The sequence below is a fragment of the Oncorhynchus masou genome, chromosome 31 (genome assembly GCF_036934945.1).
Source record: "Oncorhynchus masou masou isolate Uvic2021 chromosome 31, UVic_Omas_1.1, whole genome shotgun sequence".
Classification (NCBI taxonomy): Eukaryota; Metazoa; Chordata; class Actinopteri; order Salmoniformes; family Salmonidae; genus Oncorhynchus; species Oncorhynchus masou.
Genome location: NC_088242.1, coordinates 31,829,132 through 31,971,850, shown reverse-complemented (window position 1 = coordinate 31,971,850; position 142,719 = coordinate 31,829,132). Strand labels below are relative to the sequence as shown.

The 142,719-nt window shown below is 43.3% G+C and overlaps 8 protein-coding genes across 14 annotated transcripts; 3 read left to right on the top strand and 5 right to left on the bottom strand.

Moving 5' to 3' along the window:
* The first annotated feature begins 22,140 nt into the window (after positions 1-22,140).
* Positions 22,141-27,502, top strand: LOC135523802 (uncharacterized). Of its 2 annotated transcripts, none has more exons than XM_064950719.1 (5): positions 22,141-22,246; positions 25,105-25,625; positions 25,881-26,081; positions 26,153-26,282; positions 26,422-27,502. In XM_064950719.1, the coding sequence occupies exons 2-5, from the start codon at positions 25,235-25,237 to the stop codon at positions 26,912-26,914; spliced, it is 1,215 nt and encodes a 404-aa protein (XP_064806791.1). In that variant the 5' UTR covers positions 22,141-22,246; positions 25,105-25,234; the 3' UTR covers positions 26,915-27,502. The 2 variants fall into 2 exon arrangements, with proteins under 2 accessions (XP_064806791.1, XP_064806792.1); XM_064950720.1 differs by having other exon boundaries at positions 22,141-22,285.
* An 8,621-nt stretch (positions 27,503-36,123) lies between these two features.
* Positions 36,124-38,110, bottom strand: syt15 (synaptotagmin XV). Its single transcript, XM_064952772.1, has 6 exons — positions 38,046-38,110; positions 37,446-37,567; positions 37,051-37,340; positions 36,798-36,965; positions 36,603-36,711; positions 36,124-36,512 (listed from the first exon to the last, which is right to left on the bottom strand). Exons 1-6 carry the CDS (start codon positions 38,108-38,110, stop codon positions 36,208-36,210), a joined length of 1,059 nt encoding a protein of 352 aa, XP_064808844.1. The 3' UTR covers positions 36,124-36,207.
* A 10,992-nt stretch (positions 38,111-49,102) lies between these two features.
* On the top strand, positions 49,103-55,423 carry LOC135523800 (chymotrypsin-like elastase family member 2A). Its single transcript, XM_064950717.1, has 6 exons — positions 49,103-49,381; positions 49,970-50,079; positions 52,915-53,009; positions 53,253-53,533; positions 53,996-54,159; positions 54,661-55,423. The coding sequence occupies exons 2-6, from the start codon at positions 50,011-50,013 to the stop codon at positions 54,838-54,840; spliced, it is 789 nt and encodes a 262-aa protein (XP_064806789.1). The 5' UTR covers positions 49,103-49,381; positions 49,970-50,010; the 3' UTR covers positions 54,841-55,423.
* A 208-nt stretch (positions 55,424-55,631) lies between these two features.
* Positions 55,632-58,616, bottom strand: LOC135523801 (mitochondrial import inner membrane translocase subunit Tim23-like). The gene is made up of 7 exons (XM_064950718.1): positions 58,206-58,616; positions 58,022-58,080; positions 57,797-57,890; positions 57,573-57,657; positions 57,205-57,263; positions 56,981-57,091; positions 55,632-56,869 (listed from the first exon to the last, which is right to left on the bottom strand). The coding sequence occupies exons 1-7, from the start codon at positions 58,300-58,302 to the stop codon at positions 56,751-56,753; spliced, it is 624 nt and encodes a 207-aa protein (XP_064806790.1). The 5' UTR covers positions 58,303-58,616; the 3' UTR covers positions 55,632-56,750.
* A 7,372-nt stretch (positions 58,617-65,988) lies between these two features.
* LOC135523799 (protein quaking-B-like) lies at positions 65,989-80,321 on the bottom strand. 3 transcript variants are annotated; one of them, XM_064950715.1, is made up of 9 exons: positions 79,759-80,321; positions 79,494-79,662; positions 76,456-76,607; positions 74,207-74,323; positions 72,173-72,316; positions 69,359-69,446; positions 68,593-68,889; positions 68,192-68,266; positions 65,989-66,291 (listed from the first exon to the last, which is right to left on the bottom strand). In XM_064950715.1, exons 2-9 carry the CDS (start codon positions 79,639-79,641, stop codon positions 66,269-66,271), a joined length of 1,044 nt encoding a protein of 347 aa, XP_064806787.1. In that variant the 5' UTR covers positions 79,642-79,662; positions 79,759-80,321; the 3' UTR covers positions 65,989-66,268. The 3 variants fall into 3 exon arrangements, with proteins under 3 accessions (XP_064806787.1, XP_064806786.1, XP_064806788.1); XM_064950714.1 differs by having other exon boundaries at positions 79,494-80,321; XM_064950716.1 differs by lacking the exons at positions 65,989-66,291; positions 68,192-68,266 and adding an exon at positions 68,269-68,484 and having other exon boundaries at positions 79,494-80,319.
* Positions 80,322-97,955: 17,634 nt separating this feature from the next.
* Positions 97,956-103,052, bottom strand: LOC135525159 (peripherin-2-like). The gene is made up of 3 exons (XM_064952902.1): positions 102,472-103,052; positions 99,582-99,828; positions 97,956-98,162 (listed from the first exon to the last, which is right to left on the bottom strand). Exons 1-3 carry the CDS (start codon positions 103,050-103,052, stop codon positions 97,956-97,958), a joined length of 1,035 nt encoding a protein of 344 aa, XP_064808974.1.
* A 2,431-nt stretch (positions 103,053-105,483) lies between these two features.
* tbcc (tubulin folding cofactor C) lies at positions 105,484-106,939 on the bottom strand. Its single transcript, XM_064950712.1, has 2 exons — positions 106,350-106,939; positions 105,484-106,223 (listed from the first exon to the last, which is right to left on the bottom strand). Exons 1-2 carry the CDS (start codon positions 106,914-106,916, stop codon positions 105,756-105,758), a joined length of 1,035 nt encoding a protein of 344 aa, XP_064806784.1. The 5' UTR covers positions 106,917-106,939; the 3' UTR covers positions 105,484-105,755.
* A 231-nt stretch (positions 106,940-107,170) lies between these two features.
* bicral (BICRA like chromatin remodeling complex associated protein) lies at positions 107,171-128,501 on the top strand. 4 transcript variants are annotated; one of them, XM_064950709.1, is made up of 14 exons: positions 107,171-107,238; positions 108,509-108,602; positions 110,898-110,949; positions 111,472-111,517; positions 111,725-111,773; positions 111,884-111,949; positions 112,041-113,228; positions 113,324-113,369; positions 113,453-113,502; positions 115,669-115,718; positions 116,446-116,591; positions 124,654-124,748; positions 124,827-124,929; positions 125,020-128,501. In XM_064950709.1, exons 3-14 carry the CDS (start codon positions 110,922-110,924, stop codon positions 125,481-125,483), a joined length of 2,331 nt encoding a protein of 776 aa, XP_064806781.1. In that variant the 5' UTR covers positions 107,171-107,238; positions 108,509-108,602; positions 110,898-110,921; the 3' UTR covers positions 125,484-128,501. The 4 variants fall into 4 exon arrangements, with proteins under 4 accessions (XP_064806781.1, XP_064806783.1, XP_064806782.1 ...); XM_064950708.1 differs by lacking the exons at positions 107,171-107,238; positions 108,509-108,602 and adding an exon at positions 108,633-108,859; XM_064950711.1 differs by lacking the exons at positions 107,171-107,238; positions 110,898-110,949 and having other exon boundaries at positions 108,342-108,602.
* The last annotated feature ends 14,218 nt before the right edge of the window (positions 128,502-142,719 follow it).

Genomic DNA, 142,719 nt, shown 5'->3' with positions numbered 1-142,719 from the left:
GAAAACAACTGCTTCCTGGAGCAGCTCGAAGGCTGTGGCCATAAGGGGTAGCGGGTAACGGTTACGGACGGTTATGTCATTGAGTCCCCGGTAGTCGATGCAAGGACGTAACCCACCGTCTTTCTTGGCCACAAAGAAAAACCCTGCTCCCGCCGGGGAGGTGGATGGACGCATGAGGCCTGCTTCCAGAGAATCCTTGATGTAGGTATCCATAGCAGCTCGTTCGGGTGGAGATAGGAAAAAGATCCGACCCCTGGGGGGACAAGTGCCCGGAAACAGGTCGATGGGGCAATCGTAAGATCTATGGGGTGGTAGCATGGTGGCCCTCTGTTTGCTAAACACCAGTTTGAGGTCATGGTAACACTCGGGAACTCGGGTCAGGTCGATGGATTCTAAAGACTCGGGAGTAGAACTCGGGGAATTCTGGAAAATACAAGTAGCTTGGCACGTAGGACCCCACTGCTTGATAGTGCCCACAGACCAGTCGATGTGAGGGTTATGGCTGTGAAGCCAGGGGTATCCAAGGACGAGAGGGAACTCGGAACAGGAGATCAAATGAAAGTTCATCAATTCCTGGTGTTGTGAAACTGAAAGTCTCAAGGAGGTAGTGACATGAGTGACAAGTCCAGATCCCAAAGGGCTTCCATCCAATGTAGTAACCCTCATGGGGTCACTTAGAGGTTCAGAGGGAACGCCATTCTCCTTCGCCCAGACACCATCCATGAAGTTACCTGCGGCTCCAGAGTCTACCAAGGCTTGAAGGTGAAGCTTGTGGTTGTCCCAGGAAAGGGTGACTGGAATGAGCAGACGGGAGTTGGACGGATGGGAGGAGGTTATGTTTCCCGTTACAGTTCCCCCGGTCTGTACGGGACAGAGCGTTTCCCTGGAGCCCGGGACACGTGGAACGGAAATGGCCCGGTTTGCCGCAATATAGACAGCGTCGCTCCCTCATCCGGCGGTCTCTCTCAGCCTGGGAGATGCGTCCAATCTGCATGGGTTCCGGTGGAGCCAGTGATGATAAAGGTGGGGACTCGGAGCTGGGACTGATAGGGGCTAGAGGTCTACGGTTGAGTTCTCTCTCTCTCAGACGCTGGTCAATGCGTGAGGCCAACTTGATCAGGGACTCGAGATTGTCCGGTGGTTCCCGAGTGGCCAGTTCATCTTGGATAGTGTCGGAAAGGCCTTTCAGAAAGCACACCGTGAGCGCCTCGTTGTTCCAGCCACTCGCTGCTGCCACCGTGCGGAACTGGATGGCATAGTCCGTCACGCTGCGCCAACCTTGATGGAGAGTCAGGAGCTGTTTGGCTGAGTCAGAACCACTGCTTGGGCCTTGAAACACTCGTTTGAATTCCTCAGCAAAGGCAGAGTAGCTGGCACAGCAGGAACTATGGGCATCCCACACAGCAGTAGCCCAGGCCAGGGCTTTTTCCGACAGCAGGGTGATGATATATGCGATCTTAGACCGGTCGGTGGGAAACGACGAGGGTTGCAGCTCAAAGGAGAGAGAACATTGAGTGAGAAACCCTTTACAAGCACTTGGATCACCTGAGAACCGTTGGGGAGGTGGAAGACGAGGTTCAGCCAGGGGGTTAACTGCCATGGGTACGTGAACTTGAGGTACTGGGACGGGAACTGTTGCCGGGGTAAGTCGATCAGATATTTGCTTAATGGAAGTCAGCATCTCCGACAGAAGATGAGAATGTCTAGCCATTAAGGCCTCTTGCTGAACCAGGGCGGCTTCGTGGCGTTGGACAGTCTCCTGGTGGTGGGACAGCGTGGCAAAAAGGTCCTGGGAACTGGCTGCCTTTGGGTTCATTTTTGGCTCTGTGTTTCTGTCAGGACCCGGTTTCGAACCTGGGTCTCCGGAGTGAGAAACAGTCACTTAACCAACTGAGCCACGAATAGACAGCAGAACCCAGAAAATGAGGCAGACACAGCAGTACTTAAGACGGTGTATTTAATAAAGAAAAAATCCTAAAATAAAAAATGGCAAATCCAAAAGGTGGAAGGTAAAACACAAAAAGACCTAAAAAGAAACTCACCAAAACTAAACAAAAACAAAAAACAGAATACCACAAGAACGTTACCCGGAATCGACAAGAGCACACAGAACACTAGGGCAGGGTGCTAACATACAAACACAGAGCACAGAACTGAGGGAAACAAAGGGTTTAAATACAATCAGGGGAAAACGAGACACAGGTGCAAACAATAATGGGGATCAAGGGAAAAACACAGGGACAAAAAGCACAATGGGGACATCTACTGACAAACAACTGGAACAACCCTGGCCAAATCCTGACATCTTAAAAGTAGATAAGAAACTTGACAGGAAATTGGTACAGCATTGACAGGAATGGACGCCCAAGGGAGAATTGGACATGTGGAAAATTAAAAGGGCTCCTACATGATGATGTCAGACATAAGGATAATTTACTAATCTTACCTAAGTCATTGTTTAAGAGTATGCAGGGGGGATGGGTAAATTGTGTTCTAGGATAGGATGTGACCTACGGGATAATTAACTGATAAAAACATTTTTTATTAGCTAACAAGTGGGAAAAATATGGGAAAGATATAATCAGATAGAACAAATGAGAAACTGTTTGTTAATCAAACCTGTATGTCCAAGATTATATGCACTACAGGTGAATTACAGGTGAAGTCACTCAATCCAGTCCTGTTGGGGGGACCATACCAAGGACTTCTGGTGACAGCTAGCAGAAAGAACTACCCGGATTCATATCACACTGCGGGAGGGTAAGACACAATGACACTGTCGAACAATAACAGAGTTGGAGAGGAGAACTGGAATTAACAGAATTCTGGGGGCCATCTCTCGAATGAAAAATACCTTACCTGTCCTTTCCTCACTGTTCTTGTTCATAGAAGTGAAAATGTGTCTGACTCTTGCTAATGATGTGTTTTCTGGAAGAGGGTGGGGCTTTATAGGTGAGCTGTCCATCCTGTGCTGTATGGTTGGAGATCTTATTACTGCACCATGAACCCGAGAACGCCAGAGGGTAATATTGACATAGTTAAACAAGGAGAAATTAGTATTAACCAAGCATAAGAGATCACTTAATCTGGATAAACAGGAAGTGTGAGTAGGATAGGGAGGGATGTCTCAGTGGAGTTCTATGTAGACCAAGTGGTGTCTATGACTCCTTGGCAGTTCAGGACTAAGAGTAGCCATTATGGAAGGCATCTATGCAAGTCTCTGTGTACTTCATGGAAACATGTTATAGCTCACATCATGTGAGAAGGCTACATAACCAGCATGGAAGGAGATGGAGTGTAGTGAAAATAAGGGTTTCAGTTGATAAACTAGTGCATTCCAGGTAGAAAAAGTTAGAGCAGCTGATTGCTCTATAGTCAGCAGAATACAAGCAGAGTCCCTGACAATGCAGATACTGACTGTGGAGTTGTCCAGAGCCAAGAGCCGGTGTGGATAGTTCAGAAATGGAATTATTCACCTAAGGGGAACAGCCTGTATGATAAAGCTATTCATGGAAGCAGGAAAGCCAGATAATAAGTTGTATGGATTTGCACTATTTATATCCACATGTTCCTCTGAAATCTGAGCTTCCTCCTTTCACAGAGGCAACGGGAGACTGTTTATTATTTGATTCAGTATAGTACTCCTGAGAAATATGTGGGGCAAAATCAGTACTGCAATAGGACAGATAATGTTACTTCTGATGTGACCAATGAGTGATTTGGCAGGCTGGTTGAGATCTGGGGATTTCAGTAAGATAAGGAGGCCCAGGGCTCACATCTGTTGATTGTGTGGGAGAATGACATGATGGCCGAGTATTACTGGCTAATTGAACAGAGGTATGTGTACTGGTACATTTGAGAATGTCTTTTACACTCATTCAACACCATGACATGGTGTTGACTAAACGGGAGAAAAGAAGTACTCCGACTGGGTCTTTTGATGATAGGGTTTGTATTAATAACATTGTGGTTCCAAGGGTGGCAGATGAGATAAAAGCTATAAATTAGATCCTGGTAGGATTAGAGTCCAAGTATTTTTTGGTGGTCCACTCTCAATGAGAATGTGGATTGGATCAATTATATCTATTGAAAATCCACAGCGCTTCACCAATTATATTAGAGATGTAATGAATGACTTGACAGAATAGAATAGTCTTGGATGTTTGCTGGCTGAAGAGGGTGGGAGTGAAGGTAATTTGACCCCGGGATATACAGTTGGGATGGATCAGTGACCAAGGCCTTGTATGGTTTACACACCCTAGTTCACGAGTTGGAAATTAACTCAGGGGTGGATACTTCTCTGAATAATTGGGTTGACAGTGTGTTTGGAAGATGGAAAAATTATGATTACTGTGGTATAGGCTACTTTCACCTGTGTGACTGTGTTAGTTTTGTACGGACGTGGTTGATTGCGTGTATGAAAGTTATCATTTCCAGGACTCTGGAGAAATCGATGACACTTCAGATGGAGATATATGGACCAATCCTAAGCTCTGACCAGTGGAATACAAAATACATGGCTTGGACGTAATAGAAGAATCCGGATCCTTTCACTCGCGAGGAGACCATATGTCACGTTCTTTCAAAATCGAACCCAGAAGCAGACCAGGACAAGGAGAGTAGGAAGAAGGTGAGTATTTATTTACAAGTGAATGTGAATGGGTAGATATATCCAGGTGGCGTAGCGGGCAGCGGTGGTGAGTTGATGGGAGTAAATATGTGGATCCAATGGGGTAGCGGAATTCTCCGACGACCAGGCGGGAATGGGGTAAATGATCCGGGTGAGTAACTGAAGACAGAACAAACAGAGGTAAGTTTAAGGCAAGCAATACGTAAAAAACAACAAAACAAATTCTATCCAACTTGAGGCTGATACTATGGCACGACATACTGTTCATGGCTAACGATCCAGCAGGGAATGGATGAGGAGAGATGATGATCAGGACCAGGTGTGCAGATAGCTGATGGGATACAGGTACGGGTAATCAGAACTCCCAACTGGCTACATTGCCCGGCAACCAGACAGGGTGCGTTCAAGGACGCCGGAAAAAACACTCCAGAACAGAACACAGGCAAAAAAACAGACTCAGGAAACGGGATTCGTGACACCATATTTGATGTTTAGGAAATTTAGATGTTTTCTTGTTTCAATGTATAGACTGTTTTTTCATGAAGATTAACGGAAAATCCTGATAAGTAGATTTAAGATTCTGATTCTGATGTAGGGTTAAAAACAGTTGGTATTAAGGTTAGATTTGATTAATGGTGGATGAAGAGTCTGATAAACATTTATAATAATGTTGGTTATAAGTCTATTCGTATGATAAATCTGATAAACCTTTTTAATAAGGTTAGTTAGAAGTTTATTCATATTTTTTTATGTTTGATAAAACTAGATGTAGATTTGAATGTATAATATTTAAATCAAAGGAATTTAGAATTCCTCTAACACAAATTAGTGATGGTAAATGCCCATTGAAACATATTGCAAATGCACGTGCACTTGCAATATGATTCTATAGTGAAAAAACATCACCAAATGGACATGATGAAATCAACACGAGTGATGGAAAGGAACAACTATCACTGCCCGGCCATCCCGAGTTCATCAGGCCAGTCAATTTTGGATTTCTGCAGGATTTTTGAGCATGTCAAATTTCTTATGGCATTTGGCCCCTCAAAAAAGTTACTTTTGACTTCCTATGAAATCATATTGCAAATGGCAAAAACATATGCCTTATGCACAAGTTAAAATAAATAAATAAATAATGATAATAAAATATGACTAAAGTATGTTCATACAGTTCTTATACATGTGTAATTGACAAAAAAAATCTAAAGAATTTTGAAAAACAGTCCAGAAAGCACTTTTTTAAGGGGTTGCTAGGTTTTTGATTTTTTTTTCTCACTTTTTCAAAATTTTGCTTTTGGATGTTGACTTGTGTTGCATTTGCAATATGAAAAACCACGGTGGAGCGCACTCGCCACCTGTTGGATTTTCAAAGTGTTACACCTGGCATTTGCCATATGGCATTTGCAATCATCTTTGAACGAAACAACGCCGAATTGAGTGGTATTGGACACCGTGTATATGGTTTGTCCAGTGCCAATGACTTCCCATTCATTTTTGTCCATTTCAGGGGGGTATTCCCTTACAGAGGGATAGGGTAATGAGTGAGTTATGCTACAGTAAGGATGGCTTATTAGTGTTCAGAACAATGGTTATCAACTGAACCGCAGAAATGGAAAGTAAATCACAGAAAATAGATGTTGTGGTGGCAACTGCAGAGAAGTATTTGGGTATACTAGATTTGACTTAAGAAGAGTTACAGGGTGTGTTAAGGGGTGGTGTCCCGTCCTCCCAGGCTGGTGGCATGGGCAGGAGCAGATTGGGTCAAAGTGGTAGAATGGGGTAGTGGGTTTTTATTGATTGTAGGTGGCAAATGCAGAGAAGTACCTGTGTGTATGAGATTTTACTACAGAAGAGTTTTCCCCGGTGGTGATTTATATTATCATGAAATAGTGGTATATAGGCGTAGGGTTAGGTGGTGGTGCACATGTTTTCTTCTTTTAGGAACATGAAAAATGAAGACAATATTGTGTAGGTAGGCTGTGACTGGCCTCACACTTTAGTGCAGTAGGTGACAGTGTATGCACCTTTAAGTTGGATGGGGTCCACCAACCCAATCAAGAAAAAGAAGAAGAAGAACAACAACAACAACACAAAGCATATTTGTAACATTTTTGCCAGCTAGCTAATGTACTTTCTGTCTCTCATTCAAGAATTGGTTCAGGTAAACCCACTGCGCAGGCAAAACGAATGAGAGTAATCATGCACAAGGCTGTCTGGTTTTTGTTTTGGAGCGTGAAATCCAGTGGAGGTGGTTGAGCAACACTGGGCTGTGACTGGAGCAGAGATGGATGAAAAGGTAGGGGGGTTAGGAGTTGAGGAGGACGGCATGGAGTGTAGTGGTGGAGTGGAAAAAGGTGGAGGTAGAGTAGAAGTTAAGAAGTGGAGGAAGCCTGAGGAGCCTTTGAGGTCTTGTCGGAGGAGAGGAGTGATGAGGGAGGTTCGGATTCGCAGTGTTGTACTGAGAGAAGTGGAGTATAAGGTGTTGGTGAAATTTAAGGACAAGGGTGGAGGCATGGCTGTGAGTATGATCGCATTGACTAGGGTTTTGGTGGGTAAAGTAGGAGTGGTCGTGTCTGCTAAAGGTGCTCAAACTCAAGCAGGTATGTAAACGTGTGGTGGATAGTAGCATGCCGGATCAAGCTGGACGGCAATGGGTGAAGGGAGTTATTACAGGAGAAATTGTTAACATAAAAGAAATAAAGAACCACCTGAAAGGAGGCTCTCTTATTGAGGCAAAGCGCCTCCAGATAGCCTGACAGTGCTACTAAACATTGAGGATCTGGTAGTGCCAGAAAAAATGTTAGGCTTGAGTATATGAGTTACTGTGTGCGAGTTTATGTTCCCGAAACCATTATGTTGCTATAACTCTCAAAGGTTTGGGTGTGTGGTGGCACTGTGTAAAGGCAAAAGGAGATGTGTGAACTAGGGGGGGGAAACATGCACATGGGGAATGTGGAGACGATATAAGGTTCAAGTGCTGTAACTGTGGGGGCGCCCATAGTGTGGCATATGGGTGTTGTGCCGTGACAAAAAGACAGGTGGAAGTGCAGCAGGTGAGGGAGTGTAAAATATTGTATGCAGAAGCAGTGAAGGTAGTTCAAGCAGAAACAAGCAGGGCACCTAGAAGAGCAGGTATTCCAGGGCAGGTCGGGATGCAGGTTTGGCGTAATGTAGGTGATGGGGGGGGTCACCTTGGGGTCATGATAGGGGCTGCACGAAATGTTTGATGTATTATAATAATTGATTATGTTTATGTTGAAAGCGCCTCAAGGCTAAAAGAGATTAGACACAGAACCCTGCAGGGGAGTGAAAGAGATATTAGACAAGTCAGACATACCACTATAAAGCAACTTGGGGAGTGGAAAATTACTGCTGAGCCCTTGGTCTCATGAGTAGAAGGTGTTGACGTAGGCAGTTGCATCACTCGGGGTTGACTGCAAGCATATTAAAGCAACTTGGACCCTTTCCTATTTCGCTGAACTTACTTGGAAACATGTGTACTATGTTCCCGTTGTCAACTTCGGTCTGCAATTGCATTAATAAAGGTTTCTGATTGATTTACTTAAAGATATTGTCTGATTGCTGATTTCACCAATAAGCAAATGATTGACAAGGAACAAGGAACCTACCCCAACATGGGGAGCAGAATGGGGGAGAACACAAGACTGGTAGTAGACATGAGGAAGGTTGTTGCATTTGTGACAGCAGCAATCAATTACACCGAATTTCTTTTTACAATCTAAGACTAAAAAGATACAGATCATAGTGGAGCAGGTAGCGAAGTATCTTGGGATCACATGACTTACTGTCACGCCCTAACCTTAAAGCTTTTTATGTCTCTATTTTGGTTTGACCAGGGTGTGATTTGGGTGGGCATTCTATGTTCCTTTTTCTATGTTTTTGTATTTCTTTGTTTTGGCCCAGGTATGGTTCTCAATCAGGGACAGCTGTCTATTGTTGTCTCTGATTGGGAACCATACTTAGGTAGCTTTTTTCCTTATAGGGTTTTTGTGGGTAGTTATTTTCTGTTTTGTGTTTCTGCACCTGAGAGGACTGTTTCGGTTTTCGTTCAGTCTCTGTGTCATTTAGTGGTCAGCTGTAATAAAAGTATGAACACTTCCCGCTCTGCCCTTTGGTCCACACCTTCTTCAACAGACGATCGTTACACTTACAGGGGAAAATGTACAGGATGACCTCAATAGGATTGGGAATCAGTTCAGCCGGGAATCAGGTATTGGTTCATTTTCATCGTGGTGTTAATCCTTCAATGGAATGCCAGAAGTCTGACGGCTAATGGGCAAGAGTTCAAGCAGTTTATTGAAAAGTTACCAGCCAAACCTGATGTGATATGTCTCCAGGAGACATGGTTTAAACCTACTCTAGATTTTTTAATACAAGGTTATGTTTCAGTCCTTAGAGATGGGGAGGGTGTGTTACCTTTTTATAGAGGGAGTTGAACTAGAGTACATAGTGATAGAGGTGTGGCTGGTTGGGGGGGGGGGGATCTGGTAATAGTGAACTTTTAAGAGACTAGAGTTGATGACCCTTGGGAGTGTGAAAGGTGACAATAGGAGACGGGTAATGGTGTTGGGAATTTAATACTCATAGTATGCTCTAGGGAGGGTTACGGGCTGATGTAAATGGACAAGTGTTGGAGGAACTACTTGATCTGCTCTGGATCTTTCTATGATCTCAAGTTCAACGGCAGAAAGATGTAGTTGGGAGGTTTTGGAGGAATCTAGAGGGGGGTAGTGATCACTATCATGTGTACTGTAGGATTGAGGGTGGAAGATTCAGTCGGCGATTGATATTTGGGAAAGCAGAGTGGGGTCAGTTTCAAAAGTTGAGTGAACAAGAGCCGTCTCAGGTTGATCTCAATTCAGATATAGAAACAGTGAATGATGGAGTAAGAGGAGCAATAGTAGGGGTCGCAAAGCAGGTGATTCCTATGGGTACGGGGGGGCGAAAGAGTAAAGCAGTTCCCTGGTGGACTGAAGAGTGTAGCGAAGCTATGAAGAGTAGGAACAGGGCTTTCAGAATGTTTAAAAAGTCCCATAATTACCAGCGACAGTTTAAAAAAGCACAAGCTGTAGTAAGAAGGTTCATTAGGACAACTAAGCGGGAGTGTTGGTACCTGTTCTGTGGAAACATACGCAGGACCACTCCTGTGGGAGAGGTATGGGGGAGGAGTGGGGTCAGATTAGATTGGGCTATACCTGTGTTGAAAAGTGGTGAGATATGGAGAAGGCAAAGATGTTAGCCCAGTCATTTGTGAAGGTGCACAGCTCAAATAATCTGGCAGAATAAGAGAGAGGGTCAGAGGAGAACATATGGGGGTCCTAGGTCAGAGAGGAATGGTGGAGGATGCATTGAATGCACCTTTTACGTTGGCTGAGATGAAGCGAGCATTAGCTAAAGCTGGGGTAACGCCTCCTGGGAAGGATGAGATGTGTTATATCATGATGGCTCATCTCAGTGACACTGCAATGGGGAAAGCAATTGGGCCTTTATCATAAGACGTGGCAGGAAGGGAAACCGCCTGGGAGTTGGAAGCAGGCTGTAGTGGTGCCGCTACGGAAACCTGGGAAAGTCCCTGCTAGTCCGTCAAGCTATAGGCCGATAGCGTTGACATCTCGCGTATGGAAAGGACGATAACGGAATGACTGACTTACTTTCTGTCGCGTAGAGGACTAATGTCACCAAATCAAAGTGGGTTCAGGAAAGCCAGGGGAACAATGGATCCTGTACTGTGCCTTGAGTCAGTCATATGGAAGGCACAGGCAAATAAGGAGGTGGGGGTAGCCGTCTTTGATGTATAGGAGGCCTATGATGTGGAAGGAAGGCTAGCTTATCAAGCTGGATATCATTGGGGTTGGAGGAAGGGTTTTTAACTGGATAAAGGTTTTTCTTTTTGGGTGATCAATACAAGTGAGGGTGTGGAGTGCTATGTCTGAAAGCTATGAGGTAGATAATGGTACCCCACAGGAAAGTGTCATTAGTCCTTTGTTGTTCTCCATTATGATTGACAGTGTATTCTCCCAGGTGATCACCTGATATTGGGAGGTCATTGTTTGCAGATGACGAGGCACTGTGAAAGAGAGGGAAAAATATTACCCGTACAGTCAGGAGAGTTCAAGAAGCGATCAGTAAAGTCGAGCAGTGGTCCCTCAAGTGGGGCTTTAAGTTTTCAGTTGAGAATTTTTTTTTTCTAGAAGGAAGGTTGGGGAGTAAATATACTGTACGGAAGGAATCTGCAGAGGGTGGGAGGGGTTTAGGTTACTGGAGTTTTTGTTTTGACACTCGAATGACATGGGTGGAGAATATTAACAGAGTAGTTTTGGGTGGATAGGCAATGGCATGGTGAGAGAGATGGGGTTGTTTTGGAGGGAGTTTAGCCCCTCTATGGTTCTTCCTGCTATTGAAAGGGGTTCACCTAGGGGTCATGATAGGGGCTGTCTGGTATGTTTGATGTATTATAATAATTGATTATGTTTATGTTGTATTAATAGAAGGGGAGGGTTTATAAGACCCCGCCCTCCTTACATTTATAGGGTCCTATACTACAGATTAACAATATATATTAATTATAGAGATTTAGTTTTGTTCCACAGTTGTTTTCTAGTCTCTTTGCTCTTATAAAGAGACCCCTCTGAGAAATGTGATTGTGAAGACCTCTGCAGGGGAGTGTAAGAGATAAGAGATTAGTCAGAAATTCCACTATAAATCAACTTGGATTTACTGCTAAGCTTTTTGATAGCTATATAAATGAGCTTTAGTGTTGAGTAGACATGGTTTTGGTCTCATGAGTAAAAGATAATGACGTAGGCAGTGACATTACTAGGGCTGGATTTGGGGTTTAATAAAAAACACTTGGGACCTTTTCTTTGATGCAGAACTTACTCGGAAACATGCATTATATTTCTGTTGTCAACTTCTGTCTGCAATTACATTAATAAAGGTTTTGAATGATTTCATTAAAGATCTTGTCATACTGCTAATTTCATCAATGAGCCAATGATTGACAAAGAACAAGGAAACAAAACCCAACACTATTCCACCTTGGTTGCTCCCTCAGCCAGTGATATATCTGGAGTTGCTTGAGAGGATCAGAGCTGTTGAGGAAGGAGTAGGTTCAGTTTTAAGTGACCATTTAAGAACACAATACTAAGATTTCTGGAATATATTCACAGATGGATCTAAGGACTGTAAAACTGGGAGGACAGGTGCAGCTTTTAGTGTTCCTGAGTCAAAGGTGGCAGTGACAAAAAGAGCAACTGATAATTTATGTTTGCACAATGGAGTTGATGGCCATACTCTGGGCTGCAGAGTGGGTGGAGGAGGTGTGGCTAGACAGGTTAGTCATCTGCTCTGACTCCTGTGCAGCACTGATGAGCTTAAATTAATTTGTGTCTCGGAGCAGACAGGGTGTATTGTATGCGGTTTTGCAGTGCTTGTGTAGGATGAGACAGATGGGGGGGTATTTGTGATGTTCCTCTGCGTACCAGCTCATGTGGGAGTAGAGGGGAATGAGGAAGTGGATGTTAACACCAAGCAGGCTCTTAAGTATATTTAAAACCAAATACTTTTAGGCTTATAGTCAAGTAGTATTTTACTGGTGTCATGACTGGCCTGTTCGGGTCAGGTTACAGTGGACCACATTCCTACAAGAGACATCTCTCATACCTGCCAGAGGGGGAGAGATCCAGAGGTATGGAGGTGTTTTTTTTTCTGACACCTCACACCCATTGTAAATCTTAAGGCAGCAGACCAAATCCCTTTGTCCTCTCAATGTGGATGAAGGGAATGTATGATGGGCCTATGGAGAACCTACCTCAGAACAGTAACATGCAATAAATGGACTGTGGGACAATATGTTTCATCAGCCAAAATGGTAGTAATGACAATTAATGAAATAAGAAAATGAATGCAGTTTTTGTTATGTTATTAAAAGTTAAATGATGACGTTTTAACGAAAACATTGTACCAATATGTACCTGATGTTTGCATACTGTACGTTGTGTGGAAAATGTACTGATCAAAGTGAATGTTTTTAGTCGTCTAAGTTGGATCTGAGTAAAATCCAGACCTTTCCTCGTAACTAGTTACGCCCAGAGAACTTGCCCTAAAGGCGGAAATGCCCATTTCTGACCCGAGGGGTATAAGAATTAACATATCAGACTTGGTGGCCACCAGCTGCAGTCAACGTCCGATTAGTTGTAAACCCCAAAATGCAACACGAGGTTGAAGAAGACAAAGGAATGTCTTAATCTATGCTACAAATGAGTAGCTGTGTCTAAGAGGGTGAATTGAAGCAGGACCACCCGGTTACCACTCTCCAAGGAATCGTGTGTCTCCACTGCTTTCATTCCTACACTGGAGCCCTGAGCTACACGGCTGACCGTACTCAGAAGACCCCCTTTCAGAACAAGGGCAAGGAAACAGACCGCTAACAGAAAGGACGCCGACATTGTGTGGACTATCAGAGAGTTACACCCGGTAACAACAGAAGTATTGCCATCGGAGGAGAAGTCGGAACTTGGTCCACAAGGAGATACCCCATCGGAGACCTTCGACACGTAATTACATCATTATATTCTGACCCATAAGAGTGGCAGTTCGGGGCAAGGTTAGGGTTAAACTTAGCATAGTTTACAAATGTGCCCAAGTGTGCTATTCTCTTGTGCACTCTCTCTCTCTCTCGCTCTCTTTTTAAATCCCCATTTTGTGTACACGTGTCATATTGTGTTGGCCCACTAGGGACCTGTTTCATTGTACTAAGTTCTAATCAATAGCCTAGAATGTGTGCTTGTGTATGTGTATCTTTTATATGAGCATTTTAGCTTGTTAGTAAATAAATAATCAACTCAATTGGTGTGGTACGGACTTATTTAGTGGGACAGATTGTGCAGATTCCCGGATTATGCGATGTCCAGGATGAGACTGTAGAGGAAATTAATGAATTAGCGGCGGTTGTAAAATCGATATTCTGATATTCTTTGAGTTAATTTGGGAAATAGAAACTCAATAAAACCAAACTTTCCCATGGTGCCCCAGGTTACTGAGTTAATAATTGCCTAATTATTTGAATCACGTAATTATAAACAGTTAATCATTCGATGAACGGCAGTCCTCACATGGATCAAATCAAATCAAATCAAATTTTATTTGTCACATACACATGGTTAGCAGATGTTAATGCGAGTGTAGCGAAATGCTTGTGCTTCTAGTTCCGACAATGCAGTAATAACCAACAAGTAATCTAACTAACAATTCCTAAACTACTGTCTTATACACAGTGTAAGGGGATAAAGAATATGTACATAAGGATATATGAATGAGTGATGGTACAGAGCAGCATAGGCAAGATACAGTAGATGGTATCGAGTACAGTATATATATATGAGATGAGTATGTAAACAAAGTGGCATAGTTAAAGTGGCTAGTGATACATGTATTACATAAGGATGCAGTCAATGATATAGAGTACAGTATATACGTATGCATATGAGATGAATAATGTAGGGTAAGTAACATTATATAAGGTAGCATTGTTTAAAGTGGATAGTGATATATTTACATCATTTCCCATCAATTCCCATTATTAAAGTGGCTGGAGTTGTGTCAGTGTGTTGGCAGCAGCCACTCAATGTTAGTGGTGGCTGTTTAACAGTCTGATGGCCTTGAGATAGAAGCTGTTTTTCAGTCTCTCGGTCCCAGCTTTGATGCACCTGTACTGACCTCGCCTTCTGGATGATAGCGGGGTGAACAGGCAGTGGCTCGGGTGGTTGATGTCCTTGATGATCTTTATGGCCTTCCTGTAACATCGGGTGGTGTAGGTGTCCTGGAGGGCAGGTAGTTTGCCCCCGGTGATGCGTTGTGCAGACCTCACTACCCTCTGGAGAGCCTTACGGTTGAGGGCGGAGCAGTTGCCGTACCAGGCGGTGATACAGCCCGCCAGGATGCTCTCGATTGTGCATCTGTAGAAGTTTGTGAGTGCTTTTGGTGACAAGCCGAATTTCTTCAGCCTCCTGAGGTTGAAGAGGCGCTGCTGCGCCTTCATCACGATGCTGTCTGTGTGAGTGGACCAATTCAGTTTGTCTGTGATGTGTATGCCGAGGAACTTAAAACTTGCTACTCTCTCCACTACTGTTCCATCGATGTGGATAGGGGGGTGTTCCCTCTGCTGTTTCCTGAAGTCTACAATCATCTCCTTAGTTTTGTTGACGTTGAGTGTGAGGTTATTTTCCTGACACCACACTCCGAGGGCCCTCACCTTCTCCCTGTAGGCCGTCTCGTCGTTGTTGGTAATCAAGCCTACCACTGTTGTGTCGTCCGCAAACTTGATGATTGAGTTGGAGGCGTGCGTGGCCACGCAGTCGTGGTTGAACAGGGAGTACAGGAGAGGGCTCAGAACACACCCTTGTGGGGCCCCAGTGTTGAGGATCAGCGGGGAGGAGATGTTGTTACCTACCCTCACCACCTGGGGGCGGCCCGTCAGGAAGTCCAGTACCCAGTTGCACAAGGCGGGGTCGAGACCCAGGGTCTCGAGCTTGATGACGAGCTTGGAGGGTACTATGGTGTTGAATGCCGAGCTGTAGTCGATGAACAGCATTCTCACATAGGTATTCCTCTTGTCCAGATGGGTTAGGGCAGTGTGCAGTGTGGTTGAGATTGCATCGTCTGTGGACCCATTTGAGCGGTAAGCAAATTGGAGTGGGTCTAGGGTATCAGGTAGGGTGGAGGTGATATGGTCCTTGACTAGTCTCTCAAAGCACTTCATGATGACGGAAGTGAGTGCTACGGGGCGGTAGTCGTTTAGTTCAGTTACCTTAGCTTTCTTGGGAACAGGAACAATGGTGGCCCTCTTGAAGCATGTGGGAACAGCAGACTGGTATAGGGATTGATTGAATATGTCCGTAAACACACCAGCCAGCTGGTCTGCGCATGCTCTGAGGGCGCGGCTGGGGATGCCGTCTGGGCCTGCAGCCTTGCGAGGGTTAACACGTTTAAATGTTTTACTCACCTCGGCTGCAGTGAAGGAGAGACCGCATTTTTCCGTTGCAGGCAGTGTCAGTGGCACTGTATTGTCCTCAAAGCGGGCAAAAAAGTTATTTAGTCTGCCTGGGAGCAAGACATCCTGGTCCGTGACAGCAAAATGGAGTCGTGGTCAGCTTTTCCGAAAGGGGGGCGGGGCAGGGCCTTATATGCGTCGCGGAAGTTAGAGTAACAGTGATCCAAGGTTTTTCCGCCCCTGGTTGCGCACTCGATATGCTGATAAAATTTAGGGAGTCTTGTTTTCAGATTAGCCTCGTTAAAATCCCCAACAACAATGAGTGCAATCCAACGTCACGACACTGGGTGACTTTTACTTGAGTCATTTTCTATTAAGGTATCTTTACTTTTGTACAACAATTTGGTACATTTTCCACCTCTGAGAGAGTGGTAGAGGAAGATGGGTACAGGGTGAGGGATCCTGAGATGATTCCTGTGGGTAGGCAGAGACTAATCAAGTGTGTTGGGAAGAATATGTACTTTCAGAAAGGTGGGTTTCTAGGCATTCATAGCTATGGTTGTCAATTGTACTGCAGAAATGGATGGAAAGTCCCAGAAAACAGAGGATGTGGTGGCAGCGGCAGAGAAACACTTGAGATAGCGAGGTTTTATGACAGAGCAGTTGCAGGGGGTGTTGAGTGGTGGTGTTACGTTCGTCTGGAGTAGGATTAGATTGGGTAAATAGTGGAATGGGGTTGTGTGAGTGTTGTGTGCCTGCACGTTGTGACTACTTTTTACCAGTAGGCTATTTAGATTATGGAAACCCCTACAAAAGTAAGTGGACACCCTTACAAATTAGTAGATTCGGCTATTTCAGCCACACCCTTTGCTGACAGGTGTACAAAATCGGGCATACAGCCGTGCAATCTCCATAGACAAACATTGACCATAGAATGGCGTTACTGAAGAGCTCACTGACTTTCAATGTGGCACCGTCATAGGATGCCACCATACCAACAAGTCAGTTCATAAAATGTCAGCCCAGATAGAGCTGCCCCAGTCAACTGAAGTGCTGTTATTGTGGAGTGGAAATGTCTAGGAGCAACAACGGCTCAGCCGTGGAGTGGTAGGCCACACAAGCTCACAGAACGAGACCGCTGAAGTGCAAAGTGTGTAAAAATGATCTGTCCTCGGTTGCAACAGTCACAACAAAGTTCCAAACTGCCGCTGGAAGCAACGTCAGCACAATAACTGTTTGTCTGGAGCTTCATGAAATGTGTTTCCATGGTCGAGCAGCCGCACACAAGCCTAAGCTCACCATGTGCAAAGCCAAGCGTGAGTGGTGTAAAGCTCGCTGCCATTGGACTCTGGAGATGGAAATGCATTATCTGAAATGATGAATCAAGCTTCACCATCTGGCAGTCCCACGATTGAATCTGGGTTTGGCGGATGCCAGGAGAACGCTACCTGCCCGAATGCATTGTGCCAACTGTAAAGTTTGGTGGAGGAGGAATAATGGTCTGGGGCTGTTTTTCCTGGTTCGGGCTTGGTCACTTAGTTCCAGTGAAGGGAAATCTTAACGCTACAGCATACAATGGCATTCTAGATGATTCTGTGCTTCCAATTTTCTGGCAACAGTTTGGGAAAGGCCCTTTCCTGTGTCAGCATGACAATGCAGCATCTAGTGTAAAGCCTTCCCAGAAGAGTGGAGGCAGTTATAGCAGCAAAGGGGGGACCAACTCCATATTAATGCCCATGATTTTGGAATGAGATGTTTGACGAGCAGGTGTTCACATACTTTTGGTCATGTAGTGTATCTCCAACCCTTTTCTCATAAAACATACTAACTCACTAGAACTAACATAAAGGCTACAAAGCACTGGAAAACGACTTTAGGCGCACTAGAGCCTTTAGATAAATTCTCTCAGTGATGGTTTAAAGTAATCTCCCTCACATGCTTGCATCTGTTCTGGAAAAACTCCACAATGAAACTGACATTAAAAGCAGAGAATGATACATTTGCATCTGTTGGCCAGTCAAGTAGACTTAATTTCTATGCCATTGTAGGCTACTGTAGCCTACCATTTGATACAATAAACATGTTGAAATGACGATATCACTGGAGTTATTGCGAATCAATTTGTGCCACTTTTGTAGCCTACCAGGAGCTGGCAAATGGATTTAATAAATAGCCTATAGCTTCAGTTTGTTGTGGCCTTATGTTGTTATGCAATGGCCATGTTTAGTTAATTAAATTGTAATTTATCAATCGTGATCATGGTCACAACTCTATTGCAAATGTATCAATCTCCATATTTAATGTCAGTTTCATTGTGGATTTTTCTATGAAATTAGATGTTGGCCAATCAGGGGCTATAGGCTACCTGCAGCTACCTGTTGAATTGCAATTATAAACTCTGATTTAGATTAGAATAGACCATCTATAACGTTTTTTAGTCTTAACATCTGGCACATATTGGGCTCCCGAGTGGCGCAGTGGTCTAAGGCACTGCATCTCAGTGCTAGAGGCATCACTACAGACCTTGGTTCTATTTCAGGCTGTATCACAGCCAGCTGTGATTGGGAGTCCCATCGGGCGGCGTACAATTGGCCCAGCTTAGTCTGGGTTAGGGTTTGGCCGGGGTAGGTTGTCATTGTAAATAAGAATTTGTTCTTAACTGACTTGCCTAGTTAAATAAACATAACAAAGGCATAATTTCTTGGAAATAGCCAAACTTCATGCAAGTGTTTCTTACACAGAGATTGAGATCCTCTATCCAATTTTCATCACTCAAACTCTCCCCTAGGATTGTTCTATAGTCATGCACATGCGCAAATGGGATTTATTTTCAATTATAAACTGGGTCATTCAATCCCTGAATGCTGATTGGCTGAATGCAGTGTACCAGGGGTATGACAAAATATTTAGTTTTACTGTTGTAATTACTTTGGTAACCAGTTTATGTTTGCTGCAATAAGATACCTTTGGTGGTGGTATAGAGCAAATAGCGTATACCACGGTTACGGGTTGTGTCCTAAGAACAGCCCTTAGCCGTGGTATAATGGCCATATAGCACACCTCCTTGGGTCTTATTGCTTAATCATAGCAGTCAAAACAAGTTAAATCGACATCCATTGATGGAAAATGATCTGTCGAGTTTAATAAGGGCAAATGATCTTTTCTCTTGGGACATATTCTTAAACTCGCAAGAATTATTATTTTGATGGATGTTTGTTTGTCAGGCCTTCATTTTAGGACAACCTGAGGCTCTCCTCAACTCCGGGGCCTGTTTAGGTGTAAGTCACTGATGTCCAGGTTGTACTGCAGTATCCATGGGACCATGATGGTTCGTGGTAGGAGCAAGTCTTATGTCAGGCCCTGGGGTGTATCTGAAGTTTTTCCAAAGGCCCAAATCTAATCCTCCTCATTTTAGATCGGTATGTAGAAGTTTCCATGCAAATCTTACAATGACATCAATGGATGAGTTTGGGGAAAAGGTCTGTGGGTGAGGCAATCTTATATTAGGATCCCTACAAATGGTAGGCCTACAATAGGTGTTTATAACTCCATGTTTCCTGGTAATTTCTGTTCCTTTTCCCTATTTGGAAACGTCTGATCAGGACAGGATGCGTTATGGAGGCAGACAGTGTTCCTCTTCAATATGGCGTGTCTCACATTGTACAGATAATCCTCTCTCAAAACAACGTGAGTAATCCGAGAGCCACGCTGAATAACATTATGTACAGGTTTAGTGCGTCACTCTCTCACTGGCCCTCAGTCTCATTTTTCAATGAAAGAGGGAGTTATCTCATGTTACTGGTATGATTTGCTGTTTAACATGTTTTTTTCTTGACGATAGTGCCACCTAGAGTGAGGACAGAAGAAGAGGAGAGAGAATTTGAATAGAAAAAAGTACAGGTCGATGTGTGTATTTACAGAAACGTAAAGCTGGGCATGATTGTGCTTGCCTGGCACAATTGAATAGTCCAAAAAGTGCACACCACATTCATTTGCCATAATTTCCCTAGTTGTCTATCTCTTCAAGCCAAAATCCAGGCCATGTCAGAGGAAGAGTTAAAGGATCTATTGATGGATGTAAAACGTCCCTTTTTCAGGACCCTGTCTTTCAAAGACAATTCGTAAAAATAGAAATAACTTCACAGATCTTCATTGTAAAGGGTTTAAATGCTGTTTCTCGTGCTTGTTCAATGAACCATAAACAATTCATGAACATGCACCTGTGGAACGGTCGTTAAGACACTAACAGCTTACAGACGATGGGCAATTAGGGGCACAGTTATGAAAACTTAGGAAACTAAAGAGGCCTTTCTACTGACTCTAAAAACACCAAAAGAAAGATGCCCAGGTTGCCTGCTCATCTGCATGAAAGTGCCTTAGGCATGCTGCAAGGAGGCATGAGGACTGCAGATGTGGCCAGGGCAATAAATTGCAATGTCCGTACTGTGATACGCCTAAGACAGCGCTACAGGGAGACAGGATGGAGAGCTGATCGTCCTCGCAGTGGCAGACCACTTGTAACAACACCTGCACAGGATCGATACATCCGAACATCACACCTGCGTGACAGGTACAGGATGGCAACAACAATGGCGATGTGTCACAGCATCATCGGACTGAGCTTGTTGTCATTGCAGGCAATCTCAACGCTGTGCGTTACAGGGAAGACATCCTCTTCCCTCATGTGGTACCCTTCCTGCAGGCTCATCCTGACCTGACCCTCCAGCATGACAATGCCAACAGCCGTGCTGCTTGTTCTGAGCGTGATTTCCTGCAAGACAGGAATGGCCATGGCCAGCGAAGAACCCAGATCTCAATACTATTGAGCAAGTCTGGGACCTGTTGGATTGGAGGGTGCGGGCTAGGGCCATTCCCCTCTGAAATGTCCGGGAACTTGCAGGTGCCTTGATGGAAGAATGGGGTAACATCTCACAGCAAGAACTGGCAAATCTGGTGCAGTCCATGAGGAGGTGATGCACTGCAGTGCTTAATGCAGCTGGTGGCCACACCAGATACTGACTGTTGCTTTTGATTTTGACCCATTATTCAATTTCTGTTAGTCACATGTCTGTGGAACTTGTTCAGTTTATGTCTCAGTTGTTGAATCTTGTAATGTTCATACAAATATTTACACATGTTAAGTTTGCTGAAAATAAATGCAGTTGACAGTGAGAGGACGTTTCTTTTTTTGCGGAGTTTAGTTAAAAGATGTCCAGGACTGATGTTCGACCTCCGACGGGCAAAGCCTTGCAGCACACAGCCACGACCAGCCGTTCCTGGAGTGCCGGACTGGTGTGTGTTCACACTGCAGGGAGATGACCACCACCAGCAATGCAGAGAGGAAGTGTTGTAGCCAGGAACCACACCAATGTGTCAGCCAGGTGGCTCACTTAAATTGGTTGGTTCTCTACAAGACCGTACTACACATGGACTACTGATGAGGTGGGTACTTCACATCACACCTGGGTTAAATAATATTTTCCTTTCAAATACTTACGCTGGGCTTGATTTAAGTCTGGCACAATGGAACCAATAGAATACAGTAGTCCCAAAAGTGCAAACACCAACCATCTGTCACTCCAGAGTCAGACAGGCTAATTCAACACTCCAAGTATTTGAAAGGGGGAAAAATACTATTTGAACCCAGGTCTGCTGCACATTGTTGGTGGGCGACATTTGAGCGCTTTAACTGTCCGGAGAACCGTAATAAATCCAATCTATGGATTCATTACAGGAGGGAGCTGCTAAAGCTGCCTTACCCACTGGATGACGAAGATGAAAACATCAGGTTGTTTTGCCACAAAGCCTACTAGCAGTACCTCACGTGGAGGTCCGGAAAACTGGACGTCAGGAGAATCAGAGACACCTACCCTGATCCTGAAGAGAAATACTTTGGGTTACAGACACCTCACTCTTTCTTTTTGTTGTTGCTTTATCTCAGATATACCTGTGCCTTGTTCTCTTGTAAATGTTCTGAAATTACACAGAGTGTAGCTGCTTTAAAAAAGGACAGGAGGATGGATAATGTTTCACTTCGACAATTGTCCATTCAATCCCCTTTGTTTTCCTTAAGGTATTTTGTCACGTATCTGGCTTGTTATTTTCCAATGTGCCATAATGACAGAGAAACCATGACTCTGGAACTTTGTGTATATTATATATATATATATATATATATATATATATAACACATTTCTGAGTTGTTTGTCATAGAACATAGAACAAAGTGTGTGCAAAAACATTACATCTCCACTATCTTTTCACAGCAAATCAGAATGAAGAAACAATGTATTGTCTGGGGTAATATTATGCTGATGAAACCGATACAAAATATCCCATTGTTCAAGACCTCTTTCAACCGGAAATCCCACACCTTCAATTGGACTGACACTCGGCAACATCCAATGAGAAGTGTCATAGATACTTGAATGATGCGTGATGTGGCCAATAGGCGCAGGGATAAAGCCGCTTTAGCGGCAGTAGAAGTAGAGCTGATTTGCAACCCGCCGAAGGAGATCTGGAGAAGAAGGAAAATGTCTCCTGTCTCACCACGCACCGTTCTAGGATCAGCTTGCTGTTAGGAAAAAGCAAAGAGCAAAGTGGTGAGTCGGAAAATCCTCACTACTTGCACTACAATGAAGGTTAGCGGCAACATTTTATTCAACCCGTTCGGAATGTGTTGTATTCTATTTAAGATCACGTCGATTAAGCCTTTCCACGGTGGCCCCACTGCGGCCTAGCCAGCCATGTTTAGGTTTCAGACAGACACAGACAATATTAATGGTTTACTTTTCACAAAACAGAATTGCGAGTGGGCTTCGTGTATAATTGCAATGGTAGCAGTTATAGTATGGACTTGTAACACTTCGGGCCCAATGTACAATCTGAGTAGTTAGCAAGGTACAGTAGCGTGTCTGATTTACAAAGGAAGTGGTTGCCCTTGCCATTTACAAGACACTAAACTAGCTTGATATCTAAGTCTGGCTAGGTTAGCGCCAAAGCAAATGCAAGGGTGACCAAAAGCCAGAGATAACACATGTGACATCAACATCAGTTATTTGCATAATGACAAAAACAAATGCTCTTATCATAAGACCATGCCATCCAGTACCTTCAGAAAGTATTCATACTCCTTGACCTTTTCCAAATTTTCTTGTGTTAAAGTGGGATTTAATTGTCAACAATCTACACAAAATACTCTGTCCAAGTGGAAGAAAAATTCTAACATTTTGTAAAAATGAGTCAATGCATGTTAGAATCACTTTTAGTAGAGATTACAGCTCCTGAGTCTTTCTGGGTAAGTCTCTTAGAGCTTACCTGGATTGCGAAACATTTAGCTCATTATTCTTTTCAAAGTTCTTTTAGCTATGTCAAATTGTTTGTTGATCAATGCTATACAACCATTTTCAGGTCTTGCCATAGATTTTCAAGCAGATTCAAGTCAAAACTGTAACTCTGCGATTCTGGAACATTCACTGTCTTTTTGGTGAGCAACTCCGGTGTAGATTTGGCCTTATGTTTTAGGTTATTGTCCTGCTGAAAGGTGAATTCATCTCCCAGTATCTGGTGGAAAGCAGACTGAACCAGGTTTACCGCCAGGATTTTGCCTGTGCTTAGCTCCATTTCTTTTTTTATCCTGATCAACTCCCCAGTCCTTAACGATTACAAGCATAATCATAACACGATGCAGCCACCACTATGCTTGAAAATATGGAGAGTGGTACTCCCGTAATGTATTGGATTTGCCCCCAATTTTCTTTTGCTCTATTACTTTAGTGCCTTGTTTTAAACAGGATGCATTATTTTGAATACTTTTATTATGTACAGGCTTCCTTGTTTTCACTCTGTCAATTAGGTTAGTATTGTGAAGTTACTATAATGTTGTTGATCCATCCTCAGTTTTCCCCTGTCACAACCATTACACTCTGTAACTGTTTTAAAGTCACAACTGGCCTCATGGTGAAATCCCTGAGCGGTTTCCTTCCTCTCCAGCAACTGAGTTAGGAAGGATGCCTGTATCTTTGTAGTGACTGGGTGTATTGATACACCATTAAAATGTGTAACTTCACCATGCTCAAAAGGATATTCAATGTCTGCTTTAAAAAAAATGTATTTGTACCCATCTACCAGTAGGTGCCCTTCTTTGCGAGTCTTTGGAAAACCTCCCTGCCCATTGTGGTTGAATCTGTGTTTGAAATTCACTGGGTCAACTGAGAGACCTTCATAATTGTATGTGTTGGGTACAGAGATGAGGTAGTCATTCGAAACCCTGTTAAACACTATTATTGCAAACGTATGTGACTTGTTAAGCACATTTTTACTCCTGAACTTAATTAGGCTTGGCATAATGGAGTTTAATACTTATTGACTCAAAACTTATCCTATTTAACTATTGCTGTACATATACTATTTTCAGATATACTACATATTCTATCCATATAATTCTATCCATTAATTGTCCATACATCCCATCACATTTATTTAATCTCTGGACTCTGACATTGTTCATCCTAATATTTCTTAAGTATTCCATTATTTAACCTTTTAGATGTGAATTGTTAGATACTGCTGCACTGTTGAGGCTAGGAACATATGCATTTCGCTACACCCACTGTAACATCTGCTAAAAATGTGTATGTGACCAATAAAATTTGATTTGAAGAACTTTCAGCTTTTTCATTTATTTATTCATTTGCAAAAATGCCAAACATAATTCCACTTTAAGGTTATGGGGTATTGTGTGTAGCCCCCCCCCAAAAAATAAAAAAATACATTTGAATAATGTTAAATTCAGGCTGTAATACAACAATATGTGGAAAAAGTCAAGGGGCACTGAAGGGAGGAGACTTTTAAGCCTTGAGACAATTGGGAAATTGTGTGTGTGCCATTCAGAGGGTGAATGCCTTTGAACTGGGTATGGTAGTAGGTGGCAGGTGCATTGGTTTGAGTGTATCAAGAACTGCAACGCTGCTGTTTGTTTTTACACTCAACAGTTTCCCGTGTGTATCAAGAATGGTCCACCACCCAAAGGACATCCAGCCAACTTGACACAACTGTAAGAAGCATTGGTGTCAATATGGGCCAGCATCCCTGTGGAACGTTTTCGACACCTTGTAGTTCATGCACTGACGAGTTGAGGCTGTTCTGAGGGGAAAAAGGGGGTGCAACTCTATTAGGAAGCTGTTCCTAATGTTTTGTACACAGTGTATATGCCATACCCATGTAATAGGCCTACCGATTTATTATTTACCAGAATACAATCTTAAATAGAAGTCATTTAAATTGTTGAATTGGAGAGGGTGGGAAAGATGATACATATATTTTCATACTACTGGTGGCAATTATTTCTAATTGGGGAATCACAGATGTTGATTTAAATGTTTTTATTGCAATATTGATGATGATAGTTACTCTGTAGACCACAGTGTTTGATGTCGGGTTTTCTTTCTCTGTCCTATAGACTTTACCCTAAACTGACCCTAGCAGTGTGTAAGCACAAAGTCATCCTACTCCTGACGCTGAGACAAATACAGAAAAGTTTGGGAGAAACTCTTCGCACTCCAAACAGTCACCCAGGAAGTAAAGAGGAAATGACATCCGAGCAGATGGAACCAAATCCCAGCCTGGCGGGGGTGGACTCCCAAGGCAACATGGTGTTTAGAGTGGTTAAACCTGTCATGGGCATCTTCCAAGTCTCCTCCGAACAGACCAACTCTGTGGGACAGAGCGCTTATCAGCAGACTATGGTCGAGGGGCTGACAGGGTTACAAGGGTTATCCAACCACCCCTCCATGGTGCTGGGGGATGGACAGAGGCAGCAGGGAATGGGGGATGTGAACCAGATGCAAACCCAGATTCAGATCCCGGCAGGCGACACCACCCAGACTCAGGCTGGTGCTCCAGACCACAACCACGTACCCCATGTTCCGTTTGCTGAGGTGTCGTCTCTCCTGGACCCCAACATGAAGAGCTCCAAGGCCCGTAAGTATCACAGCCAGAGAAGGAGGGGATTAGGCCAGGGCTGCCCCTCCTACTGGAGACCTCTCATCTTGCAGGATATTCCTGTCCTACTACTCTAACACACCTGATTCTATCTATCAGCTACTCCTCGGGACCATGATTAGCTTCCCCCCCAGTAGTTCTCCAGGAGGAAGGTTGGCCTTACCTGCTGTAGTATGGAATAAGCGGAAGATTCAACACAATTGTATCATTCATCTATTGTTCCTTTGGTACTAGGTAAGTACCTGATACCCTATGACGAGATCAAGCGTCGTCTGGAGGCTCCAGAGAAGATGTCTCTGCGTTCGCTAGCAGCCTACACCAGGGTCAGCCGCGGCCCGGCCAGCAAGAAAACGCTTCAGGAGTCTCTAAATATACTGGGCCTCACTCCTAGTACTACTACTGCTGTATCCTCCTCCTTCTCCAAGCTCACAGAGGGTAAGTGTGTGCGTGTTTGTGTGCGAGCATCTCTCGCGGTTTCTAGATTGTTAAAATGTTGTGTTTTCCAGGTGACACCAAAGCCCTGTGTAACGACATGAAGGACTTTGCCCATGACTACATGGACTTTGGAAACATGGCCAAGCAGCTTATACCAGAGACTAACACAGTTCAACACTGGTCAAAGGTCATAGAAACCAGGTAATACCAAACCCTCACCCACACCACACCTGGTTAGTGTGGTTACAGCACAGTGTTGTCATGAGTTGACTATGATCTATATGTTTTCTGTACAGTGAGACAAGCACTAACACACATTTTCCCACCCCACCTGGGATAGGAGCCACCTGGAGGCGATGAGGAAGTGTTTCCGTGACCCGGTCAACAGTGTGTTGTTCGACAACGTGACTCACGGCCTGGGCCTCGGGATGCTCGACACCGCCCTAGACATGATCACCATGGTGATTGACAAACAGATTCGCATCCTGTCCGGCGCAGCTGCAACCGATCCCGTCGACACCGGTCCTCCAATGAGACGCATCCGCCGCCGCCACCGCAAGCCTCGAGATGACGGCAACGACAAACCGCTCAGGTCAGTGGGCGGTGTTAAAGGTCAAGGGAAAGGATCGGGGAAGGGCAAAGGGAGGGGCCGAGGCAGGAAGAAGGCGCAGCTGCAGGAGTTCGGAACCCCGGTTGGTTTTGCCATGGATACAACCCAGCAGCAGGATCAAGAGCATCATCAGCCAGAGGACGTGGAAAGCAGTGTTCTAACACTTGTCTCCGTCGGTTACGAGACCATATCCAGTCGCCTCAACACCACGGTACAGCTCTGAAGATGTTTAATTGTTGAACAAACGATGCTTAACAGGAGTCAGACTTCGCTGAACATTTCCCCAATGGGGTGGCTGGGAGCAGAACAGTCTTAGTAACGTTGTGATGTGTAAACGTCACTCAGGTCTGGGCTATGGAACCCCAAACATTCAGAGGAAGACATGTAGAGGACACCGGGGGACGTTCAGGGACGTCACATAATTTTGGTTTAGTATTTTAGTTTAGTTTTTGTGCTGCAGCTGTTGCCTACTGATACACTCAATCAATGTATATGTTTATTTGTTAAGCACAGAGGTGATGATTGCAGCTTTATTAAAGTGGAAATCAATTCAAATGACAGAGAAGCGTTGATGTTGAAAAATGTAGAAATGAGTCTCAATTCGGGTCTTTGGATAAGGCCGTTGCTTTGTTTGACCTACTCATCTGGCATTGGATAGCCCAGTTGATTTCGATCATGAGTAGACCTCTTATAGCTCTCTCCATTACTGTAACATGGGGAACACATTATGCCAGTACTTAGTCAATGATTGTATGTTTATATTGAAACCTGGAGTGCTGAAATACTTGTATTAAAGCTTTAATTTTCTTAACCAAGGTAAATGTATTTATTTTTAACAGAATCAGTGTTGCAGTATGTCATCTATATCACTGAGGGAGTTTGATTAAGCTGAACCGGGGTGCACTGGGAAATGGCCTGTGACGTGACCGGGCAAAAACAGTGAGGGAGGAGCACCCTTCTGAAATCTAATAGTAATCTGTGCTGTCCCGGTCATATTGTCAACAAGGCAGCATGGTGCTTCGTTCAAAAACACGTCTTTTCCAAACAGTATATATGTGGGGCAAAAAAAGTATTTAGTCGGCCACCAATTGTGCAAGTTATCCCACTTAAAAAGCTGAGAGAGGCCTGTGATTTTCATCATAGGTACACTTCAACTATGATGGACAAAATGAGAAAAAAAAATCCAGAAAATCACATTGTAGGATTTTTAATGAATTTATTTGCAAATTATGGTGGAAAATAAGTATTTGGTCAGTAACAAAAGTTTATCTCAATACTTTGTTATATACCCTTTGTTGGCAATGACAGAGGTCAAATGTTTTATGTCAGTCTTCACAAGGTTTTCACACACTGTTGCTGGTATTTTGGCCCATTCCTCCATGCAGATCTCCTCTAGAGCAGTGATGTTTTGGGGCTGTTGCTGGGCAACACGGACTTTTAACTCCCTCCAAAGATTTTCTATGGGGTTGAGATCTGGAGACTGGCTAGGCCACTCCAGGACCTTGAAATGCTTCTTACGAAGCCACTCCTTCGTTGCCCGGGCGGTGTGTTTGGGATCATTGTCATGCTGGAAGACCCAGCCACGTTTCATCTTCAATGCCCTTGCTGATGGAAGGAGGTTTTCACTCAAAATCTCATGATACATGGCCCCATTCATTCTTTGCTTTACACGGATCAGTCGTCCTGGTCCCTTTGCAGAAAAACAGCCCCAAAGCATGATGTTTCACAGTAGGTATGGTGTTCTTTGGATGCAACTCAACATTCTTTGTCCTCCAAACACGACGAGTTGAGTTTTTACCAAAAAGTTATATTTTGGTTTCATCTGACCATATGACATTCTCCCAATCTTCTTCTGGATCATCCAAATGCTCTCCAGCAAACTTCAGACGGGTCTGGACATGTACTGGCTTAAGCAGGGGGACACGTCTGGCACTGCAGGATTTCAGTCCCTTGCGGCGAAATGTGTTACTGATGGTAGGCTTTGTTACTTTGGTCCCAGCTCTCTGCAGGTCATTCACTAGGTCCCCCCGTGTGGTTCTGGGATTTTTGCTCACCGTTCTTGTGATCATTTTGACCCCACGGGGTGAGATCTTGCGTGGAGCCCCAGATCGAGGGAGATTGTCAGTGGTCTTGTATGTCTTCCATTTCCTAATAATTGCTCCCACAGTTGATTTCTTCAAACCAAGCTGCTTACCTATTGCAGATTCAGTCTTCCCAGCCTGGTGCAGGTCTACAATTTTGTTTATGGTGTCCTTTGACAGCTCTTTGGTCTTGGCCATAGTGGAGTTTGGAGTGTGACTCTTTGAAGTTGTGGACAGGTGTCTTTTATACTGATAGCAAGTTCAAACAGGAGCCATTAATACAGGTACCGAGTGGAGAACAGAGGAGCCTCTTAAAGAAGAAGTTACAGATCTGTGAGAGCCAGAAATCTTGCTTGTTTGTAGGTGACCAAATACTTATTTTCCACCATAATTTGCAAATAAAATTAATTAAAAATCCTACAATGTGATTTTCTGGATTTTTTTTCTCATTTTGTCTGTCATAGTTGAAGTGTACCTATGATGAAAATTACAGGCCTCTCATCTTTTTAAGTGGGAGAACTTGCACAATTGGTGGCTGACTAAATACTTTTTTGCCCCACTGTATGTTATTTTCTCATGGGCAAACACTTTTGCATTAGAAAACATAGAATCTTAAGTCATTACTCCACGTGCTTGACATGCGTCACTTTGTTTTGAGACTTCTCCAAAGGGCTTTAAACGCGGTTCACGCCTGGGAGGCAGGCAAGTTGGTTTTTAAAACCAATCCAGTTTTCACCTGGGCCAGCTTAAACAAAAGAAAGGTTATTGATTGTGTACACAGATTTGCAGGTGTTTCAGCAGGCACAGCGAAGTGCTTCTGTTACTAGCTCCAACATTGCAGCTGTCCCAACATCTTACCACTGCTACACTTGGCTATCAGCGGAGCCTTGTCTGGCTGCGAAACAGTTCATTCAGCCTCATTTACTGCCTTTTAAAACATAGCTGATATGGCTGACTTGCTTAAGCAAATGTGATTTCTAATGACAATGAGATGTACAAACTATGGCATAAGGAGACGATAAGAGGCAATCCGTAATTTTGATTAAGACATTAATGAGCGAGCTAGGAGGGACGTAGTCAATATAACTAATTGTTTAGCCCTTTTGAAATGTACAGCGACAGAATTCAGAATGTGGGCTGTTCTTACAGTGTTCTACCTGTACACCAAGTCAGAATCATAGGATGATTAAAGGGTGCATATAAGCAGACAATGAAAGCTCTTACAATATTCAATGATTACATTTCTCAAAAACAGGTTACAGGCTACATGTGCACCACCAAGTCAGAACAGTAGGCAGAGTTAAGAGTGGTAAATAGACCAAATTATTAGGGTGAGGCATATGGGCTTGTAACATCTTACTACATAACATACACATAGTATTACTTTCTTAGCTACAGTATACATATCTCCCTGGCATATTACATCATGTATGCAGCAGCATACAATACATTTTTGGACTCCCCTTCCTGTGCTGTGCTCACTTGAACAGGAAGGTGACAAGGCGTTCCTTCCTGGGAAAATGTTGTCATCAAAGTCTGGCATTCTCTGGATTTCTGGTGCTTTCAAAACAACTGGGGCTCTGGAAAAAAAACAGGGTTGAATCATGATGACGTCATTGATCTTTAGGCCGTAGCTCTAGAAAATGAACAAATTTACAATTCCGAGCTGGATGACCGTTCAAAACTTATTTTCCCTGTCGGAGCTCGTTTATTCCCGACTTCCCAGTTGTTTTGAACTCACTGACGTCAAGTTTTCACAGTTCGGAGATAACAATCATATTTCATTGACAGCATGGTCAATGTTGAATGTTTTTATCATTGTTAACTTGGAAAATAGCCCCTTAATCCCAGATTTGGGGCCACACAGCCACTCTACATTGCTTTGCAATGCTTGCAGTTAGCCACTGTCACTGATTCCTTCCAAATGACTCATTGTTGAATTTGTAATTTCCAACTTGTTGGCCGATGAGCATCGATACGATTTTTCTGTTATTTCTCTTCATTATTTGTATTCATATGACAAGGATTGAAAATAATTTGCCAGTAGGTTTTCGACTTGATTCAAGATGATAACTGCTCACAAAGCTTTTGAAAGTATGATGTTGACATAATCAGCCCAATGAAAGCTACTGTACATATAACATGATTTGACGTCATTTTATCTGTGGCCAATGACCTTGAGCCTTCTTGAATGGGCACTTCTAATGTAACTCTATGGCAGCACCCAAGGGGCTAGAATTTTCTAGCTCTACCCTTAGACTTGGCAGTGACGCAGTGTCCCCATGAGTGACAGAACACTGAATCAATCACGGCGCAACGCTCCATATTTTCTGCTGGCTTGCCCCACCACCACAGAAAGCACTGAGCTAGGATGAAACACCTGCATTTTGGAGCTGCCTTACTCAAGAAAACAAAAATGAGACTGTTTGTATGTGGCTTTATTAACTCAATTATATATATATATTTTTTTAACATTGTTTGCAAACTGATATGTGACACGTATTAATGCCAAAATAACATGCAAAAAAATGCAAGCCAAAAAATGTGGGGTTCAAAACCTGCCCTTAATGATAGGTCGCCACTGCACATCTCCTTCGCATAGAGTTGATCAGGCTGTTCATTGTGGCCTGTGGAATGTTGTCCCACTCCTCTTCAATGGCTGTGCGAAGTTGCTGGATATTGGCAGGAACTGGAACACACTGTCTTACACGTTGATCCAGAGCATCCCAAACATGCTCAATGGGTGACATGTCTGGTGAGTATGTAGGCAACGGAGGAACTGGGACATTTTCCAGGAATTGTGTACAGATCCTTGCGACATCGGTCCGTGCATTATCATGCTGAAACGAGGTGATGGAGGCAGATGAATGGCAGACAATGGGCCTCAGGATCTCATTAAGGTATCTCTGTGCATTCAAATTGCCATCGATAAAATGCAATTGTGTTTGTTGTCCGTAGTGTATGCCTTCCCATACCATAACCCCACTGCCACCATGGGGCACTCTGTTCACGATGTTGACATCACAAACCGCTCCCCCACACAACGCCATACACGTGGTCTGAGGTTATGAGGCCGGTTGGACGTACTGCCGAATTCTCTACAATGACGTTGGAGGCGGCTTATGGTAGAGAAATGAACATTACATTCTCTGGCAACAGCTCAGGTGGACATTCCTGCAGTCAGCATGCCAATTACACACTTCCTCAAAACTTGAGACATCTGTGGCATTGTATGTTGTGTGACAAAACTGTACATTTTAAAGTGGCCTTTTATTGTCTTCAGCACAAGGTGTACCTGTGTAATGATCATGCTGTTTAATCAGATTCTTGATAAAACATACCTGTCAGGTGGATGGATGATCTTGACAAAGGATAAAATGCTCATGAACAGGGATGTAAACAAATGTGTGCACAAAATTTTAGATAAATCTGCTTTTTGTGTGTATGGAACATTTCTGGGATATTTTATTTCAGCTCATGAAACATGATGTAATGTTAAGGCAAAGACTGTAAGGAGATATGGTTAGATCAGTCGTTGTAGATTCAAGCCAATCACTGTGCAAAATTATTTTCGCCTTACCAATCAGAGTGCAGATTTATTTTGCCACACATCGTCGACATGGAGCCCTCAGATAACATTAGCTAATTTGCATAAATGTACTAGCTAGCGAATGAAAATGAATGCAGTTTATGAGTAAAGGAGTAAGTACATTTTAAAGTAACGAATTACATGTAATCTGTTACAAGTAACCGATTAAAATAATAATAATCGTACTGTAGGCCTAATACACTAGGTTACCAGCAAAAATAGTAATCGTATTACAGAAAAACTAGATGATTACTTTTAAATTCAGAAAGGATGTTTGCGAAAATAAATGTTTTGACACATTTCTGTTTTCTCAACTACATTCAAATCAGCATTGAAATAAACGCGCAAATTTGTTCGGGCCTGAGGGAATCTGACCACAAGTCAAAGATCTCTATGATTCAAAAGGCACTTGCACGTCTAAGCTATCTTGCATGGAAACAGTTGAGTATGATGAGAAAAAATAAGAAACCTGCACACTGCTCTTGCTAGGTATCACTGCTCTTTATGAAGCTTTACGTATCCGCAACAAAGCCTTCGTCAGTGCTTTTGTGGGTGTTTAAAATGTGCACCCTTATGTCGACATTGCTCCACCCACATCCGTTCAGTGAATTGAATGGGGTTGGAGTCGAGAGAAAGTAAGCAAATGTAATAATAATAATAATAATGTGCATTTCAGAAGTATTCTAATAAAGTGTGTACATAAAACGTATTAAACAAGTCTGTAAAAACACAATGAGGACATCTACCTACCAAGTAAGCTTTCATAAATCATTGGGCACAGCACAAGAAAAAACGCCAGAGTCATCTGAAATCAAGTGGTAGCATTAATTCATGTTCACATTTACAACATAACATGCATGGGAATTTCATAATTAAGACCTTTTGGGAATAATGTCTGGAGGGTGAAAATCCAAAAACATTCTCTTTTGCTCAGATAATTATTTATTTCACCTCCCCTGTCTGATATTTGACTTTCTCTATGCCACAATATTTAAAGGTATAAATGCAATGGTTTCTCCTGATTGAACTAAATTCACTAATTCTCTGTTTGAGAAAACGAGAGGTTTTACCTACATAACACAGCCCACGTGGACATTTAATCGTGTAGATAACAGGGGTGGTAGAGCACGTAATAATGCTTTTCTTTCCTTACATTAATTACATTTATTACAGTGTTATTTGTCATTATTAGGCCTAAGCATTGAACAATTGAATTAGAACATATAACTTAAACCCTGTACGAATCATGTATCTTGGAGATCTCGGGAAAATGCACTGCAAGTGAAACTATACCTGCGTAACATTTAATTATGTTTCACCATGAAAACAGTTCTCATGGGCACACAAATCCCAAATAATGTAGGCCTATGACATTGCAACATCGAATGCTTCGAACCAAAAGAGTCAGCTATACACCTACGGTCATAAAAAAAAACGTTTGTCTACTTGCTGGATGGATTGGATGCGCATTGGTGTCTAGCTGTCGACTAGTTCTCTAGTGATATTGTCGACTATCATCAGGTGATCTAGTAAAGAAAACAAATATGAATAGAAAATAATGAAGCTAAATAAAGGGTCTACTACTTCTGGCAATGGATGACACTGAGAACACCAGTACCTGCACACACCTGAAAAACAAAGCAATGAGTAACAGCTGACTGACAAAAAACAAACAATGATGAATCAATGGATAAATCTAATGCACTGAAATAAAGGCATAGGTTATTATTATCAAGGACACGTGGCAAACAAATGGCAAAAATTAGAAGGTACAAAGGTCTGTTTTTTTTAAATCAGATTTGACTGCTTCCATGAGTTAGTTGATGTGGAATAGAGTTCCATGTAGTCATGACTCTATGCAGTACTGTGTGTTTTCTGGACTCGGGGACTGTGAAGAGACCTCGAGTGGCATGTCATGTGGGGTATGAATGACTGTCTGAGCTGTGTGACAGTTGTTTGAAGAGACATCTCGGTGCTTTCGACATGTTAATACCTCTCACAAAGACCCGTAATGATGCGGTCAATCCTCTTCTACTTTGAGCCAAGAGAGATTGACCTGCATGTCATTGATGTTAGCTCTCCGTATACATTAAGGCCCACTTAAGGGCCACCAAGTAGTTGAGTCTACTCAACTTTCTCAATTTCCACATTGTTCATTCAATATTTAGATCAAATCAAATTGTATTAGTCAAATGCTTCCTTACGAGTCCTTAACCAACAATGCAGTTTTAAAAAATACAGATAAGAATAAGAGATAAAAGTAAGAAGTAATTAAAAGAGCAGCAGTGAAATAACAATAGCGAGACAATATACAGAGGGGTACTGATACAGAGTCAATGTGCAGGGGCACCGGTTATTTGAGGTAGTATGTACAGTATAATTGATTTTATTAAAACACAGGGTCTATATACAGTTGCGGTACATAGATAAAATCACTGGGGAAGCCATATACAACAGCCATATTACAACCCATGTGTTGTGATAATTGCATTGTTTGCTCTATAACCTGTTAGTTCATATGCCTTGGGACCAGTGATATATAGGCCTAAGGCCGAGACAATAAGAATAATACATTCAACCACGCCCTTTTTTCATCACAAAACTGGAGAGCAACTTCTGTCAGGTGAAGTCCACAAAGCATAGCCTATTGCATATAACAAACAGTTACATGACCTACAGCATGGTCAAGTTAATGTGTCCGACATTTTCGGACTACACCTTACAGTGAGGCACCACAAGTCACAAAGTCACAGTTGAATTCACTCAAAAAATAATAGTCTATTTTTTTTTATCAAGGGAGGCCAATTGCCTGCCGGCTTCCTGTGCATTCAATGCTAGGGGCTGCAACAATGTCATACTCTTTATGACCAGACATTATCACATAGATGGCCTACACATCATCTATCTGATGCTGTCTGGTCACAAAGAGTATGACATTGTTGCCACCCATAGCATTGAATGCACGGGAAGCCAGCAAGCATTTTGCCTCCCTTGATAAAAAATATATATAATAATAGTCAATCAAGTTATGATAATGCCCCTTTAATGTAAGAGCTGTGAGAAAGTTTTGGCCTTCCATGGTGACATCACTATGTGGTAAATGAATTAATAGATCAATAACAGATATTTCAAAATATCTCTGCCAATAACAGCTCATTTTCACTTTTCCTCTTCCCAGTCCCAGTCCCACTCCCAGACAGTCCTGGCAAAATTCTTGATTGAGAAATGTCTCTTTGCTAAGTAGCTATTTTCTTTATTTTTGACCATTTGAATTGAAAAATGTCACAGTAAGATACTTAATTGTTATCCAGAAATGATTTGATATTGAGATAAGTGGCTGCATTGGACCTTTGAACCACAACTATGTGAGAAAATCTGTTCTGTAAATACAAAATATATATAAATATATAACTTTCTTTTTGTAGGGTTTGTCAAATCATTTATACACACGTGTAAGTGCTTGTCACTTGTGCTCCGTCTCCGGCCTCTAGGTCACCAGGCTGGTCGTTATGGTGCACACCGGCCACCATCGTGACGCTCACCTGGACTCCATCACATCCCTGATTACTTTCCTTATACATGTCACCCACTTTGGTTCCTTCCCCAGGTGTCATTGTTTCTGTTTCTTGTCTGTGTGGTGTTCCTTGTTTTGTATTATGTTTTGTTAATTTATTAATTTAAATTATTCACTCCCTGAACTTGCTTCCCGACTCCCAGCACACTCGTTACAGTGCTCAATTACCACAGAAACAACAAGAAAGATGGAGCAAGGAATTTATTTATTGTTAAAGACTCCTGTGAAAAATGTTGACAATTAAATAAATGATCTTGCTGTGTGTGTGTGTGTTATGTGGGCTTGCCTAGTCCATGCCACTGTTTGACCAGTTCGTTGGGTGTATTGACCATGTCAGTCCAGTGCTGAAGCTGAGGCCCCCTGGCATACATGAATGGCCCCAGCACCACCACACCTACTGGGGTAAGGCCTGATCCAATCAGCTCCAAGGTCAGACTGGTCTGGTCGAGCTGAGAGGGGCGAAGCTTAAAGGTCATCTTGTGGTTGAAGCCAGGGTCAGCTCCACTACTAACCACTGGCGTCCGTCTGGATTTAACTACCCGAGTGTGGATCTGTAGGCTCACCTGAAAACACATGCCTGAAAACAAAATAAACACAATTACACTTGAGAACACACCTGATAACAGAACACACACATGTATGCACACACATACTCTTACACACTCACCTGTGTCAGTGTGTATCTGCAGGCTGCGGGCTCTCAGTATGACCACAGTGAGGCGTTGTAGAGACGGACTATAGTTCAGAGACACCTGAATATCACCAAGACCTGAACACTGACAGAGAGAAAAAAAAGAGCTACTTACTGCAGGTTGTGTGTGTGTGTGTGTGTGTGTGTGTGTATATATGTGTGTGTGTGTACCTGCATTTCGGCCTTAGTCTCGAGGTCTCTCCAGAGCAGCCTACCCCCCTCCCCCAGCTCCCCTTCAATAGGGAACAGAACCCTGCCCACCGCATGGTGCCTGCCTCCCTGATCCACACTCAACACGCACACACTGAGCACACTCTCAGATACACACACACCCGATACCTGGAGAGAGAGAGAGAGAGAGAGTGGGGGGTGAGTTAGTCTAGTGGGAGTTAAAGGAACCAATTTAGTGTGTTTGTGTGTGTACCTGGAACACAAAGCTGTCGTTAAACTCAGTGTCGCGACCCCTGCATCGGGCCCTGGCCTTGTGTCGGCGACGGTCGTCAGGGAGAAGTCGCAGTTCTGCCAGTGTGTCGTTACTATAGAAACATGTTGGCAAGTTTCTCAGGCGGAGCAGCGAGACATAAAGCTGTTCGTTGTCATGGCGATAGGCCACTGAGAAGCACAGTTGCACAGCACGACCAGGAGGGGGTGACACCTCACTGACATCAGGGACCCAGTACAGACCTGCCCTTACACTACCTATTGGATACCAGCCTAGAGAGGAAGAAGTATCACAAAGTAGCCCAATTAGTGGGAGTGGGTGATATGTGAGACATACAGACAGTGTTGCCGTCCCCCCCTCCCCTCCTCCTAACCTACTCTCTACTGTGAGAGATCCACGATGGGTGTTGCTGAGGTCCTTCCGTCCCTCTTCCTCCCCCTCCTTGCTCCTGAGAGTTGGTTTAAATCGGGGTGGCAGAAAGAATGGGACCTCATCTGGCCTATCACAGAGAGAGGCACAGAAAATTATCATAACATCTACAAATAACACAGTGGCTTTGGTCATGTTCCTATGCTCAGACGTTGCCGACGCATCCCAGATCTATTTTAGGTATCAGCTGACCACTATGTTATAGCAATCTGGTGCCTGACGGCACAGTCGATGGTGTGGCACACAACCATTGGTTAACGCATACAACGTCTGAGCAGGGGAACACAACCATTATCTAACATATTGCTCTCTTTCTTTATACACATATAGATTGTGTTCCCCTGCATGCATCAACTAATGGTTGCGTGCCACGTCATCAACTGTGTCATCAACTGACAGATTGATATAATATATGATGTGGTTAGCGGATACTAAAAATACTTATCAAAGAGTTGTAAGATCTGGCATGTGTCAGCAACACCTGGGCAGAGGAACACACTCCAACACACACACACACACACATTTAGGGGCTGTGACCTGACACTCACCTGTACCTGGGTCTCTGATTGGTCAGGAGAATTGGAGTGGTGCACGCTGGGAAGGGGGCTATCATGGTGACCATTTCCTGGAGTTGTCTTTGGCCGCACCTCCTCCACAGGAAGTAGACAGATACACCAATCAGAAGCAAGAGGAAGAGTCCCAAAGACAGACCAACAGCCAATAACATTGTTGGATCTGAAATACAGTGCCTTCAGAAAGCATTCATACCCCTTGGGGGGGGGGTACTGTCACGCCCTGACCTTAGCAATCCTTTAAATTCTCTATTTGATAGGTCAGGGTGTGACTAGGGTGGGAAGTCTATGTTTATATTTCTTTGTTGACCAAGTATGGTTCCCAATCAGAGGCAGCTGTCTATCGTTGTCTCTGATTGGGGATCATACTTAGGCAGCCCTTTTCCCACCTTCTGTTGTGGGATCTTGTCTTTGTGTGTTGCATGTGTTTGTACTCCTAGCTGTACATTCGTTGAGTTGTTTATTGTTTTTGGTGGAACATTTATATTGAAAGAAAATGTACACCTACCACGCTGCACCTTGGTCTTCATTTAACGACAGACGTAACACTGTGACAGAATAATCGGCTGCCAATGACTGGAACGAATTGCAAAAAACTTTGCTGAAATTGGAGACTTTTTTTCTCCCTCACTAACTTTAAACATCAGCTATCTGAGCAGCTAACCGATCGATGCAGCTGTACACAGCCCATCTGTTAATAGCCCATTCAATCTACCTACCTCATCCCCATATTGTTTTTATTTACTTTTTTGCTCTTTTGCACACCAGTATTTCTACTTGCACATCATCATCTGCACATCTATCACTCCAGTGTTAATTTGCTAAATTGTAATTACTTCGCTACTATGGCCTATTTATTGCCTTACCTCCTCACGCCATTTGCACACACTCTATATATACTTTTTTTCTATTGTGTTATTGACTGTACGTTTGTTTATTCCATGTGTAACTCTGTGTTGTATGTGTCAAACTGCTTTGCTTCATGTTGGCCAGGTCGCAGTTGTAAATGAGAACTTGTTCTCAACTTGCCTACCTGGTTAAGTAAAGGTTAAATAAATAAAAATGTATACAAAAATAAATCAAGGGGTATGAACACTTTCTGAGTCTTATGTCTGTTTACCTGTCAATCTCCTCTACCTGGCAAAATTCTGCACAATAATATTAAGTTGTATTCTTCACATCTGTAAACAATTATTTCTGAGTAAAAAAGTGAACTTCAGATGAAGTTGAAGGGAAGGAAACAGAGGGTGAATTGGGTTCTCTCCAGTATTTTTACTCACCAGCTATGTCTCTCTCCCTTTGTTTCTTGACCCTTCAGTCATGACACTGTCATTACACTCCACATTATTCCTCTCTTTCTGCTTTGCTCTTTTCCCCTCCTACAGAACCGGAGGTTCAGGTAGGAATAAGTTGAATGTAAGGCGAGGTAGTATTCCAGTGTGTTCCCTTACAGAGTTCCAGTCTGGAAACCAGGTGGTAATGAATGTAAGATACAGCTGTTGCCTTCCCACCCCTAGCTTCAGGACTCTGGGCCTCACAGACTCAAGGCCACACAACCGCACACACGCGCACACGCACACACACACACACACACACACACACACACACACACACACACACACACACACACACACACACACACACACACACACACACAGGCAACATAATTTTAACCCATTCAGTAAATTCATATACATTTTATTCGAGCCATGGGGAAAATGTTTAACTTTTCACCTGAGCAATAGTCATTGCACACAAACATGCACTCATGCACCAACACACTGATTCTCTGCACGGGGATTGGTCAGTCTGAGAGAGCAGAGGTAGAGCTAATGAGATGACAAGATGCTTATCCTTAGGGCTAAGACTAGTGTTACAGCTAACACACACACACACACACACACACACACACACACACACACACACACACACACACACACACACACACACACACACACACACACACACACACACACACACTTAGCCACCTGGCCTTGGTGTCAGAGAGAGAGAGAGAGCACGAGAGAGTTACAGAGCGAGACAGAGAAAGAAAGGAAAGGATAGAATGAGTGTGAGAGAGAGGAAGGGAATGTGAACAGAGTATCTGAAAGAGTGTAATAGAAGAATAGAGCAAGAGAGCAACATTGAGAGAGGAGACTTTAAGTGAGGGCTCATCGTGGATTTAGTATTGATCGGGGGTGAAAAAGTGTTGGTGTTAGAATTAAATGTAGTCTGCTGTCAGTTGTGGATGAGAAAAGGATCCGAGTACAACAGGTGCACTTATAAAGGTAAGAAACAATGCTGAACCTGTGTGGGTGCGTGTGTGGATCCTAGTGTTGGGAAAGAGTAAGTGTTCATGAGTACAGTGTCAGTTTCCGGGACCCAGATTAAACCTACTCCTAGGAATAGGGTTATTCTGGGTGTGGGAAACCGGCTCATAGCATTTCTAAATTGAGTTCAGCTTGGGCAAGAGAAACAGAGGAGAGAAGGGATGTGGCGTTCTCATTGCTAACTCAATAATAGGATTCAAAGAGCTAAATTTACTCTAATTGTTTCCCAGGAGTCTATTATTGTTCTCCTCTTTATTCTCTCTCTCTTTGTCTCTCCCTCCATTGAAGGGAGAGAGTAAGAGAGACAGAAAGGAGGAAGATTGAAGAATTGGTTACCTGTGAGGGCTAAAGGCTCTCTTAACTTTAGCTCAATCCCACGTTTTACAAAATAATCTGGACCCTGTAATCTTATTACCGAAGGCTAATCTGGACTGTGTGTGTGTGTGTGTGTTACCAGAGAGGAAGAGAAGAGTGGGGCGCATCTCATAGGAAGGTTTTATGGAGGAAGAGAGAGGGAGAGGAGGGAAAGAAAGAAAGATTAAATATTTTTTTTCTGCAGTTTCTTCAAGACAAGACAACCTGAGCAGAACAAACAACCAGGCCACAGCTGGAAGATCAATTGATCCCTTATTCCTATTTGTCAGTGTTGTTGTCATGGCGAGGCACTGGCGTCTGTCATCGGAGTGCTTCCCCCCTGTCAGCGGCCATTTTGGATCAACAGGCGGACTCAGGACGGAGAGAAAAGAAGAGGAAGAGGAGGAACGCTCACCCATCTACTCCCTCTCCAAGAGCTCCATGGACGTAGTCATGGCAACCAAACACCCGCATCTGCGAGACCCGGCGTGGTCAAAACTGGAGCTGAGACGGAGCGCCAGCCAAAATACACAGTCCTCCACAAACACACACACACCAAAACTCACAACCCTACAGCAATACATACAACAACCCACACCCTCACACTCACAGACGTCTCAAAACATACACGGGCACGGATCTCCCCTTAGTAACGAGCGTGTGGCGCGTTGGAGTATGTGTAGCGCTAGTGTGTGTAGCAGTGTTAGCACACCAGAGACGGTCATATGGAAGGGAGGGAGTATGACTGAGGAGACCCCGTGCATCCTGTACTCCGCTCGCTGCTCCAGACTGGCTTCAGAGTCTCAGTCTTCCATACAAACACCTGCTACACCCTCACCTTTCACCTCACCCCTAAACACACCCACTCAGAGCCCAACCCTACACACACGGCACAACCTACCCCATCTCCAATACAGACCGTCACCCCTTACCGCAGACACACCCTGTCAAACGCACACACCCTCACCTATGTCCTCACCCCTACCTATAATGTTACCACTACCCTCACCCCTATCTATAACCTCACCTCTACCCTCACCTCTAGCTGTAATATCATGCCTACCCTCACCCCTATCTATAACCTCACCTCTACCCTCACCTCCAGCTGTAATATCATGCCTACCCTCACCCCTATCTGTAACCTCACCCCTGCCCTCACCTCCAGCTGTAATATCATGCCTACCCTCACCCCTGACCCCTAAAGGATGCCGACCAAATCCTTACACAGACGAGGCCTGTTCCCCCCACAAGCATCCCTCTTCCCCCTTTCCCTCTCCTTCCTGTAGAGCTCAGGGTGTGGAAGGTCTGGAGGAGAGGGGCAGCATTGAGCAGGTCCCACCCCAACCAGGGCGCACCCCTGTGGGGATGTACTATGTAGAGAAGCCCCCTATCCTGAGCCCCAGACCCAGACCTAACAACAACACACCTCCGTTGGGTGTTTGCTTGGGCATCCCTGTACAGCAGCAAGAAGTGGAGATGGACCCTCGGGTGTTTTTCCCCAGCCCACCTGCTCACCTGGCATTGTCATGGTCACCGAGGCTCACCTGTCCGTCTGGCCGAGGTCAGATATCGGCAGGTTTAGTTTCCTCCCTCAGCGACTCACAATTGGACGGCTGCCCCCGCTGCTCCTGTAACTCCGCATATTCAGGGGTCATGAACTTGATGACATCATTACCCCAGGGGTCAGGGTTCAGGGAGGAGGGGACAATGACATCACAGAGGGAGCTGGTGGAGGTCGGGGTGCAGGCAGGATCACCTCAAGGGTCAAGGTTAAACTTTAGGTCCCTCCAGAGCTCCCTAAAGGATTATGGGTCGGACACTAATCTGGGGTCTCCCCCTAGGTCCAACTCCATCATGGGCTACAACACTTATCTAGGTTCACAGTCCATCTTAGGGTCCCCTCCGGGATCAAGGTTGAACCTGAGGTCATCGCTAGGCTCCCACTCCAACCTGGTGTCGCCCTCTTCCAGTATGTTCCCTCTGGACATCCCCAGAGAGGGGTGGGAGGAGAAGTTAGAGTGGGAGGACAGCATCTCTGCCCCACTGGGGGAGATGGGGAGGAGGAGATCCTGTCTGAAGGTGGTGGTACAGGAGGAGGAGAGGAGTAGAAGTGGAGAATGGGATCACAGCAAGAGGAGGAGTAGTATGAAGCAGGTGCAGTGGGATGAAGACGGAATGACCTGGGATGTTTATGGAGCCTCTCTGGACCCCGAGGAACTCAGCTCGGCCATACAGGTATGTCTGTCGGTGTGGTCTGTGGAAGTGTGCGTGTTAACCCTGCGTAGCTCAGCGGCCATACAGGTGTGTTTGTGTTAAGTCTGTGGTGTGTATAGCTCGACTATTCAGGTGATGGTTTCTACATGTCAATCTACACTATATATACAAAAGTATGTGGACACCACTTCAAATTAATGGATTTGGCTATTTCAGCCACACCGTTACTGACATGTGCATAAAATTGAGCAAACAGCCATGCAATCTCCATAGACAAACATTGCCAGCAGGATGGCCTTACTGAAGAGCCCAGTGACTTTCAACATGGCACCTCCATAGGGTGTCACCTTTCCTACAAGTTAGTTTGTCAAATTTCTGCCCTGCTAGAGCTGCACCGGTTAACTGTAAGTGCTGTTATTGTGAAGTGGAAACTTCTAGGAGCAACAACGCGAAGTGGTAGGCCACACAAGCTCACACAACGGGACAGCCGAGTGCTGAAGTGCGTAGCTCGTAAAAATCATATGTCCTCGGTTGCAACACTCACTACCAAGTTCCAAACTGCCTCTGGAAGCAACGTCAGGACAAGAACCATCCATCAGTAGCTTCATGAAATGGGTTTCCATGGCCAAGCTTAAGACCACCATGCACAATGCCAAGTGTTGGCTGGAGTGGTGAAAAGCTTGCCGTCGTTGGACTCAGTGAGCAGTGAAAACACTTTCTCTGAAGTGATGAATCACGCTTCACCATCTGGTAGTCCGAAGGACGAATCTGAGTTTGGTAGGTTCCAGGAGATTGCTATCTGCCCCAATGCATAGTGCCAACTGTAAAGTTTGGTGGAGGCAGAATAATGGTCTGGGGCTGTTTTTCATGGTTTGGGCTTGGCCCCTTAGTTCCAGTGAAGGGTAATCTTAACGCCACAGCATTCTAGATGATTCTATGCTTCTAACTTTGTGGCAACAGTTTGGGGAAGGCCCTTTCCTGTTCAGCATGACAATGCCCCTGTGCATAAAGCAAGGTACATACAGAATTGGTTTGTCTAAATTGGTGTGGAAGAACTTAACTGGCCTGCACAGAGCCCTGACCTCAACCCCATTGAACACCTTTGGGATGAATTGCCCATCCTCACTACTGCTCTTGTGGTTGAATGGAAGCAAGTCCCTGCAGCAATGTTCCAACATCTAGTGGAAAGCCTTCCCAGAAAAGTGGAATCTGTTTTGCAGTAAAGAGGGGACCAACTCCGTATTAATGCCCATGATTTTGGAATGAGATATTTGACGACCAGGTGTCCACATACCTTTGGTAATGTAGTGTATTGTTCTATCTTTATCTATATATTCATCATTTTTTTACATGTTAACTGTTGTTTCTCTGACCTTATCTTATTATATCATACAGAAACACCTGCAGCTCAAGACCAGGACAGACAACACAAACATAGAAACCACTCCCAAAACCAAACCGAAGACTAAAAGCAAATCAGGGGTTAAGATCATTTCTAAAACCAAGAACAAAACCCCCCTCATGGAAACCGCTACCCCGTCAACCCCTGCTATGACAACCAAGGGCAAGACCGCTTCCATGGAAACCACTACCCTGTCAACCCCTGTCACTACCAAAAGAAAGACCACTGCCATGGCAACTTCCCCAATGGCATTATCGATTAATACCGTGGCGACTGCTGCCATTGAGACTGAGGCTGACACCAAAGGAGAGGGAGAGAGAGAGGGAGTCAGAGAGGGAGAAAAAGAGGGAGAAGGAGAACAGAGACAGAGAGAACCAGAGGGAGAGGTAAAGGTAGAGAGGGAGGAAGAAGGAAAGTTAGAGGGAGATAGCGAGGGAGGAGTAGATGGAAAGGGAAAGGGAAGAGGACAGAGGGAGGGAGGACTGAAGGGGGAAGAGACAGAGGAAAAGGGGACACCAGTGCTGTCTCGTAAGTCGTCATATGGTGAGAGTGGGCAGAGCAGGAAGAAGAGTGGAGGTGTGATGAAGTCACTGAAGCGATGTGTTCGCTCCTCAAACCCCAATGAATGACACTGGAAGAACACTGAGAAGGTGGACATGATCACATTATAAGACTAACCAATGACTGTATGGGACTAACACTGGAGGTTGGCGGGGTGTAGTCTAAAGTATAAAAGAGGCATCTGAATAACACTAACACTGGAGGTTGGCAGGGTGTAGTCTAAAGTGCAAAAGAGGCATCTGAATAACACTAACACTGGAGGTTGGCGGGGTGTAGTCTAAAGTGCAACAGAGGCATCTGAATAACACTAACACTGGAGGTTGGCGGGGTGTAGTCTAAAGTGCAACAGAGGCATCTGAATAACACTAACACTGGAGGTTGGCGGGGTGTAGTCTAAAGTACAAAAGAGGCATCTGAATAACACTAACACTGGAGGTTGGCGGGGTGTAGTCTAAAGTGCAACAGAGGCATCTGAATAACACTAACACTGGAGGTTGGCGGGGTGTAGTCTAAAGTACAAAAGAGGCATCTGAATAACACTAACACTGGAGGTTGGCGGGGTGTAGTCTAAAGTACAAAAGAGGCATCTGAATAACACTAACACTGGACTACTTTATATAAAATGTATATGTTAGTATTCAAATAGATTTGCCAGTAGGTGAAAAATATGTTGGGTTGGAAAGGATACTACTCCAGTTCAGGTTTGCAATAACATCTACAGTTGAAGTCGGAAGTTTACATACACCTTCGCCAAATACATTTAAACTCAGTTTTTCATCATTCCTGACATTTAATCCTAGTAACAATTCCCTGTCTTAGGTCAGTTAGGATCACCACTTTATTTTAAGAATGTGAAATGTCAGAATAATAGCAGAGAGAATGTTTTATTTCAGATTTGATTTCTTTCATCACATTCCCAGTGGGTAAGAAGTTTAAATACACTCAATTAGTATTTCGTAGCATTGCCTTTGAATTGTTTAACTTGGGTCAAACGTTTTGGGTAGTCTTCCACAAGCTTCCAAAATAAGTTGGGTGAATCTTAGCCCATTCCTCCTGACAGAGCTGGTGTAATTGAGTCAGGTTTGAAGGCCTCCTTGCTCACACATGCTTTTTCAGTTCTGCCCACAAATATTCTATAGGATTGAGGTCAGGGCTTTGTGATGGCCACTCCAATACCTTGACTTTGTTATCCTTAAGCTATTTTGCCACAACGTTTGAAGACTGCTTGGGGTCAGTGTCCATTTGGAAGACCTATTTGCAACCAGGCTTTAACTTCGTGAATGATGTCTTGAGATTATGGCCAAACAGTTGTTGTTTTTTTTAATCAGACCAGAGGAAAAAGTATGAAAAGTACACTCTTTGTCCCCATGTGCTGTTGCGAACCTGCCTTTTTTATGGCGGTTTTGGAGCAGTGACTTCTTCCTTGCTGAGCGGCCTTTCAGGTTATGTCGATATAGGACTCGTTTTACTGTGGATATAGATAATTTTGTACCCGTTTCCTCCAGAATCTTCACAAGGGCCTTTGCTGTTGTTCTGGGATTGATTTTCATATTTTGCACCAAAGTATATTCATCTCTAGGAGACAGAAACGCGTCTTCTTCCTGAGCAGTATGACGGCTGCGTGGTCCCATGGTGTTTATACTTGTGTACTATTGTTTGTACAGATGAACGTGGTACTTTCAGGCATTTGAACATTGCTCCCAAGGATGAACCAGACTTATGGAGGTCTACAATTTGTTTTCTGAGGTCTTGGCTGATTTCTTTTGATTTTCCCATAATGTCAAGAAAAGAGGAACTGAGTTTGAAGGTAGGCCTTGAAATACATCCACAGGTACACCTCCAATTTACTCAAATTATGTAAATTAGCCTATCAGAAGCTTCTAAAGCCATGACATCATTTTCTGGAATTTTCCAAACTGTTTAAAGGCACAGTCAACTTAGTGCATGTAAACGTCTGACCCACTGGAATTGTGATACAGTGAAATGACTTGTGTCCTGCACAAAGTAGATGTCCTCGCCGACTTGCCGAAACTATAGTTTGTTAACAAGAAATTTGTGGAGTGGTTGAAAAAGTGAGTTTTAATGACTCCAACCTGAGTGTATGTAAACTTCCGACTTAAACTGTAGGTCCAGGATCCCAGAAAAAAACAGCCATTAATGTCAATATGTGTTACGGTCTGCCGGCACTGCATTACAGTAAGCATGGATATGTGAATGTGTGGATGCCATGAATTATTGTAAATAATCTCCAATAGGAAAAAAATGTAATGTATTAAAATATCCTGTCAAAACATTCACTGATGTTACTTTCATATGCATCCTTTGTACTTTGCAGTATATACACATACACATACATGTACATAGACACTCACTCACTCACTCACTCACTCACTCTCTCAAAAAAAAAAACACACAGACACTCACATACACACACACAGTGTTTGTAAACTTGGTGAACCATGGTGGTGTGAGTAAGTCTGTATGTTCAGTTCATTCAGGCCCTGTGTACTGCTACTGTTCAGATGAGCAGGCACATTCCTTGTCATTCACCGTAGTAAAGGCCTGAAACCACACCTCACTAGCTGCTTCTACTGTCGTCATATCTCACTGTTAACGAACAAACACGGTAGTTGTATTTGTTATGTAGAGAAACAAAGCCCTCTCTCTTTCATGCCCCCTGTATGGTGAAAGTGGTACAGTCCTGGGCCTAGGTGCAAGCCATACTTATACTGTATAGGATCACTTCATCTATCCACAGCCCTATGGAGGTTTGGATAAGTTATAGAGGTTAACTGGAGAAGATTTAGAGTTAGGTATATGTTTAGATAAGTAGAAGTAAGCCTGATGATGGAAATTATTTACAGGTAATGGGGTGGTAATAGTTTGTAGATATGAATGGGTAGAGTGACAAATTGTGTGCGTGCACAGGGGTTGGGTTTGGAGGGTACAGGTCACCGGGTCACGTGACACAGAATCAGGAGATGGGCTTATGGGATGACGTGCGTCATGGGGTGAGTAGTGAGTAAAGTAGAGGGGCTGTTTTTTTCCTACATGTTTGTCCTATGTTTGCGGCCAAGAGAGTGTGTTGTGCCTGTGTGTGTGTGTGTGTGTGTGTGTGTGTGTGTGTGTGTGTGTGTGTGTGTGTGTGTGTGTGTGTGTGTGTGTGTGTGTGTGTGTGTGTGTGTGTGTGTGTGTGTGTGTGGGAATGTGGGTGTGTTGAAAGTGCTGATGGGCCCCCCAGAAGTCCCTATCCATTGCTGTAGAAGCCCCTGGCTGCAAGAGAACAATCCAGCACTGGGGCTTTGTCGTCATCTTTGTCCCTGGGGGAAGTGTGTGTGTGTGTGTGTGTGTGTGTGTGTGTGTGTGTGTGTGTGTGTGTGTGTGTGTGTGTGTGTGTGTGTGTGTGTGTGTGTGTGTGTGTGTGTGTGTGTGTGTGTGTGTGTGTGTGTGTGTGTGTGTGTGTGTGTGTGTTCATACATAGGTACATGCGCACATATTAGTTTGTGAATGAGTGTGCGTGTATGTATATGCCTGAGTATGTGCAGGTGATTGGATGCCTGTATGTGAGCGTGTGTTTATGTGTTTGTCCAGTGCTATATAAATAGTGTGCTGTGTGCGCGAGGCAGTGATTCTGCTGAAGATGGTTGATGTTCCAGGGTCTCCACTCCTATCTCTGCTGCTGCTGCTGTGTGTGTCGCCTCTGCCTGCCGCCACATACACCCTGACCCCTGGCAGACAGGCCCAGCACAAAGTCCTGCACCTGGGTGAGCCAGATACACACGTACACATCAGTGGAGGTTGGTGGGAGGAGCTTTAGGAGGACGGGCTCATTGTAATGGGTGGAATGGAATGAATTGAATAGAGTCAATCGGGGTTTCCATATGTTTGATGTGTTTGATATCGTTCCATGTATTCCATTCCAGCCATTACAATGAGCCCATCCTCCTATAGCTCCTTCCACCAGCCTCCACTGATACACATGGGCACCAGCACACGAATACACACACTCATTTTAAAAGGAATAATCCACTCAATACCACAAATTCTACATGGTCAAATTATGAAAATATGTTATAACGATATATGTTGTGAATTTTGCATTTCGTCGTCATAATAAGGTAGGAAGCAACATGTGAAAAGTCGACTTCAAAACCCACAATGCAAAGCTCTCTCTATGGACAAGCTGGCTGGCTAGCTAGGTAGCTTGTTGGTTAGAAAACGTAGCTGCCTACACATACTAATACCAAAGTCAATATCAGCATGTTAAGTTGTTAGCTAGTTGTAGTTAGAATCTCACCATGTTGATCGCGTTTCCAGCTCACGACTTTGAGTCAATGTGGTTGCTATGGCAACGTGCAAGGAGCTTGAGGGTCTGTCAGCAGGGAGAAGAGTCAACCGCATTGTGACACGATAGTTGAAGGAAGAAAGGCCATTAATCTGACGGCGCACTGGTATAAAATATACACTTTGTTATGATGATATAGACGGATGGATGTGTTCTAGACAAGTATGCCCATACCATCTATTGTCTGATTTGGCGATCTGGAGTGGATAGTATTTCTTTTGAAAGGGTTATGATATGTGATAAGTGTCTTATGCCCTATCTCCAGTGACAGAACTATATAGTTATTTCCTCATACCACAGATTGACCATTTAGAAATTAAATCATGGGGATATTGTTATTTTACCCCCTGATAGAACATAGGCTTTCACCAAATTGACAGGAGTTATATTTCTGCGTGTGGATACTCCCTTTAACAGCGACTAAACCGCTTTCTCTCTCTCTCAATCTGTTTGTTTCGCCACCCCTTTGCCTTTCCATCACATTTAATCTATCTGACCTCAACCATTCCTACTTGGGCCAATAACTAAAATGAAGTTTAAAAAATACATGTTTTATCATTCTAATTGTTCAGATCTGATCTTTGTAACTGACTGTGATGATTCTTAAACTGACTCACAGACTGTGGCGTGGCAGATCTAGGATCAGTATTCGTCTGACTGTACTGACAGTTCCTGTGTATTGTCTTTCCTATAGACTGGCCTAAGGACTGTGGCACGGCCCACTATAAACCTAACATGGCTGAACGGATCGTCTCTGGAAACGAGGCCAGACCACACTCCTGGCCATGGCAGGTCTCCCTACAGGTAATCAATAAACCAATCAATCCATGAACATACTTATCTACTTGCTATCTTCAGGATGTCGAATTTTCACTTAGTCATGTATTGATGGCAATGGGGGGACTCAGTGAAAATTTGACTTAAAGGTCACCGCAGTCAAAATCATGTTTTTCATCAAAGGTTATTATATTTAGATGAAACCATATTCAAGTAGGATGACCAAAGGATGACAAATGTATGTTGCTTGTGCATTAATACAGTTTGATAATTGCTTGTGCATTAATACAGTTTGATAATAACGATACTGGCCCCCTCCCCAAGTGTCAAACACTTGGATTCAGGAGAAGGACTCAGTAGAGTGCTCCAACTCGAGGTGTCATAAACAAGCACCCATCTCCCCAACGTAAAAAAAAATATATTTTAACATGACCTTCCCCTTCTACTGTAAAAAGATTTTTGCACACCCCCCCATAGAATGAACTCAAAATAATGTTTGCAACCACGAATAACAATAACTGTACCGACCCTGTGTTTATAAACGTGGATATCATCTTTGCCACTTTATGGCACAGTCGATGCCACGCAGGGCTATGGGCCAGAAGGTCGAGGGTTTGTTGACCACCACAAACGAGCTCACTCTCGCTGTCTGTTACATTACACTACGATCAGAAATGGCTGCAGACAATGATCAGCTGGGGGGAAATCTGATTTTCAACATTTCGATTCAAGATTTATAATTGAAAAAATATATGCAACACATTTTTCCACCAACAGCTTTCTGTACCGACTTCGGGCGCTTCAACATCATGGTTTGTTGACTCCCTATCCAGTATCGAAGGCTTGGCTTGACAATCTCTGAATGTCATTCAACTTTTTGGTGTTTAACAGATGTGTCTTTCCATTCATCAAATGGATGCTGCACAGTTTGGATGCTGGAATTATATTTTGGACTAATGTGCGCAGCTAGCCTACAGGAGACTTTTGAAGTAGCCTAATCAGATTCAATCATTGTGACTGATTGCATTTATGCCACTCATAAAAGGTAATACATTTAAAAGGTTAAATTACAAATATTTAGGCAGAAGTGTTAAGTTCTAGGTGAACAAGGAATGCTGCATGGATCGTGGAGGAGGCAGGGCGTGTGTTAAGTTTTCCTGTATAACTGGGCCTGCTAGGAGCATATGTGGCCACATTATTATAGGACGACTTGGGAGAATGAAGATCTGCAGCAGACAGCGCATCTCAGTATGAGAAGTACAGCCAGGATGGCCTGCTACTGTGCCTTTCTAGACCTTATAAACTGTTGAGAGTAGACCCACAACTGATCCAAATGGAATGAAATGTTCAAATCACAGGGCTTTTGCACCGTTATGCAAATTACATTTTCACTGCAGTTTACAGCCTAGAGTAAAATGTTGTACTCACTTGAAAACAATAATGCAATTATTAATTGCATTGTGGTGTTATAGGCTAGTTTATGTAGACTAGCCTATAACGTCATAAAGAAGTGGGAATGACTAGTTTTGAAGTTGTAAATACCGGTTGGCTGCATTCAGGTGCTTTGAACTTTGAAGTACAACTATCATGCTTGTAAACAAATTAGTGTTAACGTTTTTTTATTGATTGCCTTTGATGTTTTTTTAGTTGCATTTAACTGCCGAAAATGCTGTTATCAAGCTCATTTCCTACTAAGGTGACGTCAGAGGTCATCGTGTGGGAGGAGTCGGAGCTCAGGGTTGATAGAAGAGTTTTGTTGTATATTTGTTTTCACTTTCACTTTCACTTACTTAGCTAGCAAATGCAGCCAGCTAGTTTAGCCTGCTCAAACACATGGCTCAAACAGAGAGGGATGCTATGTTAGCTCTCTGGCTATCCAACACTGGAACTCTTCCAAGTTAAGGTAAGCTTTTGGTTGTATTAATTTATTGCCAACAGGGCCCACCGGTGTAAGTGCTAAACTGCTCGCTGTACACTATACTGCATGATTGTAGTGGGTTTACTAATGCTTTAGTTTTAGCTATGCTGACTATGACGTTAGTTAATATGGTGACAACGATACAGACTGTGTGTAACAGTTAGTGGTTATGGTATTAAGGTTTGGCTTGGAAACGTTTTTCGTCTGGTCACAGACCTGTTGTGTTGTGCACTGAAGTCCACAAGCGAAGGGAAAAGGTGAGAGGAGAGTGTGTAGATGTGAAGTGATCACGCTGTTTGTATGTGGCTTCTATGAAAGTGAACTGCGCTTGAGGGTGATCAGGGTTGCATTCATTCCACCGATTCTGTTGAAAATTGTTTCTTAAACGGAAGCAAACAGAACGAAGCGGGGATAAACATACCTGAATCTGTCCAATAACAACTGTTGTTTGCCACGGTTGGACTAATGATTACACCCTAGATCCGCTAGATGCATTGAATGTATTGAATGTGTCACGGTCGTTGTAAACTTTCATACATAGGCTATAGCAACCTCATGATGGGTATAGGGAAACATTTGAGTATCATGCGGTAGCCTAAACCTATCGATGTTACATTGAGCTGAGTAAATGGAATATAAATGACAACAATCGAATATGCTGTAATAGAAATAAGGCCATGCTCATTTGAAACGGCACCGACCGCCACTGGTATTCATATGCTCACACCATTCTGTTGTTGAGGTACGCATACACCATTCCATCACAGAAGAGCTGCATTTTATATACTTAATTACAGTTTGTTTTGGAAGGAAAACTATTTCACTCATATTGCAATTAAATGTAGTGCATATTTCATATAAATCTAAAAACACTGGACAGTTACTTTAAGTGGAAGGTCTTGCCTGTGGGTTGTTGGCAAATGTGTGTGTTCTGTGTGTCTCAGGTTCGTCCCAGAGGCAGTAAGCACTACATCCATGTCTGTGGAGGAACTCTCATTCACAAGAACTGGGTCCTCACTGCTGCTCACTGTTTCCAGAAGTAAGACTTGCCATTCCGTGAGTGGTAGCACATAACATTATTGGACTGAGCTAAAAATGAAACACTTGTCTCAAAAGGACCACGGTCTAACCCATTCACCATAACTCGGTTTAGACGAGAAAGAGACGATACATCTTGAGAAACCACCAAAAAGGACTAGTAGACTACCTGTGTGTAATGTGACGGACAGTTACATTCTGAACCCTGCGTGAACTCAGTTACCCACCATGCTGTGTGTCTCAGGGGTAAAGCCGAGGATGCTGGGAGTTGGAGGATTGTCCTGGGGAAGCACCAGCTGAAACATTCCGAAACACCCGAGAAGACTATCCCGGTGAAGAGGATATATCGTCACGAGCACTTCCGTTACCCCACGCACAGCGAGTTGGATTATGATATCGCCCTGGTCAAGGCTGCCACCGACATCGTGCCCACCAACCACATACGCTATGCATGCCTGCCGCGCAAACAGATCAGCCTGAAGCCAGGACAATACTGCTGGGTGACCGGCTGGGGAGACACTCGGGGTAAGGAGGGATGATTAAGGGGGAAGAGGTTGGATGAAACTAGGGATGAGGACTGATAGGAGGGGGAGAAAGGTGCGATTGGCTGGGTAGACACTCATGTTAAGGGGGGGTGAAAGGGGGAGGAGTGAAGGCTGGGGAGGCACACAGGGTAAGGAGGGGGAGGCTGAATGGAGACACTGGGAGAATCTCATTGCATACTCGTATCCTCTCGCCTCCTTTTTAAAACCCATTGGAGGAGACGATCAGAGGGGAGGGACCTCTGGCTTTCTCATCCAATGGGTTTTGAAAAAAACGTGCAGAGTGAGGACGCGAGGAGTATGCAATTGAGATTCTCCCTATGACCACTTATGTTAGAACTAAGATTGTAGACAAAAGAGCATTGACAAGGGCTGCGTTCAATAGGCATGAAACTAGTATGTTGCCTAAAGGTAATCCTGTGGTGTGTCCCTGTCTGTGTATCAGGTGGGAAGGAGAACGTGTCTCTGGCTGAGGCTCTGAACCAGGCCCGTTTGCCCATCATCGACATCAAGACCTGCCGTCAGAAGAAGTTCTGGGGAGACCGCGTCAGGGACTCCATGATCTGTGCCGGCTTCAGAGACACAGAAGGACCACCTGCTGCCTGCCAGGTAGAGAAAGGGAGGGTAGGGAAGGAGGGGACTGAGGAAAGGTGGGACTGAGGAAGGGTGGGACAGAGGGAGGAGTGGGAAAGACCGAATGAGAAAGGGAGGAGGAAGAAATACATGTACCGAGTACGCCGATTGGCTAATGGCAAACAAGCTGCGTCAACCATAAACTAAAACTACAGCTATCATGCTCGTCAAACAAATTATACTGGTAAAAAAACATTAATAGATCGTTTAAAAATAATAATAATAATGGTTTGTTGCATTTAACTGCTGAAAATGCTGTTATCGAGGTAATTTCCTTAACTGCAGAGTTCAGCATGTGGGAGAAGTCAGAGCTCAGCGATGATTTTCCCACTATAACTGACCAATTGGAGAGGCGTTTAAATAGATTTTTCCCAGTTGCATGCTGGTATTTACACATTTAGGAGATGTTATAAACGCAGCATAACTATTAACATAGGAATGTGATCTAACAATGTTTTATCCCCCCTCTCCTCTTAGGGCGACTCGGGCGGTCCTCTGCTGTGCCAGTTGGGGCGTGACAGGTGGGAGGTGCACGGTGTGGTGAGCTTTGGTCCCATTGGCTGCACAGTGGAGAACAAGCCCAGCGTGTTCACCCGCACCGCCAATTACATCCCTTGGATCGAGGCTACGCGCATCAGAGACATCTTCATGCACTAGACTAGACCACACACAACCTGGCAACCCCTCCACACCCCAAAACTATAGCATTTATTTTTTGTGTGAGATACCATATTGCCTCAGGCCACACACCCCTCTCCTCTGTGTCCATAACCTGTGAGTCATGACAGTGACATCAGACAAAATTTGAATGAAGACATTTTACAATCAACATTGTACTGATCATCAGCATTTCATTAAATCAAGCCATCTGTCACGATGCTGTAATCTGCGTTAAATTCTGTGTTATTCAGGCTTTGTGTCTCTGAAAGTACTCTAGTCACCATCCACTTAATGTGTATGTTATGGACAATTTGTTTCAGAATCACACTCAAGTCAACAATTCAATGTTTTATGTCTATAACCTATGGATTTTGTCTGGAGCATTTTGTCCTTCAATATTACATTCAGAATCATGTTATCCCATTTCATTGGTGCATGCAAAGGAACATACAGTATCTGCAATTTGTATGGCACGTATGACACCTTGACCGCCACCACATCCCCAACCAATGTTCCACTTCCTGACTATAACTCCCATCATGCAGTCTGTCAGCCAATAAAGTTGGCAGAAGAAGCAGAACATTGTGAACCTCTTCTTTCAAATATACTGTAGAACACTGTTAGTTTAGCTTACTGACTGATACCAATAGTGTAGAGGGCACACAATCTGGGTTCAAACCCAGTCAGTCAGTCACAATAGCATATCCCACCCCTAATCCCATCTACAGGCTTTCACAACACAAGCAGCATGAGCACAACTGACAAAGACCCAAGGCAGCATATTATCATTTTGAATGTTTGTTGTATTGTTCTTACAGTGGGCTTAACAGGCAAGGACACAAATAGATAATACAGACACTTCCAGTACTGTTTGGAAGTAACTTTTAGAAAGGCCAGCATCGACTCCAACTTTTAACAGGAAAATAGTACCCACTATGAATAAATACATTACAACAGATTTGATTGTAAGGCCTTGGTAGGGTGTGTGCTGGGATGAATGTCTCTTTGCTCTTCAGCTTCATGAGAAGTCTTGTTCTGTATCTGAAGGACTACAACCCACAGTCACATGAAAGCAAAGGACTACAATCATGGCTTCCAGAAGCTCTCTGGTTGAGTCTTACACCAGTGTTGCAGAGGTGGTTCAATGAACCATGCTTAGATGAGTAACCTTGCGTTCGCTCCCTGTACTAACCATTTGGCTTTACCTCAGGGGACTAACACAGTCATGAGTCAAGTGGGCAACCTCGCAAAAGAACCAGTCAGTAACACCAGCCGAGATGTTCAGATAACTTCAAGGAGGAGAAGGGTAGATGTATCACTGACCAGACATGACTGGATAGCTGTTAACCGATTTACACTGAATTGTTTTCATCACTCCAGTCATGTCAGATGAGTGATCACTTCACAGGGAGGGAGGAGGCATGTAAAAATGATTACAACAGGGCCCCAGTATCCATTTACTTAGCATAAACACTTAACATGGACATATTATTTACATGACTCTTTCCCTCTTCCAGGCTACTAGACGTAGCATTCAATAATATAACAAAAGATACATTTCTAAAACAGTTCCCAATACAATAACACATAAACCCCTTGGAAATAGCGTGAGGCCTTTTCAGATCTGTGTGGGTGAGAAGGGAGGTAACCCAGAAGGACAGGTCAGTTGTGTGTGGGAAGGGGTGTTTCTTGGAGGTCATTTAGTCCATGGTTTAATGACATCTCAGTCATGCCTCCAATATCCCAGAACCCTCTCAAGTCAGGAAGTGAACAAGGGAAGGGGCTGGTGATATTTGTGGGAGGGTTTGAGTATTGGTAACCTATTCCCTGAGACTCTGGACAAAAGTAGTACACCAAGTAGGGAATAGGGTGGAATTTTGGATGAAACGCAATAGATAGGGATGTGTTCAGTAGAGATTTGAAGAAGATGAGCCGCCTCTGATATGGTCCCAGTTACTGTAGAGAGCGTAGGCACCAGACATGGCCAACCCCACCAGACCACCACGAGCCACTCCCTTCAGCCCTCCTGAAACAAACAAGTTTTGAATGAGACAGATGGGGTTTCTAGGGCACTACATGTTGCACTCTTGCCCCACACAAGGAACAACCATAGACTAACCACAGACAGGCTACACACCTGTGGATTTGAACAGCATGCCTGTGAGAGTCCCAGCAGCCAAAGTGTTGATGTCATCCTCTGCTCCTCTAGCCTTCTCTATGGCCACGCCAAATATACTGTACAATAACGCTGTAAACACACATGCACACCCCATGGTTAATATAGACATACTAGGGACAAAACACCTGGTCCATGGGTTAGCCAGGGTGAAGAAGAAGAGGAGGAAGGGAAGAAGTGCTCACCAACAGAGCCCAGAGTGTTGGCCCAGGATGCACCTTGTCTGGTCACCATGTTGAGAATCCTGAGGGCAAGGTCAGATAAGTGAGAGCAGTATATAGAGCACCCTACCACAGAACCCTCAAACGCAACTCTGGCCCTTGAAGCCAGTTCCACTGTGTTTTTTCATTAGTCCTCTCTAATCAGGGACCTGGGACACCAGGTGGGTGCAATTAATTATCAGATAAAAAATAAAAACAGCAGGCTCCGGACCTCATTGGGTTACAGTTGAATACTCCTGCCATAGAACATTCATATTAGCATGAATAAAAACCTGTCTCCAACGTGATAACACTAAAGCCACAGACTACTAGAGGAACACAGTGGTGCTTACTGGACGTTACGCGGTTTAGTCCAGCCCATTTCTCTGGTCTCCTTCAACCCCATCCTCAGACCATTCACTGTCCCAAACGCAGCTCCTAGAATTGGAGGGGGCGAGAGAGGAAGAGACTCTGATACAGAACCAGCAGGCATCATAACTTAATATGGGAGAAGGGGAGTTATGTGGATAGAGAGAAGAGGTGAGACAGAGAAACAGAGAGGGAGGGAATGCCTCACCTGTGATGCAGCTGCCCCCAATGGTGAAGAAGGCCAGTTCAAACCTCCCTCGAGTTTTACCAGCCCCTGTTGGCAGGATGAACTCATCTGTGTCCTGGAAAACACACACAGGTTAACATCTATTATCTTAGTCGACTTGATAGTGGGAATGTCACAAATCAATTCTACATATCCATTCATTGAGTGAGGTCAACTTCTACTAACTAGCAAGCTAGCATTTCTTACCTGTACGAGGTAGCGGGGGTCAACATTAAGATAAGGCGACAGGGGGCTCATTCCAGTCACTATGAAGAAAATACAGTAACCTCAGTTGATGTCAACGACGGCCAATGTTAACCTTGTCTAACTAACGTTAGTTAGTATGCTAGCTACCACCAACGTAGCAACATCAATTGGCAGGGGCACTTACATGGGACACCGGCGAGCTCTGTGTTGGAGTATTCGCTGCCTCCAAAGAGACTCCCGAGGCCGCCTTTCCCTCCCGACCCAGGGGCGTTATTGTCCATGTATGGTGACGATCTGGAGACTCACCCGGTGAACGCTTCGGGCTGGAGATGCTGGTTGGGTTAGCTAGCTAACTAGCTAACATTAGCCGAGCTGACCAAACGTGATGATGCAAGCCAAAAGCAATAACGTTGGCGATATTTCCTAGACGCAGTAATATGTTCACGTTTGAATAGTGCTGCACACTGTCTTACTGTAGGTAGTTAGATATTGAAATTATCAGCTTTTTGTAAATTATAGTTGGGTTTGCCTTTTCATCGTGCTTCTCTGACCTCCACGATCTGCCGTAAAGCGACCACTGACAGGCGATTACGTAAACAGACCTGAAAGTTAAGCAACGTTATACACGTCTTTGGCACTGCGTTGAAGGGAATTACTCAACGTAAAACGGGTGACATTGAGCTATGGTTGCATTTGATACGGGGCTGTAAGTAAAATATCAAAATACATTTGCGAGTGTGACAATTCACGACATCAAAGGGTCACTTAAAGTAACGATACATTGCACTAGATGGCAGCAAAGTAACATTAAAGCGCTCAACGCCAGTTCATCTGTTATCAAAAGACCAGACCAAAGAGTATAACGATCCAGCTAACAACAACAGTTCTTACAACTTTAGAGAACGTACCCCTGAGAGTCTCATTAGTGAGTGAACGTTATTTATAATAAGGGTTACATGGAGAAAATCGGACCAGTTTGAACAAAATATATTTTTACCTAAATCCTCCCTGAACGATTGAAAAAAAAAACAAGTGACCCTTCACTATACACAAATAATCATTGAAACAAAGTGGATAGCAGAGAACATATCTAGCGTTTACACTCACTTCTTGGACAGACCAGAGCTTTAGAAACGGTTCTTCGTCCTGTCAATATTACATTAGTTTTGATAGAGCACAGGGCTGCGGAGCAGCTTGTGGGTTCGCAGACCACCATGGACAAGAGGTGGAAATATCTCCTTTATAACCATTGCATGAAGCTATCATCGTATTTGCAGGACAGCATACATGTTTTAAGTACCACCCAAATGACCAAATTTACAGGCTATGAATGGACATAGAGATAGGCCTATGTGCTTATCTTATCATATTTGTCCAATGCCAAATCAGTGTGTCTTGTTTGCAAGGAAACTGTCCATGTTTCCAAATAATTACATCTGAGACATCATTAGGAATCTGCTGATGGTACTTTCAAAAGTTAGGCCTACATTTCCACCCCAGACAGAGTAGGCCTACCGATGCAGAAAAATGTACGCTTTAATGCTGAGAACTCTTCATCCGTGGCTTAACCCAGTGAGAAAAGGTCACAAGTGTTTCCCTAAAAGCTGTCTGGGTTTAAACATCTTCTATTGTACAGAAAGTGAATAGCTTAGTCGATTGATAGTGACAGAATTAGATTAATTTCCAAGCAAATTCTGCCTCTGAATGTCAAAGAAACTAAATGATATCTTAATAAATGGTAGGCATATGACATACCCTCTTACTGTATCTGCGTAATAGCGTGCAACTGCAGCACATCATTTGGGGCAATCCTACAAGTGGGTTTTCCTGCAGCTCCCTCGAGCATCACATTGGTTCCTTCATCATCCTCATGTTTATGTGACACTTTTGAATGTAGGTTAAAAGGGAAATAAAAGTATTATCTGAGTTAGGCAGTGCCCTTTGCTCCACGCCGAACACGTACCCTCACAGTCGTTTACAAAACTGTGGGAAAACAGTGCCCGACCTTCAGGGGCAAAGGACACTGTCTACCGCTAGTACATCAGGTGGGAGGCGGGAGCGACACCGTGTGCTTACTAACTAACTAGTTAGTGACACTGTGTGCCAGGTTGCTAGTTAGAACTCCAACACCAAAACATGCTAAATAGGTTCTCTCAGGAGATTTTTGCTAACATACAGTCGAGAAAATGTTCCCCTTACTAACGGAAACTCAAACATCAGCAGAACATTACGGGTAACATTGCAAAAACATTCTCTCTCCCTGGAATTGTTAGCTGGGTAACCCCTTTCATCTTCCCTTTCATTCTCCTTTCATCTGTGACCAGGCTGTTGAGACCACCAGTACTCTCTTTGATTAGACTTTAGTGTGTGCGAGATGTCAGATCTTGGTTTACTCTTTCTCTGTTTTGTTTTGACGAGACAACACGCACATGTAGTCTTCTATCTTGCTGCCTTATATACATAGACATGGAATCATTGGCCACTTTACTAATGGAACACTAGTCACTCTAATAATGTTTACATACTGCTTTACTCCTCTTATATGTATATACTGTATTCTATTCTACTGTATTTAGTCAATGCCAATGCAACATTGCTCGTCCTAATATTTATATATTTCTTAATTTCATTCTTTTACTTTTAGATTTGTGTATTGTTGTTAATTGTTAGATACTACTGCACCGTTGGAGCTGGGAACACAAGCATTTCGCTACACCCGCAATAACATCTGTTAAATATGTGTATGTTACCAATAAAATGTGATTTGATTTGTATATTTAACCTTGTGGGGACAAAAAATTCAGTCCCATTCAAAGTCCTTTTTTACCTAACCCAAACCTTAAGCCTAAACTTAACCCGAAAACCTAACCCTAAACTTAAGCCTAAACCTAACCCTAGCTCTTAACCCTAAAACTAACCCTAGCTCTTAGCTCCTAACCCCAACCCTAAACCAAATTTTAATCCTAACACAATTCTAACCTTATTCTTGATCCCCCTAGAAATAGCATTTGACCTTGTGGGGACTAACAAAATGTCCCCAGTTGGTCAAATTTTTGTTTGTTTACTATTCTTGTGGGGACTTCTAGTCTAAGTATAGTTAAACACATACACACATGTGTATGTAGGCCTAGACAGTACAGCCATCTGTTGCAGGTCAGAGGAATTATGAATGAATTTATTGTGGTGAGAAAAAAAACACAAATAACAAAAGTTATTTAGATGCAGTCACTGAAGCAGCTTTGTGTTATTGTGTATTCATCCGAGTCCAAGTGGACAAGTGGAACGATGAAGATTGTCATTGTTGCTGTGTGTGTGTGTGTATGTGTGTGTGTGTGTGTGTGTGTGTGTGTGTGTGTGTGTGTGTGTGTGTATTTAAGCTGCCTGGCACAGTCTGTGAGTAACTGTTGTCTCTGTATGGGAGCCCGGTGGACCCACTGGCCTCCTACAATACACTATTCAGTCTCACGCACACATGCACACACCCACACACACACACACACAGACATGGTCCGGCCAAGAGGCTTGTTTATCCCTCAGCCAATCACCAGGAGGGAGGAGGGTGCACAACAACAAAAAATGCTGTATATGAGAATAATAGCTTCATCTTTATCTTCTCTCTCTCTCCCTCTCCCACATGCAAACTTGTTGCTCGATCCCTCTCCCTCTCTTTCTAACTTTGTTGTCATTCCTTCCTCTCTCATTCCTCTAAGCTGAACTAAAGCTGAACTAAACCAGTACAGAAAGCCTCTACAGGACCCTGGTGTGTGTGCTTGTCGTCGCGGCAACAAGAAAATACGGTTTTGTCTCCGTTAACCCCTTAGTGTCGATTGATGCTGGTGAGTGAATCTAAGTAACACAATAAAAAAATCACCATCAAAATTTGTCAGTGGAAGCGAGAGATGTCTCGTTTTTTGCATTGGAGTCATCTCAATCCAACACATCCGCCTATGTCTTCCGCATCAGTGAAAGGTGGCAGAGCTAGAGATGTGTTTGTCAGTCCATGAGACATCCCGAAAATCGGTCTTCTCACGAAAAGGTCTGTAGCGTCTGAACGGTTTGACCTAAAAACTATTGACCACTCTATGGAAAGGGGAGACTCTCACAAACACGGTGGTCGTCTCCATTTTGCTCTAAGACCCCCACAAGTGTTAGGGAACTTGTCTGAAATCGGTTCCGTTGATGTGTCAACTTCTGTTTGTAGCGTCCTAACTGTTTGGGCTACAAACTAATGTGACCTCACTGTGGAAAGGGGAGATTCTCATGAACATGATGGTGTTCTCCATTGTGCTCTACAACCCAACAAGTGTCATGGGACTCATCTGAATGTAACCAGTACTGGTAAAAAAAAAAAATATGGAAGTATGAAATTAGTTCAGCCTACCCAAAAAAGCACGTAGCGTGTAAAAATCGTATGTCCTTTGTTGCAACACTCACTACCTAGTTCCAAACTGCCTCTGGAAGCAATGTCAGCACAAGATCTTGGGGAGCTTCATGAAATGGGGTTCATGGTCGAACAGCCGCACACAATGCTAAGATCACCATACGTGTAAAGTGTGGTGTAAAGCTCGCTGCCATTGAACAGTAGAAACCTGTTCTCTGGAGTGATGAATCATGTTTCACCATCTGGCAGTCCAATGGACGAATCTGGGTTTGGCGGATGCCAGGAGAATGCTACCTGCCCCAATGCATTGTGCCAATTGTAAAGTTTGGTGGAGGAGTAATAATGGTCTGGGGCTATTTTTCATGGTTCAGGCTAGGCCCCTTAGTTCCAGTGAAGGGAATTCTTAACGCTACAGCATACAATGACATTCTAGATGATTCTATGCTTCCAACTTTGTTGCAACAGTTTGGGGAAGGCCCTTCCCTGTTTCAGCATGACAGAAATGGTTTGTCTAAATTGGTGTGGAAGAACTTGACTGGCCTGCACAGAGCCCTGACCTCAACCCCATCGAACACCTTTGGGATGAATTGGAACGCAGACTGCGAGCCAGCCCTAACAGGCCAACATCAGTGCCCAACCTCACTAATGCTCTTGTGGCTGATTGGAAGCAAGTCCCCGCACCAATGTTTCAGCATCTAGTGGAAAGCCTTCCAAGAAGAGTGGAGGCTGTTATAGCAGCAAAGGGGGATTTTGGAATAAGATGTTTAACGAGCAGGTGTCCAAATACTTTTGGACAAGTAGTGTACATATACAAATATTTCCTGAGCGTTCTTATTTCTCCTAGATAAAGGACAAACACTTCAAAACCTTGTTTCTTATGATTTATTTTGTGACTGTCTTTTTTTGCAATTTTTTGGAATGTGTTATTCAATACTAGCCCCCCCATGGGCTAGTATTGGCTCTAGGCTAGATTATACAGAGAGGAGAGTAGTTTACCAGATGGTGTGGCGATGGTCTGAGAGATCCTGGGATAAATGTCATAAAACTACAAACAAAACAGGATCGGTAGAAATCAAGAGCGCACACACAGACAGAGTTTTAGATGTTTCTGACAGGTGCCTCTGCCTCAACCTCCAAATGGGAGAATGACCCAGTAGGAAAAGGGGATAGGGAGAAAGACAAACTCTTTTTCCTCTTCCTTGGCCTTTCTTCTTTTCCCTCTTTCTTTCACTCATTCTCAATCTCTCTCATTTGGCCCACACTCCATCCATAGGAATGTAACCCTCTAGTCCATTGGGTTGCCAGATCAGGCTCCCTCTAGTTCAGTGAGTTGCCAGATCAGGCTCCTTCTAGTTCAGTGAGTTGCCAGATCAGGCTCCCTCTAGTTCAGTGAGTTGCCAGATCAGGCTCCCACTAGTCCATTGGGTTGCCAGATCAGGCTCCCTCTAGTTCAGTGAGTTGCCAGATCACGCTATTTCCCTTCCTACAGCTGCAGGGTCAGTATCCAGAGCAAAGGCTCCAGGTCCAGAGCCAAGCCTGGGGCTCAATTAGCTCTCTACCCCCTGAGGGGGAGCAGGAAGGGTGAGGGCAGATAGTGAACAACTCACTGACAGCCCTCAGTCATATATATGGTATTTGTGCTTGGGTGTAGCTCTGTCAGTGCAGTCATATGTATATATATATATATGTATATATATATATATACACTGTATATATTGTATATAGCAAGAGAGAGAAAGACAGAGAGAGTGTACAGCAGTGAAAATATGATACATTCCTGTAGTTAACCATTGAATGAGAGAGATAATGTAGGTTCGGGAGAGCCACAGTGCTCCAGTATAATTCGCTCAGCAGATGTGTGTGCATGTTTTTGTGTGTGGGTAGGTATGAGTGAGTGTGTACGGGTAGGATTCACAATTGATTTGCTTCAGACTGTTGGAATTGGAGAGAGACAGAGAGGAGGGGGACCAAGTGTATGTCTAGTGTATTGTATTTCTAAAGAATTTAAGTGCATTCCAAAGGTATCTGCAGTGTTTAAGATTAGTATGCAGAAAGGAAGCTCACTGGAAACTTTAGAAGCTTCAGAGAAACAGCGACAAAGTTTGTTAGTTTTTTCTTTACAACTACCAGTTTAATCATGTTTTTGTTTTTCAGTACAAGGAGTTATTGTTTTGTTTTTTTACCAGTTTTTAAAAAGTTAAACATCAACAACACACTTTTTTAATTCTCAGATTCACACAGTTTATGTTTTAAAGAAACCAAGGCAGAGGCAGATATGAGTAGAGAGGTTAACGGTACAGGACTGGTCAGTTAATACAAAGAGTAGATTAATATACAGTACTACAGTTAATAACGACTCTCGACATAGAGAAGGCCCAGAAGGTAAGCAACACTGAGATTAACTTGATAGACAACAATTTTCCAGAATACCTCAAGGTTTCTAGTATATCAGAACTTGGAAAAACTCTCCGGACACTTGGTGAATGGCACGTTGGTTTGAGGCAAAGTTTGCTCTTAAACTGAATCAGATAAATCTCCATAGTAAGGCATACTGTTCTTTCCAGAAAACATAATTTAATGTTATTTCTCACATACAAAAAATGTCATATAAAAATACATTATAAACAGATGTTTTGTCTTGAATGAGATGGTTTGTGTGGAGTAAAAACAACCGCTTGGCCAAGAGGAGAGTTAGGAGCTCAGGTGTGTAACGCACATATCTAATAACACAACACTATACAATAGGGTGTGTTCTCCAGGCAGACACACAAGTATACACATCATTTCCCCCCCAAAAGAAAAGAAAACACACAAAACTAACACTGTTCTGAGGAGGTCCTACTATACTAACAGAAGAAACTGACCCTTTTTGGCACTTCATTCTAAATCCAAAAGACATATGTAGGGCTTATGGGAAACCACAACATTGAGTTGGTTCCTTTATAATACACCACATCTCTTTCACTTTTGTTGAGACATGTTTCATGGAGAATATAAACCCATCATAAAAAAGGCTGCTCTGGTCTGTGACATATCTCTCTCTATTGGAATAAATAAAGGCACTTTGTTCTCTAGATGTATATAATACTGTATTGGTAAAGCAAACGCTATGGTTGAGACTCTTCGCTCTGTAGCACCTGGAGAAGTGTGATCGTACCCGTTAGATAGACTCAGGTCACTGTAGAAAGGCAGGCATGGTGGAAAAGCCTAGTCTTAGAGAGGACATCGTGTGAAACTGGTGTGACATATTAAACCAGATCGGAGTAACTTTTTGTGTGGCGGTAACCCAACGTAGCAGGCGTGAAAAAAACAAACACTTAGTGGGTCGGCAGAAACCGTAAGCATCCGTTTTTGTAGGCTTTGCCTCTTCTCTGCTCCCCCCCGAAAAACGAGATGCTTCCGGTTTCCCTAGACCCCCGCTGAGGGTTTGAGAACAGGGACAGTCAGACTAGCTTAGTGGGCATGAATATGTTATGATCATACATATAACTGTTATTATTATTTTACTATTATAATACTATAGCTTCCAATCGACTCAATGCAGGGCAAGGTATAGAGATAAGTTATCTGACCCGTGCAGAGAGCATGGCTGGGGTTTGGTTGGGGGGGGGTTGTGATTGGGTGGTTTTGATGTAGTGGTTCCTATAGAAAGAGCACATGGCTTGAAAGTGTGGTGTTTGGGTGGGCATGGCTGGTGACTGGGTCCTGATTGGGTCCTGAAGGGTCACTACCATGGCGCTGGTCTCTGGTTGGTTTGGCAGAGGTGACTCCTGGGGGGGTTGGGGGAGGGGGCGTGGCTGTTGTCCAGAGCATGGCAACGAGCAAGCCACAGGCGGAGATGGGCGGGTCATCAGTGGGTACAGAGGTCAAGGGTTAGTCGCTGTGGCAGCTGGGGAGGGGAGGGGGGGTTAGGAGACAGACGGACAGACACAAAGAAATTAAGGAAACAAAAGACACATAGAAAAAGATAGAAAGAGATTAGTGTCAGCTAGTGGTGTCAGATTTACTGCAGTCACACACACACAGTGTGAACATACATAACACCTTCATGAACACTACATAGGCATTTATAAGTCAATAGCTGCAAGTTGACATAAGGTCTGGCATATGCAGTAAGTGACACAATTTGAGATGCCAACCAGCGACTGCCAACCAGCGACTGCTGACATAGGCAGTTGTGAATGCTTATGTATTGTTAATGAAGGCATTATAAAGGTGCCCTTTGTAGAACATATGAGCACTGCTACAGTGAGGCTAGCTGCACTACAGACAGAGAAACCATGGAGACAGCATAAGGTATGGTTTCGTGGCAGGGCGTGAGAATGTCACTGACATCTGAAGCTGTTCTGACTAACGCAGTGTTTCTCAACCCAGTCTATGGGGGCCACCAGTAGTTTCACATCATCTAGTCAACTAATAATCAATACCTCGACGGAATAGATCAGGTATGTGAAACGGCTGGTGGGTCCTGAGGGTGGCTTAAACACAGTTTAATGGTTAGCAGCAGTCAGGGTGTATGTTATGGTGTCTTGACAGAGAAGACCAAATGCAATGAGGACCAATTAATTGATTAAAAATGATCTGTTATGGTTTCCAGACTGCTGTTAAGCATTAGAGATGTAATCCGCTAGAGAAGCAGAGAGGCCTGCAGTTACCGAGCCATGAGATGTTAAGAGATGTGGTTTTAGAAGGAATTAATTAAGAACATATACTTTTTTTTTACAGATATTTTCTAATAATAATAACTTTTAGACATTTATTTATTTTTTATTTTTTTTGTCTGTTTTTTTTTATATCAAACATTGGTTCTCTATGTTTGCAAAATAAATACAAGCGAGAGCTTCGCGCTTGTAAAGAAAACATCCCCAAGAATGCAACAACACGTCTTGCTCATAGCTTAAAATGATATTCATAATTTTTTTTTACATATCACACAAGTAAATTCTATTTTCCAAGCACATAAGCAACAACTACAATAATCTCCAAAGAATAGGGCAAGCCTAATGATATGACAATGGAATGTCTTTTCGAAACTATATCTAATGTCAACCCATCCCTAACCCACAAAGGTCCAGTAATCCTTACTTTACACTCCATATCTCCGAATGCAGATTTCAGTAGTATAGGGTCATGTACTGTATAAGGTCGTATGGATAATGGTTATAAGAAGGCTGCTTCAGCTTCAAGTACTGTGTGTCTCTGATCCATAATATACAAAACAATCATTAGAAAACCATATCAATAAATAAAAGAGTAGGTCAAAAAAGCAGTGTTGACTTTTACAAAATCAAATCAAAGGAATGGTGTAATTTAAGACGGTATAAAAGAGATGACCCTGCTTGAACAGTTGTGAAACAACTGGCAAGGAGAGGGGGGGGGGGGGGAAGAGAGCGAGAGATAAATAGTATTTGAAGAGAACTCTAAATCAAGAGAGTCACAAGGTCACAGTCACATGGAGGAACGGTCCAATCTAAAAGCAAGGGACAACCTCACATGCCTTCCTCTATCTGACAGTATGGGCTATGAGCGCCCTGGAATATTCACCCCTGGAACGGACTCGTCCATTCCTAACACTACCCTCTCTCTGCTCTGTGACAGACTGTTGTTTGACTTTAACACACAGCTCACTGTTTGACCTTCCCCTCACATTCTGGTCTCATACCCCTCTTAGCAGGCGGCACACAGGTCAACTAACAGACCCACACATGAACACACACACACTGGCGCACACACACAAAATCACTCACAAATGCGTATCTCCACTCACACTGTCTAGTGATCTAACTGACCTCTGTCGGTGTTCACTACTCTTTGGTAAGGATGGACCCTCATATTGTGGCGTTGCACCTTAGCCGTCATCGCTCCTGCTCACCACGCAACCACATTACCAAAACACCAAAACACAGGGGGTTAACAGTGACATCATCAAACAGTTACATTAAGAAGACAGTCAAGAGGCCCATCTCAGATAGGTGTATGTATGTATGTATGTATGTATGTGTGTGTCTGTGTGTGTGTGTGTGTCTGAGGTCCATATGTAAGAGGGAGTTTATCTCTCAGCCTTTGGTTTGGAAAGCCATACCTGGAAACAGAGAGAGAAATACAACCGGGTCACAACACAACAACACAACCCTCATTCCCAAATTAACTTGATCTGTGTGTGTGTGTGTGTGTGTGTGTGCGTGTTTACCTAATACTCCACTAGTGTCCATGGGGTATTCTAGTATAGATGGGGTTAGGGTGTAGGGGGAATATTCGTAGGGAGTGTAGAAGAATCCTCCTGATTCTGGTGGTTGCTGCATCAGTCCTGCATGCTGATTGGCTCCTTGCATGAGGGCCTGCTGACTCTGGATCTGACGAATCAGGTGAGGCATGAGATTGGGCTGCTGAACAGGGGCGGGGTTTCTCATAGCCTGCTGCATAACAGGGGAGGGACTGGAGATGAGCCGAGGCTGCTGAGAGGAGGCTAGGGAGAAAGCCATAGTGGCTGCTCGCACCCACACACGGAGGGAGGGAGGGAGGGAGGGAGGGAGGGAGGGAGGGAGGGAGGGAGGGAGGGAGGGAGGGAGGGAGGGAGGGAGGGAGGGGGAGAGGGAGAGAGAGAAACAAATAGAAAATCATTACTAGTTGGAAACAAGAACATCAAAAAGCCCCACCAACAGTTTCAGGACAGGCACTTTCTACACTATTATGGGAAAAAATGCTATCTAGAACCTAAAAGGATTCGGCTGTCCCCATAAGAGAACCATTTGAAAAACCCTTTTTGGTTCAAGGTAAAAAAAACTTTTGGTTCCATGTAGAATCATTTTGGGTTCCATATAGAACCATTTTGGGTTCCATATAGAACCCTTTCCACGGAGGGTTCTACCTGGAACCAAAAAGGGTTCTCCTATGGGGACAGCCAAAGAATCCTTTTGAAACCCTTTTTTCTAAGAGTGTAATGGTGTCATCCTTACGTTGCTTGATGTTGGCGTCTCTGTAGGTTCCATTGAGAATGGCCAGCTCCATCAACTGCATCTTCTTTAGACTGTCCTCTCCTTCAGCCTACACACATGCCCGCACACGCACACACACACAGGACATTTAATATCCGTCTAGTTGGCTGAAGGTTGGATTACGTTACACTCTGGTGAACAGATTGTGAGTGGCGTAGGCCTGAAGCTGTACAGCTAGACCAGCAAGGTTAAACTAACAGATATCATTAATCCCCACCCCCACTCTCAGGTCTTCTGGGTTAACTTTATGTACTGTTACTAGTATACATTGGCAAAAAATGTATATATATATATTCTCGCTGTCTTGTATTATCATCGGGTGAATGAGAATTGCCAGGGGAAGTAATCAACATTTTAAAATTAATATATTTGGTAGATAGTTGTAAATGATTTTTGCCCTACCCACAGTTAACTTTAACATAGCCTATTAGCTAGAAAGGTAACTCCCAACACATTTATATATATTTGCCGACCGCCAGTATACCTCCGCCGACCCCAGTTTGAATTTCCCTGCTGTAAGTCAATGCAGTGCGATTTGAGAGTTTGGGTGAAAGTTCACAACTACTTTATTCAATGTTGAATTCAGGAGTGAGAGCAACATTCTTAGCAATATTCCGTCTGTGGTGTGGGGTCATTGGGTAGGTGGCTAAGAGAATGTGAGAATTGTTGAGGGACGCATGGAATGAGGTGATGTGAGAAAAGAGAAAGAGAATGAGGAGGAGGGTATGAATTGAGTGTGAGAGAGGAGTGAAAGGAGTGATAGAGTGAAGAGAAAGAGTGAACAGTCTCGCCATTCATCCCCTCCTCCTTTCACAACACGCATTACCATGGAGACGCCTTTATAGATGCTGCCCAGCGAATTACACACACACAAACACAGACACGCACACACACACATCCCACTGGGCACAGACATCAGTTTGACGTCTAGTTTTAATTTACATTTGGTTGAGTTGTCAACTATTGGGAATTAAACGTGAAATCAACAAAACATTTCACCATGTCATGGGATTTAGGTTAAAGTGGGGTGAAAAAAAAATACGGAATGACCTTATGTTGATTACTTCTTGCAAATGCAATTCATTTTCCACGCTGATTCAACGTCACCACATTGATTTTTGGGGTTGAAATGAAGTGGACACAACGTTGATTCAACCAGTTTTTGCCCAGTGGGACATACTGTGTACAATATACAGTGGAAGACGGAAGTTTACATACACCTTAGCCAAATACATTTAAACTCCGTTTCACAATTCCTGACATTTAATCCTAGTAAAAATTCCCTGTCTTAGGTCAGTTAGCATTACCACTTTATTTTAAGAATGTGAAGTGTCAGAACAGTAGTAGAGGGAACGATATATTTCAACTTTTATTTATTTCAACATATTCCCAGTGGGTCATAAGTTTACATACACTCAATTAGTATTTGGTAGCATTGCCTTTAAAATGGTTTAACTTGGGTCAAATGTTTCGGATAGCCTTCCGCAAGCTTCCCACAATATGTTGGGGGAATGTTGTGCCCATTCCTCCTGACAGAGCTGGTGTAACTGAGTCAAGTTTGTAGGCCTCGTTGCTCGCACACGCTTTTTAAGTTCTGCCCACAAATTTTCTATAGGATTGAGGTTAGGGCTTTGTGATGGCTACTCCAATACCTTGACTTTGTTGTACTTAAGCCATTTTGCCACAACTTTGGAAGTATGCTTGGGGTCATTGTCCATTTGGAAGACCCATTTGCCACCAAGCTTTAACTTCCTGACTGATGTCTTGAGATGTTGCTTCAATATATCCACATGATTTTCCCTACCTCATGATGCCATCTATTTTGTGAAGTGCACCAGCTCCTCCTGCAGCAAAGCACACCCACAACATGATGCTTCCACCCCCGTGCCTCATGGTTGGGATGGTGTTCTTCACCTTTTTCCTCCAAACATAACGATGGTCATCATGGCCAAACAGTTATTTTTTTGTTTCATCAGACCAGAAGACATTTCTTCAAAAAGTACAATCTTTGTTCCCATGTGCAGTTGCAAACCGTAGGCTTTTTTATGGCGGTTTTGGAGGAGTGGCTTCTTCCTTGCTGAGCGGCCTTTCAGGTTATGTCTATATAGGACTCATTTTACTGTGGATGTAGATACTTTTGTACCTGTTTCCTCCAGCATCTTCACAAGGTCCTTTGCTATTGTTCTTGGATTGATTTGCACTTTTCGCATCAAAGTACGTTCATCTCTATTAGACAGAACGCGTCTCCTTCCTGAGTGGTATGCGTGGTCCTAAGGATGAACCAGACTTGTGGAGGTTTACAATTTGTTTCCTGAGGTCTTGGCTGATTTATTTTGATTTTCCCATGATGTCAAGCAAAGAGGCACTGAGTTTGAAGGTAAGCCTTGAAATACACCCACAGGTACACCTCCAATTGACTCAAATTATGTAAATTAGCCTATCAGAAGCTTCTAAAGCAATGACATAATATTATGGAATTTTCCAAGCTGTTTAAAGGCACAGTCAACTTAGTGTATGTGATACAGTGAATTATAAGCAAAATAATCTGCCTGTAAACAATTGTTGGAAAAATGACTTGTGTTCCGCACAAAGTAGATGTCCTAACCGACTGGCCAAAACTACAGTTTGTTAACAAGAAAATTGTGGAGTGGTTGAAAAAAAGAGTTTTAATGACTCCAACCTAAGTGTATGTTAACTTCCGACTTCATCTGTACATACATACACACACACACAAACACACACACATAATTATAGTATGAATCTCACGGTACTCACGGCTGGTACGAGTAGTTTCTTGACCTCTACGGTAGCTCTTTGTAGTTTGATCTGAGCTCTGTTGTGTGTGTCTTCCACTGTGATGAGTACATGGAGTTCCTCACTCAGGTGTTCCCAGTTAGGTTTCCCTCTGTTCAGCTCCTCCTGATACACATTCAAAACAATAATATTCCCTGAAGACTGTCCACATTGACTTCAGTTCTGTAACAACACGGCAGCCATTTTACTGCAAGTGAATAATCCCCACTCGTGGAGAAGGTCAGAATGTCTACCCACTCTTTATACCTCTTTCTTTCTTTCTTTCTTTCTTTCTTTCTTTCTTTCTTTCTTTCTTTCTTTCTTTCTTTCTTTCTTTCTTTCTTTCTTTCTTTCTTTCTTTCTTTCTAAATAAATAAATAAATAAATAATATAAAAGAAAATTGTCATTCATTTTTTTGTTATCTAATGCTTTTTCTCAATGATTCTGGTGGTTTTTATTCTCAGAATCTAAACATTTGATAAAACTGTATCAAAACCTCAGGAAAGGCACCAGGGTATGCATGCCTTCATTTCCAACCATTCAAACGCGTTACGGACTCCAGTCGCTGTTGATTACCCTTGTTGTGTGGGTATGCCTGGGGTAAGCCCTGCACATTTGGGTGTCTACATTATTTTGTGCTTGCATCCGTTGAACTGAACAAAGACAGCTAGCCAGCAAAAACAACATGACAAATGGACACTATACTGCACCTTAGAACCTCATTTATTATACACTGAGTATACCGAACACCTTCCTAATATTGAGTTGCACCCCCATTTTGATCGCAAAACAGCCTCAATTTATCGGGGCATTGACTCTACAAGGTGTTGAAAGTGTTCCACAGAGATGCTGGCCCATGTTGACTTCAATGCTTCCCACAGTTGTGTCAAGTTGGCTGGATGTCCTTTGGGTGGCGGACCATTCTTGAAACACATGGGAACCTTTTGAGCGTGAAAAACCCAGCAGCATTGCAGTTCTTGACACAAACCGGTGAGCCTGGCACCTACTACCATATCCCGTTCAAAGGCACTTCAATCAGTTGTCTTGCCCATTCACCCTCTAAATGGCACACATACTGTACACAATCCAAGTCTCAATTGTCTCAAGGCTTAAAAATCCTTCTTTAAGCTGTTTCCTACACTGACTGAAGTGGATTTAACAAGTGACATCACATCTTTCACCATCTTTCACAGTCTTTATCCCCTTACACTGTGTATAAGACAATAGTTTAGGATTTGTTAGTTGATTACTTGTTGGTTATTACTGCATTGTCGGAACTAGAAGCACAAGCATTTCGCTACACTCGCATTAACATCTGCTAACCATGTGTATGTGACAAATAAAATTTGATTTGATTTTAAATTTGATTTGATTTGATTTGGATTCACATGGTCAGTCTGTCATGGAAAGAGCAGGTGTTTTGTATACTCGGTGCATGTAATAATATTACACATAAAAAATATCATTATGTGTGTGTGTGTGTGTGTGTATAAATCCATTGGGAAAGTAAATTCATTGCATTGCAAACTATTCGGATAAAATGTGTGTGTAATAATATTTCACATAATAATATTATTATGTGTCTGTGTGTTTGCGCGCGTAAATCCATTGTAAAAGGCTGGAGTTTCCGTTCCAAACTATTCAGATGAAATGTGTCCATAAGATAGTCTTTAAAAGTGCCACCTATCAGTTGTAACTGTGGATGCTACATCAATGTATGGCTGAGCGGAGTTGAGCAGCGTGTCATTTTGCCGGATGATATGAAATGTGCCGCCATCGGAGGCTATCGCTTGTGTATTTGGCTACATTGGTATTTACATTTGTTGAAAATTGTCAGTCAATTTCAGTTAGTAGCCTATGTCAATCTGGTTGTTTAAGCTATCTGTTGTACTGTGTGGTGAAGCTGGGCTTCATCCGTGTTTATTTGTGAGTAAATCTGGCTTTGATAATAGCCAGTGCCTACCCAGCCACAGACCTCACGTCATTGGTGTGAGCGTGTGATTGTGGGCACGTACCTTCTTTTTGTCTCTCATGGATCCTTTCCCTCGTACCATGATCTTACAGCCTGTCTCTGCCTCCAGCTGTTTGGCTGTCAGACCCCTCGGACCCAGGATCCTACCTACAAAGTTAAACTACACACACACACACACACACACACACACACACACACACACACACACACACACACACACACACACACACACACAGAGAGAGAGAGAGACATATTTTAAGAATATGTAGGGCCAGGAGTTGGCGGCTAGCCATGAAATACTCCTGGCAGTGGTTGGTAACTTGTAGTCAACTAGCTAAGTAATACTCCTGGCCGTGGTTGGTAACTTGTGGTCAACTAGCTAAGTAATACTCCTGGCCGTGGTTGGTAACTTGTAGTCTACAAGCCATGAAATACTCCTGGCCGTGGTTGGTAACTTGTGGTCAACTAGCTAAGTAATACTCCTAGCCGTGGTTGGTAACTTATAGTCTACAAGCTAAGTAATACTCCTGGCCGTGTTTGGTAACTTATAGTCTACAAGCTAAGTAATACTCCTGGCCGTGGTTGGTAACTTGTGGTCAACTAGCTAAGTAATACTCCTAGCCGTGGTTGGTAACTTATAGTCTACAAGCTAAGTAATACTCCTAGCCGTGGTTGGTAACTTATAGTCTACAAGCTAAGTAATTATCCTGGCCGTGGTTGGTAACTTATAGTCTACAAGCTAAGTAATACTCCTGGCCGTGGTTGGTAACTTGTGGTCAACTAGCTAAGTAATACTCCTGGCCGTGGTTGGTAACTTGTTCATACTAGCTAAGTAATACTCCTGGCCGTGGTTGGTAACTTGTTCATACTAGCTAAGTAATACTCCTGGCCGTGGTTGGTAACTTGTTCATACTAGCTAAGTAATACTCCTGGCCGTGGTTGGTAACTTGTTCATACTAGCTAAGTAATAAGACATGGAATATTAAATGGAATACTCTCCCAGCACGGAAAAAATCAACTGAAGCCTGTACGCACGCACGCACGTGTGTGTGTGTGGTGTGTGTTGTTGGTCAGTTTGGAGTGTCTATTGTCCATGAAATCACAAACAACGGACTCACTCCAAAGTATATAGTTGTCGAAAGAATTTGGTATAGTGACATGTATTTATAGGATGGCTGGAGAAGAATCCTGCACGTCCATTCACTCTCCAGGAGGAAAGCTGGCCACAACTGATTTGGTGAGCGGTGCTGCAATAACAGTCTGTTGAACCCAGGATGGCACAGGCAGAGGGATTTCTTATCTTTTTGCATTATGCAATCTTCATGTTAATATTTCATTTCTGTTCTTATTGTGCATATATATATGTGTGTGTGTGTGTGTGTGTGTGTGTGTGTGTGTGTGTGTGTGTGTGTGTGTGTGTGTGTGTGTGTGTGTGTGTGTGTGTGTGTGTGTGTGTGTGTGTGTGTGTGTGTGTGTGTGTGTGTGTGAGAGAGAGAGAGAGAGAGAGAGTGTGAGTCAGGAATAGGTCATTGTGTGTGTTGGCTGGTGGTGAGGCTGGACACTTTAACCTTATCTGTCACTGGAGCTGAGAGATTAATAAGACAGCTGCCCCTCTCTCTAGCTCTCACCCTCTTTCCCATCTCTCTCTCCATTTGTCTTTCCCTCTGTCTCTCTACCTTTCACACCCTTGTGTCTTGTCTGTTTTTGTTTCTCTGACCCCCCACTTCTATATGGGTGTCAACGCATTCTCTTCATTCCTAAAGAACTTTAACACACCCACATGCACACACACCCGCACGCACACGCACACACACACACACACACACTAGAGAGAGGAGCTATTCTGTATTTTTAGCCCTGATCTCATCTGTTCCATCGTCTTGTGTGAGTTTGTGTGCATGCTTCTGCATGTGCCTGTGTGTTTGTCTGTATGTGTGTGCACGGGCGCACGCGCATTATCCAGGGTTACACTGCCATTTTATCATGTGAATGAAGAGAAGCTTCTGTCATCACCTCTATCTGATGTCCTCTGCCATACATTCTAACCCCCTTTTATAAGGGCTGGGAGCTTAGAAAGCAGCCCTTCCCCCTATATTGCTACCCCATCTGTGTTAACAAATCTGAAAGGACCAGACAGGAGTATCAACATGGCAATGGCTCTAACTTACCCTCCAACGGTCTGGAAGATTCTGTTGTTATGGAAAGGTTTTGATTTCGGTATTAATTTTCTGTCACTCTGGATAGACACTACAATAAAGTCTACAAAGGGCAAAAAAAGGTTTGTCCACTCACGTCGGGGTACTCTTTGACGGGCACGTAGAGCTTCTCCTGCAGCTGAGCCACTGGACCAATCCCATTAGGCAGCTCCTCAGAGTTCCGCCCCTCGGCGGCCACACCTCCATTCATCGAGTCGTTATACATGTCCTTGCGCACTCTACCTATCTCTGAGGGAGGGAGAAAGAGAGAAGAGAGAGAGAAACAGGTCCTTTAGAACACTAGGCCCAATAACAAAATAAAGATAGTGTGTGTTTGTTTAAAGCTGTCTGGCTCAGACTTCCAATATTGTTGCATGATGCATTACTAACAACATATAATAGCCAACCACTCACACGCACACACACACACACACACACACACACACACACTAACCTGTGAAATAACCATGACCTGATGGAAGCAGAGTGATAACTAAGTGTGACCATAGTAATAATAAATGGTACAGTTAATTATGTAAACCTATAATCACAACAGCTTTAAGCCTCTAATAACACACCTGACCTCACATGTAAACCTGATTATTACACAGACACCTGACACTACACATACACCACACACACACACCACACACACACACTGTGGATGATGTGCCTTGGATGAGACAGCCACAGTAGTAAACCTGACACAATATGAATAATGTGGCTGTAGGACAGAAAGATAGACAGTGCGTGCATGAGTGTGAAAGTATGTGCATGTTTGACCATGGTCCAGTCTATAAATACAGACAGCTCTAGATAGTATAATGGCAGGTTGAAGTGTTGAGATAAATCCTAGCTCAAATAACTCCCCCTCTCTTGTCTTCCTCTCTTCTCTCTTACTACCCTTTTTCTCTATTTTTTTAATCCCCCTCCGCTTTCCCTTTGTCAAAAACAACACCATGACCATTGTTACCCTGATCGATAATTCCACATAACATCTTATTGTTTGTTTCCATGTTGTTTGTCTTGTTTGGGGTGTGTTTGGTTGTTGCAGTGGTGTTCCTCTTGAAATACTACAATCAATAAATGAATCAATCGACCACACAAACAGGTGTGTGTGTTGAAATGGTAAATATTGTGAATTTGTATGATTGTGTGCAAGGCTCCCTTGAAAAAGAGGCCTTAGTCTCAATGGGATTTTCTGTTTAAATACATTTTTTAAATACACATGATCAGTTTACAGGCTCTGCATGGTGTTCAACTTGACTGTGTGGCTTTGGGTTGAAATACATACAGTCTCTGCACGCCCTTCCCAGTCAAATATTTTATTATGTATTTTATTTTTTATATTATCCCATTGGCCGTGTACTGAACCTCGTGCCTGGCCCGGGATGGGGTGCCACATTCACACCCCTCGCACATTAGGTCACCGGCCTAACAACTGTCCATTTGTTCACAGCACTCACTGCCTGGTGTGTGTTTTATTGCGTGTGTGTGCGCAAGCATGTGTGTGTGTGTGTGTGTGTGTGTATCTCACCGTACACGGTAAAAAATAAAAATAATTGTTGTTTAAATCTTAAATCTTCCCTGTCAAGTTGTCCAGTGACACATTTTCCCAAAGGAAACTCTGAAATGGCATATTGTTTTTAAGAAGATTGTAGAATATTCACTTTAAAATCTGTCGGCAATTGGATGGAAGCCTAGCTGGTGCGCTCATCCAGTGTCACTTTGATTATGCTGCACATCATGGTTCACCAGTAGCCCCAAACATCGCAAGAATAAGCTACCAGCCAAACAGGCTTGTAAGAATTGTACTTAATTAAACACCCTCTCAAACTCATCTGGAAGTTGAGCATTTTTTAATTTCCATCTCTGTAATGTGACTGTATCTATGCAATCGTATGTGTATTTATGTTTCTTTTTTTAAAGGGACCGCAATGGAAATAAGTCCCTTTATTGTGGACTTTATTGTGCAATCCCGGTCACGTTTAAAAATAGTAATAGTATATATATATACTTTTTTTACTGACAAATAAAGTAAATAAATCAAAACTGTGCAGCGGGCCAATTGATGAATGGAAAGAGATCTGTTCCAAAACACCAAAAAGTTGAATGATATTCAGAGGTTGTCAAACCAAGCCTTCTATACTGGGTAAGCCTACAAGTTAGGGAGGGATGTAATTTTGGTATTTTATTAGGATTTCCATTAGCTGTTGCGAAAGTAGCAGCTATTCTTCCTGGTGTCCACACAGAACATGACATAATACAGAACATTAATAGACAAGAACAGCTCAAGGACAGAACTACATGGGGTCCTGTGTGGCTCAGTCGGTAGAGCATGGCGCTTGCAACGCCAAGCGTCGTGGGTTCGATTCCCGCTGGGACCACCCATATGTAAAATTAGTGGCTCCAGCCGACTTGTAAGTCGCTTTGGACAAAAGCGTCTGCTAAATGGGATATATTTTTTATATTTTTATACATGTACATCCATTTAAAAATGACACACGTAGCCTACATATCAATACATACACACAAACTATCTAACGTTTGTTGAGCTTGACACAGTCTATTTATTGTGGTGTTAACACAAACCATGATATTGAAGTGCCCGAAGTTGGTATGCTTTGGTTTGGTTGTGTGGTTGGTCGTGTGGTGCATTGGCACAGAAACTTGTTAGTGGAACATTTGTTGCATATATTTTATAGAATTATAAATATGTAATGAAACAGGGAGGGAGAGTGAGCTTGTCTGGGGTGGTCGGCGAACCCCCCAACCTTAAAATCTTGCATAGCCTTTTTTAGTTTTGATGCCCAAATAATAACTTGTAGTTGAATGAACATATGAGACGAGCTGAGCAAACACATCATTTTAAATTGACATACTTTTTTGCATATGTTGAATCAAGTTGGAGCTAAATGTGGGCCAATATTTTGTTTTTAGTTCAGGTAACACTTGGATCGAAAAGTTGAGTAAACAAAAAAAAGCTGTAGAACTAGTTACATAACAATAACAGTTTTCTTTTTACAGTGTAGCCTATACCATGCAGTATAATTGAGATATCCACCAACTAACTTTATACCTAAGCTACCATGTCTTTTGTAAATCTAAAAACATGTATTGAACCTACACACTTACCTTCTTCTAGGAGCCGCTCCAGGTGTGTGAAGATGCCAGTGAAGTTGGGCAGAGAGCTCATCACCTTCCGGTCCGTCATCAACTGCATCAGGTAGTCCGGGCTGGGCCTTGGTCTTTCCCGGACCTGCTCACTCATCTCCCCGACCATGGTCACTCTCACAACGCAAGTCTATAAAATCAAGGCGCGACGCTCTGCAATAAAAGTGATGTCCAAAATGCTGCCTCGAGCCCCAGCCTCCGATTTTGTGATGAGTTTGTCACTTACCGCTCTGAGTATTCTGCAGTCCCGAGGTCATGCGCTAAAAAGATGGGAAAGAAATAACGAGAGAGGCTTGGAAATAGTTTTTTAAAACTCCGCTCAGTTGATTAGGCCTATACTCGCAAAAGTTAGTTGGTGAAACTCGTGTCCGCTGTTTCTTTAAGCGAGTTCTCTTCTTCACCGTTTTACAAGTGCCCTAGTGCCTTTTCACGCTCTCTCAGGGTCGGATCACTTGTTTTCTCTCCTTCACTCCTACTCGCTCATGTCCGGTGTGTGTCGGTATTCAGACCCTGTCATATGACCAAACATCACACTGAAAGAGGGAGTGGGAGAGAAAGACCGAAATGGGGTAGTGGGTGGACCCAGAACACGCTGTTTGTCCCCGAAGATTCGATTCAGGTGAGAGGGCATGATGTCTCCCCTCTCTTTCTCTTCTCACACGCGCACACACACACATACACACTTAGAGGATGAACTGTTCTAGATGACAATGTCAACAATGTCGTCCAGTTGCACTCAGAGTTATGCACACCTGTTCTACCTTCAGTTGCTGTCTGTCACTTGGGGATCTCTGAAAGTGTGTGGCATGCAGGTGGTCTCTGTCTTTTTTCTTTCTTTATCTCTCTGTCACACACACACACACACACACACACTTTCTTTGAATAAAATGCTAAATTAATGTATACTTTGGATAATAATGCCTTGTAATTGGCACAATCGTGTGTGTGTGTGTGTGTGTGTGTGTGTGTGTGTGTGTGTGTGTGTGTGTGTGTGTGTGTGTGTGTTCTGACTCTGTAGACTAGCTGTTCTGACTCTAGTCTGTCTTTATCCGCCACAGCTGTCTCACACTGTCATTCCTCTGTACACTCCAACACAGATATGCAGCAGACAGAATATTAATCAAAAGACACAAACTCACACACATACACACCACACACAGAGAAAGAATAGTAATCGCAGATTGAGCTCCCATCTCACCCCACCATTTCTCTCCCCCTTTCTTTCCCTTCTCCTCCCCCATCTCAACCCACCAGGCACCGCATGTCATTCCTGCTAACAATCAGACGTGTGTAGTTAACCTTCAAGACAACGACTGTCTTATACATCTGATAGGGTAGGGGACAGTGTGTGTGTGTGTGTGTGTGTGTGTGTGTGTGTGTGTGTGTGTGTGTGTGTGTGTGTGTGTGTGTGTGTGTGTGTGTGTGTGTGTGTGTGTGTGTGTGCGCACGCATGTTTGTGTGTATGTGTGTGTTATTGGACACAAGACACTGACTAGCTACTGAAACATACTCACAGCAGAGAGCGAGAGAGAGAGAGTTCAGAATTTTTTTTGTCAGTAGTATCTGTGTCTTTGATGAAGTGAACGTTATGCATTTGAACCCAGAGATTTGGTGTAGAGGTCAAACTATGACATCACTGAACAAAGGACAAAAATCCAAGGAAATACCAGAGGAGAGTGCCATCTAGTGCTTCCCAATGTAACTGCTGTAAAATTACAGGATGAGAGAGGGGAGCAGAGTAAACGGCTTCAAGCTGCTTGCTTAGCAAGACCATATTGGTGCAAACTCGGGACCTCTGTCTTGCTAGCACATGACAGCTCTTCTGAAGAGTCACACGAAAAGCTGGCTATTCGTTGGCGCAAGTGGGGACACTTGAGGTGGAGGAGTAAGTTTCACACATCCCCATGTGCTCCATTCACCCCTCAATCGTACTCAACTGCGACCCCAGCGTTAAGCTAAGCGCAACTGTAGATCTGTGTCACGGCACCACTGTAAAAGACATCAAGCTACTTGCTTAGTGAGTACCACTTACTCCAGATTTAGCCCATATGTGGAGCGACCTCTGCCTTGCCAGCACACATGCCCACCCTCCTGAAGTGTCTTACTAGTCGGCACCACAGGAAAAGCAAGCTGGTGTAAGTGGGGACATTTCAAGGCTGAGGAGTAAGTTTCTCACATCCCCATGTGATACAAGAACAGTACCTACAGACACCAGCAGGCGGCAGCAAAATGCGGCTTCTTTAAGTTGTATTTTATTTTATTGGGATCTCTTCATTTATAATACAATCACATTTTCACATATAACACACTGTTACAAACAACATACATATTACACTGACATGTTGACCGGATAAATATTCTAACAGTCTGAAAATATATGTTGGTTCCTTCTTCTACCGTAGTCCTGCAAAACCTTCCAGTTTATTATATTTAAATGGTTCTAAGGTATTGTTTGAATATATATATTGAATGGTTTCTGGTTTTCTCAGATAAATTGTTCAATTTCTTTACTGCTCTGAATCTAAATGTTATTTTGCCTTTCTCTTTTCTGCCAAGGTAACAAATACAGTAAATGTTGGACAATCTATTCCTTGTATTGATTAAATGTCTGTCTCTTACCAACTGAATACTGTTGTGATTGGGGTTTGGCTGTTTTAAATGGTGTACATTTTATTTCACAATGAACTTGTTGATTGATGACCACCCAAGAGCATTCTGCATGACGACAACAAAATAATCATATCTCCACCTTAAAATAATCCTTGCTACTTTGTTCTGTCTAATCTCACATGCTGATGCATTTCCCCAGACCACAGAACAGTAGTTCACCTGACTCTCAATTAATGCTTGGGTTGTTTGCTTAAGAATCTTTCCCGGTACATATTTAGCTATCCTTCTGATCATGCATGCAGTTTAATTTGTTTATATTTGATAAACAAATTAAACTGATAAGCAGTTGTGTAGCTGCACTCCTAGTAGTTTGGTTTCTGCCACTTCCTCAATTTGTACTTTGCTTAATCACATCCCATGTTGTGCTGGCCTTTTCCTTGTGGAATAGACCAACATAATCTTGGTTTTCATGGCGTTCAAAACAAGTTTGTTCTGGCCAACCCACTCCCTGATATTTCCCAGATCTACTTGTAGAGCTTGCTATACCTGTTTAACCGATTTGTCTTGCTGTATAAATTGTAGTATAATCTGCAAATATAGTAGCTTGAGTTTTGGATAAGGAAGGGCATTAGTATATATTAAGTAAAGAAGTGGCCCAAGGTAGCTGCCCTGTGGTATTCCACAGTTTAAAGCATGAGGGGAAGAAAACGACCCATTGATATAAGCGCACTGTTTCCTGTCAGTTAGATATGACTGTACCCAATTCCATACTGCCTCCTTAAACCCATAATGCAATCATTTTGTAAAATTATTTAATAATCTACTAAATCAAATGCTGCACTGAAATCTAAAAATAGTACACCCACAAACCTGCCATAATCCATAGTATTGAGCCACTCATCAGTCATGTCAACCAATGCAGTGGTAGAGGAATGGTTTTTGCGATAACCATTCTGATTGGCTGTGGTCAGATCATTCTTGTCTATGTGCTGTCATATCTGTCTACTCACAATACCCTCCAATATCTTAGTGAGTGAAGGGTGTAGACTGATTGGTCGACTATTGGCAGGAGTAATGGGTTCTTTCCTGTTTTTATGGATTGGACACAGCTTAGCATGCTTCCATACATTTGGAAATTGCCCCTTTTCCAGTGACTAATTAAATATGTATTTCAGTGAAGCTGCAATCTGGTGAGCAGCATAGAATTAAAAAAAATGTCCATAAGATCATAACCTATAGATTTACCATTGGGTAATGACTTGAATAGGTTTAACACCTCCTCTATAGGTTTTCTTGCTCATAATATGATCATCAATCCATTGGACAATAGCTTGTTAGAAGAATGGGTGTTTAGATTATCTCTCAGTAAATTAGTTTTCTTTGTAAAAATATCTGCAAAATAATTGGCAATATCAGCTGGTTTTGTTATTGTTCTCCCGTCCACCTCCACACTATATGGGCATGGTGAGATGGATGTACCAAGTAAGCTCTTCACTATATTCCATATCTTTTTACAATCATTTTTAGAATCAATATAAGCATTTTTTTTTGTCAAATATTTTTTTTTCTTACGATTTAATTTAACTGTATAGTGTTCTAAAAGTCTGTACATCAATTTCTAGTTTAGAATTGGCTGCTAAGACTTTTGCCATATTTCTTTGAGAAAACGCATCACCCAGTTCATCATCAATCCATGGAGATGGACGAGCCCCAACTGTACCCTTTCTTACTGGGGCATGATGGTCCATTACCTCAGTGGGCAAATCAATAAAACATTCTGTAGTGTGATTTAAATCATGCTCTACATAAATCAGCTCCCAGGGTACAGCAGCCAAATAACTTTGAAATTGCTCATGATTACATTTTAAAAATTATTATCTTGACCACAATCCTTTTTACATGGTTATGTTCACAATATTATGGTTTGTCCAGACCACTGGCATTGATCTGGCCTTTAAGCATTGCAATAGTATATTACAGAAGATCAGAGCAATGCGCGTGTCCGAACGGTAACCCAACTTAGTTGATGACCTAGTGGTGTCATTAACCATTTGTTTCAAACCACAGCCCGCGGTAGATCTCATTAATTTAGTTATATTTGAATTATTCTGATCCTTCCAATTTTTTATTAAAATCACCCAAGATAAATACATCTCTGTTACTATCTGTGGCCTGGTCAAACCCAGTGTATGAGTTATCCAGATAGGACACCTTAGAGCTAGGAGGTCTATACACACATCCTACCAATATGGGTGCCTGGTGAGGTAGATGTACTTGAGCCCATAGTGCCTCTACTTGACATGATTAAGGTCATCCCTCCTCTTAAAAGGTATATGATTCTGAATGTACAATGCTACACCATCACCATTCCTATTCAAATCAAACTTTATTTGTCAGATGCGCCGAATACAACAAGTCAAATGCTTACTTACAAGCCCTTAACCAACAGTGCAGTTCAAGAAGAGTTAAGAAAATGTTTACCAAATTAAAAAATAATGAAATGTAACACAATAACGAGGCTATATACAGAGTCAGTGTGCGGGGGTAGGGGTCAATGTTATTGTCCGGTGGCCATTTTATTAATTGTTCAGCTGTCTTATGGCTTGGTGGTAGAACCTGTTGAGGAGCCTTTTGGTCCTAGACTAGGCGCTCCGGCACCGCTTGCCGTGCGGTAGCAGAGAAAATGGTCTATGACTTGGGTGACTGGAGTCTCTGACAATTTTATGGGCTTTCCTCTGACACCGCCTATATATAGGTCCTGGATAGCAGGGCCAAATCCTAACTTTTACTTATATCACATTTTCCCTTAAAAGAAAATCACAACATGCAGTTGAAATGAACCTTGCAAATAGCAGTGTTGGGCAATGTGGAAAGCCATAGTCAGTCAAAAAATAATATAATAATACTCGTAAAGGTTTTCATCTTTAGCTCACAATCTGTGGATACTATACGATTAGAAAGGCTAAAAAAGTTTTGTAAAACATCACAGCACAATTGAAAAATATATGGGTCATTGAAATCAACCAAAGGTGGTCTACGGTGATAGGTGGGATGGGTTGAGAGTGGCTGAGAGCTAGGATTAAAGAGTTTATGTTTGGTAATGTATTAATTTTCATGACTGCTTTATATAAAACTACCATGTATGTAGAATGTATATGCAAAATGTATGTACATGTAGCACAAAAGCTGTAAAAAATATATTTTTAAAAAGTAAAAAAAATATATTTGTCCCCTGAAGAAGGGTGGTGGAGGGGTTAATCATTTATTTATTTTTTATTATAAAAAGAAGACCAAACGTCAACTATCTCTCAGGGGGTTAAACCTTCATAGGAAGAACTACAGTAGGTGGGATGAAGTGGGGAGCTTCTGACATATCTGGGACAGCAACATGGAGTTTCTGGAATTGACAGGGTTATATATGGCTATGGCTGTGTCAAATTAACTATACAAATCAAATCAAATTTTATTTGTCACATACACATGGTTAGCAGATGTTAATGCGAGTGTAGCGAAATGCTTGTGCTTCTAGTTCCGACAATGCAGTAATAACCAACAAGTAATCTAACTAACAATTCCTAAACTACTGTTTTATACACAGTGTAAGGGGATAAAGAATATGTACATAAGGATATATGAATGAGTGATGGTACAGAGCAGCATAGGCAAGATACAGTAGATGGTATCGAGTACAGTATATACATATGAGATGAGTATGTAAACAAAGTGGCATAGTTAAAGTGGATAGTGATACATGTATTACATAAGGATGCAGTCGATGATATAGAGTACAGTATATACGTATGCATATGAGATGAGTAATGTAGGGTAAGTAACATTATATATAAGGTAGCATTGTTTAAAGTGGCTAGTGATATATTTACATCATTTCCCATCAATTCCCATTATTAAAGTGGCTGGAGTTGAGTCCGTGTCAGTGTGTTGGCAGCAGCCACTCAATGTTAGTGGTGGCTATTTAACAGTCTGATGGCCTTGAGATAGAAGCTGTTTTTCAGTCTCTCGGTCCCAGCTTTGATGCACCTGTACTGACCTCGCCTTCTGGATGATTTTGGGGTGAACAGGCAGTGGCTCGGGTGGTTGATGTCCTTGATGATCTTTATGGCCTTCCTGTAACATCGGGTGGTGTAGGTGTCCTGGAGGGCAGGTAGTTTGCCCCCGGTGATGCGTTGTGCAGACCTCACTACCCTCTGGAGAGCCTTACGGTTGAGGGCGGAGCAGTTGCCGTACCAGGCAGTGATACAGCCCGCCAGGATGCTCTCGATTGTGCATCTGTAGAAGTTTGTGAGTGCTTTTGGTGACAAGCCGAATTTCTTCAGCCTCCTGAGGTTGAAGAGGCGCTGCTGCGCCTTCTTCACGATGCTGTCTGTGTGAGTGGACCAATTCAGTTTTTCTGTGATGTGTATGCCGAGGAACTTAAAACTTGCTACCCTCTCCACTACTGTTCCATCGATGTGGATAGGGGGGTGTTCCCTCTGCTGTTTCCTGAAGTCCACAATCATCTCCTTAGTTTTGTTGACGTTGAGTGTGAGGTTATTTTCCTGACACCACACTCCGGGGGCCCTCACCTCCTCCCTGTAGGCCGTCTCGTCATTGTTGGTAATCAAGCCTACCACTGTTGTGTCGTCCGCAAACTTGATGATTGAGTTGGAGGCGTGCGTGGCCACGCAGTCGTGGGTGAACAGGGAGTACAGGAGAGAGCTGAGAACGCACCCTTGTGGGGCCCCAGTGTTGAGGATCAGCGGGGAGGAGATGTTGTTACCTACCCTCACCACCTGGGGGCGGCCCGTCAGGAAGTCCAGTACCCAGTTGCACAGGGCGGGGTCGAGGCCCAGGGTCTCGAGCTTGATGACGAGCTTGGAGGGTACTATGGTGTTGAATGCCGAGCTGTAGTCGATGAACAGCATTCTCACATAGGTATTCCTCTTGTCCAGATGGGTTAGGGCAGTGTGCAGTGTGGTTGAGATTGCATCGTCTGTGGACCTATTTGGGCGGTAAGCAAATTGGAGTGGGTCTAGGGTGTCAGGTAGGGTGGAGGTGATATGGTCCTTGACTAGTCCCTCAAAGCACTTCATGATGACGGAAGTGAGTGCTACGGGGCGGTAGTCGTTTAGCTCAGTTACCTTAGCTTTCTTGGGAACAGGAACAATGGTGGCCCTCTTGAAGCATGTGGGAACAGCAGACTGGTATAGGGATTGATTGAATATGTCCGTAAACACACCAGCCAGCTGGTCTGCGCATGCTCTGAGGGTGCGGCTGGGGATGCCGTCTGGGCCTGCAGCCTTGCGAGGGTTAACACGTTTAAATGTTTTACTCACCTCAGCTGCAGTGAAGGAGAGACCGCATGTTTCCGTTGCAGGCCGTGTCAGTGGCACTGTATTGTCCTCAAAGCGGGCAAAAAAGTTATTTAGTCTGCCTGGGAGCAAGACATCCTGGTCCCAGACTATACAACATCAAGCACCTGTATTTCACCCTTTTTATTTCAGAGGGGCGATTGCAATCAAATCAAATCAAATGCATTTATATAGCCCTTCGTACATCAGCTGATATCTCAAAGTGCTGTACAGAAACCCAGCCTAAAACCCCAAACAGCAAGCAATGCAGGTGTAGAAGCACAGTGGCTAGGAAAAACTCAGTAGAAAGGCCAAAACCTAGGAAGAAACCGAGAGAGGAATCAGGCTATGAGGGGTGGCCAGTCCTCTTCTGGCTGTGCCGGGTAGATATTATAACAGAACATGGCCAAGATGTTCAAATGTTCATAAATGTCAGTTGGCTTTTCACAGCCAATCATTGAGAGTATCTCTACCACTCCTGTTGTCTCTAGAGAGTTGAAAACAGCAGGTCTGGGACAGGTAGCACGTCCGGTAAACAGGTCAGCGTTCCATAGCCGCAGGCAGAACAGTTGAACTGGAGCAACAGCCCGGCCAGGTGGACTGGGGAGAGCAAGGAGTCATCATGCCAGGTAGTCCTGAGGCATGGTCCCAGGGCTCAGGTACTCCGAGAGAGAGAAAGAAAGAGAGAATTAGAGAGAGCATACTTAAATAACACAGGACACCGGATAAGACAGGAGAAGTACTCCAGATATAACAAACTGACTCTAGCCCCCCGACACATAAACTACTGCAGCATAAATACTGGAGGCTGAGACAGGAGGGGTCAGGAGACACTGTGGCCCCATCCGATGACACCCCCAGACAGGGCCAAACAGGCAGGATATAACCCCATCTACTTTGCCAAAGCACAGCCCCCACCCCACTAGAGGGATTTCTTTAACCACCAACTTACCATCCTGAGACAAGGCTGAGTATAGCCCACAAATATCTCCGCCACGGCACAACCCAAGGGGGGGCGCCAACCCAGACAGGAAGACCACGTCAGTGACTCAACCCACTCAAGTGACACACCCCTCCTATGGAAGAGCACCAGTAAGCCAGTGACTCAGCCCCTGTAATAGGGTTAGAGGCAGAGAATCCCAGTGGAGAGTGGAGAGAGGGGAACCAGCCAGGCAGAGACAGCAAGTGCGGTTTGTTGCCTTTCCGTTCACCTTCACACTCCTGGGCCAGACTACACTCAATCATAGGAACTACTGGGCTAGACAATCTGGACCCTCTCTTTCTAAAATGATCAGCCGAAATTGTTGCAACACCTATTACTAGCCTGTTCAATCTCTCTTTCATATCGTCTTAGATCCCCAAAGCTTGGAAAGCTGCCGCGGTCATCCCCCTCTTCAAATCCTGCCCTGCCTTTCTAAAATCTTCGAAAGTCAAGTTAACAAACAGATCACCGACCATTTCGAATTCCACCATAACTTCTGCGCTATGCAATCTGGTTTCCGAGCTGGTCATGGGTATATCTCAGCCACGCTCAAGGTCCTAAACGATATAATAACTGCCATCGATAAAAGTCAGTACTGTGCAGCAGTCTTCATCGACCTGCCCAAGGCTTTCGACTCTGTCAATCACTGCACTCTTATCAGCAGACTCAATAGCCTTGGCTTCTATAATGACTGCCTCGCCTGGTTCATCAACTACTTCTCAGATAGTGTTCAGTGTGTCAAATCGAAGGGCCTGTTGTCTGGACCACTGGCAGTCTCTATAGGGGTGCCACAGGTTTCAATTCTTGGGCCGACTCTTTTTTTCTGTATATATCAATGATGTTGCTCTTGTTGCTGGTGATTCTCTGATCCACCTCTACGCAGACGACACCCTTCTGTAAACATCTGGCCCTTCTTTGGACACTGTGCTAACAAACCTCCAAACGAGCTTTAATGCCATACAACACTCCTTCTGAGGCCTCCAACTGCTTTTAAATGCAAGTAAAACTAAGTGCATGCTCTTCAACCGATTGCTGCCCACCTAACTAGCAACTACAAATACCTAGGTGTTCCTGCCAGCCTGTAAACTCTCCTTCCAGACTCACAATAAGCATCTCCAATCCAAAATTAAATCTAGAATTGGCTTCCTATTTCGCAAACAAAGCCTCCTTCACTCATGCTGTAAACATACTCTCGTAAAACTATCCTACCTATCCTTGACTTCGGCTGTGTCATTTACAAAATAGCCTCCAACACTCTCCTCAGAAAACTGGATGTAGTCTATCACAGTGCCATCCATTTTGTTACTAAATCCCCATATACTACTCTCTCGTTGGCTGGCCCTCACTACATATTCGTCGCCAAACCCACTGGCTCCAGGTCATCTATAAATCTATGCTAGGTAATTCCCCGCCTTATTTCAGCTCACTGGTTACAATAGCAACACCCACCCATAGCAAACACTCCAGCAGGTATATTTCACTGGTCATCCCCAAAGCCAACACTTCTTTTGGCCTCATTTCCTTCCAGTTCTCTGCTGCCAATGACTGGAACGAATTGCAAAAATCACTGGAGCTGGAGTCTTATATCTCCCTCTCTACCTTTAAGCATCAGCTGTCAGAGCAGCTTACCGATCACTGTACCTGCACATAGCCAATCTGTAAATAGCACACCCAACTACCTGAACCCCATATTATTACTTACCCTCTTGCTCTTTTGCACCCCAGTATCTCTACTTGCACATCATCATCTGCACATCCATCACACCAGTGTTAATGCTAAATTGTAATTATTTCGCCCCTATGGCCTATATATTGCCTACCTCCCTACTCTTCTACATTTGCACACACTGTACATACATTTTTTTCTATTGTGTTATTGACTGTACGTTTGTCTGTGTAACTCTGTGTTTAATTTTGTTGCACTGCTTTGCTTTATCTTGGCAAGGTTGCAGTTGTAAATTGTATTTATTTATTTCACCTTTATTTAACCAGGTAGGCAAGTTAAGTACAAGTTCTCATTCACAACTGCGACCTGGCCGAGATGAAGCAAAGCAGTTCGACACATACAACAACACAGAGTTACACATGGAGTAAAACAAACACACAGTAGAAAAACAAGTCTATATACAATGTGTAAATAAATTAGAACTTGTTCTCAACTTCAACAAATGTTTATTCAGTGAATTGCTTTTGTATTACTTTAGTACCTTGTTGCAAACAAGATGCATGTTTTGGAATATATTTTTTTCAGGTTTCCTTTTCACTCTGTCAATTAGCTTAGTGTTGTTGAGTAACTACAATGTCGTTGATTCATCCTCAGTTTTCTCCTATCACAGCCATTAAACTGTAACTGTTTTTTTTTTGTTTTTCTCCCCATTTTCATGGTATCCAATTGTTTAGTAGCTACTATCTTGTCTCATTGCTACAACTCCCGTACGGGCTCGGGAGAGACGAAGGTTGAAAGTCATGCGTCCTCCGATACACAACCCAACCAAGCCACACTGCTTCTTAACACAGTGCGCATCAAACCCGGAAGCCAGCCGCACCAATGTGTCGGAGGAAACATCGTGCAGCTGGCAACCTTGGTTAGCGTGCACTGCGCCCGGCCCGCCACTGGAGTCGCTGGTGCGCGATGAGACAAGGATATCCCTACCGGCCAAACCCTCCCAAGCCCGGACGACGCTGGGCCAATTGTGCGTCGCCCCACGGACCTCCCGGTCGCGGCCGGTTGCGACAGAAAAACAAGTCTATATACGACAAATCTATATAAGTCTATATACTGTGCCACCAGAGTCTCTGGTGGCACAGCTGGCGCTGCAGTACAGCGCCCTTAACCACTGCGCCACCTGGGAGGCCCCTGTAACTGTTTTAAAGTCACCATCGGCCTCATGGTGAAATTACTGAACGGTTTACTTCCTGTCCAGCAACTGAGTTAGAAAGGACGCCTGTATCTTTGTAGTGACTTGGTGTATTGATACACCCTCCAAAGTGTAATTATTCATGACTTCACCATGCTCAAAGGGATAGTCAATGTCTGCTTTTTATTTTTACCCCTCTACCAATAGGTGCCCTCCTTTGCTAGGCATTGAAAACCTCTGTGGTCTTTGTGGTTGAATCTGTGTTTGAAATTCCCTGCTCGACTGAGGGACCTTACAGATCATTGTATGTATGGGTTACAGAGATGAGGTAGTCATTCAAAAATCATGTTCAACACTTATTACACACAGAGTGAGTCCATGCAACTTGTTAACCCCAATGGCTCCAGGGGCGCAGGACAATGGTGATCCTGGCCGTGACCCTGAGAGTGCCATAGTTGGGATATGCAAGAAACACATTTCCATTACACTTGTACAAGTGTGTAACAGGTGAACACTTGTACAAGTCTGTAACAGGATAAATATATGCACCCCCAAAATATTGTATACAATTTATGACATCTGACAGAGGAGCTGCTTTTTAAAGACCACCAAGTACTGTCAAAGTCACTAGGACAAATCCTAACTTCTGTTGCATGCATTAATGTCACTGGGAGCCTTAACCATTCCTGAACCTGTGACCAGAAACAAGCTGCATAGGTACAATACCAGAATAAATGATCTATTGATTCTGTCTCTTTGCAGACAGAGATGAGACTGTCGTATGAGACTGTAGTATTCTGTTTGTGGCAAGAATTGTGTATAATAATGTAAATTGAAAAACGCGTAAGTGTTGAATCACGTGTTTTGTTTTGTACCTGTTCATAAACCATGGGATTGAAAATCTCTTCTCATTATTTTGCAACCTGTATGACGCAGCTGTCAACATCTTTGTCCTCAAATGAAACTGGTATATTTTTCTAGTTATGCCAGTTCCTTTCAGCCAATTTGAATCTTTAATATATGGCAGGCAAACAAGTTCCCTACCTTCTCACTTTTTCACTTGCCTCCTCCATTTTGGTGGTAATGCTTAATCACTTGGTTGTAAATTTGGATTGAGCAGATATTCCCATATATTTTTGATAGCTGCATATGTGAAATAACTCCTCCATTTGTATTCATAATATCATTAATAAATATATATATATTTTTTAAATCCACAAAGAATGTTTTTTTAAATTAATCAGTACATTTGATTTCTTCCCGGTACGTGGACTTCCTATGTGTTTATGTGCTTTTGTAAAACAAATATGGGCCTAATTATAGAATTAAGCATACAGTGGGGCAAGACAGTATTTAGTCAGCCACCAATTGTGCAATTTCTCCCACTTAAAAAGATGAGAGAGGCCTGTCATCATAGGTACACTTCAACTATGACAGACAAAATGAGAAAAAAAATCCAGAGAATCACATTGTAGGATTTTTAATTAATTTATTTGCAAATTATGGTGGAGGGTTGCAGGGTTGAAATGTTTTCTCTCTTTTGTTTATGGAGGTGCTATCCTCAGATAATAGCATAATTTGCTTTCGCCGAAAAGCCTTTTTGAATTCTGACTTGTTGGCTGGATTCACAACACGTGTAGCTTTAATTTGGTATGTTATGTGTGATTTCATGAAAGTTGGATTTTTATAGGAATTTATTCGAATTTGGCGCTCTGCATTTTCTCTGGCTTTTGGCCAAGTGGGACGCCACTGTCCCACATATCCCAGAGAGGTTAATGCAACCGCTGTGTCAGATTTCAAAAAAGCTTTATGAAAAAAGCAAGCCATAATCTGAGAACGACGCTCGGAGAACGACGCTCAGAAAACAAATAGAGATATGTTGGAGTCAACAGAAATCAGAAATAACATTATAAATATTCACTACCTTTGATGATCTTCATCAGAATGCACTCCCAGGAATCCCAGTTCCACATTAGATGTTTGATTTGTTTAAATCCATCATTTATGTCCAAAGAGCTACTTTTGTTAGCACGTTTGGTAAACAAATCCAAAGTTATGAAACACGTTCCCTAGTTGCAGACGAGATGTCAACAAGTTCCGTTACTGTCCGTAGAAACATGTCAAACGATGTATGGAATCAATCTTTAGGATGTTTTTAACATAAAACTTCAATAATATTCCAACCGTAGAATTCCTTTGTCTTCAGAAAAGCAAAGGAACGCAGCTACCTCTCGTGTGAAATGTGCGTGACCAGCGTGTGACTGCTGGCAGACCACTGACTCATTCCTCTCTCATTCGGGCCCATTTCACAGTAGAATCCTCAAACAAGTTTCTAAAGACGGTTGACATCTTAGTGGAAGCCTTAGGAAGTGCAACATACCAAATATCCCACTGTGTATTCAATAGGGGCTGGGTTGAAAATCTGACCAACCTCAGATTTCCCACTTCCTGTTTGGATTTCTTCTCAGGTTTTTGCCTGCCATATGAGTTCTGTTACACTCATAGACATCAGTCAAACAGTTTTAGAAACTTCAGAGTGTTCTCTATCTACTAATGTTTCTACTAATAATAATATACATTTATTAGCAACTGAGACTGAGAAGCAGGCAGTTTACTCTGGGCACCTCTGAGCACCTTTCATCCAAGCTACTCAATACTGCCCCTGCAGCCATAAGAAGTTTCAAACAGCATGGTCATTACACTGGTGCACCTTATGTTGGGGACAATAAAAGGCCACTCTAAAATGTGCACTTTTGTCACACAACACAATTCCACAGATGTCTCAAGTTTTGAGGAAGCATGCAATTGGCATGCTGACTACAGAAATGTCCAACAGAGCTGATGCCAGAGAATTGAATGTTCATTTCTCTACCATAAACCGCCTCCAACATCGTTTTACAGAATTTGGCAGTACATCCAACCGGCCTCACAACCGCAGACCATGTGTAACCATGCCAGCCCTGGACCTCCACATCTGTCTTTACTTCCATTAGGGCCTAATGAATTTATTTAAATTGACTGATTTCCCTCTTTGAACTGTAACTCTTTGAAATCTTTGAAATTGTTGCATGTTGCATTAATATTTTTGTTCAGTATGTTAGGCTACTCCACTCTAAAATAATTCCGGCATCCATACAGTGCCTGTTGATAAATTTGGTTATTCGGTTATTGTCAGTCATAGGCCTAGTCAAGTCTTGTAGACTGAATTGTAAACAATACACTGCCTGCGTTCATCTCGTTCTCGGACACTCATCTCAGTATGCATTGGCAAAAATGTCAATGCACGTAGCATTTTGGAGAGTATTCAACAAGTTTTCAAGTCTATTCAAGTCTATTCGCTCATTTTTCACGCGACTGACATGCGGTAATGATAAATAGTGTAGCAGCCTACAGTTTTATTGGAATCTGTTTTAATTATTGCGAAAAGGCTCATGTTTTACCAGTATGTTGTACCCTCACTATTTATTTTGCCAGTACCGGACAGTTTTGGCTTACTTTTACCCCTGCCTACTACACACCTTTCACCTGCCCTTTCACTAACTATAAACCCACCTGATCCACCTAGCATTAACCCTCTTTCCCACCCTAACCCACTTTACCCACCCTAACCCACTTTACCCACCCTAACCCTGAAACACCTTTATAGCCTGCAACTTGATCTCAAAGTTTTACTTCGGAATTTGACTTAATTGGATGAACATGTATTTTTTAATCCATTAATTACGTGTGGGTCCAGGCTTAAAACAGAAACAACTCAAAGGGTTAAGTTTAGGTGTTAATTCAGAGTGGTTAAGGTTGGGACTATGATTTTTGGGAAAGCATAAAGCTAAAGGATTCAAAAAAGTGCTGTTTCCATTTAGTATCATCAAGTACACTCCCTGCTTGCTTGACAATTGCGAACTGCCGTGGCACAGTGGTGTAAACAGTGTGCTCTGGCTCTGAACATAGTGAGAACCTCTCTCTCTACCTCACACTCTCCAGCCTCACCCCATCTCCATCTCCCTCCACGCCTCCATCACCCTCCCTCCCTCAGTGATGTATGTCCAGGGCTGGTCAGCTGTTCTCCAGGCTGATGTCTAATAATGTTAACCTAAGGCTTCTTTAGGCCTCTTATCTGCTCAGAGCTGCTGATTAACCACAACACCACCTACTGTTGGCCTCTTTACCGGTGCCTGCAACTAACCCACACAACCACTAACTGCCCCTCAGGACCCCGCTAACTACCCAACACGCCCACTAACTGCCCCTCAGGACCCCACTCACTAGCTAGCTACCCCACACACCCACTAACTGCCCCCCAGGACCCCACTCACTAGTTAACTACCCAACACACCCACTAACTGCCCCCCAGGACCCCACTCTCTAGCTAGCTACCCAACACACCCACTAACTGCCCCCCAGGACCCCACTCACTAGCTAACTACCCCATTATATCTGGTCCAGCATAATACCAAAATAACAACTACTGTTGTCCTGCCCTCTATATAGCCCTCTACAGGTCTACCCTCTAACTTAACATGGAATCAGAACCTTGATTGGTGGTACAAATCAAGGTTCTCACTTTGAAACACAATACAATTTGGAAAAAGACATGGGATGTGAATACTTTCTGAAGGCACTGGTATATAAATATACAGCAAAGTAAACCGAATTTGGCCCCATGGCGCTGGTTGGCAACTTACTTGACAAAATATGTGATGATCGCCCATAGGTGAATAACGTTGTTGTATCTATGTTCGTCATTCAATGCTTAGATGAATGACTGGGCTCTGGTGTTGTCGAGTTAAATCTATAAACTATGAGACTTACTCTTTACAGCTGGACACAGACAATCACATAATGTCATAGACAGACAATTTGAAAATGAGACAATTCAATAAGTCAGATCAAGTCTTTTAAAGAGGCTTTAATAATGACATTGGAATTTGTAATGTAGTTAATGGTGGATTCGTTGTTTGCCTAACTAATAGAAACACATAGAAAGTAATAGATCAAATCTAAAACCACAGAACACACAGTCACAGAACACACAGTCACAGAACACACACACGTACACACATACACACCTTCGTCCTTCAACCTTCATGTGCTGGGTTGTCCTGTGTCCATGTGATCGCTATAATCTGATAATTACCCTGATCCAATTGGCTAAATCAGGTGCCCCGCTGAGTTCCCAGAAGGCATTGCTGTTTGATTTCTGATCAGTCTTAAGTAGAAACAACACAACACTCTACTTCACGGGGCTAACTTCCTTTATTCAAATTTACACAATGGTCTTATCATCTTTCTACACAACATACAGAAAGAAAAACAGATTGATTTCCCATGGCAAAACACATTTTCTTTAAAGTAAATAAAATAATTTATATTAATTACATTGTTTAAAAAAAGTTATGTATCAATACTAGACTATTTACAAATATAACAGTAGCACGGGCGTTGGCCTATGAGTGAGGTATGTACAGGAACTTAGTGAGTGTGATATATACAGTAACTCTCGACGGTCCAATAAGAGAAATGCTGATTGGGCCTGCTGAGTGATGTCACAGAGCAGGGGCTGGGGTCAGAGTTCAGGGGTTGGAGATCAGGGGTTTAGCTGCCAATCTCAAATGTCCTCCACAAGTTTTGGGGTCACCCCTGGTTCACCTCTGCCACTTTCCCCCATACCTCGTCTCCTATAGCCCCTCCAATCCTCCAGCAGCGCACCCCAAACTTCAACACCATCAGGTTAAGTTGAAATGTTTCCACCTCCCCTACCCCAGGAGTTTCCAGCCCCCCTCCATCCCTCAAGGTAATGGTAGGAGAGGAAGGACTTTAAAGAGGTGATGTCTGAGGTGTTTCAGTCCATTTCTTTGGAATGTGCTAATATAAAAAGTGCTCTACAGGTGGGTCCAAATATTTTAAGATAAAACTCTCTGCTCCTTGGGCGATGAATTAACCTTTCCACTTTAACCTCCTTTCTGGGCTGGAGTGTCGCGTAGCAACCACCAGCCCCACACCATCCTTAAAACGCAACATACCTGCTCTCCTGACCTTACTCTTAACCTGTTAATATATATATTATTCTCAATACAATGCAAATATCTGACATTATGCATTTTCATGACAGTGGTTAGTGTTTTGATGTTTTTCCTCTCATTTTGTAAAAAAAGGGGTACAAATAAAGTTGCAAAATATGAACATGAAATAGAGCAGAATTATACAGAATGTTAGAAAACACACAGAGAGTATCCCATCAAATGGGAACTGCTTGGAAGATTAACAAAGCTGGGGTTGGAGGGAGTGTGTGCGTTGAAAAATCATGAGGTTTCGAAAAAGTGTATTGTGATTGTGTGTGTGTGTGGGGGGGGGGGGGGGGGGGGGGCATATTGGAAAGTCAATGTATCAATTGGTTATAATATAACTTATACATACATTCATGCATTCGTACATTCAAAATATCCTATGTGCTGGCATGTACTCAGGATCTGTCCATTTTAGTTTTCCCTTCAGATGGCCAGAAACATGTGTGCTGTGAGCATATTTGTGTATGTCTGTATGTTGTGTCATAAATGCGAAGGAGGTGGTCAATCTTCCTCTCTTCCCTTTGGTGGGAGTGGTCTCAGTTTGTGTGGGCATATCGTGATCAGCTCACCGTGGCAACACCATCCACTCCGCCCTCCTCCACTGCGTTACCCTTGCTCATGGCTTTCATCTTGTCCATGATGTCAGTAAACGTCTCCTTCACCGTCTTCTCCAGGATCCAGCCTTCGCTTTCACTCTCTGGGTCTTCTGGGTTGGCCAGGTTGCACTGGGAGGTGTTCACGTACTGGAGGCCGATCATCACAATAACCTACAGAGGATAAAGAGAGACATATTAGTTACAGCTAGCCTGGACTAAGACTACAGCTAGCGTGTGTGAAGAGCTACACCTGGCCTGAAGTAAGAGCTAGCTTCAAGAACATGCTCATGTACTGAAAGTGAAAACCCAGCATAACTAAATCTAACCTCACATTAACCAACCTACAGGGATAGACCCAGAGAGTGATAGACACATCAGCCTGCACTAACAGCTGTAGGTAATGAATCACACCAATCACCATTTAACAACTGAATATGTTCCACATAAACACATCAAACCAGTCTGAAGCAAGGAGTTAAAAACAGAGAATCACACTAACAGAGATAGCAACAACAAACAAAAGCAATCATAAGTTTGCTAATGTAGTAGCATAGCATACACAAGCAAATATATATATATATATTTTTTTTTACCTCTACACTATCTGTGTTTCTGATTGGTAATTTTATAACCCCCAGTATTTGATCAGGAGTCTGATTTCCATAATTGGTCCCTCCCCCAAATGAAGACATCACTCCACCTCTCACAAGGCTATCGGTAAGGTAATACCATGGAGACAGTTGCGTAACCATGGCTATTCCAGGTAGGAGATACCCATGGTTGTTTTTGTCCCTGGTAAGCTTCAGCAGATTGAGTCCAGGTTTTTAGTACACGTTAAGTACTGTAAGATTTCTAGAACAGAGATTTGCTGTCCTTAGTAATATATGTTTTACAAATACCAAAACAGCTAAAAATGTATAGTAACACTTCTCTCATACTTCTTCAGATAATTTATTCTGAAAAGAAGACAAAGAGACAAAGAAACAAACAGAGCATGTTCAAGGGCAGCCACTTTGCTTTTTTGTCTTCGTAGGCCAGTGGGGGTTGCAGACTTTTGCGTCAGCCAAAAATCAGTAACACACCTGATTCAACTAACCAACCAAGAATCTTCTTCAATATGGACTTAATTAGTCTCAATTAGTCTGCTTTGGTAGTTGTGAAAGCCTGCATCCACACGGGCCCACAGGATTACCAGTACAGCAGTCTAGTTACCAGCCCTGTGTACTACTGTTACAGGTGAAGCAGCCTCTACGCGTGTGTCTGTGCGTGCCGTTGTAAACCTGGCAGGTGTGTGTGTGTGTGTGTGTGTGTGTGTGTGTGTGTGTGTGTGTGTGTGTGTGTGTGTGTGTGCCGCTGTAAGCCTAGCAGGTGATGCAGCCTCTGCAGAAGAGAGCAGCAGGTGTAGCAGCAGCCCGCACATGACAATGGCAGGAGGGGTGGAGGAGGTGTGGAAATGTACATTGAGAGGACACCATGCAAGGAACTCTGGATTTAGCCAGGCATCTGGGGCAACTTTGTCATCGCTCAGTGATGAACAAAATAATCACCCCAAGCCTTTGAAAAGCGAGTAAGAGGGAGCATTTTCCTTACCTCCAGAATAGCGACCAGTAGCACCAGGGCTCCTATGGTGTTCATCATGCCTCCGTAGTAGGATATCAGTGCGTCGCGGCAGCCCCGTTTCCAGATGTTCAGGTCCTCAGTGTGGTGGTCGTAGGAGTAGTGGGCCGTGTTGTTGGTCACCTGGTACTGGATGCAGGGCCGAGGGGAGCCGGGGTTACAGCAGCTGAATGGAACAGCATCCATCAGGTACTTCCCATCCACGTTGCTGCCGATACGACTGCAGGGTGAAAGGGCAAAGGACAGAGGTTAGGGTATTGTGGGTTAGGGTCAGTGCATTGTGTGTTAGTTTCAAGGTCTTATGGGGTTAGCGGAGTGAAACGGTAGCCATCCAACGGGTACTTCGCATCCATATTACTGCTGAAGCGAATGGGGGTCAGAGGGCAAAGGGCAGAGGTTAAACTCAGGGTAATATATGAAAGTGCTACCCAATCCATCCATCATCATGTACTGTAAGTGTGAGGAAGTGCTAGTGAACTACCAGCATTTAGAAAGGTAGGATTAGGCTGAAAGAACATCTGCAACAAAGTCACTCATACCTTGGCACAACCTAACACAGATTTTTCATTCAGTATCCATGATAGAGGGTTTACAGTGCTTGCATTGGTCCTGACACAGAGCTGAAATCAGTTCACAGTGTACCTGGTAAAGAGAGGATCATTAAGGTCTATCAGTCTCTCACATGCTGTTTGAATGGGATTAACCCCATTAGCTCCTCCCTACTATGAACACGGTCTCTTCACACTGGCTTTGGGAAGAAACAGTGCAAAGGAAAACTAATATTGTCACTTGCTTTCCAACAAAGGTGCATGAGCCAAGAACTCTGCTCACATTGGGAAGGAACAATAATACTTCCACTATACCTCGCTTTCCAACATAAACAGATATGCACACTGAAGATGAGAAAAACATACAGCAACTCTTGGAGGACACATCTTTCTTGGAAAGATGCACATATAGTATATCTGCCAAATACTCAGAAATTACAGCAAAAGGATATGAAAAATCATGCTGCACACCACATACGAATTATCTCTCCCAGAGTTACTTTCACTGAGAGGGCATTTCAGAGGATGTATTGGAATTGTATTCATAAATTGATGATTGATCCATTACTTTCAATGAGGATGAATTGCCTAAATGGAATTAGTCTGCATACTAGCTAATAGATGGCTGGATATACAGTTGTAGTAAACATCGTTGTGGCTTGTCAACAGAGTTGTAGTTGACGGGTAATCAATCAAGCAGTTTGTAGATCGTCTGAGTAGATGAGGATTATCCTAACAAAGTGAGACTGAATGGACTGACTGTGACAGCAGTCATCTCTGATTCTGTAGGAGGAAGTGTGCATTTGGCCTTTGGGTGGTCTGGGGGTGGAGTTTCAATTGTGATTGACAGGTGTAGGGCAGTTCTAAATTAGCATTGTGGAAAGAGTGGTTTGATAGCCACTCCTTGCACCTGCAATCCTAGTGGTTAGAGTGTTGGACCAGTAACTGAAAGGTTGCTAGATCGAGTCCCTGAGCTGACAAGGTAAAAAAAATCTGTTGTTCTACCCCTGAACAAGGCAGTTAACCCACTGTTCCTAGACCGTCATTGTAAATAAGAATTTGTTCTTAACTGACTTGTCGGAGTTAAAGAAAGGTTAAATAAGAAATGTGACAGGGATACAGATCATTCCCAGTCATTCCCAACAATATGGACATGGAATTACACTCTGTTGGGAGTGCTGACACTGTAGGTTAACGCTGACACAGACCAGGGGTGGGAAACACTTAACAGGACCTTGATTTGCCAAATCAGGTGTATTACAGTAGGGCTAGAGACAAAATGTGCATAGATCTCCAGGAAGAGGGTTTGCAGGCCCTGCTTTAGATAATTTGTTTCCTGAAAGATAAGCAATTTAAGCAGGACTAAGATGTGGTCCTTTAACAGCCCATAGCCCGTCGTCGTCATCATCAACCCTGAATCAAAAGAGCATGCGGCTAATATCTCCTTGAGGTCCTATTGGTTAATCACTGTGTCTAGCTAAGCCCTTATTGGTCAATAATTGTCGTAAGTGAATGGTTGGCCAATCACTGTCTCTACGCAAAGCCTTGTTGGCTAACTCGGTCTCTCTCTCTCTAGACAGGCCTATTCCCAGACCATCACCAGGCCGCATGCTGATTCGTTAGCACATAAGCCTGAAGGGGGAGGAAATGTGGTCCAAGAAGATTGGCCACTAAGAACTCACAGGCTCACACACACATTCGCACACACGGTGAATGCACACCTGAGAACACTTACAATGAAAACTGTCCCTTTATACAACCACACACTTGATCACTTACACTGAAAACCAACACTTGAAACACCTGCACCCAAGCACACCTTACACCCGTACACTGTAAAATGAACCCTTGCATCATTCCCCTTCAACTCTCACAGAAAGCTCACCTCCCTCCCCACCACCACCTTCGTTATTACTCCACACTAATGACTGAATCCCCCTCACCTCCCGTAAATTGAAAACCAACCCACACGTACGCACAGACCCATCACCACCTCTAACACTAAAACCTCAAATCCACTGACCCTGTAATCCCTCCTTTACCTTATAATCGAAAGTGACCCTTTTATATTGCTTACGTCCCCCATCCTTGCACCTGCAATCCATTTATACTGAACACCCATTAAGAACAGTGAACTCACCATAACCTAACCCTACAATCTCCATTCATGCCATTTGTTGGTGTGGGCCTAATATATAGGCCTCTTACTTTAAAAAAAAACTTACATCACTACATTATAACCACCTAATAGTTAGGGATATGGTTGGGATAGCTTTAGAACTGATCCTAGAGCTGTTGCTAATATCATGACTCACTCTTTAACTTCCTTGGCGCTGAAGTCCAGGTAGCGGTTGCTGACCCACTGGATCTCGAACCAGTCCCTGAAGTTGTTGTTGCCGCAGCAACGGAACTCAATCTGCATCTGGTCCAAAGTCCTCTTCATGTAGCAGCGTCCCGGCGTGTCTGTGTCCTTGTAGAACCTCAGGGCGTTCTTCAGGCCCTCGGCCAGCGTGAACTGGAGAGGGATCCTCATCAGGAAACAGAGCAGAGCCGTCAGCACCAGGAGACAATTGAAAACCACACAGGAGACTAGGAAGGGTTTGAGCATAGGCTTCCACCTGGAGAACTTGATAGGGTCCAAGGAGTCATAGCAGATCTTGCCTCCCATGGCATTGATCCCACAGGCCAGCAGCCCCACGACAATTAGTAAGTTAGGAACAAAGTGGCTCTCGTTGTTGTCCATCATCTCCGAGCGCTTACGCAGCTCGATCTTAAAGAACAGTCCCATGCTGAAGACGAGCACGCCTGCCATCACTGAGAACCAGTACATCAGCCATAGGAACTGGGCTAGCTTCACACGCTTCTTCAGGTCAAACTTGACCACCATTAGTGCCATGGTGGCAACCTAGGGATATTCCTTACCTATACACAAGGAAAATACACTACTGAGATGAGATATAGCTGTACGGTCGGGTCCTTCTTCTGGATGCCCCAGCCAGCAGAGTTTCAGCTGTTCTCGTTAAGCGGTTTGAACCGTTGATTCCCTGTAAGGTGGCTTCAGCCGTTCTCTTCGTCTCTCAGTCTCTCCTGCAGCTCATCCAGCAGTGCAGGACTGTCAGCTCAGGCAATGATCTGTAATCCATCCCAGAGAGAAGGAGCAGAGGTAAAGAAAGAGGAGTGTGGTTATTCCTTCAGGACCCTCACCTCTCCCATAGTGGCCAGACCCTACAAAGAAAACTCACCCAGACGGATGACAGAACACAGGGTCACACTTGTCCCCTTGCCTTAGTTCTAAACTTTCCCTCCAAAAACGTTGAAATCAACAGGTGAGGCTAATCGTGATGTTCCTTTCGCTGGTTGGAAGAGGATTGAGGAAGATCCTCCAGATTCCAGGCGGAGGGGAGGTGCGTCATGATAATCCCCTGTAAGCAGCCTGAACCCATTTACAAAAATCCCTCTCCAGAAGATGAGCCTGGCTGTAAGCTGTTGCCAGGAGACATAATTGGTTTGAATGCTCACATGATCATTGTCACCCTGATCGAATGCACTGGGGGCCATTAATAAGGACAGTTAACGGAGATGTGGAACAACGCCGTGCTGCACTTTTGGAAGGGGTCCCTGGGTTCAGGCGAGGAAGAATGTCACCTAAGATGTTTCAGTAAACCATCCAAAAACCATGTAAGACTCTCCATGACCCACTTAGCTCCACCTACACTCAGCAGTCAATATCAACAACCTGCCAGTCTCTCGCCTGTAGTAAGGAAGCAGGCAGATTTAGCTATCGGTGTTTGTGTCTACACTAACTGAACTATCAGTGTATGCTGATGGCAGTTTGGTAGACCAATAACTAACTTCTAATGGGGGCTTCTTCACTGCACAGCAAAGTTAGGATTGTGATGTGTACAGTATATGAGAGCAGGGAGATGTGTGGTTGTCAGTGCATTCAATTAACGACATGATAGACTAGTGTACATGTGAGCTACACTGGGACGCACAACAGGCCAGCAGACCTGATGACATCTTCAGTAGTTGGCAGAACTTGTGACAGAGCCAGAGATCAGAGAAACCAGAAGAGCATATTGGTGTTAGTGTACCCGAGGGCGGAGATTGGTACTGTCACTACCGCAGAATGATATTGACCTCGAATGAGTTAGCTATCTCATGGGAAGAGTGGGGACAGGATGTGGAAAGGGGAAGAAACCATTAGGGGCATGCACAGATTAAGACAAGTCCTGGACTAAACAGCATTTTCAATTGAGATTCCTAGGAATTTGAGGACTAGGCTTAATCTATGTACGGTTTGTATGTGTGTGTTTCAGGATGGATTCCTGAAATTCCCCCAAGCAGCTGATTGGTCGGCCACATTGCTAATTGGCGCCGACCCCGCCCTCACCTCAGAGGATACAGCTGTATCCCATTACAGACTCCTTCTCCAGCTATATAAGCCAGTGTTCTGTTGCTCAGAAGAGAGATTAGTGTGTTCTGTGTTGGTTGTTAAGAGAGCTGATTGATATAGCCTGTGTTGGTTGTTTCTCAGAGAGAGCTGATGGTTATGTTCTGTGTTTGTTGCTCAGACAGAGAGCTTATTAGTATGTCTGTTTTTTTGTGAAGTACTTTATAGCCGCTGCTTCTAAAGTATGTGTGTCCCCATAGGACGCAGTGTTTTTGATTATTGAAATTGTTTACTTCCGTTTGTATTCTGTTTCTGTTGTTCCTAGGGGGAAGGCACCTAGGGAGTGCTTAGGCAAGAGGCCTGCGGGCATACATAACCTGTAGTATTTACAGTCTATACGCACTAGGTAAGACCTGGGCAGACAACTCCCTGTATTTTGGTTCAAACACCAGGTGGTGGTAAGTAGGCAGGTAAGGTAGGAGGGGGCTTTGACATTTACTTTCTTTGGTTCCGTTCAACCTTTTCCGCAAATTTACTGTGTGAAGGAATAAATTCCCAGTAAACGGTAAATTCTGCCTTTTGTCATCCTTACTCACATCTACATTCCTCTTTCACTCCACAGAGTGGAGTTGTAGCAGGGTGTTGGCGTTCCCTCTTCCTAGAGGTCTGCGTAACACCATCCCTAACTGTTTGTCAATTATTTCATGCACCATTAAAGACAAGCGTACAAAAGACAGATTGGTTGATGTCAGCCAAACCCTTTATTCACATCTAGTATTTACTCCAGACCACTTAGTCAGAAGAACAGAGGTATTTAGTGTTTTATAGATGGGAGAATGACAGAACAAGTGCTGTTTGTAAACATAAGATGGCATTTAAGGACTAAGATTGTTCTTCCTGATTAAATGAACAGGTAATAAGCTGTGTTACAGTATGTGGTTGACATTGTTTATTGCTCATCGTATAGTCATGAGAACAAATGCAGCAACTTTTTCCTCCCTGTGAAGAAATAAAGATTTCAGGCAGCACGCTACTGAATATTACCCAATATTTAATGGTTAATCCTGTCAGGACATTATGGAACAACTGTATTATGGAACTCATTAGCATGAAAAGCAAAGTCAAGTAAGGCTGTGTCACATCAGGGCTGAATGAAAATAAGAGCTTCATTTGTTTGATTGACAGGCTCTTTGTATACTAATGTCTCTAGGAGTCCCACTCTGTTCTTCTCTCAGTTTCTGGAATGACAGACCAGTTAGGAGATTGGGTACCTAAGGCCAGCCAGTTAAAATCATCCACCTGGTTCCAGTTGTTCCTCTCCCGGTCCAGACCAGACACCTTGAAGTCCTGGTCCAGACCCAGGTAGGACCAGGCAAAGGGGGCAAAGCGCACCCCTTGGCAGTCCTCTATGATGGCGCGGCTGGTGACATGCAGATAGACCTGTGTGTCGGTGGTGTGGTGAGTCCGTAGTTGCTGGCATGGGAAGGAGAGGGTGCTGCCGGTGCAGTGGTCCACAAACACAGAGCTGGACACTGGCCCAGAGAAGATTTCACAGTTCTGGACGTGTTTGATGTGGATGGTGCTGGGGGAGCCCAGGAGTCTGACCTTGCAGTTAGTCAGGTGGGTCAGTAGAACATCCTGTTGTTTAATCTCCTCCCTGGACTTGGTCAGCACCTGCCAAAAATAAACAGTGGTCAGACATTTAAGATACATACCTGCAAAGAGCAGAATCTAAACCACAATTGACTAGAAACATTCTCAGAAGAAATGATTGAATCTTGTTATGTTAGGGACTGTTACCTGGGCCTCAAAGTGGGAGAAGCCACACTGCTCTGGGGGGCTTATGGCTCCGTCCACTTTAGTTCGGCCAGAATCCTTAGGTGTTACAGGTGGAGCTGGTGGGTCTACTTTGGGTGTATTTGCTGCGCGCGACCTAAAGGCGAACTTCTTCTTGGGGAGAATCTCGTCTCTCTTCTCAGACAGAGAGTTCTGTAGTTTCTGGAGCGCCGCCTGGGCCTGTCTCAGCTCGTACTGCGGTAAAAACACCATGCTATCGTTTAGAAACTTCTGGAGGAACTGTGTTTTAGTAGTCACTTTCTCCAAGGTTTGAGTGGCCAGGGCGCGGTCAGTAGCCCCCGAGCAGCCCTCCAGTAACTCCTCGATAGTCGCCCTTTCACTACTGAACGTCGCGGTGAAGAACCCACTCTTCTCCTCCGTGACAGACTGGCTATTTTTCGCTTCTTTCTTTCTCTCCACGTCCTCAAGCCTATCCTGTTCTCGTTTAAGCATCTTGTCCGGGATCTTAATGCCGGACTCACTGGGACCAGAATCCTCGTTTCCCTGACAAATACTACTCTCCACGTCCATGTTTTCACTGATGTTGTTTGAATACGGAAGAGACGCGGTTGCTTCGTAACAAACGGCTTTCTTATTGGATAAATCTCTCCTCTCTTGTGACTATACTGTCATTCCATTGGTGGATTAGGGAGCGTTGTTTGCTACGTTCTCCCACTCCCACCCATGTTCATATGCATAATTGTTTAAACCCATAACAAATATCCAGTGGTGGAAGGAAAAAGTACCCCATTTTCATACTTGAGTAAAAGTAAAGTTACGTTACTAGATAATTACTCAATTAAAAGTGAAAGTCACCCAGTAAAATACTACTTGAGTAAAAGTCTATATATACGTAAGTATCAAAAGTAAATGTTTTTTCTAAAATATAGTTAGGTATCAAAAGTAAAAGTATCAATTATTTCAAATTTCTTACATTAAGCAAACCATACAGCATGATTTAAAACAATGTAATAAACATTTACAGAGAGCTAGTGTCACACTCCTACACGTAGTAATAATTTACTAATGAAGCATTTGTGTTTAGTGAGTCTGGCAGATCAGATGCAGTAGGGATGACCAGGGATTTTCTCTTGATAAGTGTGTGAATTGGACCAGTTTCCTGTCCTGCTAAGCATTCAGAATGTAACAAGTACTTTTGGGTGTCAGGGAAAATGTATGGAGTAAAAAGTACATTGTTTTCTTTAGGAATGTAGTGGAGTAAAAGTTGTCCAAAACATAAATAGTAAAGTACAGATACCCTCAAAAACGACTAAAGTAGTACATTAAAGTATTTTTACTTAAGTACTTTACACCACTGCAAATATCCATATATAATGATGTTCATGTTTTATTGTGCCCCATTGTGAAAGCAAGTGGAAGGATGACAGTGGACATATTAAGCAAATCCAGAGCTTTAATCTAGGAGAATATAATACAAATTTCAGAATAGTAAAGTAGTATATCAGTAGCCACCTTCACAGTAGGTGTAGAAGAGTTTATTATGCATTTCTCAATGTCACATACACCTCACTTTCACATACAGTACCTGTTAATTATTTTGCAGGAAGAAATAACTGCACTCTTCCAGTGTAGACTGCTGATGCAAGTATAAGAAATGGGTCTGTAGTTTAAGGAACACAATAGGCCTATATGAATTTACACCAGAATAGACTGAATTACATACAGTGTGTGTGGTTGACCCTCATCTCTGATTGAAACATTGTGAACATAGCATCACTGTGAATATGATTAATTTTGTTACATTTGCAATGACTTCTAAAAGATGTTTCCCCCATCCTATATCCCATTGGAGGGTATGTGAGTGGAATAACGCCCTCGTTTTACTGATCTCTCTGTTGCCACAATGTACAGCTTCCTCAATTACTTTATCAGCCACATCAAGGTGTGGCATCTGCTAGTGGCCCGCCCCCTACCGTTCATAATGGCCAAGTCTACTGTAAAACAATTTCCTATTCATAGGGGAGAAGAATTATGAAATATCTGTCATGAAAGTTAAAAAAAACTTTAATGAATGGTAGAACATAGTTTTTCAGTATTTCGAGTGTAGTGACTATTTGTCCGTTCTATGTTACTTCTATGGAATATTGCATCGCTATCTGTAGAATGCTCTGATGTTACTGCCTTCTTCTGGAGCGGCACTACCCGTGCTGTGATGGCGAGGAAACCCCGTTGACAAGGCACTGCTTTTTCATGACGGTGAGTTTCCCTTTGAGTGTATTATAATTTTGTGATAAAATTTCTAGGAAAAAACACACACAACCTCCTTCCTCCCTTCCTTCGGGGAGGGAAGAGAGTGAGAGTGGAGAGAAATCTATCTGAGACAGAACAGGGACAGTGAGAAAAATATGAGTGGGAGAGGGAGAAGAAGAAGAAGGAGGAGGAGGAGAAGGAGGGGGGAGCAAATTAAAAGTTGCCAAATGGAGATATTGGGTTTCAAGAGGAGTGAGACAGGAGTAAGGGTTTGCCTTCTTTCAGTCGTCTTTATGTTATGCTAATCGAAAAAAACACCTAGGTATCGACACTGTTTAGCCGTGTGAACGAATTCTATCCGACGATTCAAAATAGGCGACAACGGCTAGCTAACCTTGAACAGGCCGATGTTTACAAGTAAAAAGTCCGCGGTCAAATAGCTAGCCCAAAGAGCTGTTGCCGAAGACTCCGCGCGGTCGTAAATTCCACGATTGAAATATGTCTGTTCAGCCAATCGAGAGAAATCTGACGTTTTGCATTGCATGCTGGCAGATGAGCTAAATAGGAGACAAATGGTAACCTCTGAAGTCTACCCCAGCACAGCAGAGAAAGAGAGCACGTCAGCGACCAGCTAGAGGCTGGGAGGGCAGGCTTTTTGTGCTCGAATGCGATTATCATTGTCTGTCGATTCAGTCTATTTTTGGACATAAATCGCAAGCTGTACATCAGCTGGTGGTCTAAACGATGTTTCCAAAGCTTAAAACCGTGGCACGACTGTCGTTGCTAGCTGTTTGTCTGATGGCACGTTGATGCTACAATTTGGGAGGGTGTCATTACTATTTCAAAATTGAATTGGAACTAAATGTGTCTACTATTCTTTGGATAAACTGATTTGATAAATTACTCCGACCCTGACTTGCCATATCGTCTTGTACGCCTACTCCGACCACTAATTTGGTGACTAAGCTCGGTGCAGGGGAGAGGAAACACCATATTTTCAATAGCTTGGGCAACTGGCAAGCTAACAACGTTTTAGCTAGCCGCTGCTTGTTTTCCACATGCTCAAAATTCTGTGAAATTTGGAAAATTTAACTAGCTAAATATTCCAGGATTTATTGAGTGCATTTTGCCAGTTATTTGACACGTGTAGACATATCCCCCCCATTTAGTGGTGCTAGCTAATCCTGCCTCTATGACAAAATAACCCCAATGTTGAGAAGGGACCTCATTAGAGGTTAGCTAGCCGATTAGCCAGAGTTAACCTGGTGATGGTGTCGTAGTTGTCAGCAAATATCTCAAAACGGACACACTTGAAGAGATCCTTCAAAGAGCACGTGTATCGGTGTAACTTGTGAAATAAAATATAGTTTTACTGTTTTATTAATTTTCTGTGGAAAGCTGCATATAAAGTGGCACTCTTAACTGCGTATGCTAGCAGCTAGCTAGATATCTGGGCTGCTAGCAAAAATGCAGCTAGTTGTTTCACAATTCCAAAACGACCAGTTTTATTAACTATTAATCGTGCAATTCCCTACATTGAGCTACTCAATTGTAGCTGAGACATTTTATGACGCATTTTTTTTTGCCTTATTAGGCTTGGTTCTTTCTCAACCAAAGATGGTGGCCGAGTCGCCATTTTGTTTTAACGACTGGTTAAATGTGTTCAAGAGCACAATGTTACATCACTGACTTGACACAATGTATCACATTTGTCATTCGACATGGCGTCGAATGAAAGATACAAAAGAAGTCAAAAATGAAAATGTTGCTACAGTTGGACACATCACAGCCCCCCTACAGTGGCATGCCATTTTTCAAAACACCACCTTTTTTAACCCAGGCATTGCAGCTCTGAATTAACAAAATACACAGCTTCACCTTGAGAATATTCTAAGGCTACATTTACTGTTTTGCTCCTCATTGCTATTCACCACATTATTAACTGTTTTATGTCCCCTTTCACCACGATACAAAGCCAGCATCATTGGAGTTAGGTCTGTGGAATGTTGTTGGCTGTAAAACAAAGCAAATGCTTTGTAAACCTTCAACTCTCAAACAAACAACATTTTAAAGGGAACAGGGTGGAGTTATTTACACTGACTATCTTCATTTAATGGAAGGTGACAAGAGAGTAGACCAATGTGCAGGAGAAGAGACAAGGGTAGGGGTGGGAGCTTCACTCTCAATACTGCACTTTTAATACCATTGTTCTTAACTTCTCTCTTTCTGTGCCTCCCCCATCTCTCTTTTTCTCCCCTCTTATCTCTCTTGTCTCTCACTCTGCCCACTACTCCATCACAGCAAATAAAGGGTGGTGGTTAATGAATGATTCCATGCTCGCTGTCAGAAAGCTGTGAGTGTTTTATTGCGTCTCCATCTGTTACCACACCAGAGATAAGCATGCAGATACAGTCTGAGACATACACACACACAGGAGGAGACTGAGGAGAGGACGGCTCATAATAATTGCTGGAATGAAGTGAATGGAAATATATTAAAAAACCATGTGTTTGATACCATTCCATTATTTCTCCATTTCAATCATTACTATGAGCCTGTCCTCCCCAGGTGCCACCATCCCCCTGTGACACACCCACCCAGTACGTCCTCTGTGTTGTCTCACTGTTTATGTCTGCATTACTTTCCGTAACTCTTTTGTGCTCACAAGCATTCATAAGAATTGTTGCAGCAATGTAGAATAGTCAAGAGGATTTAGAATAAGAGCTTTTGCATTTATGAGCTTTTTAGCATAGTTGCAGTATACAGTTAAAATAGGATATCTCCCCCTTCCTCTTATCCTTTCCTCCATTACACCTCTTTCTACTCACTTCACCCCCCCTGTCACTTCATCTCTCTCTGCTCTCTCCTCACCCAGGTGTCATGGATGATGAGGACGATCGCCGTCTTCTGGATATTATAGGGTAAATCTATATAACACATAAATCACAAACACTATCTATAACACATCTAAAAACATATAACACTAAGGCATTAGTAATGGCAAGTGGAACAGATAAATCTGGTGCCCAGGGGTTATGAATGTTAAATAATAATTATATATATTTTTTTTCTAAAGTCAAATTCGGATGTTCTCTGACTGAAGCTCTCTCCCTCCTTCTGTCCTCCAGGGATGTGCAGGCGTTGAATGACTACCTCCACGGCTCCACCAACAAGTCTGTGAGTGTCTCCCCCTCTGGTCTACTAGTTCACCCATGCTCATTTCAAGTCATAGAATATTAGCACGCTGCTTTGCATACAGCTGAAGTGACATGTATTTTCTCCCTCAGATTGAGGAGGATGACGTGACGAACGCAGCTTACGGCTCTGCCGGAACCTTCTTCACCAGTAACACTGTGAGTATAAATAAATCTGCACTTACCTGCTGGTAATGGGTTTATAAACTGATGGAGCCTGCATAGTTATAAAGTGTTCTCTTTCTCTCAGGCTGGCTCTAACTCCGGCCTCAAAGATGAAGAGTTTGAGGATTCAGCAGGGGTGGGCCTCCAGCTTTCCAGTAGCCTATCGTTCATTGAGGATGAGCTGGGGGGAGAAGCTTCTCCAGGAGGAATGGATCTTGGCGGAGGAGAGGACCAGCCCTTTGACATCCTGCAGAAGTCTCTCATGGAGGCAGACATCACTGAACAGACTCTGGAACAGGAGGCCATGCTAGACTCCCAACCACCTCCCCCTCCTCTCCCCTCGGCCCCCTCCCCATTCCCCCCCCAGCTGGTCTCGGGGGGGTATGGCAGCGGGGTCACTACATCGACTGCAGCTTTTCCCAGTGGTCAGTTCCTCCAGGGTGTGTCCCAGCTGCCTAATGGCCAGGCAGGGGGGCACATCCAGGTGTTGGGGTCCTTTGGCGGGGGAGGGGTCCAGCAGATCCTCCTCCGGCAGGGTGGTGGGGTAGGGGGGGCGGTGGGGGGAGTAGCAGCAGGGGGGCAGGTGTTTGCCACTCCCTCCCCAGTGGGCCAGGTGAACCAGGTAGGCTTGCCCTTTAAGAACATCCCCCTGCAGAATATCATCATTCAGAGAGGACCTGGGAGCGCCCAGGCCCTGGTCAGACCTATCCAGCCCAAACCCCTTCAAGCTGGGGCTCAGACAGTCTATAGCCTGGGACTCCAGACCACAACCACCACCATGGTTAACACCGCGGCCCAGGGACACTACACAGCTAACGGCTCCATCCTGGTCCACTCTCCCTTGGGGCAGCAGAACCAGGGACAGCAAGGCCAGGCCAACCTGCCCCCAGGGCAGTACCTGGTCCACCACAATGGCCCCTCAGACCCATCCCAATCAACCCTGCTAGCCAATCAGAACACAGTACAGCTCGTCGCCGGGCAGAACTTCACGGCGACGGCCGGAGGTCAGCTGATCCAGGTGGGAGGCAGCCAGGTGGGAGTAGGAGGAGCCATGACCCAAACATGGCAGAATTTTCCTGGTACGAACCCTGCCCCAGTACAGGCGGCATCAAACCAGGGGCGTCTGACGCTGGTTGGAACGGCGACTGGGGTTCGAGGGCAGGTGTCGGGCAGCCCAGTGCAGCGTCTCGTACTGTCTCAGACTCAGAACAGCAGCTCCCTCTCCCCCATGTCTCTCTCTGGTACTGCCTCACAGGAACAGGAGTACACACAGGTATTAACTACAACTCTCTTCCTCACTTAATTATTACCTCTTTGTATGCGCTTCTATAATATGTTTTTGTATTGTTTTGTTCTCCAATTCCTCAGGACAAGCAGGCTCAGACACAGCTCGTCAACCTCCTTGGAAACAAAGGTTTGTGTTTGTGTTTTTGTGTGTTGTTGTTATAGATGTATATAAACCCCTCTCCTGACTTCTGTTTCTCATTTGTTTCCTAGCTGTGAAAACAATGACCTACATCAGCCAAGACGCCCCGCTAAACACACAGGTATTCTACATGTTATACACTGTGTGTGTGAGGTCATGAAATGTTGTCAGCTGGTGATTGTCATGCAACTAACTGCCTGTCTCACAATAACTGATTGACTTTTAAGTAACATAAACTGTTTAAAATGTTTAACATATCCAGCTTCCATGCTTTGCTTACAATCCACTAATGCAGACCTTTGGAACATCTGAATTTTAAAAAGTCTAATAAATACATTTAATATAGCCTACACCATCACAATAAATCCATTATTTATTTTAGGCAGGTCTAAATATGTCGTCCTTATGTTATTCCGTATGGCTGTGGGCTATGCTAGATCATTTAGCAGGCAAGATTTGCTTTTAATTTCTGTGGCATTACTTTATAGTTAGAAGAATACAATTGAACATAGCTGAATAAAATAGAAAGGATATTTTTCTCAGGTAGTGCACACATGCAGCTATTCTGTGTTGAGCGGTTAACAAAGAAACCGGTCCTCCTATATGCTTAATTTAGAGTTATTTATGCAACTTTACTTGTGATACAAACGTTGGGCTATATGTTTTGTTTTCTAACACATTCTAAGGCTGCATGATGCTACTCTAATGATGATTTGAAAAAAGTCACGAAAGGCAAGCGCAGGATTTCTTGCGCAGCCTGCACACACTTCATCAGTCTCTCATTCACAATTTGATAAGCACTGATAATATTCTCACCCATAAGATTATTCTTAATAACATTTTATTTAGAATGGCCCAGAAAAAACAAAAACATGTCATCCGTAGCCTGCACTTGTCACGCCCTGACCATAGAGAGCCTTTGTTTTTCTATGGTATAGTAGGTCAGGGCGTGACTGGGGGTTTTCTAGTTATTATTTTCTATGTGGGGTTCTAGTTTAGTTTTTCTATGTTGGTGTTTGGTATGATTCCCAATTAGAGGCAGCTGGCTATCGTTGTCTCTAATTGGGGATCATATTTAAGTAGCATTTTGTCCACCTGTGTTTTATGGGATATTGTTTTGAGTTAGTGTATGTTACACCTCTTTGTTACGCTGTTTGTTTCGTTCTTTATTTGTTTTGTACGTTTCTAATAAATAATATGTGGAAACCATATAGCGCTGCAGCTTGGTCCGATAATTATTCCAGGGAACGTGACAGCACTCGAAAAGTGAATGGAGGTTACGCGCAGTTACGTTTTTAATATGCCAGGTAGGCTACACTGTCTGAAGTGTATTAATGTGCTTAATTTTTAAGCAATAAATATGGCAGCACGAGAAAGCTGGCATCCTCTTTTCAAATAGTGTTCAGTCAAAACTATGTTTTCACACGTGATTGAACAAAGCTTATTAACTACATGTTTCACTAAGCTCTGTAGGCTATGGGCTCTCCAACTGTGTTCCAGGGGTCTTGGGACTATAGGCTACGTTTGAGGTTATTTAGCCACTTTAGTTGTGATACAAACCTTATAAAAACATATAGGCCTATGGGCTAAGATGCATGAGATGATTTGAAAAAGTTGTGCTGTTTCTGGCCTTAGACTGCACACGCTTGGCATCATTCACAAGTGATAATATTCTCACCCATCAGACTATTTTCAATTTAATCTTGTCTTTACAAATATTATTTAGTATATGTGTGAAATGAGTTTAGATTTAGAATGGGCCATTATCATTCACGGAACAGAGGCAGGGTGAAAAAATACATGTAATCTGTATTTAAATGAAACCTTTTTATTTAACTAGGCAAGCCAGTTACGAATACATCCTTATATACAATGACGGCCTACCGGGGAACAGTGGGTTAACTGCCTTGTTCAGTGGCAGAACGACAGATTTGTACCGTGTCAGCTTGGGGATTCGATCCAGCAGCCTTTCGGTTACTGGCCCAACACTCTAACCACTAGGCTATGCACTTGAATAGCCAATGGAAGACGCTTTTCCCATGGTTCATTTTCATGCTAGTCAGGTAGGCACGTCCCGCCCCGGATTTATAAAGTGTTTTATAAATTTATTTAGTTATAAAGTTATAAAGGATTTATAAAGTTGAGAAATAAATATAGTAGGCCTAGCCTATAGAAAGTGGATGGGATCCTCTTCTTTTTAGTAGTGGCCTATAGAAATATTGCGAAACATGGGTTTACAGACCTGTGTGGTGGTGGTGATGATGATATTGAAATATGTCTCTTGTAGGGCAGTGCTCAGAAGAGGCCGGCCCCTCAGCAGCTCACCAGAGGAGGAATGTAAGTAGTGTATGTGTATAGATGCCGTGTGTGTGTGTGCATGCAGTGCTCTTGTGAAAGTCTACACAAAAAAAGTCTACACAAATTTTGCTGCCTTATAGGTCCAATGCATCCGTTTTTATCTCAATATCAAATAATTTCTGGGTAACAATTAAGTGCCTTACTGTGATTGTTTTCAATTAAAATGGTCAAAAAGAAGCAAAATAGCAAGAATGGCTCTCAAGTGTTGAGTGTTCCTGTATTGTCCAGTCTCCACCCCGACTTAAATCTTCTTAAAATAAACTGAGGCAAGGTTTGAATATTGCTGTCCATCAATGATTCCCTACCAAATGTACTGAGCTTGAGCAATTTTGACAAAAACATTGGATGTACGTTGCCTTAAGAGTTGAGCAGGGTTGGTAGAATCTTATTCAAAATGATTCACAGCTGTAATGGCTGCCAAAGATGCTTCCACTAAGCATTAACGCAATCAATACATCGTCATTTTCCATTTCATAGTCATTTGTAGAATTTTCTGTGATTTTTCTTTCACTTTGGATTGGTTTTCATTTAATCGTTTTTATATAGAATTTTAAGGCAGCAAAATGTGAAGACTGTGCAAGGGGTGTGTAGACTTTAACTAGGGACTGGATATGTGCGTGTCAGTGGCGTACCGCAGTTTTGCTGGGCACCCCCTTGGTGGGCTGCTGGAGTGTGTGTGATAAGTGTACTATGTGTGTCTCTCCAGGATGCTACAGCAGTTGAGGATGGATCATTCGGGGGTTCTGTCACCTGACATCGCCCGCTTCACCTCATTGGATGATGCACTGCACAGACTCCTCCCCTACCACGTGTTCCATGGAGCTCCGCCCAACAGGGAAGAGTTTTCCCAAGGTCAGCTGTTTGTTCACCCGCCCGGAGGTGCATATGCGACAGCCCAAAGTCAGACACTAACACGGAGCCCAAACCGGCTGTGCGCGCGCCACCGTGCATACATTTATTTTGTCCCCCCACATCAAAGCGATCACTACACCCAGGTTAAAATATCAAAACAAACTCTGAACTAATTACATTAATTTGGGTATAGGTCAAAAGCATTAAACATTTATAGCAATTTAGCTATCTAGCTTGCACTTGGCTTGCTGTTGCAGCTAATTTGTCCTGGGATATGAACATTGAGTTGTTATTTTACCTGAAATGCACAAGGTCCTCTGCTCCGACAATTAATCCACAAATAAAACGGTCAACCGACTCGTTTCTAGTCATCTCTCCACCTTCCAGGTTTTTTATTCTTTGAACTTATATGGTGATTGGCATCTAAACTTTCATAGTATTACCACGACGACCGACAACACAGTTCATCTTTCAATCACCTACGTGGGTATAACCAATGAGATGGTACGTGGGTATCTGCTTCTTTAAACTAATGAGGAGATGGGAGAGGCAGGACTTGCACTGCGATCTGCATCACAAATAGAACTGACTTCTATTTTAGCCCTTGGCAACGCAGACCGCGAGCAGTGTGGGTGCAATAATGGAATAATATAGATTTCTACATTTATTTTGCAACGCTCACGCATGCGATGTGAGCGGTGTAGTCAGGGTATAATGTGGTTTTCCAACAGCAAGGCTCAAATCAACATGACAGTGTTGCCATTGTTTATGAAATGTTTTCGTTAGAATGTCAAAATAATCACCTAACCCCCATATCACACAAACTGAAATCATAATATAATATTGTTTCCACATTGTATAATCGATTAGTGAGAGAGAGCCTCACATATCACATTTATTTGAATATATCCGCTGTACACATAAATTCCGGCAAATTTGTTTTTGTCATGTATTTGTGTGGGTAAATCATAAACACCCGAATGATTGGTTGACAATAGAGCCTCCCACAATGCATGTGATGGCTGCATGGCGCAGTTGGGGAAAAGCAACGTCATTAACTTTGATCACATGATTTTTGTAAAGTTCATAGTTGACATGTTGGTGTGACGCTGCTTGCTTAGCGAGTACCACTCCTTCTGATTCGGCTCACACTGAGGCTTGAACCTTGGACCTGTGCCTTGCTAGCACATGTGACCGCTCTCCTGAAGTGTCTTACCAGTCGGCCCCACTCAAATAGCTAGCTCTTTGCTGGCATAAGTAGGGACACTTTAGGCTGAGGAGTACATTTTATACATCCCATGTGCTACGTAGGTGGCAGTCGGACAATTCTTATCCCCAGAATGGGCATGATGCAATGCTTTGCTCTCACACAGCCACCCAGAGTATCTGCGCTTGTGCACGGGTGCGCTTCACGCTGCTAAAACGTGGTAGTTACAGGATCAAAACAGCTGAGGGTTTAGCCTTGCGCTTCAATGCTCCAGGTGTTGCGGAAATTGACCCACTACTACTGTTTAAGTCGTGCACCTACGTCATCTCGCGTCATCTCCCTAAATCTACCTTTAAACTTGACCTGACCTATCACGTTATGTATTACTGCCCCACAGTGGCAAGAAGTGACCTCCCAAAAAACACAAAAACTATACAACACATACAGTTGAAGTTGGAAGTTTACATACACTTAGGTTGGAGTCATTAAAACTCGTTTTTCAACCACTCCACACATTTCTTGTTAACAAACTATAATTTTGGCAAGTCAGTTAGGACATCTACTTTGTGCATGACACAATTCTTTTTTCCAACAATTGTTGGCAGATAGATTATTTCACTTATCATGTAAGGTGTCAATTCCAGTGGGTCAGATTAACATACACTAAATTGGCTGTGCCTTTAAACAACTTAGACAATTCCAGAAAATGATGTCATGGCTTTAGAAGCTTCTGATAGGATAACTGACATAATTTGAGTCAATTGGAGGTGTACCTGTGGATGTATTTCAAGGCCTACCTTCAAACTCAGTGCCTCTTTGCTTGACATCATGGGAAAATCAAAATAAATCAGTCAAGACCTCCAAAAACAAATTGTAGACCTCCACAAGTCTGGCTCATCCTTGGGAGCAATTTCCAAACACCTAAAGGTACCACGTTCATCTGTACAAACAATAGTACGCAAGTATAAACACCAAGGGACCACGCAGCCGTCATACCGCCCAGGAAGGAGACGCATTCTGTCTCCTAGAGATGAACGTACTTTGGTGCGAAAAGTGCAAATCAATCCCAGAACAACAGCAAAGGACCTTGTGAAGATGCTGGAGGAAACGGGTATAAAAGTATCTATATCCACAGTAAAACAAGTCCAATATCGACATAACCTGAAAGGCCGTGCAGCAAGGAGGAAGCCACTCCTCCAATACCGCCATAAAAAAGCCAGCCTACGGTTTGCAACTGCACATGGGAACAAAGATCGTACTTTTTGGAGAAATGTTCTCTGGTCTGATGAAACAAAAAAGAACTGTTTGGCCATAACGACCATCGTTATGTTTGTAGGAAAAAGGGGGAGGCTTGCAAGCCGAGGAACACCATCCCAACCGTGAAGCACGGGGGTGGCAGCATCATTTGTGGGGGTGCTTTGCTGCCTCAGGGACTGGTGCACTTCAGAAAATAGATGGCGTCATGAGCAAGGAAAATTATGTGGATATATTGAAGCAACATCTCAAGACATCAGTCAGGAAGTTAAAGCTTGGTTGCAAAGGTATCTTCCAAATGGAGAATGACCTCAAGCATTCTTCCAAAGTTGTGGCAAAATGGCTTAAGGACAACAAAGTCAAGGTATTGGAGTGGCCATCACAAATCCCTGACCTCAATCCTATAGAACATATGTGGGTAGAACTGAAAAAGTGTGTGCGAGCAAGGAGGCCTACAATCCTGACTCAGTTACTCCAGCTCTGTCTGGAGGAATGGGCCACAATTCACCCAACTTATTTTGCAAGCTTGTGGAAGGCTACACGAAAAGTTTGTCCCAAGTTGAACAATTTAAAGGCAATGCTACCAAATACTAATTGAGTGTATGTAAACTTCTGACCCACTGGGAATGTGATGAAAGAAATAAAAGCTGAAATAAATCATTCTCTCTACTATTATTCTGACATTTCACATTCTTAAATTAAAGTGGTGATCCTAACGGACCTAAGACATATAATTTTTACGAGGATTAAATGTCAGGAATTGTGAAATCTGAGTTTAAATGTATTTGGCTATGTAAACTTACCACTTCAACCGTGCATGGCTCCTAGCCTCCCCTGCATACAGTAGATAGGCAACTTTCTTTACTAACACTAAAACAAAAACTGAAACTACAAAAAATTTAACTGTTTTTATAAAACTTAAGCTAAATAAAAACTAGTAAAGTGTATCTGCAAACTAACTGAAACTAAACTGAATTTCAAATAAAAAATGGCAAACTAAAAGAAAAGAGAAACGCAAAACTATAATAACCTTGATTCCTAATGTGATGTGTGGACTTGATAATCATAATTTAGGCTAATAATATAACTCAATCACTGTTTGTAAAAATGCATGAGCACGTAGTGATGTAGAGTAGGCCTAGCCTATAAATAAAATGTTATTTGTCACATGCTTCATAAACAACAGGTGTAGACTAACAGTGAAATGCTAACGTATGGGTCCTTTTCCAACATTGCAGAGTTAAAGATAAAATAAATTACAATAATGACAAAAAATAATAATAATGACAAAAAATAACATGTCATTAAAAATACAGCAAGTACCAGTACTGAGTCAATGTACAGGAGTACGAGGTAATTGAGGTAGCTGTGTACATATATGTAGTGGTAAAATGACTAGGCAAGTAGTAGCAGCATATGTGGTGAGTATGAGTGTGTGGCGTCAGTATGCATGTGTGCGCGGGCGTATGTGTTGTGGTGTCAGTGTAAATACAGTCCAGTGTGTGTGCATAGAGACAGTGTAAGAGAGTTAGTGCAAAAAAAAGGTAAATGCAGGTTGTCCGGGTAGCCATTTGATGAGCTATTTAGCAGTCTTGTTTAGCTGTCTTATGGCTTGGGGGTGGAAGCTGTTCAGGGTCCTGTTGGTTCAAGATTTTGTGCACTGTCACCGCTTGCCAACAATTTATGGCTTGAGGGGGTAACGTTGATCAATCTAATGTTCTAATACACTCGTTGATATTGAATAATAGAATATTAGTTTCTATGTTAAAAATTATACATTTTTGGGTCCATTTGTTGAAATTAAATAATAGAAAATTGGTTGAAATTGTTTACATTTCTTATTTTTCTACTATGTAATATGTTCTTATTGACCTTTTTTTGACCTGCAAGTTGAAATATTAGTGTGGCTGGAAAATTGGGGTTCATCACTGTGGTTCAAGTGGATGCTACCATTTCTGTAAAGAGGTAAATTAATGTGGTCCTTGGAGTCTCACACACAGTGATTATTTATTTATATATAGCTTATGATCATTGATCATTGTTGATCTAATAAGCCTATTTAGATAAATTATTATTTCAATATATTCAAATAGCGCTTAAAATGAGCTCCTTTGCCTCTCCTCCCACAGACACGTTTGAGTAAAATCCCTGCTTCACTCCTCCCACATCTGTTGGATATAATGCAGATGGGCTATAGTCTAATTAACATTCACTTTCCCACTATAATATACTATTAGCCTACAGGTTAGGATAATGGGGTGCAAAATAGCGGTGTTGTAGTGAATTTGGAGGACAGCTCAACATGGGACACATACACACGATCCCAATATACAGTAATTTGTTTCATTGCATGTGCTCATGTAGCCTACTAGCCTCCAGTCGCTAGAAGGATAGTTGCCATAAAGGGGTAATACTACTGTTAAAGCTGTAATATGTAACTTTTTGGGCAACCTGACCAAATTGACATAGAAATGTGAGTTATAGATCTGTCATTTTCAATGAAAGCAAGTTTAAGAAGCAGTAGATTGGTTCTATGTGCGCTATTTCTATGCTTCCAGTTATGTTTTGCTTTTGTGCATTTGACTTTCAGTTTTGTAGACCAGCTTAAAAGATCTGAAAATACAATATTTTTGGTTATTTGGAAAGTTCACAGCAATTTAGATTGTACAATGATTCTTTACACTATACATTGCTTAGTTTTCCTAAATTCCGTTTGTGACAAAACATCTTCAGTCAGTTTTTTTTGGTTGTCCGAGAATGCCAAGGGTGTGCAAAGCTGTCCTCAAGGCAAAGGGTGGCTATTTGAAGAATCTCAAATATAAAACATATTTTGATTTGTATAACATTTTTTTTGGTTACTACATGATTCCATATGTGTTATTTCATAGTTTTGATGTCTTCATTATTATTCTACAATGTAGAAAATAGTAAAAATAAAGAAAAACCCTTGAATGATAGGTGTTCTTAAACTTCTGACCTGTAGTATATATATTTGTATTGACTGTAAAAACACAAGCAAATTAGCTTCAAGTGATTTTCATTTCAGAAATCTGTTCCAAAGTATTGCCACACTTAGCAGGGAGGGAGGGAGGGAGGGAGGGAGAGAGAGACTCAGTGGACAGTTTAAAAAAAATTGCACAACCCTGTTCACAAAAATGTTTAGCTCCTACAGACTGAGTCACGCGGGCGTGGCTTGCTATATAGAGCATTCAGTTATTATTCGATTGAACGTTTGAATGGGCAAAACGAGTGACCTAAGTGTGGTATGATCATTGGCGCCAGGCATGCCGGTTCCAGTATTTCTGAAACAGCCGGCCTCCTGGGCTTTTCACGTACGATAGTGTCTAGGGTCTACCGAGAATGGAGCGACAAAACACATCCAGTCAGCGGCAGTCCTGTGGGCAAAAACAGCTCGTTGATGAGAGGTCGAAGGAGGATGGCAAGAATTGTGCAAGCTAACAGGCGGGCCACAAACGCAGCACAACCGTGGTGTTCAGAACAGCATCTCAGAACGCACAACTTGTCGGTCCTTGTCACGGATGGGCTATTACAGCAGACGACCACACTGAGTTCCACTCCTATTAACTAAAAATAAGAAGAAGCACGTGATCACCAAAACTGGATAATTGTGGAGTGGAAAAATATCTCCTGGTCCAACAAATCCAGGAGTCAGGATTTGGCGTAAGCAGCTGAGTCCATGGCCCCATCCTGCCTGGTGTCAACGGTACAGGCTGGTGGCGGTGGTGTACTGGTATGGGGAATGTTTTCCTGGCACACGTTAGGTCCCTTGATACTCGTTGAGCAATGGTTCCATTCCCTGAAGAATTTGGGCTGTTCTGGAAACTAAGGGGGTTCTGACCCGGTACTAGATGGGTTTACCTAATAAACTGGCCACTGAGTGTATGTGATCGTATTCAAATATGTAAGCAAGGTTTTAAATGATTATGTTTTAGTCAAATATTATATCGGTTTTGGCTTCTTGTGGTCAATTTGCAGTCTACAAGAAAACATCTTCCTGCTGCTGAATCTAGTTGATGATCCCTGAGAAAGGCTATATTGTTCATTAAATTAAGTTGCGATTTTTGCTAACTAAAAGACAGATCTTTTCATTGTCTTCTCTTTACAGCAGCATTTCCCAAACTTGGTCCTGGGAACCCCAAGGGGTGCATGTTTAGTTTTTTTGCCCTAGCACTACACAGCTGATTCAAATAATCAAAGCTTGATGATGAGTTGATCATTTGAATCAGCTGTGTAGTGTTAGGGAAAAAAATACAGAAAAAACGTGCACCTATTGGGGTCCCGAGGACTGAGTTTGGGAAACACTGCTTTACAGCAATAGTTTGGAAAGAAAATAGCTATGTTTTCCCGTAATTGTATTTTGAAATATTGCAATATGCCTGGCTGGGCCTCTCTACTTTTCACTGACAGTCGCAACTCAACAATCATCTATTTGGTATTTGTCGCGTGCGCTGCCCAAATTGCGGGCCCTTCCGCTGGAGGCAATGTGATTTTAAAAACAATCCACAGCTTGTTTTTTTCAAAGAAGCTCATCATCCTTTGTGGCCAATTGATGCATTCTGGTGCCGTAGCCTGTTTTTTCTGTTTTAATATATTTATGTAATACACTATTTAGGCTTTATAATTATGGCAATTGAATTCAATATACTTTAGGGAAAGCTTAGCCATATGCCTTTTGTTGCCCGAGAATACCAGAGGTGTCTTTAATGATAGAATGAATGCTTCAATCTAGTTTACATTGTTCAAGTTTTTCATCTCTCATTCTCTTAAGCAGTTAAGATGTTTAAGGACCAAATGCAATTAATTTTTTTTTTTTTACAAATTACATTGGTTTAACCGGTTTTAAGGAAATTAAAAGCTGTGAAAATAACCAAACATGTTTCTGATAAGATTTCAGTTCGTCTTGGATGCATATTTTATGTGGTTGGAATACTATCGGCTTTTATGACGCTGATAAGGACAGGGACCGCCTGTAAAGGTGCTATCTCACATTCACATTCTCTCAAGAGGCTGAATGAAATAAATCATATTTCTCCACCCCTGTTCATGAGTCAAAATGTAGGATTTGTATATGAATTGGTATAGTGTCTCACAATCATTACACAGAACGTAGCTGCCACTGCAATCATCCACTTTTACCTCTTCACCAAATCTTCCCCATACATTAGGCTACCTACTGTTCTGACCCTCCTATTTATTTTCAACTCTCCATTTCGCAGCTTTTCTCTTACTGAATTCAACTCAGACTTTTTGTCTCAGTGGATCGACGGTAACTTTTTCTGCCCAAGTTCCCAAAACATTTGGCAATTGGTGTGTATTTGGTAAACTAGTTTTATTTAGTCCCTAAATAAAAACCTCAATGTAGCCTATAGATATGAACTGCGCAATAATTTTTAATGCATTGTTTTCTCTTTATTCAACCCGCCCGCCACCCACCCACCCTTCATCCACGCCATATTTCATGACCCTAAACCCGTCTGCCCTGCGGACATAACCGCTGGGACTGCAGGTTGTGTGTCAACCCATGCACCACTAGTGTGTGTGTGTGTGTCTGTGTAACCACTGTATTCTGTCTCTTAACAGTGGATGATGAGTTTGAGTCGATGGCGACTCAGGTATTGAAGAGGACTCAGGTCATGATCAACAAATACAGACGACTGCTGATGGTGGAGGCTGAGGTGAGTACGCACACACACAATTATTTTGAATCTTTGAAAAGTGTTGTGCTAACAGGAAGTTCCTTCCCCTCCCTGCAGCGCTCCAGTCCCTCCTCAGAGATGGTGATGATTGACAGGACCTTCAACCAAGAGGAGCGCCAGAACCTGACACAAGACAAACGTATGATACTGGTGGACCCAGGTGAGGAGGTGGGACTTGGCAGGGGTGTGGACCATTGAGCAAGTGTGGACCATTGTTTTTTCTCATCATCGTCTCTCTCTCCCTCCATAGATGGCTTCTTGGAAGATTTCTGCTGTGGGGTAAAGACATCTCCCCTCTCTCTACCCTGCCTCCCCTTGGACCCTCTCTCCACCCCCTCGTCCAGCCACGGCGGTAGACAGACAGACAGAGGGGCGACCACAGACCCCCCTTACAGGACAGACCCCCAGTCGGGCTATGGAGACCCGGGGGGAGGAGGGAGAGGAGGAATAGATTCTTTTAAGAGTATCATGGACCTGAGGAGGACTCAACATAGCAACTATGGAAACAAAGCTGCCTCTAGCAACCACAGCAACTATCTCCATGGCAATGTGGCTGCTACTGCCACAGCGGCGATGTCGACAGAGCCGGTACAGACTCAGTTCCTGTCTCACCTGTCCTCCTCTCACCCCCAGGCCCCCCTGCCCCTCCCTCCCACCCTGCCCGACACAGACTCGGTTCTAGAGGCAGCTGTGAACAGCATTCTAGAATGTTAGACAGACAGATTTGACAGACGGACGTGCCACCATTCCATCTCTCTCACCCCCCCCCCCATCCTTTGCCCCGCCGGCTCATTCTTGGGGCTACTTGTTTGTTATTGTTTATTTTCTTATTTTGCTCTCCCATTGTCAGTCCTTTTCAACCAGCTCTGAGTTAGTTACAGTCATAGAAATATAATCTATATTATTTTTTCTATGGTTACAGTACTATGGTTACTGTAGGACAACCAGGGGTCATGACCTGTGTTACATCATGTCCTGTTGGGTGTGAGCCGGAAGAAGATATCAACCCCCTGAACCCCAACTTTAGCCACGTGTAATTATGCTGAAGTTTAGGGAGGAAGAATATGATGATGATTCTGTGCCTGAGAAATTCTATGTTGTCCTTCAAATGTTTACATGAAGAAGCCTTGTAAGAAATGTCCTTTAATTTTTGCACCTGCCATTACACACCTTCACACACTGAATATACCAAACATTAGGAACCCCCCCCCCCCATGATAACAGCCTCAATTCGTCGGTGAATGACTCTATAAGGTGTCAAAAGCGTTCCACAGGGATGCTGGCCCATGTTGACTCTAATGCTTCCCACAGTTGTGTCAAGTTGACTGGGATGACCTTTGGGTGGTGGAACATTCTTGATACACACAGGAAACTGTTGTGCGTGAAAAATCCAGCAGCGTTGCAGTTTTTGACAGAGACCGGTGTGCCTGGCACATACAACCATACCTCTTTCAAAGGCACTTACATTTTTGGTCTTCTGAATGGCAAACATACACAATCCATGTCTCAAGGCTTAAAAATACTTCTCCCCTTCATCTACACTGATTGAAGTGGATTTAACAAGTGACATAATTAAGGGATCATATCTTCCATCTGGATTCACCTGGTCAGTCTTATGGAATGGAAAGAGAAGGTGTTCTTAATGTATTGTATACTCAGTGTATAATACCATAGTCATTTGATGGATTTGACAACTACAAGAAATATATTGTTCTTTTTCTGTTCTATACTTCAGTTTTCATATTCAAGCCAGAGAGACTCACTCACACTCTGAGTGTCTAACTACTAAAGCAGCTTTTGGTTTTCTGTCAGTTTTTGAAATGTATCTTTGACATTTTTCTTATGTACCTTAAAGGTATGTGATGCCCCTCCGCGCGCGTACACACACACACACACACACACACACACACACACACACACACATTTTGTTCTTCTATCCTTGTGGGGACCTAAAATTAATTTCCATTCAAAATCCTATTTTACCTAACCTTAACCCCTAAACACTTGTTGTGTTCGGGTTCTGCGCATGTGACAAAGTTTGATTTGAACTCCTAACTCCTAAACCTAATTCTAACCATAATTGTAACCATAACCCTAAACCTAACCCTAAACTTAAAATAGCCTTTGTCCTCATGTACCCAAAAGGGTTAAAACAGTATTTATTTTTTACTATCCCTGTGGGGACTTTTGGGGGTTTTAGGTCCCCACAAGGATAGAAAAACCAACCCACACATCAAACACACACATTTTGTTCTATCTTCATGGGGACCTAAAATTAATTTCCATTCAAAATCCTATTTTTCCTGACCTTAACCTGGAACCCAAACCCTGAACCTAATCCCTTACCCAAACCCTAATTGTAAGCATAACCCTAAACCTAACCTCTAAGCTTAAAATAGCATTTGTCCTCATCGGGATGTGGGAAATGTCTCCACAAGGGGAGAATTTTTTTTCTTGTTTTACTATCCTTGTCCCCACAAGTATAGAAGAACCAAGACACACACACACACACACACGCACACACACACACACGTGTATTGGTGTTGGGGGGAGCTAACTCCTCAGATTGAGGGAAAAATGTTACGACATGTTTATCTTTTTTTATTTAGATTAGATTTAGTTAATTTAAAAAAATGAAACATCACTATTATTTGTGTTGTTAGTGATGTTTGTCCCAGCGATGTCAACACGCAACCATGGCAATGTCTTACTGTCATGTGATACAATGACCCTGGAAGGTCATGGATTGTATATGTATGTCCACTCTCTGTGAAGGTGTGCTGGTGTGTTCGTTTGTTGTGTGTTCACTCACCCCGGTTGAATGTCACTCGTTCCCTAGCACACTTAGTTTCCCCTCCTCCACTCTATCCTTCTCTCCCTCCCCACAGTTAAGAGATGAGAGACAAGTGTATGTAAACTCTGCTTTTAAACTGACTGAAGGCCTTAGATAGAAAGTGTCTTCTGTCTGAGTGAGTAAGGGCTTGAATGGTCGTGTTCTCCTGCTCAAACGTCGCATACATCAACCAATGGTTGCGTGCCACGTCCTTGACTGTGCCGTGGCGTCGGGCACCAGATTGCTAGAATATATGTGGCACGTCTATCCTATCCAGGTGTTGTAAGGTCTTCATGTGCCAGCAGTGTCTGAGCAGAGGAACACAACCACTGGGTGTGGCCTTCTCAGCCCTGGTCCTGAGGACCACTGTGTCTGCTGGTCGACACTCAAATGACACACTATTCCCCATATATTTTTACCCAGAGCCTATGTAACTCACCCTATGTAACTCACCTTATGTAACTCACCCTATGTAACTCACCCTATGTGACTCAAAAGTAGTGGACTATATGGGAAGTACTTTCACACAGGAGTGTCTTGAGGGATTGAGGTACGAGGCTATGCCCTTTCTGCCAAGGAGAGCAATACATTTCTACTTTCTTGACCCGTTTTCACTGTTGAATTTCTTTTGGTCTGTCTCACTATCTACATGATTTGTATAGGGGTTTTTTTGGTAGAAAAAATGAAAACGTGAAACACAAAATATTTATAATTTTTTGTAAGGAAAACCCCAGAGGAAAAACACGAGAAAATGAAGTTCTTTTTTTTATTCTGTTGGCTTTGAAGTGTTCCAAGAGAAATTGTTACAAAATACTGTCAGTTGTTCATTTCTAGTTTGTGTGTTTACTACAACAGCAAAAATAGGTCAATAATAAATTCATTTTGAATACAATCATAAACTGGCTCAGCCTGATTGATTTAATACATTCGCCAACACATGTATTATTGGTAGTAGTTAGATATTCAGTTTGTTGTGGGGTCCAGTATGAAACTCATACTGCTGGTCATTATTTCACATTCAATTCATTCAAGGCTCCACAGACTTACAACATAGCATGTTGCTGGTAGAGCAAAATCATGAGCCATATAAAAAAACAGTCCAAGAGTGACAGACAACAGGTGGAAAAGTCTTGGGAGCCCTTCACAGGTTCTGGTTTCACTTCGTTGCTGTTCACACAACAAGTAATATTAACTAGTCCTAGTAATACAAGTACTGTTGAAGTATCCTTCCCTTTCATCACAACAGAAAAAAATCATAAAAAATGCCACACATAAATACTTCAGATATATACTGATACACTACGTGACCAAAAGAATGTGGACACCTGCTAGTCGAATATCTCATTCCAAAATCAGTGGCGTTATTATGAAGTTGGTCCCCCCCTTAGCTGCTATAACAGCCTCCAGTCTTCTGGGAAGGCTTTCCACTAGACATTGGAACGTTGCTGTGGGGACTAGCTTCCATTTAGCCACAACAGCATTAGTGAGGTTGGGCACTGATGTTGAGAACCGATGTTGAGCGATTAGGCCTGGCTCGCAGTCGTCGTTCCAATTCATCCCAAAGGTGTTCGATGGGGTTGAGGTCAGGGCTCTGTGCAGGCCAGTCAAGTTCTTCCACACCGATCTCGAGAAACCCTTTCTGTATGGACCTTGCTTTGTACACGGGCATTGTCATGCTGAACCAGGAAAGGGCCTTCCCCAAACTGTTGCCACAAAGTTGTAAGCACAGAATTGTCTAGAATGTAATTGTATGCTGTAGCGTTAAGATTTTCCTTCACTGGAACTAAGGGGCCTAGCCGAACCATGAAAAACAGCCCCAGACCATTATTTCCCCTCCACCAAACTTTACAGTTTGCACTATGGTAGCAGATTGAGGTAGTCACCTCATACAAGTACCTGGGAGTATGGCTAGACGGTACACTGTCCTCTCAGTACATATCAAAGCTGCAGGCTAAGGTTAAGTCTAGGCCTGGTTTCCTCTATCGTAATCGCTTCTCTTTCACTCTAGCTGCCAAACTAACCCTGATTCAGATGACCATCCTACCCATGCTAGATTACGGAGATGTAATTTATAGATCGGCAGGTAAGGGTGCTCCACCAATGCTCCTTATAGGACACATCACTGCACTCTGTACTCCTCTGTAAACTGGTCATCTCTGTATACCTGTTGCAAGACCCACTGGTTGATGCTTATTTCTAAAAACCCTCTTAGGCCTCACTCTCCACTATCTGAGATATCTACTGGAGCCCTCATCCTCCACATACAACAACCGTTCTGCCAGTCACATTCTGTTAAAGGTCCCCGAAGCACACACATCCCTGGGTCGCTTGTCTTTTCAGTTCGCTGCAGCGAGCGACTGGAACGAGCTGCAACGAACACTCAAACTGGACAGTTATCTCAATCTTTTCATTCAAAGACTCAATCATGGACACTTACTGACAGTTGTGGCTGCTTTGCGTGATGTATTGTTCTCTCTACTTTATTGTTCTTTGTACTGTTGTCTGTACCCAGTAATGTTTGTACCATGTTTTGTGCTGCTGCCATGTTGTGTTGCTACCATGCTGTGTTGTCATGTGTTGCTGTCTTGCTATGTTGTTGTCTTAGGTCCCTCTTTATGTAGTGTTGTGTTGTCTTTCTTGTCGTGATGTGTGTTTTGTCCTATATTTTTTTTGCCCGTCCCGGCAGACGTTTGTTACGCGCTCTGCACTTCAGCACTCGGAGGTCCCGTTCTGTAAGCTTGTGTGGCCTACCACTTCGCAGCAGAGCCATTGTTGCTCCTAGACGTTTCCACTTCACAATAACGGTACTTACAGGGCAGAATTTGACAAACTGACAAACTGGGAGCATCCTATGATGGTGCCAGGTTGACAGTCACTGAGCTCTTCAGTAAGGCTACAACCAATGTTTGTCGGTTAGCGATCCATCCATTCTACTACCAATGTTTGTCTATGGAGATTGCATGGCTGTGTGCTCAGTTTTATAGACCTGTCAGCAATGGGTGTGGCTGAAATAGCCGAATCCACAAATTTGAATGGGTATCCACATATCTTTGTATATATAGGCCTGGTATAGACAAGAAGACATGAAACTGAAATTTGACTTTTTCACTCAGCACCTTAGTGTTGCCTCTGTTCACATTCTCCCACCTCTCACAGATGATTATATGTAGAGAACTCGCCATGGCTTCAGATCTTCTAGCCTTTATTTCCAGGTAACACAAGACTACAGCTCTGCACATCTGGTCTCCACCACTAGGGGCTCCGTCCCTGAGTGACAGATGTTTCCCCTTAGTCTGACCCTTACCGCCAGGGCTCAGTGGTACTTCCTCCAGCGATCATGCTCTATAGAGGGAAAACACAGTCATTAAAGAAAGATTTTCTGAGTTGACAAGCACATGCACACACTTACTGATGTGTGGGTAGCTGCAGGTGTAGCTGAGGATGCAGTATCCAGCGAGCAGCATGGCCACTCCTCCCAATCCACCTTTCCTCACGTATATATACAGTACCTCCCGTAGTACCACTGCTATCCTGGAGAGAGATAGAAAATGACAGTTGGAAGTGAGAGATATCTTGGGATAATCGAAAAAGATACTGTGTGAGTGAGTGTGTGTGTTTGTGTGTGTGCGGGGTGTCCTACCTCTGTGCAGGGCCAGTATTCCCTGTATGGGGTTGACGGGAGCTCGGTTAGCGATCAAGCCAGGCAGTTCCTTCAGCCTCACCTCCCCTAGAGACAGTGCAGCTGCAACTCATCATCTCTTCTACAGGGAGTAGGTGTGTCAAAGGTTAACGGTGTTAGCCAGTCTAAATTAAGTAGGACTAGACAAACACTACTGACCCATTATACTCTGCTCAGTGCCGTACTTCCTGGTGTTGAGTGGCGCTCTCTCCCTCGTCACACTCTGATTGGCTGTTGCTGCCTTCGCAACGATGAGAGGGAGAGAGGTGAAAGAAAGAAAAGAAGAGGGGCAGAAAGAGTAGGAGGGTGAGAGGGAGGAGGAGGGGAGAATGGGAGACGGGGAGTGAACCAAGTAGATGCATGAAGCATCAGTCCTTCCAGTATTGGGCCAGTAAGAGAGCAGGGTGATGACGTTATCTTGAGTCGTATCCTCTGATAGGGCAGGAGCATCTCAAGTCTTGCGTCCCTACCTACTACACCCCACTGGGGGGGTCCAAGGGGTGTTGAGTGAGGAGGGAGGAGGAGAGAGAGGGGCAGGATCAGAGTACAGGGATGGAGAGACAGAGGGAGGGAGAGAAATTAAAAGGCTGGGGTGGGGTGACCCCCTATTCAGGCCAAGGTAGGGTAATCCTGTAGAGGTGACGGAAGGGGCAGAGGGAACAGAGGTGATGGCTGCAAGGGAGGGCGGATGGCTGGGTTGTCTGTTGCTGTTGAGATCTCTTATCCTCTCGGTTAGTGTTGTTCCAGTTCGTGAGGTCTGAGGGTGGGTGACTGGACTGAGTTAGCATTGGGTGCTAACATGCCAACAGTTTCATGGTTACCACTGAGGGCAGGGTTTGTGGTTGAGGTTTGGACAAGGTCAACCGTGAAAAGTCATCTGGTCTTGTTGTATAGATGGATTTTGTTATGATCAGTGTTCGTGGTCTGAACACGATCCAGCACTGTTGAAACGTGGTTGACCGTGAGTGGTCCCTGTTGCTTGTCTTGCTGCATAGTGTTTTTTTTTTGAGGTCAGAGGTTATGGTTGGGTTATGGTCCAATACGGTTGTCTTGCTGTACTGACGGTCAAGTTTGAGGTCAGCTGTGCTGGTGGTGTGGTCTTGGATGCGGGGTCTGGGCTGACCACTCCTCTCTACTGCTCCCAAACTCCACCTTCTGCCAGAAGCATCTTGCTTCTCTTTTTTCCCCTGCTAAAGGATCCTTGGATAGTGTGGCAGCAGCTCTGGCTGTCTGAGCGGATAGCTCAATTAGCTCTTTCAGTGACACCTTCTTAGAAGCAGCTTTGGCTTTAGTGCTGGCTGTGACTGTAGCAGTGGCTGGGGCTGCTTTGAGCTTGACTGGAGTAGCTGTTCATGTAATTTCATAATTCCAATATGTGTTCATTAATTGAATTCACTTAGTCTATTTTATGAGAATTTGTAAGATTCTTATTTGCATAAAATAGACAGAGACCAGTCTTATCAAAATTAGATAGTAGTATTTATTCTCGGAGCGCGCTGCCATGAAACCACGAACAACACTTTATTACAAAATATGACGTCATAGGTTATAAAATGTCCTTCCTCCTATCGACCAGGACCCAACAGGTTCAAAAGTTTATTCCCACCCCCTCGCTCGCTCACTCCAGACACACAGTTAAATCAAGATTAAACTTCTGAAGTCTTCATCTATCACTATTCAGCAGACAGCTCCAGATAATGGAAAACCCAGGAAAACACACACTGCCTTATCTAAACATCTCAGAGCTAAGTTGAGTCGGTTCAACCACAGGTTAACGATCCTTTCTGCTTACTTAAAACCCACAATACATTTCCTCCCCAACCTAGCTGGAATGGTACTTATTAATCAGATATAATAAAACAGAGTAGATTTTAATTAGTTATAGATAGTTCTATTTAAAATGTAGATATTGTTTAGTCATTATTCATAAAATTCCTAACAGTAGCTTTGGGTTTAGTCTTGGCTGTGACTGTAGCAGGGTCTGGGCTGGGTCTGCGTTGAGCTTGGTTGTGGTTGTTGTAGCTTTAAGATTCGTGGGGGTCTGGGCTGGATATTTAACCCAACTCTCCTTGGAGACTATCAAAGTCTCAAGGAGCTTCTGCTTTTTCATACTCTTAGTTGATGTTGTTGATGGTGTGGAAGATGAAGATGGTGATGACAGTGTCTACTTACTCTTCTTAGTAGTTTGCAATGATGAGGAAGATGATGATGTTGTTTTCTTAATCTTAGTTGTCTTTGCCGATGGAGCTGATGAAGGTGGTGAAAATTATGAAGATAATGTGGGTCTAGGCTGGGTCTATAACTCAGTAGAATCGCTGAAATTAGTAGAAATTCTTGAAGGTGATGATGATGATGTCTTTTTGCGCTTCTTACATGTGATTAGGTTAAGTAGGCAAAGGGGGGGGGGTCTTTGTGTTGTCATGGTGACTGGAGCCATCTTGCATTTGGGAAGGTGGCTGTTAAGTCTCGAGAAAAGTTTTCCCACAAAATGGACACGCCTCTACTGAGGAAGACATGACTGCAGGAACACAGAGAGGAGAACAGTATAAATTATTAAAATATACTGAACAAAAATATAAACGCAACATTCAAGAATTTCAGCGATTCTACTGAGTTATAGTTCATATAAGGAAATCAGTCAATACATTAATTAATTCGGCCCTAATCTATGGATTCCACATGACTGGGTAGGGGCGTAGCCATGGGTGGGCCTGGGAGGGCCAGAATCAGAAGGAGGAGTCAGAAAGCAGAATCAGAAGGAGGTTTTCTCCACAAAAAGGCATTATTACAGACAGAAATACTCAGTTTCATCTGCTGTCCGGGTTGCTGGTGTCAGAAAATCCCGCGGGTGTAGAAGCTGGATGTGGAGGACCTGGGCTGGCTTGGTTACACGAGGTATGCGGTTGTGAGGCCAATCGAAGTTGGCTAAAACGAAGTTGTGGTAGAGAAATGAACATTAAATGATCTGGCAGCAGCTCTGGTGGACATTCTTACAGTCAGCATGTCAACTGCACACTCCCTCAAAACTTGAGACATCTGTGGCATTGTTTTGAGTGACAAAACTGCACATTTTAGAGTGGCCTTTTACTTCCCCCAGAATAAGGTCCTCCTATGTAATGATTATACTGTTTAATCAGCTTCTTGATATGATACACCTATCAGGTGGATGGATTATCTTGGCAAAGGAAACATGCTCACTAACAGGGATGTAACAAATTTGTACACAAAATGAGAGAAATATATTTTTTGTGCATATATAAAAAATCAGGGATCTTTTATTTTAGCTCATGAAATATGGGACCAACACTACATGTTGCGTTTATATTTTTGTTCAGTATAGATTATATTAATTATGTTTTATTTTTAGATGTTTTATTTTTTACCTCTAATGACTAACTTTATTGTCAGAATAAAAAATTATACATGATCTATACATTAGTTAAGCAATAAGGCTCCTCGGGGGTTTGTGATATATGGCCAATATTCCACGGCTAAGGGCTGTTTTTAGCACAACACAAGGCAGAGTGCCCGTGGCAAATTGGCCATATATCACAAACCCAAGAGGAGCCTTATTGGTATTAATAACTGGTTACCAAATGTTTGACCTTACTTTTGCTAAACTTTTATTTCACTCGTTACCAATACAGCAATTGGTTACAGTTATAAAGATAAAAACATCAGATATAATGTATCTAGTAGTCAACAGTTATTTTACTGAAATAGACCTTTGCTGCCCCCTGGTGGAACCTACAGCTCCACTACAGTGCCTAGTGATCCTACACACCCTTTGGCCAGTTATCACATTTAGCGGTGCGTGGGTAAAATCACTGGGGAAGGCAAGCCAGGGAAAAGAATGCATTTTACAACCTATGTGTTGTGATAATTGCGTTGTTTGCTCTATAACCTGTTAATTCATATGCCTTGACACTACAGGAGGTTGGTGGTACCTTAAATGGGGAGCACGGGCTCGTGGTAACGGCTGGAAAGGAGTTTGTGGAATGGTTTCCATGGGTTGATGCCATTCCATGAGTACTGTTCCAGCCATTATTGTGAGCCATCCTCCCCTCACTGGCCTTGACTCTGATATGCAATGCATTCGGAAAGTATTTAGACCCTTTGACTTTTTCCACATTTTGTTACGTTACATTCGTATTCTAAAATTGATTAAATAAAAAATGTTCCCCATCAATCTACACACAATACCCCATAATAACAAAGCGAAAACAGAGTTTACAATATTTTGCAAATGTATAAAATTTTAAAAAACAGAAACACGGTATTTACATAAATATTCCGACCCTTTGCTATGAGACGGAATTGAGCCCAGATGCATCCGGCTTCCATTGATCATCCTGTGGTAAATTCGATTGATTGGACATGATTTGGAAAGTATAAGGTCCCACTGTTGACAGTGCATGTCAGAGCAAAAACCAAGCCATGAGGTCGAATGGAATTGTGCGTAGAGCTCCAAGACAGGCTTGTTTCAAGGCACAGATTTGGGCAAGGTTACCCAAATAAATTACCAAGACTCTTCCTAGAGCTGGCCACCTGGCCAAACTGAGCAATCGGGGGAGAAGGGCCTTGGTCAGGGAAGTGACCAAGAACCTGATGGTCACTCTGACAGAGCTTTAGAGTTCCTCTGTGGAGATGGGAGAACCTTCCAGAAGGACAACCTTCTCTGCAGCACTCCACCAATCAGGCCTTTATGGTAGAGTGGCCAGACGGAAGCCACTCTTCATTTAAAGGCACATGACAGCCTGCTTGGAGTTTGCCAAAAGTCACCTAAAGACTCTCAGACCACGAGAAACAAGATTATCTGGTCTGATGAAACCAAGAAACCAACCGCAAGCTCTGGACATTTACACTTGGATCTCGCAGCTAGCTAGCTGCTATTCGTGTGACTATTGGCTTACGTCGTTCCCGGAGCAAACATCAATTATTCCATCGGCCACTCCTAAGAGTTCCATCAGCCACTCCTGGGCTACAATCACCTATCTGGATCCGTTTAACTGCTGATGCGGAGCCCCACCGGGCCTTCAGGACTGGACTACTGACGTTATCTGCCCGAGGGAGTTATTCAACTGGCCCCTCCATCGCGATGTTACCTGAACGCCCATCTGCGGCCCTCTAATCGTTAGCTGTCTTATCGGCTGCTATCTGAATAGATCTATCGGACAATTTTTCTTGGGTCACTATAACTATATCTATTTTGCCAATTGGATTGATCCCCTCTACCACACGGAACCCCACTAATCTACCAACGGAAACGCACGAGGTGGCTAAAAACAGACCTCCATCCTATGCTGGCTTGCTACCGATGGCCCGGCTAGCATGTCTGAATCACTGTGACCCCAACCAACCTCACTACTCACTGGACCCTTATGATCACTCGGCTAAGCATGCCTCTCCTTAATGTCAATTTGCCTTGTCCATTGATGTTCTGGTTAGTGTTTATTGGCTTATTTCACTGTAGAGCCTCTAGCCCTGCTCATTATACCTTATCCAACCTTTCAATTCCACCACCCACACATGCGATGACATCACCTGGTTTCAATGATGTTTCTAGAGACAATATCTCTCTCATCATCACTCAATACCTAGGTTTACCTCCACTGTATTCACATCCTACCATACCTTTGTCTGTACATTATACCTTGAAGCTATTTTATCGCCCCCAGAAACCTCCCTTTACTCTCTGTTCCAGACGTTCTAGACGACCAATTCTCATAGCTTTTAGCCGTACCCTTATCCTACTCCTCCTCTGTTCCTCTGGTGATGAAGAAGTGAATCCAGGCCCTGCAGTGCCTAGCTCCACTCCTATTCCCCAGGCGCTCTTTTGATGACTTCTGTAACCGTAATAGCTTTGGTTTCATGCATGTTGACATTAGAAGCCTCCTCCCTAAGTTTCTTTTATTCACTGCTTTAGCACACTCTGCCAACCCGGATGTTCTAGCCGTGTCTGAATCCTGGCTTAGGAAGACCACCAAAAATTCTGAAATCTTCATCCCTAACTAAAACATTTTCAGACAAGATAGAATGGCCAAAGGGGGCGGTGTTGCAATCTACTGCAGAGATAGCCTGCAGAGTTCTGTCCTACTATCCAGGTCTGTACCCAAACAATTTGAACTTATACTTTTAAAAATCCACCTCTCTAAAAACAAGTCTCTCACCGTTGCCGCCTGCTATAGACCACCCTCTGCCCCCAGCTGTGCTCTGGACACCATATGTGAACTGATTGCCCCCCATCTATCATCAGAGCTCGTGCTGCTAGGCGACCTAAACTGGAACATGCTTAACACCCCAGCCATCCAACAATCTAAGCTTGATGCCCTCAATCTCACACAAATTATCAATGAACCTACCAGGTACCACCCCAAAGCCGTAAACACGGGCACCCTTCCTAGATATCATCCCAACCAACTTGCCCTCTAAATACACCTCTGCTGTTTTCAACCAAGATCTCAACGATCACTGCCTCATTGCCTGCATCTTCCTCTTCAAAGGGGGAGACACTCTGGACCCAAACTGCTACAGACCTATATCTATCCTAACCTGCCTTTCTAAGGTCTTCGAAAGCCAAGTCAACAAACAGATTACCGACCATTTCGAATCCCACCATACCTTCTCCGCTATGCAATCTGGTTTCAGAGCTGGTGATGGGTGCACCTCAGCCACGCTCAAGGTCCTAAACGATATCTTAACCGCCATCAATAAGAAACAATACTGTGCAGCCATATTTATTGACCTGGCCAAGGCTTTCGACTCTGTCAATCACCACATCCTCATCGGCAGACTCGATAGCCTTGGTTTCTCAAATGATTGCGTCGCCTGGTTCACCAACTACAGTGGGGCAAAAAAGTATTTAGTCAGCCACCAATTGTGCAAGTTCTCCCACTTAAAAAGATGAGAGAGGCCTGTAATTTTCATCATAGGTACACTTCAACTATGACAGACAAAATGAGAAAAATAATCCTGAAAATCACATTGTAGGATTTTTAATGAATTTATTTGCAAATTATGGTGGAAAATAAGTATTTGGTTACCTACAAACAAGCAAGATTTCTGGCTCTCACAGACCTGTAACTTCTTCTTTAAGAGGCTCCTCTGTCCTCCACTCGTTACCTGTATTAATGGCACCTGTTTGAACTTGTTATCAGTATAAAAGACACCTGTCCACAACCTCAAACAGTGTCACTCCAAACTCCACTATGGCCAAGACCAAAGAGCTGTCAAAGGACACCAGAAACAAAATTGTAGACCTGCACCAGGCTGGGAAGACTGAATCTGCAATAGGTAAGCAGCTTAGTTTGAAGAAATCAACTGTGGGAGCAATTATTAGGAAATGGAAGACATACAAGACCACTGATAATCTCCCTCAATCTGGGGCTCCACGCAAGATCTCACCCCGTGGAGTCAAAATGATCACAAGAACGGTGAGCAAAAATCCCAGAACCACACGGGGGGACCTAGTGAATGACCTGCAGAGAGCTGGGACCAAAGTAACAAAGCCTACCATCAGTAACACACTACGCCGTGTAGTGGAAATGTCCTATATTTACCAACTCATGAGACCAAACCACCACACAAGTCAGAGTTATCATAAAGTCCATCTTTAATTATTATGAGCTCCATCACAACCCTGTGACTCTCAGATCAATTCAGTGTCTATAAATGAATTCTCTGAGAGTCCTCACAAAACAGTTCTTAGTATCATTTATAGTCAAGACACACCCATCTCAACTCACATGACGAATAACAGATCTTAGGAACATTACAAAGGAAGACTTTACTTGAGAGAGGAGTATCCCATAGCCAGACAGCCTTAGCTATATATTATCGTTCAATTTGCTCTCCTAAAACGAGGTTCTACTTCTCGTTCTTGGTACAACATAGTACCAAGACATTACCTCATCCACTAGCATATATCAAATACACCCCTCCTGGACAAGATCACAGAGACACAGTGACTGGCACACAGACATTGTGGAGCCAAGATATAATTGGTTCCCCCCCAATCACCCCTTCACATATGTTTACATATGAAGACAAGCTTGACCTCTCCCCTCTCTGCGACCCAAGTAACTGAACCCAGGACAGAGAAAGGATAACTGCAAATGGCCACCACTATAGTACAACAAGATACATTCTAAATGAGAAGTAACTTACAAGCATATAATGAACATAAAACATCTTATCTATGTTACCCAACTATTCTGATTCATCCCCAACAGCCGCCAGGGACTCAAATCCTGCAGTGCCAGACGTGTCCCCCTGCTTAAGCCAGTACATGTCCAGGCCCGTCTGAAGTTTGCTAGAGAGCATTTGGATGATCCAGAAGAAGATTGGGAGAATGTCATATGGTCAGATGAAACCAAAATATAACTTTTTGGTAAAAACTCAACTTGTTGTGTTTAGAGGACAAAGAATGCTGAGTTGCATCCAAAGAACACCATACCTACTGTGAAGCATGGGGGTGGAAACATCATGCTTTGGGGCTGTTTTTCTGCAAAGGGACCAGGACGACTGATCCGTGTAAAGGAAAGAATGAATGGGGCCATGTATCGTGAGATTTTGAGTGAAAACCTTCTTCCATCAGCAAGGGCATTGAAGATGAAACGTGGCTGGGTCTTTCAGCATGACAATGATCCCAAACACACTGCCCGGGCAACGAAGGAGTGGCTTCGTAAGAAGCATTTCAAGGTCCTGGAGTGGCCTAGCCAGTCTCCAGATCTCAACCCCATAGAAAATCTTTGGAGGGAGTTGAAAGTCCGTGTTGCCTAGCAACAGCCCCAAAACATCACTGCTCTAGAGGAGATCTGCATGGAAGAATGGGCCAAAATACCAGCAACAGTGTGTGAAAACTTTGTGAAGACTTACAGAAAACGTTTGTCCTCTGTCATTGCCAACAAAGGGTATATAACAAAGTATTGAGATAAACTTTTGTTATTGACCAAATACTTATTTTCCACCATAATTTGCAAATATATTCATTAAAAATCCTACAATGTGATTTTCTGGATTCTTTTTCTCATTTTGTCTGTCATAGTTGAAGTCTACCTATGATGAAATTTACAGGCCTCTCTCATCTTTTTAAGTGGGAGAACTTGCACAATTGGTGGCTGACAATACTTTTTTGCCCCACTGTATTTCTCTGATAGAGTTCAGTGTGTCAAATCGGAGGGCCTATTGTCCGGGTCTCTGGCAGTCTCTATGGGGGTGTCTCAGGGTTAAATTCTTGGACAGACTCTCTTCTCTGTATACATCAATGATGCCGCTCTTCCTGCTGGTGAGTCTCTGATCCACCTCTACGCAGACGTCACCATTCTGTATACTTCTGGCCCTTCTTTGGACACTCCTGACGAGCTTCAACGCCATACAACTCTTTTTCCGTGGCCTCCAATTGCTCTTAAATACAAGTAAAACTAAATGCATGCTCTTCAACCGATTGCTGCCTACACCTGCCCGCCCGTCCAACATCACTACTCTGGATGGTTCTGACTTAGAATATGTGGACAACTACAAATACCTAGGTGTGTGTTTAGACTGTAAACTCTCCTTCTAGACTCACGTCAAACATCTCCAATCCAAAGTTTAATCTAGAATCGGCTTCCTATTTCGCAAACAAAGCATCCTTCACTCATGCTGCCAAACATACCCTTGTAAAACTGACCATTCTACCGATCCTCGACTTCGGCGATGTCATTTACAAAATAGCCTTCAATACCCTACTCAATAAATTTGATGCAGTCTATCACAGTGCCATCCGTTTTGTCACCAAGGCCCCAGATACTACCCACCACTGCGACCTGTACGCTCGTGTTGGCTGTCCCTTGCTTAATACTCGTCGCCAAACCCACTGGCTCCAGGTCATCTACAAGACCCTGCTAGGTAAAGTCCCCCCTTATCTCAGCTTGCTGGTCACCATAGCGGCACCCACCTGTAGCACGGGAGCACTTGCTCCAGCAGGTATATCTCTCTGGTCACCCCCAAAACCAATTCTTCCTTTGGCCGCCTCTCCTTCCAGTTCTCTGCTGCCAATGACTGGAACGAACTACAAAAATCTCTTAAACTGGAAACACTTATCTCCCTCACTAGCTTTAAGCACAGCTGTCAGGGCAGCTCACAGATTACTGCACCTGTACATAGCCCATCTATAATTTAGCCCAAACAACTACCTCCCCCCTACTGTATTTATTTTTGCTCCTTTGTACCCCATTATTTCTATCTCTACCTTGCACATTCTTCCGCTGCAAATCTACCATTCCAATGTTTTACTTGCTATATTGTATTTATTTTGCCACCATGGCCTTTTTTTCCCTTTACCTCCGTTAACTCACCTCATTTGCTCACAATGTATATAGACTTTTTTTTCTACTGTATTGTTGACTGTATGTTTGTTTTACTCCATGTGTAACTCTGGGTTGTTGTATGTGTCGAACTGCTTTGCTTTATCTCGGCCAGGTTGCAATTGTAAATGAGAACTTGTTCTCAACTTGCCTACCTGGATAAATAAAGGTTAAATTTAAATAAAATAAAAAAATAAAAAAGATTGAACTCTTCGGCCTGAATGCCAAGCGTCACGTCTGGAGGAAACCTGGCACCTTCCCTACGGTGAAGCATGGTGGTGGCAGCATCATGTCCGGAGGAAACCTGGCACCTTCCCTACGGTGAAGCATGGTGGTGGCAGCATCATGTCCGGAGGAAACCTGGCACCATCCCTACGGTGAAGTATGGTGGTGGCAGCATCATGCGGTGGGGATATTTTTCAGCGATCTTGTTTCTCATGGTGTGCGAGTCTTTAGGTGCCTTGTACTGAGGAGTAGTTTCCATCTGGCCACTCTACCATAAAGGCCTGTTTGGTGGAGTGCTGCAGAGATGGTTGTCCTTCTGGAAGTTTCTCCCATCTCCACAGAGGAACTCTAAAGCTCCGTCAGTGACCATCAGGTTTTTGGTCACCTCCCTGACCAAGGCCCTTCTCCCCCGATTGCGAAGTTTGGCCGAGCAGCCAGCTCTAGTTAGTCTTGGTGGTTCCAAAGTTCTTCCATTTAAGAATGATGGAGGCCACTGTGTGTTTGGGGACCATCAATGCTGTAGAATGTATTTGGGTAACCTTGCCCAGATCTGGTAAAAAGTTAGGAAAACATGCCTCAGTCTTCTGAATAACTAATCCTGGGATAGTTGTACTTTTCAGCTGGACAAGTACACAAATTGTAATACCGAATACACACCAGAATGGCTTTCTAAGAGGTGTTGAGTGTTCCTGAGGGGTCTTGGCTCAGTCCTGACATAAATCTGCTTTAAAATTTTTAGAAAAGGTTTGAATATTGCTGTCCTTCAGTGACTTCCAACCAAATTTACTGAGCTTTAGCAATTTTGACAAACACAATGGATATGTTGCTCTAAGAGATGTGTAGAGTAGGTAGAATCTTATTTAAAAT

What these genes read in the sequence shown, in the direction of transcription:
- LOC135523802 (XM_064950719.1), top strand. Translation starts at nt 25,235, where the DNA reads ATGACATCCGAGCAGATGGAACCAAATCCCAGCCTGGCGGGGGTGGAC. An exon ending in CATGAAGAGCTCCAAGGCCC is followed by an intron (nt 25,626 to 25,880) that starts GTAAGTATCACA and finishes CTTTGGTACTAG; the next exon opens with GTAAGTACCTGATACCCTAT. An exon ending in TCAAAGGTCATAGAAACCAG is followed by an intron (nt 26,283 to 26,421) that starts GTAATACCAAAC and finishes CACCTGGGATAG; the next exon opens with GAGCCACCTGGAGGCGATGA.
- bicral (XM_064950709.1), top strand. Translation starts at nt 110,922, where the DNA reads ATGATTCCATGCTCGCTGTCAGAAAGCT. An exon ending in CCTTCTTCACCAGTAACACT is followed by an intron (nt 111,950 to 112,040) that starts GTGAGTATAAAT and finishes TCTTTCTCTCAG; the next exon opens with GCTGGCTCTAACTCCGGCCT. An exon ending in CAACCTCCTTGGAAACAAAG is followed by an intron (nt 113,370 to 113,452) that starts GTTTGTGTTTGT and finishes TTTGTTTCCTAG; the next exon opens with CTGTGAAAACAATGACCTAC.
- LOC135523799 (XM_064950714.1), bottom strand. Translation starts at nt 79,641, where the DNA reads ATGGTCGGGGAGATGAGTGAGCAGGTCCGGGAAAGACCAAGGCCCAGC. An exon ending in AGAAACTACTCGTACCAGCC is followed by an intron (nt 69,447 to 72,172) that starts GTGAGTACCGTG and finishes GCATGTGTGTAG; the next exon opens with GCTGAAGGAGAGGACAGTCT. An exon ending in GGACACTAGTGGAGTATTAG is followed by an intron (nt 68,267 to 68,592) that starts GTAAACACGCAC and finishes CGTGGTGAGCAG; the next exon opens with GAGCGATGACGGCTAAGGTG.
- syt15 (XM_064952772.1), bottom strand. Translation starts at nt 38,110, where the DNA reads ATGATAGCCCCCTTCCCAGCGTGCACCACTCCAATTCTCCTGACCAAT. An exon ending in AATCAGAGACCCAGGTACAG is followed by an intron (nt 37,568 to 38,045) that starts GTGAGTGTCAGG and finishes TCTCTGTGATAG; the next exon opens with GCCAGATGAGGTCCCATTCT. An exon ending in GCAGATACACACTGACACAG is followed by an intron (nt 36,513 to 36,602) that starts GTGAGTGTGTAA and finishes TTTTGTTTTCAG; the next exon opens with GCATGTGTTTTCAGGTGAGC.
- LOC135523800 (XM_064950717.1), top strand. Translation starts at nt 50,011, where the DNA reads ATGGCTGAACGGATCGTCTCTGGAAACGAGGCCAGACCACACTCCTGG. An exon ending in CATGGCAGGTCTCCCTACAG is followed by an intron (nt 50,080 to 52,914) that starts GTAATCAATAAA and finishes TGTGTGTCTCAG; the next exon opens with GTTCGTCCCAGAGGCAGTAA. An exon ending in GCTGCTCACTGTTTCCAGAA is followed by an intron (nt 53,010 to 53,252) that starts GTAAGACTTGCC and finishes TGTGTGTCTCAG; the next exon opens with GGGTAAAGCCGAGGATGCTG.
- tbcc (XM_064950712.1), bottom strand. Translation starts at nt 106,916, where the DNA reads ATGGACGTGGAGAGTAGTATTTGTCAGGGAAACGAGGATTCTGGTCCC. An exon ending in TCTCCCACTTTGAGGCCCAG is followed by an intron (nt 106,224 to 106,349) that starts GTAACAGTCCCT and finishes TATTTTTGGCAG; the next exon opens with GTGCTGACCAAGTCCAGGGA.
- LOC135523801 (XM_064950718.1), bottom strand. Translation starts at nt 58,302, where the DNA reads ATGGACAATAACGCCCCTGGGTCGGGAGGGAAAGGCGGCCTCGGGAGT. An exon ending in TGGGGGCAGCTGCATCACAG is followed by an intron (nt 57,658 to 57,796) that starts GTGAGGCATTCC and finishes CTCCAATTCTAG; the next exon opens with GAGCTGCGTTTGGGACAGTG. An exon ending in CATGCTGTTCAAATCCACAG is followed by an intron (nt 56,870 to 56,980) that starts GTGTGTAGCCTG and finishes TGTTTGTTTCAG; the next exon opens with GAGGGCTGAAGGGAGTGGCT.
- LOC135525159 (XM_064952902.1), bottom strand. Translation starts at nt 103,052, where the DNA reads ATGGCACTAATGGTGGTCAAGTTTGACCTGAAGAAGCGTGTGAAGCTA. An exon ending in AGCGCCAAGGAAGTTAAAGA is followed by an intron (nt 99,829 to 102,471) that starts GTGAGTCATGAT and finishes TTCACCCTGCAG; the next exon opens with TCGTATCGGCAGCAACGTGG. An exon ending in TACTGGTCGCTATTCTGGAG is followed by an intron (nt 98,163 to 99,581) that starts GTAAGGAAAATG and finishes TATCCTCTGTAG; the next exon opens with GTTATTGTGATGATCGGCCT.